General features: G+C 36.6%; 6 protein-coding genes across 9 annotated transcripts; 1 reads left to right on the top strand and 5 right to left on the bottom strand.

Annotated features, from left to right (window-relative positions):
• Positions 1 to 3191: 3191 nt before the first annotated feature.
• LOC117232344 (2-oxoisovalerate dehydrogenase subunit beta, mitochondrial) lies at positions 3192 to 17693 on the bottom strand. 2 transcript variants are annotated; one of them, XM_033491678.1, is made up of 8 exons: positions 17444 to 17693; positions 16632 to 16709; positions 16083 to 16285; positions 15790 to 15954; positions 12081 to 12252; positions 10940 to 11085; positions 6063 to 6149; positions 3192 to 3742 (listed from the first exon to the last, which is right to left on the bottom strand). In XM_033491678.1, exons 1-8 carry the CDS (start codon positions 17577 to 17579, stop codon positions 3602 to 3604), a joined length of 1128 nt encoding a protein of 375 aa, XP_033347569.1. In that variant the 5' UTR covers positions 17580 to 17693; the 3' UTR covers positions 3192 to 3601. The 2 variants fall into 2 exon arrangements, with proteins under 2 accessions (XP_033347569.1, XP_033347570.1); XM_033491679.1 differs by having other exon boundaries at positions 15799 to 15954; positions 17444 to 17684.
• Positions 17694 to 17895: 202 nt separating this feature from the next.
• LOC117232334 (centrosomal protein of 290 kDa-like) lies at positions 17896 to 30044 on the top strand. Its single transcript, XM_033491667.1, has 24 exons — positions 17896 to 17944; positions 18457 to 18778; positions 18987 to 19071; positions 19180 to 19226; positions 19302 to 19388; positions 19452 to 19587; positions 19669 to 19805; positions 20182 to 20420; positions 20504 to 20636; positions 20714 to 20904; positions 20972 to 21113; positions 21217 to 21457; positions 21704 to 21869; positions 22311 to 23657; positions 24080 to 24377; positions 24733 to 25949; positions 26695 to 26893; positions 26984 to 27198; positions 27865 to 28012; positions 28101 to 28493; positions 28565 to 28731; positions 29186 to 29384; positions 29471 to 29728; positions 29844 to 30044. The coding sequence occupies exons 2-24, from the start codon at positions 18599 to 18601 to the stop codon at positions 29916 to 29918; spliced, it is 6300 nt and encodes a 2099-aa protein (XP_033347558.1). The 5' UTR covers positions 17896 to 17944; positions 18457 to 18598; the 3' UTR covers positions 29919 to 30044.
• Positions 30045 to 30051: 7 nt separating this feature from the next.
• Positions 30052 to 33259, bottom strand: LOC117232338 (eclosion hormone). The gene is made up of 3 exons (XM_033491672.1): positions 33177 to 33259; positions 31336 to 31434; positions 30052 to 31183 (listed from the first exon to the last, which is right to left on the bottom strand). The coding sequence occupies exons 2-3, from the start codon at positions 31430 to 31432 to the stop codon at positions 31017 to 31019; spliced, it is 264 nt and encodes an 87-aa protein (XP_033347563.1). The 5' UTR covers positions 31433 to 31434; positions 33177 to 33259; the 3' UTR covers positions 30052 to 31016.
• A 442-nt stretch (positions 33260 to 33701) lies between these two features.
• Positions 33702 to 36230, bottom strand: LOC117232347 (protein starmaker-like). The gene is made up of 3 exons (XM_033491680.1): positions 35903 to 36230; positions 34979 to 35776; positions 33702 to 34837 (listed from the first exon to the last, which is right to left on the bottom strand). The coding sequence occupies exons 1-3, from the start codon at positions 36228 to 36230 to the stop codon at positions 33783 to 33785; spliced, it is 2181 nt and encodes a 726-aa protein (XP_033347571.1). The 3' UTR covers positions 33702 to 33782.
• A 1817-nt stretch (positions 36231 to 38047) lies between these two features.
• LOC117232336 (chorion peroxidase) lies at positions 38048 to 71969 on the bottom strand. Of its 3 annotated transcripts, none has more exons than XM_033491668.1 (17): positions 71541 to 71969; positions 63820 to 64020; positions 54723 to 54802; positions 54372 to 54465; positions 53841 to 54032; positions 53578 to 53774; positions 50110 to 50362; positions 48821 to 48966; positions 45561 to 45802; positions 45009 to 45141; positions 44794 to 44921; positions 44612 to 44721; positions 44214 to 44306; positions 43755 to 43924; positions 42941 to 43049; positions 41981 to 42071; positions 38048 to 39287 (listed from the first exon to the last, which is right to left on the bottom strand). In XM_033491668.1, exons 1-17 carry the CDS (start codon positions 71546 to 71548, stop codon positions 39141 to 39143), a joined length of 2394 nt encoding a protein of 797 aa, XP_033347559.1. In that variant the 5' UTR covers positions 71549 to 71969; the 3' UTR covers positions 38048 to 39140. The 3 variants fall into 3 exon arrangements, 2 of the variants coding, with proteins under 2 accessions (XP_033347559.1, XP_033347560.1); XR_004493106.1 differs by having other exon boundaries at positions 39191 to 39287; positions 41804 to 42071; positions 71541 to 71968; XM_033491669.1 differs by lacking the exon at positions 38048 to 39287 and adding an exon at positions 39713 to 41922 and having other exon boundaries at positions 71541 to 71968.
• Positions 71970 to 96080: 24111 nt separating this feature from the next.
• On the bottom strand, positions 96081 to 97842 carry LOC117232337. The gene is made up of 2 exons (XM_033491670.1): positions 97502 to 97842; positions 96081 to 97090 (listed from the first exon to the last, which is right to left on the bottom strand). The coding sequence occupies exons 1-2, from the start codon at positions 97562 to 97564 to the stop codon at positions 96749 to 96751; spliced, it is 405 nt and encodes a 134-aa protein (XP_033347561.1). The 5' UTR covers positions 97565 to 97842; the 3' UTR covers positions 96081 to 96748.
• Between the last annotated feature and the right edge of the window lie 24054 nt (positions 97843 to 121896).

The raw sequence follows: 121896 nt of genomic DNA, 5'->3' as shown, positions 1-121896 counted from the left end.
GTATCTAAATAATGGTAACAGAGAATTTATATTTGACGCAATGTATACATAGATATGGAATTTTACCAAATTTAGCGTTTGCAATGAAATCGTGTAGCGTATTATGGAATTTGTATATGTTTTTCTTTTATAGCAGAGGGAAACTATATTATAATATGCGTTAAAGCAACATTTAATACACTCGAGAAAGACAACATCGTCGTTTTCACGTTTAAAATGATGATAGTCCGCTAAGATCAGATAATTCCGGTTATCAAGATTTTGTCTAAGATTCACACTTTCGCAGCGGCATCGATTCATCGTGAAGGTCGCGTTGACGTGATCGGGAATCCATCAACTTTCAATGCATGTGAACGCATCGGCGCCATATGTTAGCGTGCACGAGCCGTTGCTCTATTCCCGCAAAAATCGACTAATAAAAAGGCAACTCGTCGACCTTCGATATAGTCTATGCCTCCGTGGCAAATGGCTCTCTCTCTCTCTCTCTCTTTCCCTCCTCTCTGTCTCTATCTGTATAAATATATATATATATATCTGTGTTCTCTCGATTCTCTCCTCGTTGTTCTCCTACTTCGACACGGTTCACCTGTCTCTCTTCGTCTCTCCCTCGCCGCCCCGTCTTTCCTCCCTTCTTTCTCTTTGCCTTTCTGTTTCTACCGGCCGTATGGTTGCGCCGGTGTGCACCGTTGCCAACTTTCACGTATCATAATACACAGTGAAAGAATGTGGTTTCCCTTTCAAATTACAAAATACGGTGCGAGTGCACATTGCGCGCCGCACACTTCCTTCGGCTGATCGCTATTTTCTTTCTTGCCTCGATTTCGTCCGGGTTCGACCTCGACGATCCTCTTCAACACTCCGCTTCATCCGGAAACTCGCGTTTAAGTATCGACGCCTCAAGTATTATAGCGATTACATCGTTCTTTTGCTTTATTACAGTTTGTCGACTTTTATTGTAAGAACGATAATTGTTAACGATCGTTGGAATGGTTAAAGCTGATGTCGATATTGTTGCGTTGGCTAATATCGTAAAGTTTGATAGTATATACGGTAGGTAAAAACAAGCATCGCATATAACCTTATTTTCCAGTGAATCGTTATTTTCTAAGGTTCTACCTTTCATTTGCATAGAATCCAATTTTTGCAATTATACGAAAGAATTAACTAAATAATAGGAAATTTCTTTTTACTTCTTATAGTCACTGTATGATGCATAATAATTTTTTCCGAAGGAGCTCTACCAGCGGCAATTTAAAACTCGATTAAGTAATTTAGTATTGCATATTTCCTACGATTAACCCTTGTAACGTGAAGACACGCTCGTGGTATGGATTATGGTTTCGATCCAACAAAGGTTGTGTTTGTAACAAAGTTTAGTTCTAATTTGAACTTCACTTTTAGTTCTTTGAACTTCAGTTTTCTTTCCTCGAGCCTTAGCTCTCTATTTTATGAAGTCAATCACTGTAGCTTCTGAATGGCTCATGCATATGGCTCGTACTCTCTTCAATATTTATTGTAAATATAAAATGAGCGTCTGCTAGTTTACGCTTTTTTAAATATATAAGCTACGAATACAAAGATACATAATTAATTGCAAAAGTATTAAGAACAGTGAATATCAAACGTAATGTTAATAGCTAACGCTAAATCATAGCAATCATCTTCTGACCTAAATCAAAATGATCAATCACGGAGGTATTAAGGGCAGTAAAAATAGCTAACGCTAGATTACCCACTAGTCGAAACTGAAACATCTATAAACATAAACCTATCATCCAAAAACTTGACCAAGCGAGAGTTTAGCAACAAACCCGTGTAGAAGCCGAGCAACTCCTGTTCACAGTTGGCGGTGTGTTCCATAAATTATTTACGCATAAATTACGCCCGTTATGCTGTCAACAAGGAGAACATTTACGAAGCGTCGACCGGCAATCGTAGCGACGCTCTCTTTCTCCCTCTTTCCCTAGATTGAGGTCGCAAAATCGCTCGATTCTATCGACTTCGCCCGGTTTCGCCTTCTCCAAGGATACTCGTCGACCAGTGTAACACCTGAGACAGAAGCCTTGATTAAGATATTACGTTGCCACGCATGGTCCACACACCGATCAGGCGCTCGATTTTACAGCTAAAGACAGACTTGACCCAGATATTCTGTAAAAACGAGTAGGCACGTCCGTTCTAATTGCGAATATCGATTCGACGGGACTCCTTGGTGCCACGCCACCGCCGCCATCGTTGTCGCCACCACCGGTCACCATGTGTTCAGTGTATCATCTTTCGACGGCAGGTTCAGCTCGAACAGAAGAATATTCACGCGCCTGTCCACGTCGAATTGGGCCAGGGACAGGTTAAACGACGTCCAACCGAACAATCAAAGCTGCACCCGCAGCTCCTTTCAACTTCCCCGTTAAAGAAACCGAGGAACGGGTCTAAACAAGAATTCGACGCGACTCGTAGAACGTCTTCCGGATGGACTGAGAGGTTTCACGTTTGGTTAGAGAAGAAGATTGAACTCGTCCTGATATATATCGTATGATACTATGGTTGGCTGGTTTGAATCTGTTTGTTGGGAGGTAGATGAATATTACAATGTTATTGGCTAATATTTGGTAGTTTTGTTTCTGGGTGCTTCGGTGTGTACGTATCTATTATGTAAGATCGTGTATGCTGGAATTTTTAATTTATTAATATTTTTAAATTTATGTACGAGGAACGATTGTGCATACTGATTATAAAAAAGTATTTGCTCATGTTCTTAAAATACCTCCGGTAACAAACCATTGTTTGTAGTAAAAATACAGACAAGGTATTAGTGTTTGTGTTGCATATATTCTATATTTCCAAGTGTTTCTTTTTTTCTTCTTTTTTTTTTTAAGTAGACCGTTGGTCGAAACGAAGACTAGAAAATAGTCAATGAAAGGCAGTCGAAGCTTAGCAAAGATAGCAATCTTAAACAATGCTATTTATGCGGTATTGAGTAATTTTCCTTGTACTATACTCTTATCTTTGTGATTTCTTATTTAATGTCATGCTTTATTTATACATCATATTGTATTTGTTTTTACGATTTTGATATTCCATTTTGATTTAATGACAAAGAAGATCTACAAGTAAATTCGACGTGCTATGAATTCTACAAATTTGACATGCTACGTTATCGTTCTTACATACAATTAAAAACAATGTATACATTTGTTGAAAAAATTATCCTTTATTTTTTATACAATAATATAACGCAAGTTTATAACGCAAATGATATCGTGTTATTTGTCTTTTGAAATGTTATCGTCGAAATGTACATTACGCAATAAAGAACGTAACCCGATCTTGATATTGCCCCTCTTTTCAATCAAGTTTCACATCATTGATAATCAAACAACAGCTGACAGACCGGTTAATTAAAACCAACTATGTATATCGATCGAATCATCCTATTAAGAATGATGAAACAGAAATTCTTTGGACTGATTTTTAAACAGGCGAAAGAAGACCAAAAATCGATACTCATGCGTGTTGTTGTGGCGGGGTAATGTCCGCAGAGGCAACAGGTTTCTGGCGTCTTCTACTGCGACAAGTTCTTAAGTAGAATAGCCCTGGTTCTTCAGTACTTCAGGATCTTTCTGACTGCCGCGAAGCACCGCCACTTGTCTGGTAGATAAAATGGTTCGAAAACGTGCGGAAATGGACAATCCCAGCCTGTGACCCTTTGTATCGGAGCTTCCAAATGTAGAAAACACTCTTCCTACATTGAAAATGTTCTTTTTATTCCTCTTTTATATTCTCATTTAACTATAATTTTCCTTTAAATTTTATAGATTATTAATCCATTATATTCACATATATAAACATTTCTTTTTAATTTTTTTTTTAATTTTTCCATCGAGACAACGATCTACAGTGAGATCCGTTATAACGAGACGTGATAAAGTGCACGCGTACCGAGCGAAAATTCAAAGTCGATTTTCTCGAAAACAAAGCCTCGAATGAAAAATTTTTATTCTATATTTTCGACTTCTTTTTTCGCGTAGAATCACCCCCTTTCGGCTTATACCACCAGTTATCAACCACCCTATATAATTTCCTATACGGCTGCCACCCCAATTTCTTTGACACAAGTTTTCCACTTTGGTCATCGCTAGTTCTAATGTTAGGGAAGTATGAATTTAGTAAATTTATTAAATTACTAATATTTATTAACATTTAAGTTAGCAATATGTAATAAATGTATAGCATAGCTAATCGATGTTTCCAATTGTTGTAGATTGTATTTCTGGAGAATATTGTTGGTGGAAAATTTGGAATTACTATATACTTCAAAGAATGCAAGAATTTTAAGTAAACATTCATAAGAAAATTTCTAATGAAAGGTCTACAAGAGGAAATCGCTATTAGTGAGTAAATTTGGCACAAAAAACAAATGTTAGTATTTAGGAAGACTTAAAGATCTCCCACGCTTCGTCTGAACAATTTTTCTAATGCGCACATTATTTTAAAAGCAGCCACAATATCTCTATTTAAAAAATTATTGAATTATAGAACTGGTAATTCACATAAATCTGAAAGAATGAATTTATCGGAGAGGTGCATTGAATTACGTAAAAATTATACTGATTGCATATATTCCGGAAACTACGTACGGTTAAACTTTTATTTTTAAGAAACGACATTTCGTACGCATCAGTCTAATACAAATGAAGCCTGTAAAAGGAACAATTTGTGAACTTAATTAACCGAATGAGAACAGTTTTACGAAGGTATTTAGATTAATGACAGTTATGAATACATTTCTCAGTTTTGTCACGTCGAACGACAGACATGATCGTATTATTAGGCGAATGTTTAAATTACAAACGATTGAACTATCCATTTGCTAATTTAGCGCTAGGTATAGGAGTTTTGCAAGGCAGCCGAGGTTTGTACATCTGAGCAAGCTGAAGCGTATCGAACCGTCACGAAGTGTGCGCATGACGTAACAGAAAATACGCGTAATGATATCCTGCCACATTCCAACAATGCATTGAACATGCATCTAATGGATTTTGGCACCGTGCACGCGCTACGTGTAAATAATTTCGTAACTACAATAAAATTCCGTTTATCTATCAACTGTGCCTATACGACCGTTCGATTGGAATTACGTGCAGTTATTTCGCGTAACATGGCCTAATTGCTCTGATATTTGCTCCAACTTCCTTATACGTGCATAATATTTAAATCGATCTATTAGATCGTTTCATAAGGTTCGCCGATTTCTACTAAACTTTAACATTTTGAGTTGAACCGTCAATATTTTTATCGAGCCATTATGAGCTAAATCGTCAACGTAGTCTTTTCCATTTTGTATTCGTAGTTCCATTTGGAAATTAACTTGCGCATCGCAAACTCACACATATATCTACGATTTAGAGTTTGATCAACATTTTTTAATAGAAATTTCCTCCTCGTTTATCAACGCGTATCTCGTAAATCTGACTTTTAGTTTTGTTCCGTTTGTATATCTATTCCTAGTCTTTCACTTTTAAAAGTCAGCTATATTAATTTATGAGTTTATTAACCTTTTAAAGTATAAAAGTTCAATATCACGTATCTCACTTTCTATTCAATTTCTAGATTTATTTAATATTTCTTCGTTCGAAAAAATGCTCCGCACTTTTATAGAAATTTTCATGCAAGAAGACGATCGTTTGTCGTGTTTGAAAATATAGAGCTTGCGGATAAATCGAATTAATATTTTCCGTTCTCATTATCGTTTTAATTTTCATTTTATGGAATACGTGAAGTATACAATGACACAAATTTTCACGACTCTGTGAATCTTCTTGAAATCTGTGCCTGGTAAGAATGAAATACCAATTAAGATAATAGACACAACATACGTGGTAAATGGAACTTACGAAACGATCTAACAGATTGGCAGTTTACGTTCAAATACTTTTGATTCTTCCTTAGTGTAATCTCTCTTCGTCACAGTTGAACGAGATTTAAGTTGAAATGTGGTAATCAGAGTTTCAATTTCGCTTACGCTGTTATGTCATACCATTTTCGAGGAAACATTTACTTACCTGAACGACTGAAACTATTTCTGCTCCGAAGCCACTCGTTAGCGGCGCTTCATGGGCGATTACCACGCGGCCAGTCTTCTTCACCGACTGTAACATTGTGTATCATTATTAAAGTAAAACGATCGCGTGTAAATCACAGATTGTCTGGTATTAATCTTTCGAAATAATTTCGCACGATTGTAACATTCAGGTAATTACATTCAGAAATAATTCAACAATATATTAGAGTAATGAGAAACTAGTGTTCTGATATTCTAATATATTCACGCTAATACCAAAATATCAAAATTATATTATTCCATTTCTGAGTAAGATAAAAAACAAGGCAACAGGATATATTAAGGTTTCGCAGTTCCCTTATTTATTACACGTATGTGCATAGGGATATTAGGCAGTTTGTAGAGGTTTGATACCTTAATAATACCATTAATCATTATCAAGAGAAAATGAATAATCCGTAAGAGACAATGTAAGATACATAGAAGACCAATTGATCGTGTTTATAGAGATAAATTGTTTGATTTTTATAAAGTTAACCACTAACCATATATTATAGCTTTAAAATCGACAACTTCCGAATGGCTCATATCGAAATATTTCTTATTTCGAGGAATTCGATGCAATTACTGTAGAGTTCCTACGATTATATATGTAATTTTCGTAATATATTACGATATCAACCCTTGCATAGAAGATAACGTCAAGCAATTTCCACAGTCCCATTCACAATCCCTCGATAGCATACATAATTGAACTAACCCGCTTATATCCCGAACCGTAAGCACGAACATCAATGTCTCTCCTAACACAGCTTGTTATTTCGTCGATGGATAAGCTCATCACTTACTCGAGCAACTCGATCCCTTTCCACACATCTTCGCTGGTATCATAGAAACGTCCAATTATGAAATCGGCAATTAGATATTCATAGTCATTGCAACGGATGGTTCGATCCGTAATGTCGAATATAGACCAACCATGATCACCTACAATCATCCACGCTATCACGTGTCACGGAGGGTAATTCGTTCGGTAGAACAAGCCGTTTCCCAGATCAATTCGTGGATGATTTGCGCACCGTCCCATATTGCTCGGAGTAGCAATAACTTATACGCGGACAGAGCCTGGAGCCCTTAAATCCTAAGAAAAATATATCTACACTAATGATAGCTTCGGATGCAAATAACTACATTGAGAAGACGTTCGTACCGCGTTAGATCAAACTATGTATTATACGTGAAAAGAAAATTGAACGTGTTTCTGTTAACTTTTCATTAGTGCTGAATCGAAATCGCGTAAAGAAATTCTTGTAAAAACAAAATTTGGTGTTTTAGCATACTTCGTCGAACTTCTAAAACCAGTATATTATCCCTGAGCATGCAATTACAAGGGTGGCGAGCAGAATAAATTACATCGTGTTTTAATCGGTTCGTTAAGGTACAAGAAGCACAGTCTTAACTCTCGTGGACCTTTTCTTGCCGATATGGGCTAATGCCACCAGCGGAGCTGGTTCGCCGCAAGAAAGTTACATTCTATCCAAGATACATTATCCAATCTTTATGAATCCTCTCTCTCTCTCTCTCTCTCTCTTAGAACTTGTTTAAATAAACAGAAACTAAATTTCTATATAGCCACTCCAACCCTTATCAGTTTCCATTTCTCACGATCTTCTTAAGCTTCTTACACTCGTTTAAATAAACAAAAATTAAATTTCCATATAACCACTCTAACCCCTTATCGTTCAGTATTTTTCACGATCAGGCTTCTTTACATTCTACCGCCTGTTAAAATCATGGCTTTCAGAAACCATACGATGCCTTTTATGCTCTGAGTGGATTTTATCCGCTAATAAGGGAATCTCGCGACAAACATCCTGTTCGAATGGCCTTGACGAACATATGAAAGCATGTGAACAATGGCTGCTTTGTTTTATGTAGCCACCGATGCCACGTTTTAGGTTTCGAACTGCGTTTAGCTGTCAATTTGGTAATTGAAATTTGGAAGTTTGGAAAAGATCTTCAAGACTGAAGTTTGAAGAGTGAATTTGATATTCGGCGGTAGAAAAACTCTACGATTCGAAATTTTACGGAGGATCTAAAATCACAAGTTTAAGTATCAAGGAATTTAGAATTAGAGATTTGGAAATCGGAGAATTCGAAATTGAAAGTTTGAAACTCGAGGATCGAAAAATTCGAAATTCGAAAAGGAATTCGAAAGTTCGAAGCTCGAGAATCCAAAGATAGAGAAGCTTTCGATCTGAAGATCGAAAAATTCGAAATCTCGAATTTAAAAGTTAACGAATAACGAGAAAGTACGATAACTTCCCTCTTTGACTTTATCGCAGGGGAATCTCGTGACAAATATCATCGACATCGACGTATCGAAATTACGCGAAACGGGTTTACAATTGCGCTCGCCACCTAGCACGCAGCGGGCTGGTTCACGTACGAGTTACTGTGTATAATACTGTCACACATAAGCGGCCGGTGCATACCGTACAATCGGCATATCATTAAACTAAAGATCGATTAGCATAAATCAGCGCGATATTAGCGTCGTTCCGTACTGCGGTGTGCCGTAATTCGGACGAGTGAATGTTGCCTTCTCGTTCGTGTATTCGAATCAACGTGACAACGCGACGTTTAACGTTTCGATGTTAAACGAGTAAGTAAACGCTCGATGAATTTTATTTGAGATTCGGTTGATAACAACAGCGATACCGAATAATTTGTGTGAATGAATATCGTCTTTGTTTGAAAATTTCAATCAACGTGACGACGGGGATATTCAATATTTGCAAGTTAAATAGGCAAGTAAATACTTCAAGTGTATTTTATTTCAAGCAAACGATTCGAACGTTTTAGATATTATTAATAAGTAAAGTTATAATCTTGGCAAACATTTGGCAGTTGATTAATACAAATACAGGAAGGTTTCTAATTGTATTAGGTTGTGCGAAAAGTTTTTTTCGTTTTATAAGGAAATAACAGACGCACAATGTTTTTTGTTTTATATTACTTTATTGAATTATGCACGAGCATACTAATAGAAATATAACGAAATACATCATACCTAATTCAATTAAATAATATAAAACAGAAATTGTTGTTCATTATCATCTTATGAAATAAAAGAAACTTTTCGAACAACCTAATAGTATTATTAAATAATATTATATTTGCATTTCTTTGTGAAATTATGGAATTCATTAACTGATAATATGAATGAATTAGTTATTATTATTCTCGGATATTACTATTATCGTTTATGTGCATTTTTATATAATATAAACCAGAGGACATCGTAAAGTCGAAAAACAAGCGAGAATGAAAATCCATATGTATTTATACATATTAATAAATTAACAGCCAAACGGACAAACAATGTACAGGTTATAAATTGCTGCGACATAAAGAATTTCTAGGAATTTACAATGTTGCGAGTCGAATAAAGCAATTCCAACCAATTCTTTTTTTGTAGAATTTATCAGAATTTACTGCTTCTTTTATTACCAAATTTATTACTATGCAAGAAATTTAATCGGTACAAATAATTTGTAACTCGCTCGTAAAGTTTTCCTAACAATATTCGTGGAATTATGCAAGAGAGCAGTGAACTCGCGTTGAATTTTCGATAGGCAGAGAGAGGCTGTAGAGGAGAGGCTTAATGAGCCGGTAATCGAAGGAGAGAGGCGCTAAAACAGCGACGATCGCGTTGGATTATTCGCGGTGGTACCGATTTCGCAAATAAAAATGGACGTGAACGCGTATATCTACATTTCGCAATTATTTCGCAACGTTCCACAAGAAAGAAAGCAACGGTAACTTTTTTCGACCGATTTCGAAAGATTCGTCTTGAAATCGAGATCTTTCGTTTTCTAATTGAAAAGAAAGTCACCATTTGTAGTTCGGTATCTTCGCATTAAAAGGAATCGGTTAAAAAAAATTAATCGAAATAATATTTCGATGTATAATTACTGTATGCTAATATCGAGGGGATAAAAAATATGTTTTCTACAAGCATAATATCTGACAATAAAATTCTGTAATAGCTTTGGGATAGAATGTAGAATCGTTTCTGGTTTCTCTCGGAAGATAAATGTTCCTCGTTTACACCTTGGTACGTTGATTTCTTCATTTCTTTACCTGTTTAATTATTCTTCGCTTCTATGAATATTCACCATTTATAGACTGTGCAGGTTTATTCTTTTATGGGAAATTTATACATACATAATAGCACGTAGAATACACATAATAGGCTAGAATACATAAAACTTTCATGCAAGTTGCATTCCTTTAACTGTATTCATAAAGATCCGAATTTGCATAAACATTCGCAATTTATTGTTGCATAAAGTAAATTCCGATTACTGTTCGTTGATAATCGTTGAAGTGGTACAAATGTACAATTCGCTCGATGTGTCATTTTCATCCTTAACCTCGTTTAATTCCTGTATCATTGATGCTATACAATCTATTTCTACCACATTATCCAACAGAAGGGAGACAATTTTTTTAAAACACGAACCTTCCTCCGCCAGTTCCGCCAAAAAAAATTATTCGTTAAAAAACGGAACGATTTAAAAGGTCCTGAAACGCAAACCCTCCTGCACAAGTTGCCCAAGTGTAACTGCTTTCCACGAACGAATCGTACGATTAAAATACCGCGTATCTCCCTCTCTCTCTCTCTTTCTCTCTCTTATATCAACGAAGGACACGAACCCACGTAATAGCCGCGCAAACGTAACAGTCTCGCATTTAAACGTAACGCATGCAAACGATCCGGTTGCGTTAAACGCGGTAGAAAAGAAAAAGATGCAAAAAAACGAAAAAAAGGAATAGAAAAGAAAACGTAGCGAATTATAATGACGAAATTACCTTGCAAACGAGTTCCGTGTCCCAAGGCAGGATAGAAACGAGGTCTATCACCTCGCAGGACGCCCCGAGCTCCTCTTGGACAAGATCGGCCACCTCCAACAGTACGTGCACCTGAGTACCCCAGCCCACGAGTGTCACCGCGTCACCTACGTGCAAATCCACACACCTGTAACGCCGCTTGCCTCGTTTCACCTTACGCCTCTCGCAATTGCCCGCCGCGTCCTCTCTATAAGAGTCAGTATGTACACCAGTGTCGCCGGTATCCTGTTTCAGGAGACCGGTCATCGCGTGTGCCACTCCGTCGATCGAATAATGAAAGGACGGTCGCGATCGATGAATATTATACGGGGTGCCAGAGATCGTTTTATTCTAGAAAACTTTATCAGCCGTACAAACTGTACACCGTAGTAAATTTTATTTTATGCAACTTTTGTGCTGGAAATTTGTAATGTTATAACGGGTTACAAGGTGACGCGAATGAAATAATAGGTTCATAGTAAAATCATTAGAGAACACAAGAGCAACAAGAGACGTCCAATTTGTAATCAGCGAAGCCCTTTTTTACAATAATTCACCAACCAATATTTTAATAAATCGATATATATCATACAGAGACGAACGCACAATGATTATTTCCAAAAATGAATCAACGCGCTCGACTCTCGAGAAGATCAAGAAATGTAACTATGAACGTGTTCTCAAAAATCACTCAAAATAAACTTCTTCATAAATTGAAAGCTTTCAAAAAATTCGTAGTTCGTTTAAGTAATTCATGGCCGAACAATTGCCCGTTAAAAAACTTCTCGCTTGTGACGAATACATTGTATACAAACCAATAACCGTTCATTATCGATCATTCGCGCCGAATTAGCAGTTCACGAGCGTGTAACGAATTATTTATCCGGTCAATTAATCGTCGACGATATAGCATAACGACGCCATAAATTCCCTGTCCGCAAACTCGTGAAAGTTTCATCGCGATCTTGATTCGATCGTCCATCGATCGTACGAATGTACGAAAAAGAAATAGCGATTTACATTACGCGCGAGGAATGATCAAACGTGATCTATGGCATTGTTACGCAGTCTCAAAGTGAAACTTGTCCAGAGAAGACTCGTTGCTCCTTCCTGTAACGCTTACCTTCTCTTACAACCTCAGCCTTGCCGATCTCTATCTTGTAATGAGCTGTCGGCACATCGTCGATCGCAGTACGGTACAATATTTTCGGCTCGAACATGATGCAGGGATCCGGTTCCTCTATGCAGCTCAACAAAAGACCTTTCGCCTGTTTCGCTCCGCGGGGCATAACGATCTGAAAAGGACGTTCGGTTACATTTCATTTCTCTCCGTGTACTGGTCGTGCACACGCAATCGGTGATTACGTCCTGGAATTCGGAGAAGAGCGACCTTATCCTGTTCGACGGTCTCTCGATGCCGAGAACGACGTGTAGGTGGAAATTGCGATTTGATTCTTTCGGATGATGTAAGGTGAGTTTGGTGTGTCTTTTCGGTGTGCAGAACGGCCTTGAGGTTTATATGGAAAGGCTGTGGACGGTGGGTACCATATGTTATCGATTTTAACCACGTTTAGCTGGTAATTTGGCAATTTGAAAACTTTAGAATTTCGAAACACGAAGTTTGACGTTCAAGGACTGGGAAATTGAAAATTTAGGCCCTGGGATTTGAAAATTGGACAACTGGAAAATTGAAAAATTTTAGATATAAAACGTGAAAGTACCCTCAGTTATAACTTGTACTGGTGTTCCTATAAAATTGTTATTTTCTTCTTTAAAGTTCTTTCGATCTACTGCGAGGATGCACCAGGATTTCAGTATTACTTCCGTAGTTTTGTTTAAAGATACGCAATAATTTAACCTTCACTTCATAAATGAACGTAAGGAACTTCGAAGGTCTAAAGTGAAGGAATTGAATGATTGTGTGATAGGGTACAATCCGTTTTCCTTGGAAATCATTAAAACACAAAGCTTTTTTTCCCAAATAATTAAAACCAAGCCAAATTCCATTTATATAAATTTTTATCCAAAATACCGTTTAAAACAGGTAAGCGATAGAATGTATTTGTTTGTTTGAAAAATTCGTAACATCTTTAACAATTCATAGTCTACAAAATAATCGAATAAAATTGCTAAATTATAATCGTACATGGATAATTGTATATTAAAAGGAATTAAGGAAGAATTAATTATCTATTCCCATTCATTACACGTATATTTATTCCAGGTTTTATAATATGATACTTTAAATTATTAATTACGGATTTGAAGAATTTCAAGTAAAAGCTACTCGAAGGAATTCTATGCTGGTAAAAATAAGAAGCTCCTCAAAAAAGAACCACTGGAAAAAGCAATATATACGTTATTTAACAGAATGTTAAACATTTTTGTAATTTCGCTCCTAACTATCCAAACGATTTAATACTATACGCTAGCAACATACGTTTTATTACGTTGCAGGTTTGTTTCCACGGTTGGTGTACTATGTCAAAGCGCGCGACGAAGAGCGTGCGATCTCTCAGCTTCAGGAAATGTCGACGCGATGTTGCGCACTGCTGTTCATGTAATCGAGATGTATAGTGTCGGTAGTGACACGTTAGTGTACGAGGAAAACTTTCCTCATGCATACGTAGATACGTGCGTCGTGCAATATTCATAGAATCTCTTCCAGAAAGTTAAGAGTCAATGGCTATAGAATAGAAGTGAACTCGACAACGAAGGATCTCATATATATCCTTGAGCATAGAAATCCATTCTGGATGCTCTTCAACTTTTTATAACGTTTCTATTCATTCGTCACCAATTTGTTCCGTGACCGTTTCAATCTGAACGCGATGAATAGCCGGCGATTAAATTTGCAAATTATTTAGTTGCGAATTAAATGGGAAGCGTTTTAATAAAAAAGATAAGAAGCTATTACCAGAATAATTGTTAAGATAAAGTGGCTAGTTTCTCTCTGTATCATTGATCTATTGTTTTCAATGGATCAATAATTTCGGTGGACGATTGTATCTGATAGAGACATCTGTCTAAGAATGAGGAAAGTATTCGTTATCGACGTGAGTTGAAGAACTTTGTAATCTACAGGACATAAAGAGCTTTTTTATCAATAAAAGCTAAAGAACTTTGGCACTAACTCTGCAGTGATAACATTAATAGTTGCTGGAATTGTTGTAGCTATGGATATATGAATAATTATTGCAGACGAAATATAGAATTTTTTATATCCCTATGATATTTGTGTTAATATTAATTAAATTCTATCTTCCTTTTACCATCATTATGACGTCAATATTCAGCTCTGTTTTATACTTTGTCTGAGATCTGCGTTAACATCAAAAGTGATATGAATGTAATGATTTATTACAATAGACATATGCGAAATCACAAATTTACATTCTATTTGGTGCATATGACATTGTAATGTATATGTATATCTACATATTGAAAACTATTATGTAATTTAATATAATTCGATATAAGAATAACATGATTTGAAGTATTCTGTAACTTATTACATTTTGTTATGCTCAATTCTTTAGAACACAAATATACAATAAAACTATAATAGTAAATTATGAACTATTAATTCGTTCTCTGTAATCAAATTTACCACCATTAAGTTGACAATATTTTTAGCCAATCAGCGCCGACCTCCTTCTTTTAATTCGTGTGAACCTCGTAGCAATGATGTTACGCGCGAAATTTTTGGTCGGAAAATGTCGTTGCATAGTTCGTCGCGATTTTATGCGATTTTGATTAAATTTTTAAGTGTGTTAGTGGAATATTGCGTTTCAAGTGCTTCATTTGCGTGCTAAGAAACCACGTATACCTGAATCCAATCAAATTATCAACTACAAGGTAAGAATTCGTATCTAATATTCTATAGCCCAACATTTACGCGCCATTAGAGATCATACTTATGGTACAATGCTTTTGTAGCACCTTCAAATACTGTTTCGTTACTGAATGTTTTTTCATATTTGCTCAATAATCATTCGAATTTCATAGAAATTTTATTATTAAGTAAGTGTCTGTGGCATCATATTCATAAATTTCCACAAAGTTATATGAATATATTAATGTTGCATAAATGAATTAAAATATAATAGATATCATAAAATATGTTTTTCCTTGCTATAATCGTGATAAATCAGATTACAGCTACTATGGATATGTCTTCTGATAAACTAATGTTCTGGCGGATGCATCAGAACAATTGTAACAAATGTATGAATTCTTATAAGAATACCTGCACTGTTTTTCAGATGTTTCATTCTTCAGAACAACAGTTTGTACTGTAGCGGTCAATGGCCGTAGAAAAAGTTTCAAGTTGAAACGGAAAATTCAAAACTGGACGAGATTCTTATTATTATGCCTTTGAATATTAACGTTGTTTTGGGTTACAAGGTCTAGATTGTTATTGCTGTTTCATGTAATTTTTAACTAGAGTTACACAAGAAGGTTAACTTTTTGTAGTAACGTCCGTTGATATAAATGTATGAACACGCTTCCTATTCTTTCTTCGATTGGTATAGTACCATAATACATCTGACTATTACAAATTCATCCATTCGTTACTTCATTAAATATGCCTACACGTTATAACCACCTCAGTATATTCTTCATACAGAACAGTATAATATGGTATATTACATATAGTACAATCAAATAGTAGAAAATATCAAGTTATTTTTCTCGTCTATTTTTCGGAACATTCGTTCGTCAGAAAATGCATCCATTGTAACCATAGCTTAGTACATCCGATAGTAATAGAAAAAGGCATGTTTTATAATATTTATATTATATTTTAATTCAATATATTTAATACTAACAAATTGTACCTTCAATCCTGGTGTATGAGCGAAATAAGCTTCTGGACTCTGGGAATGGTAGAGTCCTCCATGACCGACAGCGCCACATGGTGTTCGAACTGTCAATTTACCACAATCGAATTCTGCTCCACTTCGGTATCTAAGTTTTGCTGCTTCGTTTACCAACTACAGATAGAATAATTTATATTACAAACTAAAATGTTTATGCATTTCGATGATAGGATTCTTTTCTTTAGAAAAGCGGTTTTAAGCTTGTGAAAATTAGTGATCGAAATTTTTAACAATGTTGATACCTGGTCGAAGGCAGGAAATATGTAATCAGCAAATTGAATTTCTGCGATCGCTGTTACACCAACGGTGGCTAAACCAATTCCAAAGCCAGCGATTCCTTGCTCGCAAAGTGGCGTGTTAAAAACTCGATCATTGCCGAATTCCTTTTGTAAATTCATCGTACAGCGAAATACTCCTCCAAATGCGACATCTTCACCGAAGATCACTAAGTCAGGAAAATTATCAGTGTTCTTCATTGATAAAATGTTTGCACGTAAATGAGGGTATATATAGTATATAACAATATTTATACTGATATTAATATTGGATAACAGGTCTATAGTAATTTACATATTATAACTAGAACCTTATCAATTTAAAAAACTGATACAGAAATTAATTTGTCTCTCTGAAAATTAATATTCTATCTTCACATAGTACTAGTAATTTTTTAAATCAATTAATAGCAACTACTAAGTAGTGACTAGGATTATTTATAGTGTACACTTCACTTAGTAATTTCATTGAGTGTTCAATATAAGAGGGAGAGAAAATTTTTAAAATTTCATTACCTGCAGCAGGGTCATTCTTCAATGCTATTCGAAGTCCATGGTTTATCGCTTGATACATATTCATTTTTTCGGTTTCACCTAAAACATAATTGTATTAAAATTATATAGTTATGCTTGCCATTACATCTTCACTGTTTTTCTTATTGCTATTCATAATTCAACTTCTTCATCTATACGTAATACTGAAATATTCTCTCGTGTCTACTTATTTGTCTCATCATCCTTACCAGGAAACGGCAAATGTAATTTAACGCACAACTACTGTAATTAGTAATAAAGTAGCGATTCAATTGCTGACATAAAAGCATTACACAGATATGTATTTTCGTCTTTTTATCTACACAAATCAATTTTTTTTTTTTCAAAAATTACAATAATATATCTTTATGAAAATGTCACAAAAATATATTCATTCAACGATTGACAAAAATATATTTACACTCAATGGTTAACGAAAAATTATTTTTATCCCTTTAACGCTCATGCCCATATGAGACACGGATATAGTTAACGAACCATTTTTTTAACAAATCAACATATTTAGCGATAAACAGTCACGTTTTTGTATTTATAAAAACATTTGTTCTCTTTAATTTGTCCTCCTTAGAACTTGTACTTTGCATGTTATTCTATTAAAAACGTAATGTAAAGTATTAGAATTATAAAAAATATATATTATTACATAGCTAAGAAACAATTGCGCTAAAAAAAATTGCGCGTCTTTAACTGATTGGATCGAAAAAAGTTGCACGTTTAGGAGTTAATCGACTGGTGGTCAAGAATCACAATTAAAATCAATCGTATTTACTCACCAGGAACGATGATGGTTTTGTCGGTATAATACGTGAATTGTATCCACCTGACTTGGTCGCGTAACATAGATGATCTTTGCGTGAAATTGAGAATTAGAGACGCGTTTAAACGCGTAGACAATTTACTAAGTATCATCGCAACGAAGTGACGGCTCACGCAGCGTGGCGATAATGTATTCGGTTTAATATGTTATCGTTATTTACATACAATATCGTATTTTAAAACTCGAGCACCCATAACCGTCTGAATGTTGAATTTCGTAAATAGCCTTGTTCAGTGGTTCACATACTAATGATACTATGTGTCATACATGTAAAGATATCACGTGACGCTAGCATTAGCATGCGAGCTGTAAATGTGTTTCCAAGTTGTTTTAGATAAGTATTCTTATCATGTTACATTTCTCTTTTCTTTATTATCAAATTAGATTTTTCCTTGCGTTTGTATCTACAGAGAAGCATTATATGCAGCTGTATTATGAATACGCAAGTTAGATGTAGGTATGTAAGAAATTATTGTGAAAAGTGTATTCCTTATTTTTCTGTATTTAAATGATTTTCATACAATATGTGAATTCTACTTCCTTCAATATTCATAGTGGGATTAGATGAGAGTATAGCCGATTATCTTGTTTATGTGAAACACTTTTTGATAATGTTTCTATTGTCGTCATAACATAACGTAATACTATTACTGAATCATGTACAATATTTTTAATTCGAGGTTTCAAAAGTATTCATTTATATATATGAATTTTCCATATAAAAATTGAAATTTATAGAATAAAAATTCGAATATACGAACTAACATTAACAAAAAATAGCGTAATTTTAATCAAATTTATGGTAATGAAAACATCGTATTGACCTCTGTGTTTTATATAATAGTGTTTGAAAAGTATTTATAAAATTCTTTGAACATTATAAAGTACATATTTCAAACAAAATTTTTGCTTTCATGCGTTAATAGGAAATGTTTCAATAATGTTACATCTTCGTATTAGTTTTCTAAGTTCTCGTCAGATGTCGGATCAAACGCTGAAAACGAGTTCCCATGACAACTAGCTGGCAGGCGTCGCTGGTAAACGTCAAACATACTGATTACGTAGAAATAGTGGGGTTATATTTAGTGGTAATAAACAATTATCGCGAAAAATGGGTCGTACTGATTGGGATCGTATATTATCAGCGGATCCATCGTCACTAACCGACGATGACATGGAGGATCTTTATCCTGCTGTGATCAGTTGCGACGTTGACGATATTAGTGATATACATAACCTACGAACTTTGATGAAACTATCTCAAGAAATACTGCAATACAAAGACAATCAAGTAAAAATAATCATTTAACATTTTTATTCAACACGAATTGTTCTTTATAGAATAACTCTATTGTTATTTGTGTGATATTTATTCAATAAAATGCAGCACTCTTTCTTATTCTTCTATCATGTCTTTCCTTGTCGAATATAGAATAGTATTTATGTAGGTTAATAATTAGTATTCTTGTGTGATATTCTGAAATTTATTTTGTTAATAGGTAGAGTCACTACTTTTAGAATGCGGCGAATTAAAACAAACCATTTCTTCCTTAAAACCTGAACCTGCTAAGCGTAAAAAGAAAGGTAAATCGTGTGTATTCTTTAGTTGAAGTATAATTTTAATCAAGGTTTACTTTATTACTCTATTGCAATGAAAGTATATTATAAAATATGTTTCATTTTATATGATAGAATGGGGTACTTCCGATTCAAAACATGAAACCACCGATGTATCTAAAGTAAGATATTTCATTAGTAATATAGCAAAGATATAAAAACCTCTTATAAAACTGCCCATGTTATTTTGTTTTAAGCACGTAGATGTATCTGAAAGCACTGATTATGACGATGCTTTGCAAGGCAAAAATAAAAAGATTAAAATTCTTATGACAGAATTAGAGGTGAGTTTCAAATGGAACAAAATATTGTTAGAATGTTCTGTTTACATCTTTGTAATTCCATAGACTTTTGAAAGGGACAATTTAGTTTTAAAAGGACGGTTAACCACTTTAACTCAAGAAATGGAAGATGCAACGTATAAAATGAATGAAATGACCGAAGAACTAAGTTCTGCGCAAATCAAATCTATAGAATATAAAGGTTATTAAAATGAAAAGTTGTTTAGTTTGTTATAAACAGGTTCAGTTTTATGATCAAACTGCAAGAATGTATTTTTTACAGAAAAAATATTTAACTTAGAACGAGAAAACGCAGCATTAGTGACACAGGTTGAGGAAGTAACAGCTCAGCAATTAGATAGAGATAAAGCAATAGATGAATTTAGTACACAAATTGATGCTAGAATCAATGAATGGAAGGTATATCGTAGTGTAATGCAACTTTAATTCCCATAGCTCAGTTTATGATGCTATATGATTAATTTTATTAATTTCTGCTTTTATTGATACGAATTAAAAAATTTTGAAACTGTTTTGATATTCATTTACAATATTATTCTTTTAGTCTTATATTAGAATTTATAAATTTTCTTACTGTATTTCACTGTCTTACCAAAATGTTGGTAATTTAAAAAGTAAATGAAAATCAAACACATTTTTTTATATTATAATTATTTACGTTTACTTGTACTTTGAATAAATGGAAGATTGCATCTGTTGATGCCTATGGGAATTAAAGGATTAAAGTAAGATTATGAAGCTTTTCACACGTTTTAATTCGTTCAAAATTTGTTAGGCAATATTAGATGAAAAAGACGATGAAATTCTGCGATTAAGAGAACATTTGTCTCAGTCTTTCGTGCAATCCGTGGCCTCTGTCAAAGAGCAAAATAAATCCGAAATCGTCCACTTGAACGAGCAGATAAATCATCGTGATAGAATTATACTCGAGTTAAAAACAAAATTATCTGAAGCCACCGTTGAAATCAACGAAAGTGCAACTCTCATAGAAAAGTTAAAAACAGATGCTCAAAAGTATGTACATAATCGTTTTTAAGGAAATAAAGATTTTGAATATAATCGATCTGTGGTTAAAATTTCATTGATATTTCCTTCAGGATAAAAAAGATCGACAAAAAGAAGGAGCAGAAGGATTTGTTAAAAAAATTACAGGATGCGAACGAACAGATATCTAATTTGCAAATTAAATTAAACGAAGCGGAGGAAGATGCGGAGTCAAAAAGTAGCAAAGTCAGTTCATTAGATATATTTTATTTAACAAACACTTATATTAGTCTCAGGTCTTTTAAACATTTCATGTTATTCAGTTGTGCGAAGTATTAGGAACGTTGAGGAAATATGAGGACGGGAATCAAGCTTTAACAGACGCATTGAACGAAATAAAAAATCTAAAAAGTGAACTGAAGAGCAAGAGTGGGCGTATAACAGATTTAATTAATGTGGTGAACAAATTAGAGATGTTAAACTCGTATCAGGAAATGGAAATTATAACCCTTAGGTAATTGTAAGACCACTGCACCTTTTGAAAGCTTTCATTGCACATATGTTAATAATATGGATTGTAGAGAAAAATTAGGTATACCAGAAGACGAATCGGTTTCCATCGAACACGCTTTAGCAAAACGTAGAGAGCAGGAAAAGAAATTGACGGAACTTCTACATCAAAATAAATTGCTCGTCGAGGAAAATTTAGAATTAAATTCAGACGTAAGAAGCAAATACTCAATGACGATATTTGTCGATTGAATTAAAATAATTTCGATTGTGAATCGAACAATTTTTTTTCCCTTGGATTACCTTAATATTTTAGATAAGGGTGTTAAAATATAAATTATGTAAAAAGTCATCGAAAGAATTAGATGTTTCGGATGCTACTGTAAATGATACTGGCGAATTTTTCCATTCGACCAAACTGGCGGAATCTACACCTATGTGGCATTCGAAATTAAATGTTTCTGAGCTGCAAGAAAATGTCCAGTTAGTTATAGAGGAGAACGAAGCCCTTAGAACAGGGATGCATGAAATTTTGGACAGTATCCGAAACCAAGACGGTGAATTTTCGCTACTTTTAATGGTACTTTAATGATGCACAAATTTTTCCTTCTTTCCACGACAAAATTGCTTCTTCATTCTCTATTTCGAATTTCTATCTTTCATAACACACGTAAACTATTGAACACACGTATACTAATCATGTTTGTATATTGCGTTTGTTGTATTGTTAAAAAATATTCTTTATTAGTCTTGCTTTTTTATATGTATAAGTTAGATAGATGATTAATCGTTTAATATCGTAGGAAAAAGTAGTGTGGAGATACAGTCTAATACTTTAGAAAGGTTGTTAGAGGCGTTAGATGTGAGACATTTAGCAGGCTGGTATCATCCTGCGATGAGGTTGCAGGAGAATTTGAATGTTGTGCAGGGCAGCAATGCTGAATTGAGAGGCCAAGTTAAACAATTGAGGTAAATTTATAATGCTTGTAATGAAGATTCGAAATATCTGGCTTCGTTTTTCAATGAAATTTAATTCAAGTTTTAAGGATAAAATTATTTAAATTGGTTATATAAATAAGGATTGATTTCTGTAATATTTCTGTAATATGAGGAAATTTTATAATGAATCACCGAATGTGTTTAATTGAAATGGTATTATTTTCCTCCTATTGCAGTCATAACACAATTTTTTAATGGACCATTGAATGTGTATTAAACTATAATTTACATATCAAAGTCACCAGACATTTTTTAGAATAATTTTATCCCTCAAACTTCAAACTTAGAATCTTTTATTTTTGGCCATCCTCTACATTTATAAATATTCTTCTAAATCGTTGCTGTATATTTCACTAATATATGAATCAACGAAATAAACAAATTGCTATTACGAAGTATAAATAATTATAGAAAAGAACTGCAAAGAAAGGATAACATGCTGCGCAAGTTGGTTTTGAATGTACATGGCGATATCGATAAAGTGTACACCGAAGACTCAGACAGCGAAAAAATAACTACGTATCTTACCGAAATGAAGAGATTACAAGAAGCCTATAAAAACGAGACAGAAGAATGGGAGAAACAAAAGACCTCCTTAACAGAACAAAACGATGAGCTTAAAAACGAAATTGAAAAGTTGAAACATAAGCTCGATGTTTACGAGCAGAGTGCGAAGATATTGGAAGATGGCGAAGATGAGATTCGAAAAGCTTTCGTGATTAAGACCAAAGAATATGCAGAAGCTTCCAGCGAAGTTTTAATTGCAAACAGGAAGAACTTTGCTCTTCAAAAATTGTTGAATAAGGAAACAACGAAAGCTTACCAGACTCAAAAAGAAGCAATTAGAAATGAAAATTATTTAAACAAAGCATTGGCTGACTTTACCAAACACAACAAAATCCTCGAACACGAGTTATCGATATTGCAGAGCAACTTATTCAACTCTGTTAGTTCAGCCATTTACAATGAATTAAGAGAGAAACACGAAGAATTAAGCATACGTTTCCGTAATATGATGGAAAATAATTTAGTATTAGGAAATGACAATGAGATGGAAATATTAAAGAAAGAATTGGAATTGATAACTCAAGAAAAAGATCAAGTTGTAGAGTATTTGCAAAAAGAAATTCATAGCAAAAGCGATCAGGATTTAAATTTGACGGAAAAATTGAGAGAAGCTGAGGCTAGAGAACTTTTAGAAAAGCAGCGAGCTGATCACGTGACTAGTCTGCATGAAATTTTACAGACTCAATTGTCAAAATGCGAGGGAAATCTTAAAGAAGTGGCCGCTGCTAAGTCTGAATTGCAAGAAGAATTAATTATTCTGCATAAAAGATTATCCAAAGATTTGCACTTTGAGAGGACTCAACAAGTAGATGATAATAAAGTGCAAGAATTAAAAGACAACAATGCAGTTCTTCAGATAGAAATTGAAAATCTGAAGAAACAATTGCAGATTGCTCAAGAGGAAGCTAAGCAGCAATATTCGTTGAATTCGTTAAAAACGATGGAATTGGACAATCTCAGGCATCACATATTAAATTTGCAAGCTGTTAGTGAAGACAAAGCGACAATTTCGAGGCTGGATTTTGAGTTGGCGAATAAAAATTTGTTAGAGATGGAGTTGAATACGCGGAAAGTTAGATTGGAGAATGAGGTGTCGTATTTGCAGGAAGAACTTGATAAATCGAGGACAACTTGCGAAGGATTGCGCACTTACGTGCAGGATTGTCGAAAACAATGCGATAATCGTTGCAGGTGAAATTGTTTTCCATAAAGTTCCGATCTCCTCTGACGACATGAATGAATTTTGCATTATGAAATTAAGTAAACATTTCAGAATTTTTAATATATAAATTGACAATTGTTTAAAATTTGAATTATAAATTAGTAAATTAGAATTACACTAAAAATAAATCTTCGAATTCTTTAATACATACATAGATTAGAAGTTAAACTTAAATACTGGAATTATAGAATTAATTATAATTTTAAATATGTAGGTAAGTTAGAAATTGGAATTTCTAACGAAGTATATTTTGAAGTATAAGATTGTTGCTGGAGAAGATTTTGTTTTTGTATTTCTATTATAGAGAATTATTTTATTTTATTAGAGAGATATTATTTTCTATTATATTTCATGATATACAGGTATTCAATTAATAAGAATTTTTTTGCAGAATGTATATAGAAGTGATAGGATTTCTGCAAAATCAGTACGCAGGCTCCACTTCGATTAGCGCTTTAGATAGAGTAATTTCGTTATCGATGAAACTCAAAGACGAACGTCAGAATATCGATTCGGATATGAAAAAAGCGAAAGAGTGCCATGAGAATGCTAAGCAGCAACAGGAAACATTAACTAATCGCTTACAAATCGTTGAAAGTTTGAAAGATATACTAGAACAACAGATTGGAAGCAACAGTGTCCAAGATATTATGCAACGATTTTCAGAATATTCGCAGTATACTCTGAACGTACGTGTTTTTATCAAATTGTTTAGCAAAATGTTTTTTCTGTTAATGGCCACGTATTCTTTTTAATATTTTTCTGTCTCCATATTTTCTTATTTCTGTATTCGATGTGTACTTTATTCTGTATATATTTCAAACAAATTTTCTTTAATCCATTCTAAAAACTCGATTGATTCGATTAATTAATTTAAACATAAGTAGAGTCATAATAATTTACAAACTTTTTAATTTATTAATCATTGAAAATAGTTGCATTCAGTCGTATTTCGTCCTTTATTATTTTCCTTCGTTGATTTTTATTTTGGATTTATTTCAAGTCAGATGGTTTGCTTTAAATTAACAATTAACAATTGATCAGGACTTTAAGTGCAAACGAAAGATAACACAACTAGAGTACGAGATCCAAATAGCCAACAACAAATTCACGGAATACGAATCGGTCATAACCGAAATGGAGCACGAGATGATACAGATCCAGAAAGCATGGAGCAAAGGTCAAGATCAACGATCCAAAACCAATACGAATGACCCAACGAGCGCAAAGTTACCAGAAAACAAGCATGCGTCGATTCAAGCAATCGTAGAGACGAAACCAAGAGAAATGCAAACAGATCCCTACACTTGTTGCTTGGACAAGAAACAAACGAACGATATTGAAGTTCAGACCACTTTTTCCAAAGAAAGTGATCCAGAAGATGGAAAATTTAAGGAGAAAGCAAAAGAAACGGCGAAAGAGCCAACGAAAGAAACGTCGAAAGAAATGGAAGTCAAAGAAAAAAAGGAAGAAGCGATTCATTCTAAAGAAGATACACGATATAAAGAAACGATAAAAACGACGAAGGAAATGATAGGAGAAAAAGTAGACGTAGAACACGGAGGAAAAGCAGAGAAAGATGCGATAGAAAGAAAAGGTGATCAGGAAATGTCGTTACTTCGAGAACAATTGGATCAAGCTCTGAAGCTCAGCTCCGAACGTTCCTCCGCTTTAATCAAGTACGAATTACAGATAGCAGAGTGTCAGGCGAAGGTGGACTCGTTGAACGAGATAATAAAAAGCAAAGACCTAGCACTGGCGCAAAAAGAGAGAATAATTGAAGAATACAAGCTTTCGCTTCGTGTACAACGCCCTACCACTGACTGTAGTGAGAAGCTTGCTTTGAAGTCGACGATAAACAGCTTGCAAAAGCTTGTCAGTCAAAAGGAGGAGACCATAGGCAGATATCAAAACCTGTTGAAAGAAGACAGAGACGAGCACAGTAAGGCTGCAGCTCGACTACAAGAAGAAATCAGAAGTTTGCAGAGTCGTATTCTATCTATGCAAAGCGATACTCAAAGAATTCAACAGAGGCAAGATGATAGGAGAGACGAGCCAGAGAAATTGATTGAAAAAGTACAAGAAGCTGAGTCGAAAATTGATGATATAAGAAATATCGTTATGCAGACGGAAGAGGTTGCTAGGTTGAAAGAGAAGGTTTCTACTTTGGAGGCAGATTTGTCTATAACTAAGGAACTGAGCGATCGTTGGCATCGGTTGGCCGAGGAAAGGCTGAATCATGTGGATCGTACGAGGGAAAGGTATCGTTGTAGGTAGAAAGGATATAGTGAGGTCGGAAAATTAGCAGTTAAAAGTCTACGCGTTTTGATTCCACTATTAGCCGAGAAACCAATTAGAATTTGATTGAAATCCCTGTTTCTGGGAGATTACTGGACTGCGAATTTTTGCAAAGATGAAACCTATCTAAGAATTATGACGAGTAACTCAATTTTGAACATTTTATATATTTTTATATGTTATATGCATTAGGTGAATTTGTGCATTTTTAATTTACCCACGAATGCATAAAAATCCAAAGTTTAGCGACTATAGTCGTTTTTAGTAAAAAAAGAATTCAGATTCGTTGGAAAGTTTGCGGTAGTGAGATTAGATCCACAAAAACATGTAAAATTCAACAGCATTTGTACTGATAACTAAAAATTAGGATAGCTAAAATTGTACGGATGTACCTGGTTTGTGTGTGTTTATGCATTGTTTCGGCCATTCTTGATCCAATCGTATCTTTCTATCTTTACAGAGCTTCTTACTTTTGTGGAAGATACATAAAAAATTATTGTTAATATTCAATTTTGTACTGAAGTTTCTCTTGGAACATTGACAACGTCCTTTGCTCGTCAAAACGAGAATGAGAATGAAACATAGAAATTCAAAGACTATAACCAAAGTCGAAGCTTTAATTTACGACCACACTATATCTATCGTTTCTATTTAATATGTCGTTAGCTGAAAAAGACAATCAGATGTTGAACTATCGCTTTTTATTAGACTAGAAGAACAGCATAAAAGCGAGTTAGAGAGCTATCTCGGAGAATTGGCAAAATGGCAATCAGAAGCGGACACGTTACGGAAACAATTATGTGAAAATCGTATGATGGTCACGAAAGGAAATATGTCTTTGATGAAAGAGATGCAAGAGAAAGATGATAAGATAAATCAGCTTAGTTTTGCGTGTCAGGAGCTGCAGGTACCATAGATTCTTCACGGTCTTTGGAAATTTATATTAAATATTATTTTATTACGTATATTTGATTACTTTCTTTTTTCCTCGACGAAGAACGAAGTTGAATTAATGGGATCTGCTACTCGATCACGGCAAGCGATAACTCATGGCGAGTCAGAGTTGAAGATACACGAAATTACACAGAGTCACGATAATTTACAGCAACAGGATCATACGGATACAGTGAGGAAACAACTGCAGTCGTTGTTGGAAAAGGAGAAAATGTATAAGAACGAAATTTCTGATTTGAAGCAACAACTTAGTCGCAGGTATTTTTGTGATAGGCGAAAAGTGAGAAAACAGAACGTATAATGTATTAATATAGTAAATTCGATTCCCAATGGATACAGAAATATTTTTCATGATTTTTATTAGAACATATGGGTCATAGATAGAAGTCATATAGGACCTTTTTAAAATAAAATTTAGATAAAATGTTCGTCTTTGAAAGCCAATAGGTTGCGCTCAAAAAATTAATAAATAGACTGCAGTCGTTTATGCAAATTCATATTTTTGCGAGTAGATCTGAAGGAGTAGGTCCATCGTGATATTTTTTTATAAAGTCCCTTCAAATCTCTATTCTTTGGGTATTTTTATCTGGAAATTTATGCGGATACTGAAACTTTGAACTGATAGGTTTGAATATTAAATGCACAATATGTGCATTCTGTGAATCCTTGGGCATTTAAATTTTCCATGAATACATAAAAATTTGCAGTCTACTAATAAATGAATTTTTGGACCAATCTACCAATTATTAATGAAAATAGAATCCTCTGCGTAACACAAAATTTATTTGTTTTAATTTTGATACGATTTGTTTTCTTTTTTTTTTCTTTTTTTATTTCTATATTCGAACGAAAATACAAGAGACAGGAGGAACCCTTTAACCATAATCGTCCTTGAATTACCCTCTCTAATTACCTTCGTCATAGATATATGGCCGTAAAGGCACAAGAAAAGAAAACCTCGCAGCGCGAAATTCTGCTTGAACGTAAAGTAAAGTCCTTGGAAGAAGAACTCGAGAAAGCTCGAGTGCAGTTAGACAGAGAATATTTAGCTCAGGAAGCGAAGAAAGCCAAGGTACACTTACTTCAACAATTTTACATCTAACTGGTATAAATGTACCACATTAGTAATATGTACAAAAATTTCAAAATATATCGCGTAGACAGCGGAAGAGCTATCGTTGTGGGAAAAGCAGAAGAAGTGGCAACAAACTGCCGAAAAGTTGAAAGAGAAGCTCAAAGAAAAAACGGAGGAACACTCGAAATTACTCACGAATTACGAGAAACTTCGATCGGTGGTTTCGTGTATGGAAAGGGAAAAATGGTATTTAAAAAACAAATTGAAATCAGAAGGTCACACAGCAGCTGGAAATCTATCAGCTCGACCAATAACTGTTCGACAAAATATAATGGGAGATCTTCAGAAAGAGTGCGAAACTTTACGCGAACGTGTCAAAGAATTGTCCGACAGGTTGGAGAACGAAGATAATGAGAAGCTTTTGCACAAAATCGAAGAGCAAAAAGCACGTATTGCTGCTTTAGAGACAATTTCTCAGGTCTGTTTCTTTGTTTGCAGTCTTCTGATTCGTTGTTGAGTTGTTTCTTTATGTTTATCGATGTTTTGTAGGGTAACAGCTATGTTGTTAGTCAGTTAGAGAAATTGGAAATGACTAAAGATATTTTGGAGAAAATGAACTTAGCGTTGGAAGCCGAGAACTTTGAGCTTCGACTCGAATTGGAAAAGGCGAACGCGGACACGCCTAGGTTGAGGGAGAAGGTTGAACACTTAGAAAAGTAGGTTTAGTAATGCGTTTTTAATTAAATATTTTATTATAAATGTATTGCAAGTTAAGGTTTATGAATCTGGATCTGACATTTTTAATTAATTGGAATATTTATCGTATTATTTTTTTTTCAACAATTTCACTGCTTTGCACATTCCAATATTTAAGATATAATATTGTCTATTTTATATTCTACAAAAAATGTATTTTCAATGGATCAACAACAAGTTAGGGAACGATGATAAATTATTAGATTTTCTATTAGACACTGCGGCATTTTTTAGTCGAAGCGCTGTCGTTTACGATGATTAAAACAAATAATATTTTGTTGTACAGTTTAAGCTTCATTATTCATATATTTCAAGATGAAATTAAATAAAAATTCTATTTTTAAGGGATAATTATAAGTGAAGCAACGATATTAAAATAGCTGCTTTATTCTACAACTTATCATTCATATATAGATACATAGAACTACTGAAAGTAGAAAAATCGTCCGATTCGACTCCAAGATCGTCGGACAAAGATTTACAAGACCACGGTACTAAACAATCCATCTTGAAGATGGAAAAGACGATCTTTACGTTGAAAAGAATCATCGAGAAGCTCCAAGTAGAAAACAGACGTCTCAGGCTTGGCTCAAAGACGAATCATATACATCAGGCAGGGGAACAATTCTTTAATTTCATATCTTTATCCTATGTTTACGTCTAATTTCATCACTAACGATTTATCGTTTTCGCGTGTAGGGCAAATTGTTAAATAGCAAAAGCGAAACAGCGTTGAAAAATAATTACGAGGAAGCGCAGAAGCGAATCGTGGCGTTAGAAACAGATTTGCAATTGGCCGAGCGAAGGGTAGCTGCGTTCGAAAAGGTGCAAAAGGAGGAGGATAACGGGGAGATAAAGACATTGAGGGAGCAATTGTACCACAAGTCTGAACTCCTAGATAAAGTGAAACATTTATTATCGAGAGCAGCCATGAACGAGAAATCTCTTCGACAACGTGTAAATATACATTTTATACGCATAAGAGAAAAGAAAAATTAATTCGAGATGAAAAGAAAATAAATACAAAGAAAGAAAACAATACAATATGAAGAAACTTACGAATAATTTTCAGGTACAACAACTAGAATCAAAACAGACATTGTCTACAATACCAGAGTGCCATGTAATTCCTCCTATTCCGGAGTAAGCAACGTCTGGTGAGTAAATCGTACTTGTAATAATTCGTTTTGTTTATCGAAGATCGTGCGGACAGCAGTTAAAATATTAAAAATCGTCAAATACCGTCCTGTTTCTTTTGTTTGTGACAGAACGTGATTTTCTAGCTTGTCGATGGTGTTAAATTTTGAAACATTTCTTTACATTTTTTGTTGTTGTTGCGATATTAAAAACGCTTTAAAGAAAGCTTTTTCGATGATGCTAGATGTCGGGAGAATTTTATTTTCTTAAATGTGATGTAGAAAGTAAATGTTTTTCTTTCACTTGATATTTATTACTATTAGTAATACTTCACGTTTAATACTTTGGACGGCGATAGAAACCCATTACCAGCCAAAAATTTGGAATTACAACCGTGTTCCGTAGAAGCCAAGAATTAAGAACATTATGAACGTTATGTAAAAAAAACTTCTGCACAGAAATCTATCGAAATTAAACGAGAATTAGTGTCGATATCATGATCAATTTCGAATTAATAACGATTAATAAAAATTAGCAGAAAATTCACTATAAATGTAATTGATCGTGACAAATGATCCCAAATTTTTGGTCGATGTTATTAGCTAATACATGTAATATGATATATAATACTCACAAATAAGGCGTGAAATCAAATTCTCTCAATTTCTCGCACATACTTATACGTTTCCCTGAGTTTCGATTAAAAATTGATTACAAAAGTAAAAATTCGTGGTACCCTGTACTCAAGAGAAAAACATACTATGATCTTATATACATACTATCTAACCCTTTGTCAAACTAGACTCGACATTCAGTTTCATTCGATTCTTTTCAATTGTAACATATAAAACGATTCAGCATAGAAATATATTAACATAAATACATTATTCGTTATAAGAATACGATCTGTCTTTGAGAATAGCTTGTTAAATAAGAACTAAACGTCGAATACTGCTTAGACTCTAAAAGATTAAGACCTCTGCTTGCGAATTTACACATAATTCACACGTTTTATGTAACACATATTTTATATATTATATATATATAACACGTATTTTTGGCACATATTACGTATAATGCACGTTGACACGAATAAGCATTACGAGTTTTAATAGTCGCTATCGAGAGCTTGGAGGAACGGTTGAATCGAACCTTCATCCTCGCAGTCGGGGATGAGCTTTCCTTTGTATTTGACGCAAGAATCGGCGCACTTCTGTCCAAGGAAGTACGGGCCGAACATTTTCTTGCACTGGGCGCAATTTCTGATGCACACTCCTAAGAAATCAATTCGGAGCACAGCGATTAAAACGGTTAATTTTCAAACATAGAGCTCGAAAGAAATTAATTCAAAATTTGGTCAACTTTCAAACGTGGAATTGGCGCGTGTCATTGCGCAAAATTCATTATTATTTTTTAACTAAACTCACCTATGGCTCGGTCGAAGGGAACACTCCCTGCAACGAGCATGGAGGCTATAGCGTAGGACACGAAGAGCACCAGCAAAATGCGAGTTGAAGCGTTCATGACTGAAACAAATATCAGATTCAAATGTGTTAATTCATCCTGAGCAACGATTATATTAACCATTTTGAGACAGATTTTTCCTTTATCGAGGAGTACAGCGATATAACGATATAGTATATTTAATTTTGAAAAAATGTTACTCGTGATTTTGAAAATCTACGACAGATATCAAGTATCAAAAACTCTACGAACTTCTCAGATAAGTATTAGATAAATATTTTAAGTTATTTCCGCCGATCATCGTGTCTTCGATCGAACGAGCCTGCACCAAGAAATTGTAATCTTTAAAATGGGATATGTAATTGCACTCATAATAGTATCTCATATTGCAATAGATGTAATTATTATCAGTGTTAGAAATATCATAACAAGGGAATAATTTTCTTACAAATTACCCATTAGTCCCGTAACTTTATCTAAACGACTAAATCGAATTGGAGAATTCTCAGTCTCCAAAGAGATACTATTTATCCACAAAACTAGCCAATTCCCCCTTTCTACCTCGAAGAACGTAACAACTTTCACTCAGACGCGAGACACCACTATGCCATTGTTAATTGCGTCTGACAATGTTCAACAGAAAAGAAGACAAAGAAACCAACAGGATCTGCGATAGAAACGATAGCGACTCTCGATATCGCGTGCAGTTCATCAGCTTTTACTCTTACACGGCACAGCGAACCAAAACGAGAAAAAAAGAAAAAAAGAAGAAAAGAAAAAAAGAAACACCTACATCCAATAGAAGATGAGTCCTAGTGAAGGTAGATCTAACAGGATACAATTATAAAGCATAGAGTCTCGATAATTCTAGCCTCTGACAGGATGCACAATTCAAAGCCGCTTGAATAATGATCGATTATAATGGTCATGTACACTTTCCTCGATTAATTATCCGTTTCGTTCGATCAGTCGATAAAAAAGGATAAAGAAACGTGCTAACATAAAAGAGACGGGGAATGACATTCATGAACTTTCAGGGATAAACGCGCCAAGTTGTCGAAGTCGTCGAGGCAACTCGAGCTTAAACGATTAAAGTCAACCCGATAAAAACAGACGTTGCAACCAAGCGTTGCTGGTAGTAAAAAATAAAAAAGAAACAGAAGAACGAATCACACGCGTATCTCGTTAATATGTCCGAATTATTCTTTCTGTTTCGCGAACGCAGATACTTATCGCCCGCGGGCGGTCTTCGTGTCTCTTCGATATAAATTGTTCGAGCGTATCCGCTACGTCGGTGGCCACTTCTTTTTGTATTCTTTCTTTTTTCCTCTCCTTTTCTCTCTTTCTTTTTTCACCCGTTTTTTCTCCGTTTCGTATATATATCGTCATTTACAACCGGAATCTACCGCGATACTTCCGCGTTCTCCTTAACGGCCACATTGTGAACACATAAAGATAATAAATATGGATGGAAGGTGTGTTTTATCTCTTCGTCTCGCAATCGTCTCCTCTCTCTCTCTCTTTTCCCCCCGTCTCTCTCCAGGAAGCACTTGAAAGATTCAAGACCAAGGATCGATCGATCGTTGTGCCGCGGTTAACGCACGATCGATCGTGGAAACGGCGATCGCTCGCGGATCAATGGACCAGGATGTGCTTCGAGTTCGGTGAACATGAACAATACCGGGAATCGAGATCGAGGGCTAAATTTGACTTCGATGGTTCAATGGAAAGTTAGGTTGTAAAGGATATTGTAGGTCATATGACTGGTACGAAATGCGTTTTCACTCTATCGGATCGTATTTACCTGGTTGCTGGCGCTTGGATCGAGCCGAGGCTGCTGGAATTGATAAAACCAGACGAATGACACTGAGCACTGTACGATGACGGCCTTATATATCCGTTGAGGCCAGATTCATCCCTCGGACGAGGGAAACCCCGCTGCCTATCTTACCTTAATTCGATTTCTTCGATTTCCTGCACTCTCGGAATCGTCCGACCACGGAAATTTCGATCGATCGTTAGCCAGATTGCTTAAAGAGGAACTCTCGCTGTTTCCGGATTCTCTCGCGAACCCAGACTCGTAGATCAACTATCGTGAGTAATCACTTCGAAGTGTTTAAATCTAAATTCCGAATCCTGCATCTGAATTTTGAAAAATAATTCGATCATCGTAGACGATTTTCAAACTTACAACACACGATTCAACAATTACTTTATTCATGTTCTTACTTTAATTTATTTTGAAACATTGGAAACATTTAACAGATATAACAACAATGTTTTAAAGTGTTTGATATAAGATTCATAGACTAGCTTTCAAGATCGGTCTACCGTAACATCTTCATCCGTGTTGCACGTCAAAATGTCAGAAGACGCGAGACGTCTCGCCAAGATTTCAATCGCTATCCCGCTATTTCCTCCTTTCTTGCGCCTCCATGTCGACTCTCGACCGCGGAGATTTATATTCTAAGGACCAGAAGTTTTTGTAAGCGTCCCCGTCTTCGATCCTTCCATCGATGTCCTCGTCCAGTCGCGAAACCTGGCTTTTCTTGCTCAAGATCGTCGACAATGCGTCGTGCGTGTCTTCTTGATACTTGTTATTCTTCCTTCTACGATCTACGACGTTTCTATTGTTCTCCTCGTTCTTTAAATATCCAGACGGAAATACTTTTTCGTTTTCAAATTTTGTTAAAGGATATATCTTGTTCTGTTTGAAAATTATTAGGGAATCTTCGTTACTGTTCTCTTCTACGGAATCTTCACCTTTCACATTATCATTCTTCGCCTTTTCCTTCGCTTCGCTTTCGTTATCTTGATGTTCTTCTTTCTCAAATTTAGACGAGAAATCCTCCTTGTCCTTCTTGAAAATTTTCAAAAAATCATCGTCGCTATTCTCTTCATTAAACTCTTCACTTTCCTGATTATCACTTTCCGTTCCTTTCTTCCCTTTATTCCCTTCGTTTTGGTTTCCTTCGTCGATTTTTGCGAACATATCAGCGAAGTCACTGGATTTATACGATCTTGGTAAATCATCGAAAGTGTCTCGAACCTCCTTTGAATTCCCTCGGCCATTCGCTCGTTCCCTGAACGTATTATCACTTTCGGATTCGTTAAAGTCGGTTGAAACTCGTTTCCCGTTCTGTCCGTACTTGGTCCGCGTCTCCTTTTCGAGCAGATTCAACTTTTTCATTATCGGATCGTCCTTAAGAAATTCGTCTAGATCGAATGGCTTCCTGTATTCGTTTATGTCGAAAATTATGGGCCCCGATTTACTTTCAGAATCCCCTTGCCCTGTTTCCTCAGAATCTTCCTGTGGCTCGCCATTCCTTTCCCTCGCATTTTCTTTCCATTCCAGTTTCTTAAGGTTGGCGTTGTTTAAATCATCCTTTGAATCTTTAAATAGATTCTTTTTATCGTTCTCCTCAAGTTCGTCGTTCTTTGAAAGTTCAGAGGACTCTTTGGAGCCTATCAATGTTTTTGGTGTCGTATTATCCTTGATATCTGAATTCTGTCTAAGCCCTAAATCCTCCAACGATTTATTTCCGTTATTTGTATCTTGTTTATCGGTTTTCGAAGACTTGTCCGAGTTCGTAAAATTTGAATTGCTTTCCTTGCTTTTATCCGTATCGGGTTCGTCAGTGTCGGAAAATTTGTCCAAATTCGTCAAATCTGACTCCTTTTCTTTACTTAAATTTTCCCTTGAATTTTTTCTAGATTTGTCTTTTACACTTCCCTCGGACGAATCGTTCGGTGATTTAGCAGATTCTTTAAGATCAGCGAATACTTCTGGATCGACAAAGTCAGTTCTCGTTTCGTTCTCTTTACGATCTCTCTCGTCTAAACTTTCCTCTCTGATATCAGAATAATCCGGCACCTCGACGTACGGAATTTTGTTTGGATTATACTCAGCAATAGCAGAAGATGTTACATTTTCGACACTTTTCTGGTGATCCCGTATGTCGATGTAACTATTGTCCTTTCTCTGCTGTCTAACCGAGCTCTGTAATTTATTCGTATCCTGAAACGTTTCGTTTAACACATTTCTATCAGTTTTTAAACCTTTGGCCTCTTGTGTCTCTGCAAAATCTACTTTATCGTTGCTACGATTTCTTACGTTCTTTTTTGTACTATTGTCTGAATCGTTCGATTCGAAATTTTCAGTATCGTCGCAACTAGGAAAAATTGGGACGTAACTATGTTTGCTTGGTTCTTTCGATGGGTATTCGATAGTAGTCTCTGGTTGCGATGACTCGAACGTGTCAAGTAGTTTATTCATCGTACTTCCGAGATTTTGATTTATATTTCTCGTTTGGACCGTGTGGTCAAGTTGATTTTGTTGCTCCTCGTAACTTAGGCCTGGATGACGATAGAATCTCTTCGAAGAGGGAACTTGTTCTCTGAAGCCTACGTAATTGGATTTTTTGTCCAAGGAACGCTTAACACGTTCGATCGTGTCCCATTCTCGATGATTATTTAACGTCTCAAATATTTCAACTTTATTTTTACTCGTGGTTTTATTAAATTTTATACTTCGACCAACTTTGTCTTCGACAAGAAGATTTGAATTTGAATCAGATTTGAGTTCCGTGGTGTTTAAAATGTTAATAGAAGCGTTATTCGCGGGCTTAGTAAATGTATCGATAGTATTATGTTTATTTATTTTGCCATCGCGTAATGGTGATGTTATGGAACTGATTCTCTTTGAAGAATTTTTATTCATCTTCTTCGATGATCCCGTTGCGTTTTCTATTTTTGTTATTGGTTTCCATGCGGTGAAAAGCGACTCGATTCTTCCTGAAGCCGAACCAGTTTCTGCTGTCTGAAAATTTCGAATCTCTGTTATCCTACCTCTGCTCATTGTCTTTGCAAATGACGTGATCGAATGACGAGATCGATGCAGATACTAATGTACATGTGCAAGAAGGATCTAACATTTGATTGTCCGGAAAGTTCATGGTGAAATTTTGAACAAATTTAGAGACAATGTATTTTTCAAAAATTTCTTCACTATGGTATTGAGCATTCTACTTTCATCATTTTTCTCCTCTTGTCTCCTTGTTTAATGTTGTCTCGTTGAAAGACTCTTTCTCACGAGCGATCTCGAATTTTTCTCATTAATTTTTATCTCTATCTGGTTTCTATTTACATCTTAATGTTAATGTTAATTATCTAACATCCAATTTGGATTTGTATTTGTTCCAATTTATTGTTTCATCCTAGGAGTTTGTGATGAACAATTGCCTTCTCCATCTTATCATTTAAGCTATTCAATAAATTAAAAAGTAGATAAAAATGATGATATGAATATTTTTTAAAGAATTTTTTTTGTAGTTAGTTAATTGTTCCATTTTCTTTTTTTTTTTTTTTAATTGTAGACTGATCATGTATTCAAATTTGTGATGAACAATTGTCTTCTCCATCTTATCATTTAAGCTATTCAATACATTAAAAAGTAGATAAAAATAATGATATGAATATTTTTTAAAGAATGTTTTTTGTAGTTAGGCAATTGTTCCATTTTCTTTTTTTTTAAATTGTAGACTGATCATGTATTCAAATTTGTGATGAACTCCATCTTATCATTTAAGCTATTCAATAAATTAAAAAGTAGATAAAAATGATGATATGAATATTTTTTAAAGAATTTTTTTTGTAGTTAGTTAATTGTTCCATTTTCTTTTTTTTTTTTTTTAATTGTAGACTGATCATGTATTCAAATTTGTGATGAACAATTGTCTTCTCCATCTTATCATTTAAGCTATTCAATACATTAAAAAGTAGATAAAAATAATGATATGAATATTTTTTAAAGAATGTTTTTTGTAGTTAGGCAATTGTTCCATTTTCTTTTTTTTTAAATTGTAGACTGATCATGTATTCAAATTTGTGATGAACTCCATCTTATCATTTAAGCTATTCAATAAATTAAAAAGTAGATAAAAATGATGATATGAATATTTTTTAAAGAATTTTTTTTGTAGTTAGTTAATTGTTCCATTTTCTTTTTTTTTTTTTTTAATTGTAGACTGATCATGTATTCAAATTTGTGATGAACAATTGTCTTCTCCATCTTATTATTTAAGCTATTCAATACATTAAAAAGTAGATAAAAATGATGATATGAATATTTTTTAAAGAATGTTTTTTATAGTTAGTCAATTGTTCCATTTTCTTCTTTTTTTTAAATTGTAGATTGATCATGTATTCAAGTAACAAAGTTGATAAATTTACGAAAAATACCGTCGATTTAGTTTAGTTCAGATGCTGAAATATACAGAGATATATAACGACCGTGAAAAACGCCACGAACTTTCCAAATAATCTAATGCTAGACAGATGTTTCAAGTACGAATGCTCGTAGGTCATTTCACATTGTGCTTTCGATCGGACGAGTCGGTGCACAAGAAACGTAGGTGCTGCTTTTAACTACCTTGTAAATCATTCTCCCTCGACATCGGTAGTAAATTTTACGTGCTCGCCGTGTAACTCGCTGTGGTGAAATATTTACCGTGCTACTGCATAGAACAACGCGAAAACTCCAAATGCCACTAACGATTTTCCAAGTTACCCAACATTCGATTCGTCCAACGACAAATCAAATATCGTAATGATAATATAAATAAGAGATAGAAAAAGAAAGAGAAAGGAAAATTCACAAAATCGATGAAGGTTCCATAAATGGCACTCTCGTTAATGTGACTTTATTCGTTCACGATACTTAAACTGTACAAAATTCAATTACAAACTAAAAGATTACGAGTGTACAGTGGCTCAGAAATCGCCGTTCCCTTTTTTCTCTATCTTCGCTTTAAACAATCGTATAGTCTTGCGTAATTTGAAATTTATTCCATGAGCCATCGTGCACGCGTGTATATACATTGTATATAATAATACAATAACACTTGAAGCAAACACTGAGATAAATGCTAGATTCACGCTCCACATTTCGCCTTTTCTCTTATTTGTATACTAAAATTAAACGAAGACAGGGTAGAAGAGGATGGGGAAAAAGTGGTACGTCTATAACGACGATAGAAAAAAGAACGTACTGGTTCGATAAATTGTATACGCGATCGTATAAGAAGGAAGCCACACGGATATAAAATATGTATAGTATCGTATAAATTACTACGTGTTTCAGCGCTAGTGTATTAGTTGTTAACCCTCTCTCCAAGGTGATCGTTGAATCCTATAAAAGGGTAGTTATTTATGGCTCGAAGTTTCATCGGCTTAAGTAGGTTGTTTGGCTGATATTAGCTCTGAAGGATCCAAACGCAGTATTCTTAATGCGAAGATGTTCATGGAGTTAAAATTATGTTCGCAGACTTTGATAATGTGTGTTGAATCGTGTTGCTTATGCTAGCTACGTGCTTGGTACGATACTTGCTGCGTTAGAATTATCGTCAACTCTGTCAATATTTTTATGGAACATAAATATAAATGGGCAGTGTCTTAAAGTGCTCGAATGTGCGTGACAGTACGAGGGTGAACGAAACAATTTATTTCTCTTCTCTTCGTACAACGTTGATAACACGACAATGCGTATTATGTACTCTATATAATCTAAACAAAAATACTTATAATAAAAGAAACTTCTTCTGCTATTATAAAATCATGTAAATTGATCACAAGCATTTTTCTCGACATCGAACATATATAAGTGGAAAATGAGTGACATAAATATACTCTCTGTTCGAGAAAATTAAATATAATCTCTGTGCGATTGTGATTCACCCTCGGTGCTCCATACTTAGTCGTTGGTGCGCGATTATTTTCTGAATCCCAGATACGAAGCAATGCCGTTAATGCTCTCAAAGAAGAGTCGCAAAACCTGTTGTCTGTCGTATTGGTTCCGCACCTTTTCCGGTCTCGTTGGCTCTCTTGGTACATCAAGCAAGTGCTCCTCCACCAATCGCTATAGTACAATAGGTTTACATTTGTAGGTGCTCGTGCATCGTATAATCCTTCGTAGAATATTGTGGGAAACCTGTCAAGATCCTCTCCGCGTTTACAAACTCAAAACTCGTGTTTCCATGTCGCGATTCCGTTAGAAACGTTATTTATAAAAATTACAAATAGGAACGAAGTCTTTATGATTTTTTTCACTCCTTTAGTATTTTTGTTTCTTTTATACGAGAAAATAAAAATCTCCAATTTTATCAAAATATCGAAGACAGATGGATGGTTATGATATTTCACGTTTTTTTCTTTCTTCTTCTTTTGTATAAAGGAATAAAACCAAATCTCCAATTTTGTTAGAAATTCTATTAAAAATTGGAGACAAAAATGCTTTATGATTATGATTGCTTTATGATCTTTTTCGTATTTTTTTCTTTCTTCTTTTTTCTTTATTTCAGGGGAAAAATTGTATTTATCGTGATAGAGAGAAAGACTAGAGAATGGACACTAGTAAAAATGTGCTACCCGTGTTGGTGCTATTTCATGGAGGGAATGCGCTTTTGTTACGTGCTATTATGTACATTGTGTAGGAGTTATTACTGGACTGCGGATTTTTATGCGTTTGTGAGAAGTTGAAGGGTGGAGAAATCCGCACTTATTACGTACGAAGAATAAATTAAGGATTCGATGTAAGGATAGCTAAGTAAGAAAGGGAAATAGAAACATTGATGGTACTAAAAGTCGTTCTAGAGAGATCTGGGAGATGTGTGACGATAGTAGAGCTACAATTTTCCACTCATGATACAGACACGATTCATCGTAGATACTTGATCCGAATAATTTCATCAAAAGACTTAAAACCCCTCAATTCTCATAGCTTGAATTTTTGTTCATTTTCATCTTTAATAGTGCAAAACGATAAGACTGAACATTTCGTGGATTCCATTAAACGATTACTTCGGTTATGTAATACGTAAAAAATTTGGAATATCCGAAACGTAAGATACGTACGTAACGAGAATTGGAGGGTGAAAAAATTGTAATCACGATTTTGACAACCGTATATCAAGTAACGTGTTCTGATATTCTGACGTTTGAAATTGTTCCAAATCAATGGAAAAATAAAATTCGTAGAAAATGGTTGCCCACCGCGAAAATAAAATTGGAGTATTCGACAGGTATTGAGAAATAAAACGCGCGATGGCCTACCACCGTGATATTCTCGTAATATGAAGACGAGTTCGCGTATATTTACTTCTCTATTAGGTAACTAACGACAAACGAAGTGAAGTTGAATGAAAGGGAGTCGTCCGTTTCGCAACCTTTGTTAATCCATATGAATCGTGCAATCATTTGCAACTGGTTTCGACTGTGACACAACGCGACACAGGCACAGCTAAATTCTCTCTATTGTATCAGTTTCTAACGTACTTGGAGAGTAATTATTAAAAGCAGTCGGCGTGGAAGTTGTTCCTACGTGAACGCGCCCCTGTCGCGTACCGCCATTACGCAACGAATTCGTATTATTTGCAACTTCGATCACTTGAATCTCCTTCCCTCGTTCGACTCGATTGTAATACGCAAGCAATATGCGAAAATTCGATGATCGTGTCGCACTACGCTTTTTCGTAAATCTGTTATTATAAAGGCACGTTACAAAATTGTAATTGGATCGTAACGTATGTACAGATATAGCGATGAACAAAAGTATTAGCACAGACAAGCGTATCTCATAAAATTCTAGGTGAATTTCTAAAATACACAATTCTTTATTCAAATGTTTTTGTAAGGCATAACAGGCGAGAATTGGCAGCGTTTGCGACATCGATTTCGTTTCTTGAAACAGTTACGTGGAATCTTTACTTCGAATAACCGCTACAAGCAACCAAAACTTCTGTTTCAACGTTGCAAAATTCCACTTCTGCCCGTGTATACGTTCCAGAACATTTACAGAATCGACTAAATCGACGATCGAAATTTTACATTCCGGTAAAAGTAGTTCGTCTGTCCTTACATACTTCTACAGTTGTTTAACGACAACCAATTACGACAAATTTGAATTTCAGCCCCGATGGTCGCATCTCACAAAAAGATTGAACAAGGAATCAGCGATAAATTTTACAGATTCGCACAAGATTTTACAAGAAACTCCGGTCTATAGCGATATTTTCCTCCATCATTGTATATAGATAGAAAGTCATCGACTTCTAAATCGTTAAACGTCATGGAATTCCTTAAAATTAATTATATTATCTTTACACATCCGTTTACGTATAAAACATGTATAAAAAGAAAACAAAGAAACTACAACGGAAAAAATCATAATTTATATTGAATATAAATTATAATTCTAGCCTGGCAATAAATTAAGTGTCTTTATCGAGTATACTAATTAATTAAGGTCGCTAGAGGAGGGAGGGGGGCGGGTTCTATTCGGATGCTAGAACTGTTCGTCTACCTCTGTGATCCCTAAGCTGATTCGAAATGCAACATGCAGACTAGCATGTCGATAGTTTCGCTATTCTACAGTACCGTAATCGTGTGTCTCAGGGTGAAAGGGGTTGGCTAAGTGTCGTGCTTCTTGGCTCGTGACTTGTTCACTACATGGTGGTGGTCTTTCGTCTAGGCGGTAGGTTCTCTAAATTTTACTTCTAAAAAACAGCCTTTTTACTTTCCGTATGCTTGATAGTTGTCCGCTAGATTACTCACGTATTGCGCTTGATTCGCGGTCGGGAATTCCGCCCATTTGCTCAGGTCCATGCTTGGTAGCACGCCGCTTCGACATGGTACTCGTGGGTTTCTGCAAGGTGACATACGAGTTGCGTTATTTCAGATGACAGGTTCGATGATTTCGTTGCGAACGAAACGGACGAACGACGGACGTTAATAGGAAAAAAATAATGTGCGATAATCTTGCAATAGTCTGTATACATTTTTGTGAAGAACGCTTAAAATTTTCTGCCGAGGTTGTGTTCTAAAAATGTGAAGTTCGGCTTATCATAAATTCATTGGTTTAATTATTTGGATATTATGTTCGGTTTGATGCAACTTATTGGTCTATTTTCAGATAAATTAATTTTAGTAGCAAACTGTTATACGAACTGAAGAGACAAATCGATCGACTCGATTTCATAAAACTTTGACTGAAATTTGACTGAATTCGGAAATTATTTTTGCTTCTGACTGGTTCGTATAAAATATTAAAATGTCTAATAGTAGTCGTGGAAATCAAACGTTATTAGGAACAGAATAATCGCGTCAACGATAAATATAATATATAATAGATAGAACACAGCGTATAATAAATAACAGTAACAAATGTTATAGAAACAAGTAATATCGTGAAAGAACGAAGAAGAAGAAGAAGAAGAAGAATATTTCAGTGAAAGAACGTGTCCCTAAAACCATCGTTGGAGGATGCATTACGAGACAAATAGGTGTTGATTTGATCACGCAATGAAATTAAACGTTACTTTCATTCTCTACCTTGCTCGTGCAGTTCGATCAATTTTAACGATGTAATTCACTAATAGTACAATTCGAATCGACCTACGATCTTCAAAACGACATTCAATCTCCTCCGAGCCGGTAATCGATTCTTCGCAACACATTTTACTAGCCACAAATGTCTGTAACCTCTTCGAATTCAACCCACGGCGTCTTACTTACATTTCATGATCGGGCAACACCATGGGATATAGCTGTATGGTGTCGATCAGGTCCGTATTGTCGCAGATCACTCTAGCGAGCTGCACTTTGCGAATTTCGTTTAGTTGATCTAGAAAAGAAAACATACTTCAGAATTGATAGCAGAAAACGTTCAAGCAAGAATTATTTCGTTTAATTTATTGGATATAATTAATAGGAAGCGTTGTACTGTATACACAGAATAAGTCACAATTTTTTATTATTATTTTTTTTTGCAGCCGAGTAATTTTAACATTCGGTTCTTTATGAAATTCTAAAATTCTATTTCTAAATTATGAAATTCCGAATTCGATTCTAAAATAGCGAGATTCTATTAGATCGAGCAAAATAAGTTCGTTTCTTGCGTTTTCTTAAGATAGCACGTGACAACGTCGAGTGTTCTTATTTTTACGCTTATAATGCGATCAGCAGAGTCGCTTATGTTGTTGTTTATTCCATTTCTTCGCGAATACGTATTTCTCACCAAAAAATTCAAACATCTGTATCTTTACCTTCGTTAAATAATTGTTACGCGATTCTTCGAAACGTACAGGCTGGTGAAAGGCGAACGAGCTTATTACTTAATCCGCTAAAATTGCAAAATTTTGAAATTCTAAGATTGCAAACTTGCAAGGAAGCAGTTCGTAGTCTACGAATCGTAACTTGTCAGTTCTCTAATATCGTTAATTGACGAATTTCGCTATGCAAGAATACCATGGTTAGCGATCTTTCTCGTTCCATGCCGTACCCATAAATTCCAATTTATTCGAGTTTCTCGATTGAAAAGGTTTCTTACCGAGAGTGAAGGACGATGGCTGATTCGGCAACTCGTACCAAAATCGGTCACCACGACGGGAATAGCTGAATTGCGTGGCGATTATACAGGCGAAGGTTGGACCGAGCATGCTACCCGGAAGTGGCCTCTCGGACACACCACCGGACCACAGATCCACGTCAGCTGGGCGACTAAACATCGAATTAAAATACGCACCGTTATTTCCGGGGATTTTATATTCATTCCCTAGAAACGATGATTATAACGTGTTTTAGAATGTTTAACGCGAGGCAAATTAGCATCGATTTGAATTATTACGTAATGGATTATCGATGATTCAATGAATAATCTGTTTTGACATCATAAGCCGTCCGTGTTCTTTGCGATTGATTTAGGATTCGAATGTCTGGAATATGTTTCGAATTTTGGCTGAATCGTGTATAAATAGAGATTGAGGACGGGTATACGGATAATACTCACTCGAAGATCGAGCTGTAGCGTTTGATGGTCTCGTTTGGCATGGAACCGTGTAGTTCGTCGAAGGTGTCTGCCCATGGAAGTCCGCAGAATTTTCTGAGAAGTAGAATAAGAATAGGTAGTTTTTTAGTTTGAGAGATTTATTAAAATTTATAGAAATATATTTATACAATTTCCACGAATTATCTTTGTCTTTCTAAATATATTGGTTTGGCAACTAAGTGATTGCGGATTCTGGCATTGCCATCTAATGACAAAATCCGCAATCACTTAGTTGCCAACCGAATATTTTATAAGTTCGTGTAAACTAAGTATCTAAGGTGAGCTTCTGCGAACCGTATGTTTTTATAAAGTTCCTGTAAATTTGTATAAACTGAATATCTCTAGCGAAATGTGCCAACCTGAATTCCATGTAACTTGGAATACCAAATTCACGACCTCGTTGCATGTTAAACGAGACCAAATCCAGTCCAAATTTAGCTCCAACTTTTTTGAATAAGTGATTCGTCACCTAGAATTTATATGAATAAGTATTTCTCTGACTTCTTTTCACTTTGTATGTATATAAAAGAATATTTCATACTTCTTGCGTGATAGAGTCGTCCATAGCTTGAGCAACTTGGTTCATCAATCCCATGACGTACTCGTCGAAAACTCCAGCCCGATACAGGTCAAACGGTCTTCTAATTAAGTCTGACAGTCTCTTCGATGCTTTAAAGAAACAATTATCGTCAGAATTTAATTATCTGAGGATTCGAGGTTTACTCCTTGGTCTTGAAATTTTGCATTCTAACTCACCGATGAATTTATGAGCTTTGCTCCATCTTTCCACTGCCGTTGGCAATAACGAGTGGCCGAATCTGAAGGCTGCAGCAGCGAAAGCATCGATCACTGCTGGGTTCACGCTTTCGTCGTAACCGTCCCAGTATACCTATAAGAAATGAAACGTACATACGATTATGAAATTTTACGATATTTCATTTTTCGTGGATGGAAAAAACCGAAATCGCTGATCACAGGAATCAACTTTGAACGAATAGAAATCTAAAAGTATTGTTTCAATATTCTAAATTAAAAAAGATTTACAAACTATGTCTGTGAATGTTTATGGATTTATGGAAAATTTAAATGCGTTTAAATTTAAATGGAATGCGTTTGATATGCAAAAATATAGAAAATATCCAAAATAAATTTAAAAGTATAAAATATTTAAAGTGAAGTCCAAAGTTCAAAATATTTATGGCGAAGTTCAAACGCTCTTTGGAATATATAGATTTTATCTCTTTAATGGTATTCAGAAAAATATCAGTTTGTGTAAATCGGAATTCAGGCAACCGTATCATCTCTTACATTTTTCTCAAGAAGAAGGCCAAATTTCTCCATGACATCTTTACCAAGTAGAATGGGCAGAAATTCGTTGTAGGTGATATGTTGAATCAGAGCAATGACGATTCGTCTTGCCTCTTGGTACAGCGTCTCGTCGTCCCAATGAGGGTTAATTTGAATCAAGGTCTTCGCTATTCGATTGTGTTCTCGCGCCATCAAGGTGTGCATGCAGGTTAGCACAAGTTGCTCATTCACTCTTATCTCACCTGAAGGCAAAAGTTACGGTATGTTCAGCAAGAATGTTGCTCGTGACCGATGAAAAATAGATGATTTTTCCTGTAACAAAGTGGAACAACCGCATTCTACTGTTTATACATCAACTGGAAGAATTTCCTTTTCTCCCTTGATTTCTTCACTTCCCTGTTTAGGTTAATTATTGTGTTATTTGTTATTAGCTAATTTTATTATTATTAGCTTAGAAATACGAATTTTTTATATTTTCATATTATTAACATAGATTAGTTAATTCAAATATTCCTTTCAAGAAAGAAAGTTTCACGAGAACCATACAAAATTCGTGAAAATGTAAGAAAAGATTTCCAAGCAACGCGTTAGTATGTAACGTAAAATAATTTCTACTATCGTGATTTTCTAGAATAGAATCAATTTTCGTGCGATAAACGATAGAAATAAAAGAGGGAAATTTTCACCTATTAATTTGTCACCTACAAATTTGATAATTAAAAGTTAACAAATGCAAATCAATTCCAGCCTGGATCCATTAGAATTTGATTTTAGTCTTTGCAAATGTAAATATTATTTTTAACGGAAACAATACGACGTTCTAAAAAATGGAAATCCATAAATGAAACAAGTTTCATATTCAAGAGATCGAAAATTCAAGTGGCGAAATAACTCGTTTTCCCCAGTTATTAGCAACAGATTCACAATTTGAATTCAACATTCATCGTGACTGTTGTCGAATAGTTAGGAATCGCTAGAACTTAACGAAATGCACATGGTATTATAGATTATCGAATACACCAGGCTTTCATTTTGTTACGACAACTTTGCGAATGAAGTCGTCGACCTTGATTATGGACCACTCCCTTTCTCGGTTACACATCGCGTTACACGCCGATAATTGTTCGGTCGAGCAACCATCGCCGTTCTTTGACTCGACGAGGCAGAATGCGAGGCAGAATTTCCACGCGAATTTCGACACTATTCCGTATTATACATAATGCGATCCCTATTATCATTTTATCCGGCAGCGACACGTGACCTACTTCTTTTCGTAAATAACCATGGTCTCGAACAAATTCGACCACGCGAGACAATCCATTTTTCTCGCTGTTGCCCCGTCACGTGGTTACGCCGCTTTCGATCGAAAGCGAATATTACGCAAAACATCGTGGTTAATGTTGAGATTAAAATCCAGAGCTATCGGAACGTGAAACTCGTATTAAAGAAACTAGAACGTAAGGTAAATTACCGGCCAAAAATTTGAAATTATTACGCGTTTCGTAGAATGTAATAATTTGTAAGTTTAAACTTAGCTTGGAACAAAACTTGCATTGGAAAGAAATTGCAGCGACCAGCGTACTACCATCCAAAAGCTTGCGATTGTTGTGTGTTTTAGAGAACATAGGAATTTAAGTAGACGTTAGCTTAGAATTTTTTCGTCTTCTAATAATTTCTGGTGAACAGTCTGCAAGAGATTGTTGCTGATATCTGTTAGGTACACTACTCACTAACTTATTTAATGTTTCATCTGGAATATACGCCTACACGGATTTTGTTCTTTCAGATCAGAACTCAATCCTGGCCATGACGATAATACTATTCCGAAATCTTGAAACCACTTTTTCGTAGTGGCGGTTCTATGAATAGGACCATCGCTTTGCTGAAGAATGGCCTTCTCGCCTTCTATTTCTGTTACGAAAGCCGATAATTCGCTGTGTAACGTCGTTTGATCCGATGCGTTTGAGTCTAAAATCATTTACAGTGTCGTATATAAAGTTTCTATGAAAAATTATGAATCGTTCATTTTGAACATTCTGTCGGAAGAAATATCAATTCTAACGTGAACCAGAAACATAGATCGATGGAACTAATACAGGTTAATGCATCGAACAGTTGCAACAGATGTTACATATTTCGTCTTGTACACGAGCACGATAATCGCGTAGGATAACCACGATTTTCTGATTGGTTGAGCACAACGTGGGAAAACTATTTCCCAGGCCGGTGAACACGCCAGGGGTGAGATAAAATCGTGCGGCGCCGGCGTATTCGACGTTTTTCACTTCTCATTGCTTACAATGCCGGCGAGTCTCGATTCTCAGATGATTAGAGATTAGATCCGGCGTTTGTACGTTTGATTCGATTGTCGTGTGATTAATCGTTCGTCCGGTCATTGGACAAAAGCAGAAGAAAGAGAAAAAGGTTTCTTGATATGATTACTTGGTTAATTTTGAAAAATATCATGCGTTGAAAATCAATCGAAGAAAAGAAAGACGCATTGATTTCCTCATTGTTTTTCGTTGAAGATCAAATGGAGAGAAAAAATTTCTTCCGATTATTAATTTTGAAGAATATTAGTATCGAAGGTCAAACGAACTGGAAGCTTTCTAAGTCTGAGACAATTATTTTTATCTGTTTCTCTCTATAGCGTTAGAATTTAAGAAGCACTATATTACGTTTCTATACGGCATTGTTGTGTGCAAGTAAATATACTTGTAGAATGCGATACATAGTACTTTATGGACTGCTCAGAATGATATGAATGACTTCAAAAGTGGATGGACGTTGAATAATCTAGATTTAACACACTGATCCTGAGACATTTTTCAAAGTTGACCTGAGGACTTGAACGAGCACTGGTCGAGCGTTATTAATGAGGTCTTGAGTCTTAAGACATCAGCATCAACCGTCCGGCAGGTTCACCTGGTTTGACGTCTTATGACATCATCCGGACGAAATGTATTAAGATACGAATGTTACAATTCAGACAGTCACTCAATTTTTCATTACTCTCAAGAATACTACAACAAACTTGTAACTTTCTAAAAGAATCTCAAAGTTATCAAAAGGAGAACAATTCTTTTTTCAAAAGGAACGTTGTGAAAGAAAAAGCAAAAACGAGTCCTTGGATAGTTTTTATAATAGAAACTGGATAAAGTTAAAACCGATACTATCCAGAAACCAACCAACTATCTTAGAATCGATAGTAAAATTCGCGACTCATTTGGTTGCGAAATATTTACATTGAAAAGACTCACCCGCTTCGAAACAGTACATCGATCGATTCGGTCGAGTGCAGCCCTCGTCGGGGATGTCCAGCTTCAGTGGCAGTAAATCCTTCAAACCATACTCCGAGAACACTGGGTTCATGCGTAACAATCCTCCATAACCAGCGCGGAGCTTCCTGGAAATGGAAACAAAAGGGACGTGTCTCGAACGTTTCTCTATTCACATATGATACGTATTAATAAATTATAAGTATCAACACGCGCATATTAGTGAGATTATCTCGCCTAAGGCTGTGATTACAGTTCATTTTTGTTCCGACCATCTGTCGTTCTGACAAATGTATCAGAACAATCAAATATTATATAATGGCTACAAAAAGTATTTACACACAATTGTTATTATTATAGTATTTACGTATTAATTAGGTTCAGGTGTATCTAGTTTCGTATCATTTGGTAGTACTTTCACATCGTTACAAAACTTTGCTGTAAAATATGATGGAAGAAGGCTTCATTGGAACATAAAAGTATGTGCAAATACTTTTCGTAGCCACCGTAGATCGTTGGGAGAACATGCATTGCGTTTTACAGATGTTTCGTCCGACAGAACACGCATCTAACCACAGCCCAAAGTGAAACATGGTCCGAATTCAACTGGATCAGAGGATGAAAGAGTCCCTCGATTCCCGATTGTGTAATCGTGGATCTCATAATGCGAGCGGACTAGAAAGTGCGAGGAACAGAATGTATACAGATAGACTACACGTTAGAAAATGTAGAACAACGTAATGCTGATTTATTGTCCAAGCTGACGTAACGGACGGCACAGCTTTGAGTTTCGAACAGACGTGTTGCAAGTCGTTCGATTATCATTGAACACGTTTTGCTGTTATTAACGAATTGTTGTTTGGCTCGTTAAGGAAAAATCGACGATACAATTATGGTGGAAGAACGAGGAAGTGTGATTCTTTTAGAGAAAAACACACTTAGTAGAAGAAGTACATTTAGTAGAAACCAAATACTCGGATTTGAGAGGCCTCAGTGAAAGATGGCATGGACGAAGGAACTTTTAATTGGATAGGACTGTCGAAAAGCTTAAAAATTGCTAGAGAAATTTATGCATGACATAAAACCATTAACTTATAAAACGTTAGCTTCCAGTAAACCTAATTAACCTATAACCTATAAACCTACGAAAGCCATTTACCTTCTCAACTGAATTAGGATCGCCATTGTGTCAAAATCACGAATTTAAATCATTTCGAAAGACCACCCAACGAAACTCTCGACGATCAACATTAAGACAAAGAATCAATTACCTGGCGAATGATTCCGAGATACCATAGACGGTGTTCCCGTCAAGCACACCTGTCAGAAGATTAAAAGGCACACGGGAGCCAAGTCTGCAACCAGGTCGAACGGCTGGAAAGGCGCGAACGAAGTCCATGCATTTCACGCCGAACAGCCTGTAGAAATAATCGTCTTCCGGTATATGGATCTCGTTGCAGTACGGATTCTTCAGGTGTTGTGGCCGATGGCAACATTCCTCCGGGTCGTTTCGGTTCAGGGGATCTACAAGTGGAATACCAGCTCATCGATCATACGATATGGCCTTAGCTAGCCGTTGGTCTACTGTTATGATAGCGTAATTTATTTAATTCCACCGCGACAGTGGTTACACGAGCGTCGTGTATACTTTCCATGTCGATGTGCCCGCGATATGGATACATCGTTTCCCGTTCGTGGCTTACGTGGGAAGATTCGAAGGCGTGAACCGAGAACCGCAAAACTCGCTACCGTAACGTTGGGAATGATTTTTCTGATGAGATAAAATTGTACCGTAAGAAACAGCACGCGAGAGCGTAAAAAAGTGACATAAATCTTCATGCAAGCATTGTTCTTTTCATAAGGATTTTTTAGGAATTTCCTTTAGGTCAATTTTTCGAGAATTTGCATAAATCGTAGTTTATTACTGTGTTAAGGGCCAATTAGGCAAATTGACGTGACATTTTATTTGCAATTTTCGTTCATCAATCGACACGACACTATGTGCAAAAATATATGAAATGTCCAAATTGGTGTAGCCTAATATATTTAAGAGGTATATTTGGATAATATTTAATGCAAATCTCTAATAGATAATTTACGTAAATTGCTTGTCATGAAATAAGCTTACCGATAAAGGAACGTTGTCGTTACTAATAGATAAAACCAATAAACGAAAATTTACGCAATCTCTTACGTTTTCATTCGGAAGAAGCCTTTTTTCATAATATCATTACCAAATAAAGTAAGCAGAAAATTGATACGTTGCATCTGGACAATAACAATTTATCTCGCCTCCTGACAACATCTCATCAAACCAACGAGGATTAATTTGAATCATTATCTTTAGAATTCGATTCTCTTCTCATACCGAGTACCATAATGTTGGAAATGATTTTTCAGGCGAGATAGAATAGTAACGTAAGAGACAGCACGCGAGGCTGTTTGTAGATTAAGCGGTTGATGATCGATTTAAATTTTTACTTCTCTTAATTCCCATTGTCTTGATGGTATTTGTTAAGTTCTTTATATATATAGCTGGATTAGATGGTTGTCTTAAGTCATAAATTAATTCTTGCCCCTTTAAGATTGCGATAAGAGTTGCCTTGTTCTGTCGCGTTTAATGGATAGGTAATCGTCGTTCATCGAAAGAGCGTGTAACCGTTTGAAGAAGATTGAAGATCGTTGGTACGATGGTTTAGATTTGTTCTATCGTTATGAGGAACATTTGTATATGGAGCATGATTATTCATATCGTCATTTACACGTATTAATTATTAATGAGCAGTGTAATGCACTATGGATGTTTATCTTCGCAATTATTTCGTACAGTGAACATAAAACGAGTGTTCTATAATATGTATAATAATCGTAATACGTTCCACTATAAATGACGCAATATGTACTTCGATAGAAGCGATCGTCGATAAGAAATTCTTTCAATGTGCTTAAAAATTTAGTAAAGAAATTCTGAATTACTTCATAGGTAACATCAATCATATTATCGTAATCGAAGGATAACTATGCGTATACTAATCATCGCGATTTAACACCGCAACCACTAGCTTCAAGTATACTCTGTGCAGATCATTTACAATTACACGATCGTATTTTTCTTACAATAAACATAAACATTAATTTTATCAAAAGTACTTACACCTGTTTTCTAAATACAAGCATTAAAATCTAAGTTGTAAAAAATCTAACCATCTGAAAGTTTTCAACAGTTCAAATCCATAATTGTTACTACAATTATAAAGTCTTGAATACCTATCAGTAATCTCTGGAAACGCACAAAACTGAAACTCTAAAATAATTAATTAACCCGCAAATCCATTCGACCCGAAAAAAATTCAGGAAATTCTCATTTTCCAACGCGATACGTGTTTCGCTATCGCGGGTCTATCGAACCACTGTCGCTGATTTCGTATCGTGGATTCAATCCAATTAATTGCCATATACCAACAAAATAGCAACCGCTTTCTTGCTGGTACCACTAATTGCCAAGTTCCAGGAGAGCAACGTGTGGACGCATGCGATTTTGGCGTGGATCGTACAGCCCGTGGAAACTTCACCACGGTAGTCACATGATCGGCCTACCGGTTTATCTGACTGGCAATCGTTCGCTTTCTCTGGCTGTTACCCTAGTTTCGATAGACGGTAAATATTCGACGTAGAAGGGCTTGAGAGCTGTCTACGTCTGCTATAACACGTTTACTATATACGAGCCGTCCCGTGCACACGCTGATGTAACTCAACCAAACGACACCGATTACGTAATTTGCTATTGAAAATTGGGGCTCGGTTACTTTCTCCATTTTTTTTCTTTGCTCGCGAATTCTCGGTCACCGTTCCCTTCGCTAAGGATAGCGTGCCATTCTCGTCTGTCTGGCATTCCTTGTAATGTCATTTCGTCGATTAATCGCGAGATATTATTCTCGAGAGAGAAATTTGTCTTGCATCGATGCGTGTATGATTCTAGTTTATGTACAGCTGGCTTTGTTCCTTGTTTTGTACTAGAATTTAATGAAACAGTAGGTATGTTTTAGGGATCTTCTTCGTTTCGTGGAATTTCATCGAAGTTTAGTATAAATTCTATCGATAGAAGTTATGGCAAATGTTTCTACGAAATTTTGCATATCGTGTTGTAGATGTGTTTCTAAATCTACAGGAATAAAGTTTGCAAATGCAGAATTCCGGCAGGAAATTTGCTCGTCTATAATTTTATTGATTTTGTCTGGCAACCCTTCAGCGACAGAATATATTACCGCAACTGTCTATTTACAATTTAGCATATCGCGTTCTAAATGTGTTTCTAAATCTACACAAGTAAAGTTTGTAAATGGAGAACTTGCTTTCAGAATTTGCTCGTCTATAATTTTATTGATTTTCTCTGGTAGCCCCCTAGTGATAGAATATATTACAGTAACTGTCTATTTCCAATTTCTCATACTGCATTCTACATCTGTTATTAAATCTCTATCGAAATTGTCGGAGTGCTAATACTAAAATTATCATTCCCTGTATCATAAAACTTGTACCACAGAAATCAAAATGAGAAGTATGTAGGAAAAATATAAAACTTGCGAATTAGTCGTTTTAACCGTCATAAATATTACTCTTATATACAAAACGAATATTTTGTAGGACCTGAATCTATCTATCAAAATCTGATCATCCCTTAATTTATTCTACGTACGTTATACCGTATAACTAGACAATTATCGGGTTTGGAATCGTACCTAGAGGGGTACCAGTCAGCGTATAGTCGTGGTCCATAAACTGTCCCCAGGCGATGACCATGACTGTGCCAGCGTGATCGTGATAACCCTCATCAGGATGCATGGTGCGTGACACCACTCGTGATAATGGTAAATCATGACCTGTTTCCGATATTCTAGGTGCTGTTAAGCCGTCCGCAAATCGTGGACTCATCAATCTATATGACAAATGAAAATTTGTCATCAGAGGATATTGATAAACGAGTTTAATAGCTGTGGCTTACCTTTGGAAAGGGGATAAAGTGGAGCCCCACGTTGGATTCTGTAAATTCGTGCACAGACCGTCGTTTCTTCGATATTTCCCAGCTCGACACTCCACGTTGCTTAGGAAAGCTGGGCACACATCGCGGATCAAAGTCTTCGAAGTGTCGATTAGAGGTAGACTCTTCTCGATCTCCTCGAAGGTTAGTCCATATCTGTTGTAATAGAATCTAGTGATTTTCTATCGATGTAACAAATTACAGCAACCGCCTATGCTAAATTTCCCTCTTTTACATCTATCGCTTAGTTAAATGTACTATCTAATTTTTTTTCAAGAATTTATAAGGAGCTTCTTACGATTAGCTTCACACGATGCGATAGATAACTTTTTCAGATCCTCTTTTAGAATCTTGTGAATAAAAGCAGTTGGATCGTCAATATTCTAATGATTCTCTCCGAAAATCTTTTTCGCTTGAAGATACTTAGAAAACTCCTAACTGATAAATGCCTGAAATAAGTAAGAAACGAAAAAAGAGAAATAGACGAGTTCTTACGTTTGAGCAAGGTTGGAACTGATATCCAGCAGAAGTTCGCCGACCGTAGCCAGATCCTCCGGTCGCCACATTTTGCTCTTGGGTTGCGCCACATCTGCATGAACCGACGAAACGTGCGTGAGCATGATCGCGAACGGGACCGAACAAAGAACGCGTTAACCAAGGATGAATGGTATAACGAGCTAGAGGTGTAATCGTTTCAAGACAAACGCGACTGAATCGCGAGGAAACTTCCATACAGACGAAACGACACGGTAAATTATCCCGCGTAACTCATTACTTGCACCGATTATAATTAACAATTCTTTTTCATCTACTGCTTATTTCCCTTCCCTATTTGTTAACACTCACTGATGCGTTTTCTGGCTTCGATGTAGGCGCGATTCACAGCGTCGTAGGTGATGCATGTCTGCGATCCAGCTGTCGCTGGGCTGAAAGATGAAGAAACGGAAAGTTAACGCGTATTCTCGATCCTTGAATCGGGTTTTATTGTTCTTAGATCTTAACCATCCCTGGTATCTCTCTATATATTTCTTGCTTTCGTTCCTCGAATCAATTTTTCTTTCTCCAGTCAATTACCTAACGTTTTAGCCTACTTTCGTTAGCCAGGCAGCTTTTGACTCGCTCAAGTCACCACGCACCTGCGTACGTCTCCGTAGCCCGGAGATATTCTGTATCAAGGTAACCCGAAACTATCATGTGTGAGCCGTGCGCACGCGAAATGCACGTCAATTGACATATCTTGTTTCTCGCTACGAAATATGATGGCATTGACGTGCCGCTCGTGGTTTTTACGTTCGAAGGTTGACCGACCACCGGTTTTCGTTGACGGTCTCTTTGCTTTCGGACCTCGACACGCCTCTGACTTTACCAAGCTCGACGGGGTGTGCAATTAACCAGAACAAATTGCTGGGTTAATTAATGAAGCAGATGACGATGGTTGGTTTTGCTTACCGCGAGACTTGCCGTGATGATCGATGGTGGTGATTCTTTTCTGGTGTCTTTCCTTGGCTTCGTTACTTTGAAAAAGGTTAGTTTTTTTGTTACGAACGAACTAGTATTCGGATCAAGTGATTTGGGAGAAACTCTAAGTTGAGAAGATTGTAGATAAAGTTGAATTTCGATGAAGAAATCTGAGAAATTTCAATTTGTTGTTAGGTCTTGGGTCGGTTATTTCAATTCTGGGTATTTTCTTGGGGTCCTATATTCATATTCTACATGATTTTAATTACGTAATATGTTTGTGTTTCTATTTACAAATGTTTAGATAATGGTATAGTAAAGAGTTTTTACAGCTGACCCTTAGTTTCGAAGAAAAGAATTTTTCATTTTCGAGAATTCTTGGAAATTGTTACAAAATTCACTAAATGAATCTTAAGTATCGTTTCCTATGTTTAGAGATAAAGAAGAGTTTTTGGAAAAAATTACTCCACTGGACCTGTATTTTTTATTTATCTTAATAATATACGATCTTATCATCGATTCATCATGAAAAATTATTCGCAAGTTACCTCAAATTTCGATACAACAATATTTACTTTACGTTACGCAACCATTTGACGATAAGTAGCAGCATTAGATCTAGTGATAAGTTAACAGTAAATATAAGTAAGTTAGCAGTTAGTACATTAATTTACCCAGTTAATATATTAATTTTGATTTAATTAAGTTCCTAATTCGCTCTTCCTTTGATCATCCAAGTTACCAAATATGATTGATCTTTCAACAAAATTGGTTGTTACTTTCTTCAGTACGTCGTCTTAAAATTGCATCTTCTTATGGAGTGTATCAATTAAACGGCTCGAATGCACCACCGTGAAACTTCATTAAGATTCTTGTCGCTCATATGGTGTTCGTAAATTGTGCCTTGAAATCTACTTGTGCTCAGGAACGTTTTCCCACAGATTATCCTGTCACAATCGTTATTAAATAGAGTAATGGGGAACACGCTGAAAGTATTCGCGAGAATGCACTTGAGGGTCGTTCTGAATTTAATTGCAACACAGCACATTCCCGCGTAATTTCGCGTTATAGCGGTTGGTCTAATAACTCGTATGCTACTACGTTTAATAAATTATTATTCGCGCCAATTTTCCAAGGCCCGCAGACAGAAACATTGTGAAAATATGAGATTAGGAAATGGATTATTAAAATCGCGAATTATCTAATCGTGGTAATTGGACTTTTACGATGTTCTTACGGTGTTTCTTTCTAATATTCATTTGCTTGGAAAATACATAGTGAAAATGGAAATGAAGGAGTTCGTTATTTTTATAGAATTAGCGCGTTTTGCACACCATTTCTCTTGATAATCTTCCGCTTCTTTCTTATATCTTTACCTAAATATACATTTCAAACATATCGTCATAAGAGGGTATTAAATCTTAGGAATTTAAGATGATTTCTTTCTGGTTGGAAAATATCTTTTCTATCGACCGATAATACATTTAATAATTAGACTTTTCTCTTCGAGTTTCGTCAAATTTATGATGTCGAGTTATAATGGAATAAATTAACTGTAGAAAATGCTGCGAACTTTCCGAATAATTTAATAGGTTCCTATACGCTGGAAGATTCTCTAAGGAAAGCATTCGTTTTCTATCGATTTTTATAAAGGAATGGTATTGTTATAACGTTCGTGATAACACGCGACGTGTAGCCAACCACGTTAAAAACAATCTCTGCATATTCACTTGCTTTGATTACGCTGGATTCTTAGAAAGAAAAGTCACGTTTAAAACGCGTTTCCTCCATTTAATGACTTACATGGAGTGCATTTCGTATAATGTAACGAAGCCGAGAGCAATTTTAAAGTAGAAAGTGCTTTTCGTTGCGATTTAACAGAAACATTCTAGCGTCGTATACGTTACATAAATATCATTAAGTGTCCGCTGTAATCAATACGAAGATGTCGATTCGCGACGAATTATATTTTATTGCCATCTTTTCCCCTTTAACGTAACAATTGAACACCATTTTTCTTCGAACATCTCTTCAAATTTTTAGACTTAAAATGTCTCTGATTGTGTTCTTCGTAAAATATTTCCTCTTCGTGTATAATAAATAACGAAACGTTTCATTTGGAACTAATAATTTCGATGTTGTTAGTATTAGTTAAAAAGAATTGTTAACAGTAATTCGTAAGATGTTTTCCAAACGAAAATTGCGAAATACTTTAAACGTTCTTCAATGTATTTCGCCTTAAATTTATCGTGTTCATATATTTCTGGCAGTCGACTACAGAAGTAAACGATACGTACTTTCGGTATGAGGACAGAGTAAAGTGAGAAATGAGTATGTTAAGTCTTACGTGTGAACAGGTATGAAGTATATTACAAAATGCAGCTACGGTTTGCTGCACATTTTGAACACGCTTGCACTATCTTTGATAAATTGAAACTGCGTCTAATTGTTAGAGCAGAAAAGTTGCAGAAAATATGAACTTGTGATTTACTTTAAACAATATAAAAATAAGAATCTATTTCTCGTAAAAAAGATCAACCTTTTTAGATGCTCGAGCAATTTATACGAAAGTTTCCAACTGTATTTATAGATTTGTTTTCCTTTCTACTGACTCGCACGCGTGCAAAAATTCTTCGCTCTTCAAATTCCCCTTCAATTCAATTTCTTTTCCTTCATTTCAATTATTTCCTTTATTTTACCGATATTTCGTAACCTATTTTGTCTCTTTAACTCGCTCCATAAACATGCCTTGTGCAAAGACGAACTGGAACGAACCACATTCATAGAATATAAATTGAAAAGTTACACCGCATTACGGAATATTCATTGTCGACGTAACGAGACCAGGAACACGATCTCCGTATTAATTGCACAAGCTATAGATTTTCTATTCCATTCAGTATCAGCTGACAGAGTATCGCTGTACAAGGCTGAATCTTAACGGTAGTATCGATAACCGAATCGATGTTTTCCACATATTCTCGTGACCAAGAAAAATTATCCTTAACACTGCCCGTCTCTTAGTACACCATTGTGCCAGTGACATATTATGTCAGTGCTACTATTAAAACATTCACTGTCCTCTATATCACACGAGCTACTTAGAAATCAAACTTTATACCGCGTGTTAAATCTGCTTTCTGTGTATATACAAATCTCTCATATTTAGTAGCAAAGTGTATGATTAGTGTCCTTTTGCTTTCCAGAAGTCAAATGATTGATATTGATGATGATAGTCTTATAATGATACATCGGCTTCTGCGTAAATAACGTATTGTGCATAGTATTCCACTCATTCACGCTAATGTTATATAATTTTATTGTATATAGATGAATTACTTTTAATCACTTGCATATGCTTTTGCGTGTTGTTATTAGATTGTGAAACATACGAAACGTTTGATTATCAACGAATCGTTAAAGAGACTCGTTTATGTGCATAACAGTTCTATTTGCCGCAGTATAGGATTATTTTACTTGTAACTATTATTGCTTCATAATTTCCGAATCAAAGTGGAAAATTATCATTTTTATAGACGATCGTGTAATTCTATTTTCTCAGAAATACACAGATTTCCAATTCCAAAGGAAGATCGAGAGGATTGGAACGAACTGTCTCGTTAATTTTTAACGAAACGTCGATTTGATAGAAGCAAACAACGTCGCGATATCGTTAATCAGGAGCATTGTACCGTGGACGTGGAAATTCTCCGGGAAAATTCTTTTAACCGGGCTCATTGCTCCGTAACGGCGATATCTTGCGAAAATATTCGAGTCGCGTGATCATGTGTCGATTTGGCTTTCACCGAGGTTAGTAAGTGCAAGTGTAACGCACAGATAGGTCGCGTGTTTCGTTTTGCTGCATTCTCAGCCGTGAGCCATTATATCTTGTCCTCGGGCAGCTTCTATCCTCCCTAGACAAACGTATGGATTCCAGCGAGCAGATACCATGCAATATCGTGTCGTTACACGTGCATTCTGTAATTGTAAACAGATAGCATACTATCGGAACGCTTGTGGATATTATTATAGGCTTGGAACCCAACTATCATCATATACAACTGGAATTTTCAAAAGTGAGAACTTTCTAAGAGATCTACCGTTGAAAAGAAATAGAATTTTTCCAAATTGTGCAACACACGCTCGGAAACGATAAAAAGCAAGCAAACTTTCTCGTATTCAAAATGTATTTCTACGTACTTTCAACTGTTTCTACATACCTTCTAATTAAGGCCAAGTGTGTTAAATTTCGCATCATCAAGTATTTTCCTATAAGTATACAAAATTCATATTCTAGAACTGAAATGTACAATCTGATAAAAAAACGTTTCGTTAGAGAATGAAGCTCGTGTGCAAATATTGTTTCCAACCATTGGAAAATTTCCATTATCTTACAAAAAAAAAAAAAAAGAAAGAAAAAATACAGAAAGTCGAAAATTGGAAAGTAAGGTTTCGCTATTTTCAAAAACGAATCAGAAGGAAAGGTAATATACGCGTTGCAGAGTAAATTTTCACAATGCATCATTATCAGATCGCATGATTGCATGGAACTTTCTAATTATCCTCGTTACATCTTTGAACGTGGCGGATTCGCGACCGGATCGTTGCTTCCTTTTATCCCAAGCAGATCTGTCGTGTTTTATTAGCGGTCGTCCTCAAAAGGATCACGAATAGCCGTGACGGTTTTCTTTTTTTTTTTTCGCGATCGGAAGATTTAATCGTGACTGCACGAGCCGTCGACAACTCACGTTCGTTCGCGTTAACGTGCAATAACGTTTATGGGGTACACGGGCACGCGTAGCCTGTTCGAATCTGGTAATTGCGAGGAAACGATGCAATCGCATTATGCCTCGTTAGAACTGACAGAATCATGCTCTGTCGCGACGATACAGCGTCTCGTGAATCTTCGTCCAGAAATGGGATTAATAAATCGATTTCGCGTTAGGCAAGATGTTTGCAAAGCAACAGGAATCTCCTGGACGATTTGTACGTCGTTATGTTTGTAGATAATGCGACGTTCGATCAGAGATCTTAAACTCCTCGTAGAAATGTCACTCATTATTCTTGCAGTAGTTTTCTAACTATTAGGACGATGAAGAAAAGTACTTTTCTTGTTCCATTGAGATTCTAGGTCCTTTTCTGGAATAATTCGCTAACGTCGTGTTTTTAATTATAAATCATAGATTGATTTCTTATAATTTTGCAATCTTACGTCGACCATCCCAATCAGATTATTTGTAATTTGTAAAATTTACTTGCGAAACGCTGTTTATCTTATTACCAAATTTGTTGACGTTATGCAACAGAATTTATCGATGTCGATAACTTGTAACTTGTAACTTGTAAAATTTCATCGATGATATAGATATACATAGTTCAAGCTATAATCCTCGTTTAATAATTTCACGTATAGTTTCTTTCTCAATAAGAATTCTTAGAATATCGATCTTCGAGTTCTTCTGTCCTATTAGTAATGTCGTGACAGCATATCTTTACATTTTCAATAATTATGATTATATTATTGCATCTAGAGATATCGATACTCGTTCATTTCTATTACGTTCTGTTTCCCTCAGACTCACACCGATCGATGGATTATAACTCGTTATAGAGTCTCAAACTATCCAAGCGCCCTTATACTTTCGTGTATTTTATACGAATTCAATCACGAGATACATTTCCACTTTCACGAATATTAAGAAGCTAGCTATAGTAAAAGTGAAGATCGTAAATATGTTGAAAATAGACACGTCCAAGTTTCGTGGAGCATCTCGAATAACGATATCTTTTGAACCTGTTTAAAACGACGATCACCTTTTGTATTATAATCAGAGACAGTAACTTAAAGTTGATCAGCAAGTTCGGTCTGCTTGTTATCGGTTTCCTATTAATAATTCATGTACCAGTGGTCGTTGTATATCTGTCAGGAAATAGACGAGTCTCTATAATAATTATCATGAATAACGCAACAACTTTATCTCTTTCCCGTCAATTTCATAGCCATTTCATCGTTTTCTTCTCCTCGAACGATCTCCGTCGTTCTTGCTTTCTTAAAATGTCAAGAAACACCGTACAGCTCCATATTTCGTTTCAAGGTTCTGTAACTAGTAGTTACAACAGTATTTCATTGTATTATCCGCATCGATAAACAAAAGGAGATCAAGTTTTCCATGATGTGTAACGGTACGCTCTCATTACGTGTTCTCACGGTTACATGTTGCAGAAGTGAACTTTTTATTTTGCTATGATAAATCATTATCAAGCGTTCAGCAACTCGATTAAACTATGTTAAAGTTATCACGAGGCGGACAGCTGTGAGACAAATGCTATTACTTTTGTTTGCTGAACTGGAATCAAGGCTGAAATACATATGATAACTAGAGGATCGTAGCAAGGTAATATTTTAGCATTTTAGGTAGCAAGGAAAATTCCAATGAAAATCTAAAACTTATTTAACAGATTTTGGGGAAAACAGTTTTTAAGTTACATTGTTTCATGAGTTTCAAACATCTAACGTGCTTCTCGTGCTCCACGTTACATCGTACTTCATTGTTGATTCAACTTTAACCAGAATATGCTATAGATTTTTATTCGAGGTTTCCATACAATTATATAGAGGATGTTGAATTATTCCCAAGAACAAAATAATTAAATATTCCAAACGTAGAAGGAATTATATCATTTATCAGAAAAATAATAAAAAATTAAAGAAGTAATGGCATCGTAATGTATCAACAAGATACACCAATAATAAATAGTAGATCTAATAATAGTATGTATATAGCGGATATCTTGAATTGTACAATAACATGTACAAGCAGGCACACGAGGTGATTCCTTACGATAAAATAAAATTTTTCCATTTAAGTCTTAGTTTGCGAGAAAATCGAGTTTGAAAACTTATCAAGTATTCTTGAATGTGACTAATTCCGGACTAGACAGGGCAAAATAATCGGCGGGTCATAATCAGGTCATTCTACGTGTGAAAATAAGTCGAAAATGCAGAATAAAATTTTTTCTCGAGACGCTTTGTGTCCGAAAAAATAAATTTGAAAATTTATCATACGCATGTAAGTACTAGATCGATTCTTAACTAAACAAATTCGAACTCGATTTTCTCGAAAGCTAAAGCTTAAGTGACAAAATTTTGTTCCATATTTTGTCCTTATTTTTTCACAAGGGACTACCTCGTGCCCGCTTCTGCGTGTTATTCGGCCACACCTTGTATACACATGTATATATATAACAGGAAGTGAATGAAAGTTTGGTTTATGACATACATGACCCGCTATGTGGGAAGAGTTTGAGAAAGATATTTCGCTGGGCGATTTGTGCGATAGTAATCTAATATTATCTCAGCAACAAAGGTTAGATGGATAGTGAAAGTTCAGTCAACATCGACTGTTGTTCCTGCTTTCTCTAGACCTCGAAAATATCGGTGGAGGTCTTGCAGGTCTTGTGTAAGATCATGCTTTAATTCGGCCAACCCGAAGCCACGTGAAACGTCCGAAGGACATAATTACACGTTGCACGTGCCTTTTGAACGTACCATGGTAACAGAGATCGGGTGGAAGGATCGGTACAAGGAAAATATCGCGTAACAACGAGCTTACCAGCGGCGATCGTTAACTCCTTATCGACAAATTGCCGGATTTAATATCGAGCTATAATTAAGATTGTAATCAATGGAGAAATGTGCGATAATTGCAATATTACACATCGTAAGATATGCCTTGGGGTTAGAGTTTGCCTCTTTTGCCTCAAACTTCTGCCGATTGAAAGGAGATGTTACTAGATCTGTTTGTATGATACATATGATATTTGAGTGTTTAACCCTCGTTAAATATCTCTTTTTTTTTATTGCAATGGATATCGTGTCGGATTCGTAACGTCTGATCTGTTATTAGATTCTTTATGAGTTTCAAATTATTGTTGCAATCATATATCATATTAATCTATTTCTTTGCAAAATTGTAAAATATGCGCTGATGAGTTACATTCTACGTTCTATATCAAATTGTATTGAACGTTAAATAATTACATATTTGAAATTGATCTAGTGACTTAAACCAATCTAGTGATGCTTAGACAAGAACGTATACTTGTCTGCGTTTTCCAATATCCCAATATCTCTCTAAAAGGAAACATTAAAACGAATCTTGACGGTTTGATGTAACAGTTTAATTTCCAATTCTCATCTCCGTCGAAACAACATAATCTTTTCAAACATAAGAAACGTCCCATCACGGTAAACATTCTTCGAACTCTCTAAGGAGAATGTCGTAACAAACTAATATAGATATGTACCCAGAGCACCGGCTAATAAATCAACTGCAAAAGAATCTTCGCCCACGGCGGTTCGCTCGAGTTTACCTCACTCTACATATAATATATAGTCGAACAATCCTGTTCGAAATAGTATCAAAGCATTCGTGTGTATTATACGTCGTGTATACGTATTTGCAGTGATATTAACGTTACTTACAAGGAGCCACGTAGCAAATTGTATGTGTAATCGAAGACGCTGGTCCTTCCTGGCCCGCTGAGGATCAACGCGCAGTCATCGCCGTTTGCATAAACCTCGACCGGCTGATATTGCAGGCCGTCGCAGCTATCGTTGTTTCGCCAGGTCGCCAGTAGCAGCAAGAGCCCGATTATCGCGGATCGTGTCCGCCCTATCACGGATCTGCAACATTGTAACAACGACGATTATCTTCTCTGTGGCATCGGGGTTATATCGCGAACCAATCACGGCTGAATATTCAACCGAAATCGCTTGTAGCCTGTGTTTGCGGCTGTTGGCAATCACTTTGTTTCACACCCCTTTCATGGTATTTCGTAATCGATTTTTGCGTTAAGGGTTGCTGAATTCTTGAATTACTTAGCAAACTGTAAACTCTTAGTAAACTGTTAGTAAACTGTAGATTTTGCTTCAACAATTTATTATTTAGGAAGTTAGGTTTAATAAATACTTATGATAAGTAATTTGGAAGCAATGTACACAGTTGCGAATCGTTGAAATATCATTCTTTGGAATAATAAAATATAAATGGGTAATAAATGACTAGAAAGGATAATTTACATAGGTTAGGTAGATATTTATGACAGTAGATAGTTACTCGTGTTTCAGATTGATCTTTTTCGTTATGAGTTGATCGAAAGATTCTTAGAACCGGATTTTAAATTTTGGGGAATTACACGTGAATTACACGTTGGTTTAATGAAATCTGCGATTGTTAGAAGTTTGATGGTGGCTAGGTAAATATCAATGGAAGGTAAATTAATTTGGTAACCTTCTTACAAAGGATTAGGTTTGAAAAGAGTGGCTCGAAACTTCGCTATGGCAACGTAAATGTAACATTTAAGGAAGTTAAAAAACGATTATGATCGTGGGATTAGAAAGTAAAAAATGATTGGCGAGAAAAACGATCAATTACTACGTGCTTTATTTACATTGCAAAGCGAATGCAAATGCTTGTTGTTCCATTCTATTCCAAGTAACATTGGTTTCGACCAAGTCTCGGGAGAATGTGTCCACCTTGGACGTGGAGGCAACCGAGTGTCGATTTATTTATCGCGGTCGTGTACGTATAACTGTAACCGAGTGATATTTTCTCGTTGGTTTCATCGAAAATTATGCATTGCTCTCGTTTCTACGTTATATTCAGATGGAAAACTGGTCCGAGGACATTCACCTTTTATTCTAAAACCCCGACAATTATCTGCTCGGATTAGTCCGTCTGGTGTGTCTGTCTCGGTGTTGATCGGTTCGTCGAACGAGTTGAATAATAAGCCTGGATGAATTTTCAGTTTATTTCGTTAGCGCAGAACGTCGCGCGTTTGATTTACCCGTTTATAGGATCAATGAGATACACCTCAAGATCCTATATTCTTTATGACGAATTGTAAATTGAGATTACTATACACAGGTTAGCGAAATTATTCGACATCTCTCATGAATGTATTACGTGTGCTGTATGAAACATTTCGAAATTTGATGAAGTTAGTGAAGTTCGAAATAGATCTGGGAATATATGTACTTTGAAATTGCAAGATATTTCGTACAAGAATATATTTCGCAGACATCACAAAATTATTTAAACAATCAATTATCCATTGCATTAATAAACCTTAATATTCAGTGGACCATATTTAACGCGTATTATATGTTTAAGGCGATTATTCACATGCTGTATACTAATTTCTTACCAAATATGTGTTTCCAATAAATATCTTGTAACTTTTATACACATTTTCATATTGGCTTGAAATTTGAACGATATAATCATATAAATTTATTTTATTTAATATTGTGTTATTAGACTGATCTCGAGCAAACATAAATGTCTCATAGCTGTGAATCACGTTCGTTTAAAAACATTTTCGAATACAAGCAATAAAACATGTATTTAACGATTTTTTTCAAATAAAAGTATTAATTAGTAAGGCCGACTACCGATTAGCCAACTAGAATACCATCGATATTATGTAACAGTTTGCCAGTTGAAACATCGAGTTTAGAAATTCAGCCTGCTCGTTACCAACTCGAAACGTCAAAGAATGGAAAGGAAAAACATTTAGCTTCCATATCTGGCCTCTAACGATCAATCCAACGTGATATAATCTATTTTTTAATTTTGTTTCCATAGCAGAAAATTGATCCGCAAATGTATAAACCAGCAAAACCTTAGGCGCTGAATTTGTGTAATTATTGTAGTTTCTTCCATCGAATATTCGTTGCACAATTTCGAGAGACGATGAATAACGCGGCAGTATACCTTGACTTTCGTGAGGTTCAAAGAATCTTCAGAATTTGTAATTTTATACTGTTGCTTTATTTTTTTATGAATGCAAAAATGAAATCATGTAGATCAATCTGTTTTTATATCTTACTGCAATGAGCACGTGCTCGCCCATTCCCGACGATGCATGAATTCAGGATGAAGAAACTGCATACGTGGTGGAATGAGAACTATGTATATTTGCACTACGGCGATGTTGTTCTCTATGGTATAACGAGGAATTGCATGAAGTACGTTGAAATAAAACAGCATGTTTGATACGGTAGTCAAGTTTGAAATTTTGTATAAAAGATCGAAAAGTTGAAGAGGAATATAAGAAATTATTTATAAAAAAAAAAATCAGAACGCGTAAGATTTCTCTCGTAAATTTGCGCTTGTCAATTTTTACACGGAGCTTCTGTAGAATATTATTTTTAAAATCTGACTTCTTCAACAAGCTTAGCTTTGCATATGAAATAGTCAAATTCAAAGTTTTCGATATTCAATTACATATGAAGAAAGATAAATGAACTTCATCTTCTTCAATCGTTAAAAATGCAAAGTGATAATCAATTTCTGTGTCACTATACGATACTACAACGTGTCCTGATGTCTGCATTTGAAAAAGTTACTTTAAAAAGTTTATGGTATATTTCACTTTGATGTTGTTTTCTGGATGCGTGTTTGGATGGACGAACGTTTCTTGGATGCGTCACTCCTTGCTGAACATCCTGCGCTCAGATATTCTGACCAAACTCGATTACCTCTCATCCTATCTCTATTTCATTAGGAATCATCCAGTGAAATTGCTTTTCAACAAGTTCTCCTACGTCTATGTTATCAATTTTATGCACGTGCCAAAGAATCTCTGTCATGCTACTCCTCCGTTTCTCTAAGAAACACACAGGGGAAAAAGTCACAAGACGCAAGCCACGAATTCATTAGATTCTAGAGTAATCTATACCTGCTGCACTTGCGAGATTTATGGTGTTTCGATACGATTCACGGGGGATTCCTCGAGTCGTATTCACGTCGGTTCAGCTAGAGTCATTGACTAAAGGCAATCGGTCAATAGACCTTATGAAATCGAATGCGTCGCGACCGGTTTTAAACATCGGCACGTTTCGTCCGTGCCGCAGGCCACGCAAAGTGACCAGAAAGCAAAGAAGCTAGTGTTTCTCTCGTACGATTAGTAGACCGCAGATTTTTCTGCAATTGTCAACAAAACTGCGACTTACAGACGAAATGTAATTAGATGCACGAGTAGATGAAACATTTTTAAACGGAATTTTTTCAACGAAAAGTTATTACGTTACTTATTCTTGATTATTTTCGAAGAAAATTTTTACAACGGGAGTTTCGAGTATTAAAGCATTTCGTGTCGCATTTCTTATGCGAGTTTCCATACAGAATTATTCTGTTCGTAGCTATATCATTTATCAGACAAATCGTTACGTTCAGGAAATATTCTTCTAAAATGAAATAGAAATAAGCTGGAAGCATTGAGCCGAACTTTCTGTTTCTTCACCCACTTGCAGGTAACATTCAGCGATCATTACGAAATGACTAATATGCTTTGTCAATGGGGAATCAACGATTGCAGCGTAATGGAGCGATTGTAATTCTTTATAAATATCTGTAAATAATAGTTCATCAACGAAATCATTGTGAAATCAGAGGCGTAACTCTCTGCAACGGATCCCTGAAGCGCAACACCGAACAAAGTATAATACCTCGCAATTACATCGTTGGTAACACGATCGATAATACATCAATAATGGACAACTGATCGACAATAGAGCATCCTTGTCACGGTAACGATCATCGTTGTAACGCTAGAACAGTTTCTACGAGTGACGATTATTTAATTTTCTACTTCGCTGCCTCCTCTTCTATTGTTTCATTTTCGCTCTTTTTCAAGCATAAGCAATCACGGTCTAGTCATTTGCGACGATTTGAATTTAATTTGCCCGTATTTTTGTGCCGATTAAACATAGAAGGGGATTGCTGTATTCCATTATATTTATGTAAAGCGTGTTTGATCTTTTCTCTTTTGTTTCGTACGAAGATATGTAAATGTTATCACGACAATTTACGTAAATTGGCCCGGTATTCTAACCGCGTAACGCCGAGAAATCGGATCGAGAAACGTAAGAAATCGTACGGCGCGGCGTACCGGAAGCCAGCGAAAGCTGTAAAGTCGAGAACAAGCAGGCTCTGAAAACATACGAAACTACAAGTACTCGAACCAAACCGAACAGGGTTATAACGACAGTTACTTGCACGAAAATACGAAGTTTCATAAAAGTTCATGGTCTAATAACTAGGTGAATTTTTCAAAATTTATTGATTTTGTTTCCACGTACGAATAACGAAATATTTTCATTCTATAATCAGTGAATTTCAACATAGACAAAATTTCTAACTTGATTCGTTTCAAGGTAAATTACACGTGCTCAATGAATTTCGTTATAATGCGTAAATGTTTGAAATTTACTTCAAGCTTCCTCAATCAAGTTCATAAGAGTACCAACAAAATAACCATCCGCTGTGTGCATATCACCAGTGAAAGTGCGTAAACGCGCGTAGAATTTCACTTGAATTTCACTTATAGATTAAAATCGTTAATACGGTTTACCGATAGAAACGACTGATAACACTGTTAGATTACGCGTTACGCGTACGAGACTCGATTACGATAAGAGGTCCGATCGAAATAAACATCGTGGATTACTTTCTCGCTGCGTCTATCGCGGATCCTTTCACTTTTCTTACCAACTCGATGCAACGAATGATTGAATCCAATTTCGCGATGCGCTCTTCTCTCGATAAGATTGTACGTCGGTCCCGGCGTCGACGTTGCCCTTTTGGATAAAAGTCGGGGACAAAAATGAGCGGAGAGGTAATGGAAATAGGTATCAGTGAAATTTTGTTAAACAACGGCTTATTTGCACACAAATGTAAATACTAACTTCGATTATTTGCTAAATAATAATTAAATAAATAATAATGTACTATGATGATACGTGTCGGTTATTTGGCAAGTCGGTTAATTCAAAATTGATGAAATTAGGTAAGATAAGCATCAATCGCAAAAGGCTTTTGTACTAAAATTTCAAAATGTAATAATAAATAAAAGTTAATTATATTAACTCGAATGAGCTCCATTGATACTCATTTCCATTAGCTGTCCGCTTGTTTTTGTCCCTAAGTGTAAACCGTAAAATCGATTTCCATGATCGTTGGTGAATTCGTTATCGATGGAAACGTGCCGAGAAAACGAACGACTGAAAGATTTCGCAGCGATCAAGAGCCAGCTGCCATATTTAAATTAAATATCGCAGGAGAGAAACATGTTAAGTACACTTTTGCTCGTTTCCTGGTTTTAATATCACGTTATCATTAAACGGGGGAATTTTAATTCGTAATAACGTAATTAAAAATTATAAAACAACTTATTAAGTTTAAAGATGTTTCTTAAAAAGAACCGAATACTTGACGAAGTCAAACGTATAATTAACAAGGTATAATAAAAAGAGTAATACTTTAATGTCTTGTATCTGTAACATTTTATTATTATGTCGAACAATATTTTTTAAATTTTGGAGCGGACGAAGGATATGTTTAAAAACATACATATTTCATTTTCAATTATATTGCTTCTCCACAGAAAATAAGAAATACGATTTATCACGTTTTTTCCTTGTAACCTTCAATTATATTCATCGAAAGAGAAAGAAAGTTAGAGCTTTCATACTCAAAATAGTTAGAAATTTTATTACTACGAATATCAGTTGATCACTGATAACTTAAATCACGTTTGTAGAAAGTAATTTAACTTTACATCGATTTCTGTTGGTTTACGCGAGTTATTGAAAAATGAAGCTGCCTCCTTATCGCAGCAGCCCCTTCGACAATTGTGTCATCGTCGAATCGTGTTTCTTTTATCGTGTTTCTCTCTGACTGAACGGAACTGCATTGAAAATAGAGCGATCCTTTAAAGCAGTCAGCTCGTGATTAACCGTAATTATGCATTACGCCAGAATGCATTTTTTGGGGCAATTGTAATTGTTCTCGTGCTGAGTTCAGCTTTCATTACGCGTGCTTTGAAAAACGCAATACTTTAAACATGGATGCAAGAGAGCGCCGTTTATCGGTCGTTAATTTCCACGAATGGTAATTGTGAAGTGTAAGTAGACTATTTAGACGTTGTTTTGTTTGAAGACTTTAGATTAAACATGACGCTAACACTGTAACGATTACATCATTATTACTGCTCTTTTAGATATACATTACCGTCAGCGATATCAATCTTTCTTTTCAGCTGCGAATCAAACAGCTTTCTCTTATTCTTCAGCGATTATTCTTTGAAGGAGGGATCCTTTTAATGGTAATGGGATCGTATTAATGGTCTAATGATCAGATCGTTTTAGAAACGACTAATAATGAGACTGAGAGAGGAAGAAAGGGGACAAATATACGCGAAAATTTGTGCTGATCTCGTGAGGTGTACGTTGACTAATTTCCTAGCTTTTAGCTGCTCGAACTGGTAGAATCCTTTGAACATTCTAGCAATTAATTTGTTTTGTGAACGGCTGCGAGTAACGTTAACAGGATCTATTGAGAAAGGCCAAGCTTTCTTCTCATCGATATCTCATCTAATGTTCTAACATTAAAGTATCAACGTGAAACACGAAACATCTAATGCCTCAGTGATTACGTTTTAAATAGAAGGAATCTTTCTAACATGAGAACTACCAAACTTTAATATGTAAGTTAATATTATTGTACTCTTAATGATGATTACGATGGAAGTGATGCGATGGAAGTAAATTGATATAGAAGTAGTAATATATGACATATATAATTTCTAATAAGTCATATTTCGCTGAATCCCAAACAAGATTTATATACATTTATATGTAATGATACGTGTAAATATTTAAAAGATTTATATATATGTTTAATTAAGATTAGATAGAAGATTAGAAGATTAATTAATTAGAAATTAAAAAATTAAAATCACGTACGAAGAAGGAAATTCTCGGTTCTAGGGCGACATATGAAATGATCCTCGAAAAGTGAAAAATGTTTACGAAAGGAAGGGGCTTCAGAAAATTGATATCATCAAAATCCGATATTTCGTATGTTACAAACAATGATCATATTTCTACTTAGATAAAAATCGTATTAATTTTTGTAATTCCACATTCGTATTTTTCATGCGTCTATAAACAAAGAACTTGACAATGGAGCTTAAAAATATATATTTATAGATTTGGCAGTTCTAACGTCCTAATAATTGCATCCTTTAACCACGAGTAACGTTAACACAGAGAAAAACGAAAAGATACTCTGGCCACAAATAAGCGGGATAAATCAATCGCAAGTGGTTCGTACCAACCAAGCGTTAACAATAGCTTACCTGTGCATTTTGTCTCCACGTGCTCCACGTTGCTGGCTGATCTCCAGTAAACCGAACCGAGCAGATGCTCGCCGAACGATGTTCAAGGACGAATGTTCAGAATCGGCGAACTCGAGCAGCACTTTCGACACACTTTTTTGCTCGAACCACGATTATTTTCAATAATCCTCCACGGACGAAGATAGGAAAAACCCAAGATAGGGTTGTGTCAAAGTATCTCAAGGAAGAACGAAGGGAAGAAAGACGATACGGGACGAAACGACGAATTCCATAGACCTGGTCAGACAAATTCGACTGGTCACCATTTGTCTTAGACAGTACGACGATAGTCAGCCACTTCTACTGGCTCGGTCTGTCCGTTGTAGTCAGTGACCACTGACTGGATGTGCTCGGTGTCGAGTGATTGTTGGTTAGAGACTTACTGACCGAGTGTTTCATATAATGCGGTAACCTCACTCGACGCGTGTTCCCGTGTAGTTCTTTATCGACTACGTACACACAGTGGCAGATGGTGGTGGAAAAGCTCCCCAAAAGCGTTGGCCGTTGAACGGCACAGCGGAGGGGGCGAGAGGCAATGTAAGTTACCTGACTTCGAGCTAACAACCTCCAGGTGAGAGAGAACAGGAGAGGCGGTTATCCGGCGACGAAGAAGAGGAAAAGGAGCAAAGAGAGCGAGAAAGAGAGAAGGAGGGAGGAGGAGGCGTAGACTCCCGTCCACGTTTGACTTTCCTTTCTCTAAACGAGCCGCTGGTTGCTGCCCTCGATTCGAGACATCGATTGTCTCTCCGCGCTCTCCGAAATAACGTGACGTACAAAGTCGCCACCCGAACCCCGCGATTAATCCATAAGTACGGATAAGATCGCCGTTTCCTTCGAATTGACTAATTAAGACTGGCTTCTTATGCTGTGTTCGCGCTTGCTTTTCTAGTTTTCTAGTTTTCTTTCGTTATTAGGTTCGATGGAATAGGGTGAGATAGGATTCAGACAGAAAGAAGGCGAGTCGGAGGTAGAGGATATTATGTGTAGAATTTGGAAGGTTGATGTTAGAAAAGGACGTTTGAACAGGTTTAGACAGTTCGTTGAGGTGGTTGAAAGAATTTAGGATCTCTTGATGAATTTATCGTGTTCTACTGTCAAATCGTAATCAGGATGAATTTAGGGAACGCGTAACATACTCGGAATGAAACTTAACCTTAATCCCTCAATCTTCTGTCTTCTTTTCATTTTGGGGTAGGTTAGGATTAGGCTGGATTCGTTAGGGTTGAATTGAAATCGAATCGCATGGAAATCGTAAGAAACTTTGTGTCGTAATGAACTATGTTGTATGTGAATTAAAGAGCTGGTACTAAGATTATTTAAATAGGCCTGGGATGATTATTTATTGTCGTTTACCTAATTATTTATATTATTTCCTGTAATAAATAGATTCGTAGGAATAAGTCCCTTGTTCTTTGAAATGTTACGTAATTAATTGTGTATCTGATTAATGAAATTGACAATTTCATATAAAATAGAGTTGTCTAGTTTGACTTCAGTTAAGGTCATCTGTATGAATCTTATGTTAATCGAGTTGAAGAATTCTAACAGTAATAGGAACGAAATTGACATTCTGCTAACGCTGAAACGTAATGTATTCAAGGAAGATTTAAAGAAGATTCAAGAATCAAAGATATGCACGAACGAGAGGCGTAAAGTCCTTTTGCAAGCGAATTGTGTGATGCCAAAAGGACATTCGATTTTCGTTACATAAGAAACGCGCGTACCGCACTTTCATTGCATAAGGTTATGAAAGTCATGAGAATTTCAACGACGATCAGAATATTGTAATTGATTATATAATTCGGCTAAATTCTTTGGCGACAAACGTAAATCACATTGTATCGATGATTCTCTGATGACAATCTGTTGCCGCGTACAGTATCACGACTGGTCTACGCTCCAACTTTGTGATTACGCGAGCTGATAATATTTGCTTGTCAAACGAGACTAAGAACGTGAATGAACAGAAGATATTAACCGTGAAAATTTGATATCCGAAATTAATTTTAAACGAAAGACAAAGCTCCTCTAATCTCGGTAAGTTAATTGCGTAAAATGCGAATTAAAAATTTGGATGATCTTGACTTGGTAAATTGAGTTATAAATTTCTTTTTTATTTAACGGTTTAATTTAACTTGAAGCTTCTCCTTGCAGTTTAGTTAGGATTGAATTACAGCTTAAAAGTATTGCGTTACTACTCAAACAAGATTACTACTTTACAATTTGAGGAAAACGATTAATCTCTTCTTCAAATCGTTCGTCCATGATGAAATAGTCATAGCGCGATAATCACAGTTCACAGTGAAAACATCCACTTAATAAACAATTAACAATTTCTTTCAAACACAACTTCCATGATTCTATTAATCTCACTTCCACACCATACAACCACATCATAATTAAACGAAACGGTTTTGCATCGCTAAAAATCCCGTTCCTATTGATCCACGTTAGGAAAAGAAGCGCAGGTGGAAAAAAGGACTAAAAGCAATTATCGAAGGACTATCTAACAGAGTCGAAAGCTTGAAATCATCCTATTCATCCACAACCAGTGGATTCTAGATGATCGTCGATGAGCTGTTGCGAAAAAATTTTGAAACTCCCCGTAGTAAACGTATCGATCTCGATGGCGCAAGTCGCCGAGTATCATTGGTTTCTACTTCGATTTAGATCACGGCGTCGTAAAAAGTTTTGATTAATCAGAAGATTCCGTTGAGTTTCATGCTGAAGATTCGCGGCTTAGGCGTGCATTAGACGGCGCTATTGCGAATCGTAGAAAGCGACATGACGAGTACAAATCGTAAACGGTGCCTCGCCGTGGATCATCGAGTAGCGGCCGCGATCAATCAAACGGTAACAACGAAAGCGAGTCGGACGTTATCGTTTGCACGAGCGAATTGCCAGGCAAATTCAGCGCGACCAAATCGCCTGGGCTTTCGGTTTCTTCTCCTCCTTTTTTACTTTTGCATTACCACGAAAACGCTTCCTTCTTCCGGAATTTTGGCTTTGTCCGTAACTAAAGAAACTTCCTCTTCTGAATTCCTCGTTGTCATTTACTTTGCCGTGTGAGGTTATTGACTGTGTTGACTGGATCAATCTAGCAGTCATCCGAAATCGTTGCCAAAGAATTTTCGTAGGTTCTTAGCAAAATATGAAATTCCACTCTGAACTGCTTCTTCTCTTCGATTTGGGAAATTCTGGTAAGAGATTTATGGTTATAGAAGAGCAAGGAAACGAGGAATTTAATGCGACTGATTAACTGAAAAAATGATACAATTTAGTTCTGAACTTGTTCACGCTCGTTCATTTCGTTGTGATAGGTTATTGCAGGAAGTGTCATGTTTGATATTAAATCTATCGATAACTAACGTAAAACTGTTATATGCAAAGAAATTTAATTTGGTAGATTTACGAGAAAATATGAATATTCCAAGAATAGAATATTCATTGATACTGTTTACAGAAAATGAAACTGGCTAGCGGCTAGAGAACTTTTAATTTGACGAATCTTTTAACGGAATAGAACTTTGTGATCTACAGTTGTGTTTTGATAATTTTGATGTTAACATAGATATGTATTAAGTTGGGCAAACTCGAAAAGTTGGCTTAAAAGATTTTTTACATGTATCATTTATAGCAATTGAAAAAGTAGTACAAATTTTGGGTAATTTAATAAGTAAAGTAGTAACAGAATTGATTAACGAAGAGGAAAGTAGTAAGTCTCTTTATCGGGTAGCTTTAGGAGTATTAGAAACATTAGTGCACGATGAAGACATTTCAGCTAATGGTCCAGCAATTATCTTGTTTAACAGTTTGTACCATATAATTGAGCGAAGATTAAAAGATCAGCTTGGGAAGATCCTAGTACCATACTTGTAGAACATCCAATCGTTTATACGAAACATTATTGTTAATTAAAACAGCATTGATTTGATTCCTCGCTAGATATGCTTCAATCGATTCCTACTACTATTTATGATCTTGTAAATAAATAAGCATATCAAATTATTTACAACACAGAAAAAGACTAAAGACGTAACAAGAATATAAATTAAATGAAAATCAATATAACCTTTTTATACTGAAATATCTTTTTCTTGCAACATCGTTAGAAATTACAACATCGAATATCCTCTTTCTGTAGGCATCGTTGAATCGCAACTATGAAAACCATACAAGAAAGATATGATAAGACCACTTTTTATTTTCTGTTCCTTTCACTCGATGTGCATTTGCGATATATTTTAAAATTGTTCTTCTGTAAAGTTATTACGTCTGCAAATTGTTTCCAATCGAATCATCTCATAAAACTCAAAATAATCGAATAACTCGGCGAACGCCTAAACGATCCGAGAGAATTAAAAGGAAATGTCTTCTTAGACACACATTGGTTACATCGATCAATCAGATATATAATATGGAAGCACGAATGTGATCTATCAGGGAGGGGGGAGATCAGGTACGAATTGACCCTGCCGTGTTTGCAAAGTAAAAGTCGCCTGATCGCTGGCTTAGAATCGCTGCTTTTAATGCAAGACCATCGCGTGATGGAAAAATGCGATGCACGGTGTAATTATGTCGTAGATCTTCCCGAGACTTCACATTCTCTCGGCGTTCTCGATCCTCTTCTCGCCGACTGGGGGAGAGAAACTTTCATATCAGTCGCTCGTAGCTTTTCTAGACAATCGTGTGAAGGGTTGTAATCATTAATTTACAACGTTACGTAACCGATATATCGTCCGTCTTTTTTTTCTCAGTTTCTGTATTTCCGAGCTTCCATTTTGCGTTCGATTTGGATAAAATTCATCGTGTAAGAAAAAGATGATCGAACACGGTTCGAGGGTGCACGAGGTGTAAATGCGTACAAAGTACAAGCTGTGTGCATGCGCAAGGTAGCGTTTATCTTCGCTCCTGCAGCCATTATCGTAAATCGAGATGATTGGCGACGAGCAATTTATCGGTATTCAATTACTAATTTCAAGTCGGGATTGTTTATTGGAAATTAAAGTGAGTGTCATTTGCGCGATGATCAATTTGGAAGTTTGAGAAGATTGGAATAATCTTTGGTAGAAATATGTGAGCGATCTTTATGTCAAATTAAAGTATTTTTTGCATACGATGAATTTTGAAATTTGTGATGAACGATCTTTGGCATAAATTTTGTTCAAGATTGTCTCTACTATAGGATATTTAATTATTCAGCTCGTGTGAGCAATTTTCGTGGAAAGGAAGTAACACATTTGCATATGATGAATTTTGTGATTTGAAAGGTTTTGAATAATAGAAAAATGAGTAATAATAGAAATTCTACTGTTATGTATTTTCTTTAAGATTTTCTCTATGTCCAGTCTACTGTATATAATATAACATCATATAAAAAAGAATGACAATAATGCAGGGTATTTTAATAAGCTCGTTTATATGCTAGCATTTATTACACCATTCTATGCGTTTATTACTGCGTTCCAGGCTTGATGATGTAACTATTTTCAGAAATTCGTCATTGCTACTTGGATCGCTTGAATGGAATAACATTCAAAGTATACAATTGTTGTTTAACCGTCGTTAATATATGGTGTGTTAAGAAAAATACTCGTTGATTAATTATCTCAGATATTAATCCAATTGCGTACTTCACAGACAGTTGAAGTTCAAAAATTGCTCTACATTAATCCTGAAAATACCACTGGAGTATTGCATTTCGTCTAAATTCTACTTTTATTCATTTTCATAATTAAGATATCCGGATCCCCGGTGTGTCATTAACAAAATCTCATGGAGAAATATCAAATACCGTAGAATCAGAGAACAACGCGTGAAACTAAAAATATCGCAGAACTAAAAAGTAAAATGTAAAATTTGAAATATTGCATAGTTGAAAACAAAGATCGGAAGCAGAAAATTCCTAAAGTTTAGAAACCTATCCAACGACCATTTCCTTCACTGAAACTTGTATTTTTCTTAACAAACTCGTACATTCCTAGAAACAAATTCAGGATTTAAAACAGATTTCTCGAGCGTCGTAACACGTCGTCGAAGTTCTTGGTTTCGACAGCAACCAAGAACAATTAAATGCTTTCAGCTATTCGCGAGTTCCCGTGACTAAATAGCGGGAGCCAACTGGCAAAACCGTTTCGAGAGGAATTTTATGCATTCCCTTCTGCACCGATATTTCTCGTGGCGCGTAAAACGTATGGATGTGGAGTGGCAGTCGCAACTTTGACGAACGGACTCACAATTTGGCAGACTTGTTCCGTTGCGTAACAACCACCGCCATTTTCTCGATGTACGATTTGCTGAAAATGTCAGATCTGTGCTCACATAGTCACTAGACGATGGGGAAAACCGGAAAGTTTCAGCCATAAACAAAGAAGGAAATAGTTTCAAGTGAAATTCGACAAAAATGGAGAGAGATTTTCAATTAAATAATGAATGTACCAACAGTAGTAATTTAAGTGACAGGCGGTGTACTTCATCACCCACGATTTTCCTTGTATAAGTGTAGTTTATTGTAGTTCATGTTTCTAAACGTCTTTTCTTCGTTGCATATTCTCTCCTATACGAGTTTGTTATGCATTCGAATCGTTGTTTTCGTATCGGGCTTGGCATACTTCGCGTGTTTCTCTTTGATCTTATTGCAACGATAAGTCTTTTGCCTCGTAATGCTTTCCAAGTGCTTTGCTGAACAAATGCAAGCTTGTAAGTTATTAAGTTTCCTATTAAGAATTTGTTCAAATACGAATCTTCCAATCTTCAAACTCCTAGCTTCTCAGATTTTTAAATTCCCAAATCTTTTCAGTTCTCAATTTCTCTCTCTCTCTCTCTCTCTCTCTCTCTCTGTACGAAATTTATAAATTTCCAAGCTTCTGAATTTCAAAATTTCTAAACCTTCAAATTTGCTAACTTTCAAATTTCTAAATTTTCAAATTTGCAAACTTTCAAATTTCTAAATCTTCAAATTTCCAAACTTTCAAACTTCTAAATTTGCAAATTATCAAATTATAAAATCTACAAGTTTCAGATTTCCCAATTGTTAAATTCCGATTAGACTGTAAACCTTCGCGTTTCATTCGTGCCTTCGAAATATAATTTCTACATCTACGATTCTTTTCGTCCCATTGATTTTATCCTCCCTCATATGAGACGCTGCATAACGCAGCAGATACAAAGCCCGAACGAACGAGCAAAAATTGTGCGTGTCATCGAGTGGAGCAATGTCCACGCGCAACCTTCAAGTGCAGTCGTCGTATCGAAGTCACGGTACATGTTACAGCTGGAGAAACGGGCGTTCGCATGATCGGCGTGTTTCGACTTTCTACTTGTACTACAAATTGGCCATTTTCTTCGATCGTTTAAATTGCCTGGTCAGAAAACGAGTACATAATGTGACAGCATACACGTCGATATAATTACTCGATATTTCTTGCCGATCTTCGCTCGCGTTCCGGCTCGTTTATCTTTATCACACTACCGTTCTGGATACTCTACTGTGACTAATTAGAATTTAATTACGAGCTACGAGCAGACTACCGACGAATCGTCAACAATCGCATTTCGACCTGTTGATCGAACGTATCGAATCGTTTAAATATTGGCCATTTTTCGAGGACGATCATTTTAATCGTGACTACAGTTGGGACAGCCAGGATTAAAACACTCAGAAGCTACATTTAACAAGTTCATCAATTGAAAGGTAGAGACAGGTGATGATATTACAAATATTATTCTTTGAAATTTATCTTGGATTAATTTTTTGTGCTATTTCCTTATAATAAATGTAATATGAAAGTAAGACGTTTGTTCGTCGAGAAGTTGAACACGATTCATTCAGCTACGAGTGAAAACGAAAAAGTGCAGTTGATCAAATCAATCATACTTTATTTATTTCATTATTATGCAATTTGACTTCCGAGAGACTCGGTTAATACACAGGTGATGGAGCTTTGGTCTCACTCATATGGACTCGATATGTTCCATACCAAACTTTCTTTGTCACAAGATGTAATATTCCCATAAACTGATTCGTAGTTATGATATCATATTCGGCCACTATATCTTCATATACCATTTATAATACCATCTCATACTATACAGATTTCTACGAATATCTACAAAAATCCGCAACCTAAATAAAAATTTGTATCTCTGTCTGAATATCATAATAATACTTTGTATATTTTGTATACGTTTGCATATTGTATACTGTACGTATGAATGAAGCCTACTTATGATTATGCGAAAAGATGTGAATTTAAAATAATGATTTCGAGTAAGAACAGCGTGAACCAATTTCAATTACCAGACTCTATTGAACAATAAAATGGTAAATTCGCTATCAATTCGCTATCATTGATTATTCCGGTTTCGGTAGAGCCAAATTGTAAGTCGATTATGGTAGTGAAGTCTTTCTCGATCGCGAACGGCCGTGCTTTACATGCAATCGCGATTTCGACTGAGGTGAATCGAAAAAAAGAGCACTTTCTCCAGGCATTCGCGATCTTCGAAAGTTGTCGGACCGCGATGTCTCACGAGGTCGCCTTCGCGAGAACCTTCTCCGTAAGCTTACGCACCAGATTTCCTTGGACGGCCACACCGCGGCGCCGGAACGTTAAATGCCACTGACATTCACTTTTCGTTACGTGAAACGGAAAAATAAAAGAGACAAAGAAAGAGACTAGGGTGGACCGGATGAATCACGCGACTCACACACAGATCTGTATCGTTCTTATGGTTAACCCTCCATCGGTATTATCAGGTTGTAAACGATCACGAACGTTAGTTTTGAGTCTTATGTTTAGCTCTAAAACACTTAACTTTTTGTGTTTTATACTTTATTTGATAAATGTTATCGTTGTTTCGTATCGTTGTAACTCTTCTAGAAGAGTGCTAAAAAATAATAGCGAAATTGTTAAAATGGAAACTGAGAACACCTGAGATTCGTGACCGAGATTCAACCTGTTGTAATCAACACGATCAAACGTAACTCGGTTTAAGCAACTTTGTTACAAAGTTGCAGAAGCTTGCAACAACCGGCTGTCCGTTGAATGCTACGAAAGAAGGTAGACGCGATCCCCCATGAGAATTCTAAACAAACAATATTCGGTTACTTCGAACGGTTCATTAAACCATTGTTTGCGAAAAGAAGATTACGATAAAACGAAGAACCTCGTGATCTTAGTAGCTTCGCCTTTCCTGTTTTCGTGCCTTCACTCGCCTCTTGCAAGAAACTTTGTAAAGCAAGAACTATAGGAAAACAGCATAATGTTACGAAATATATTTATATTTAACAAGAGCAATTAATAAATATGAAATTGTCAATATTGTAAAAAATGTCTAGTATAAAATTTACTAAAATTCGTAGTGTATCAACTTTGATTTTTCTTTTATTCATTGCTGTACCTGGATTTTTCGATACAAGATTCATGCCCACACGTGGTCACTGCTATTTAAAACAATCAACGTCACCGTATTCGAAGCTATACGTTCTCGTTAATGAAACTGTTCCACGTAATCAAACCTCCACACCCATAGACTCTTACGCGTTCGAAAAACGATAAAAGGAGCAGCATTGGGCAATAGAACGCCGCCGGGGGCCAAGTTTCGCTGATTTAAGTTTGATCGATGGATCGAAACAGCCGATGAATCGAGAAAGTTACTCCTCGAGCGTATACCTAATTGATCGGCATCGAGGAAAACTATTCGATCGTACGAATTTCCTTCGTTCAGAAGCGAACTCGAACGGGATAGTTATCGATGTCGTCCACTTTGTGTTTAATTATTTATGCGTGAAGAAGATCGTTCGACATTCCGCGGTCGGTTAATCACGATGAAAGGCGAGATAGCGGGTTCAATGTGGAATTGTTACATTCTCGCCGTTGTATATGGGCTATATGGGGTATGGAGCCGAGCATTGTGTGTAACAAAAACTGATTGATAAGGTTAAAGGGCGTAGAAAGAAAGTGATGTAAAGAATTTCATTGTGCTCGTATCCTTGAAATATCAATGATATATTAGCGTAAGCATGCTTGGAGTATATAAAGGATTTTTAAGTAATCGTTGGAATCGGAATGGTCGACAGTTTAATTGTATATAAGTTGATGAATGTATGATTACGTCGCTCGAGTAAATCGTCTTTTGTTACAATCACTTTGATTATATCGATGAATGTTCGAAGAAATTTATTGGAAAATCGAATTTTTATTATTTGATTCGCTGATGGTTCCAAGTTTTATTAATTTCGTGTTTCTTTTCATTGTCTGATAAAATCTGCCTGATATGAATGAATGTATCTACGAGTTTCAAATTATATTAATTTGAATAGCGTAATTAAACTACAACGAAAAATTGAATACAGTTATCTATATATGTCGTTGTAATGGCCAACGATGAGTCAATACACTGCCGTAAACACATTGTGATATATTCTGTTACATATTCTTTACCGTTTCTTTAACACATCAGAAGTGTAACCTTTTATACAGATTATTGTCAATATTATTTGTCAATGTTCAAGATCTTCAATATTATCATACATAAGAGGCCATCTAGACGATGAATTATGTACATATTTATATCGTCAATACAATGTTGACAACATCAAATATTGACAGTGATATTAACAGTAATAGTCGTTTGTACGCTCCTTAACATGTCAGATTTCAATGATCCACGTAAAATCCTGCCAACAAACACGCATCACAGTGACCGCATTTTTTCATACATGTTGGGTACACCACAGTTGCTGAAATCGACTTTTATAAAAGCATATCGTCATAAACGGCGCAATCGACACTGTAGTTGCCTCTCCATCGCACAAACATGCAATTTCAGCCAGCAACCAGTTTTTTTTTATCAATTACTACATTTAACCTACAACATATGTATAGTGCTGTTTCTTTGATCAGACAATTAATTAAACCATCGAAACGACCGAATTATACAATTTTTTGATACGTTATCGCTCCCAGTAATCGTTTCGAGAAATTCCCTTTTTTTAAAGCACTGAACGTTTCAAAGGATCCGACAACGATCAATTGCAATTAATCCACCTGAAGATATATCGAATTGCTTGACACATCACTTCTCCGAGTAAATTATTTAAAAATCTGGTCTTTTCAAACGTTAGAAATTTCACCGAGTTTTCCACGATATTTCCTTAAACGTCATCCCTAATTCATTCTTAAATTCTCGTTACGACATCTTGCGCTAAATTTATCAGCAATTTGCAAAATTCTCCCCTTCGCAGCACGCTCTAGGAGTTTTATACGTAAATAGTTTGATTGTATTTTGTTTGATTTATCGATACATCATCGATGAGAATAAATCAACAATTTCGCATTTTTAAGACATTAAGAGCTTTATATACGTTACGAAATTGGTTAACATATTGTACGATTCACGTGCAAGTATCCCATTCAGAAACTGTTTCATAATTTCCAATAATTATGTCATTCCCATTATATCGCAACACCAATAAGCGTCTCCCAGTAATTAAACAGATTTCCTTTTTTAAAACAATATTTGTTGGACAGAATTCGGCAATTAGGAGAGAATTTGGTCACTGTGGCGACCGAATTTCAGGAACGAGACTCGGTCGCGTACGTGCGAAAGGTGTATCCTTGGCGGTCGGGGCGGCGCCGGAAATTCCCTCGAAAAATGTTTTTTAAACAGGTTTGACCAGTGGTTACTGCGCGTGTGTTATCGATCCGAGGCAAATGTGAGCGGGAACGTGCGTCGTTGAACGACTCGAATCCGGGACAATGATATAACATGCTCTCATATTGGTTTCGAGACGATCGAGCAGCGTGTGCCTACTACAATTGCAGTTGCACGCGTGCCTGAACATCTGCCAGGTCGTTTGCACAAACAGATCGAGCTTTAACAAGTTTCAAGTAGATCAAGACGAATATTTTTTCTTTATGTGTCGAGGAAGACTCGTGATCTTGTTGCGCCGATGTTGCTTTTGAAGTTACGCGCGTTTTGAGACGGTGAAAGCGACAGCTTGTTACGCTTGTTACGACGCAAGAAGTTGATTGGATTCTCTGGATCGTACTATTACGGTTCTTGGGGCGGGCTGGTTTAGATTCTGTGTGGGTTCTTTTCGAGAAAATTTTGACGAAGGAAGGTAACGGAGAGAGAATGTAGAATGATCGTCAATTTAAAGTTAAGTCTTCGAGAATAATCGAGAATAATTTGTGTCTGTATTTTTTTAACTTAAATTTGAATTTTGATTTTTAAATTGGAATTTGTTAATTTGAATTTAAATTTCAGTCTGAATGACTTCGTTTACGTATAATCTCGAATAGTCTTGAAATGTCAGTTGTACGTAGATTGCAAAACATATTGTATCAAATGCACCAAATCGTCGCTTTAACTTTCTCCTTGATGCCTTCACTTGAATGAAAATACTTTCATCGTTCCTCTCGTGGAATTCTGCAACGTTCATCGAAAGGCTCTCTTCGTGTTAAAAATCGAAAGTGATGGGAACAAACCGATCATTTACTCTTACATATGAGCCATTCCGAAACCAAACTGATCGACTTCAATTTTCGAAAGACATTTTAACTTTGATGCAACCATGTATATCAAAATACATATAATTAAACTTATCTCTCTAAATGTGAGAGTTTAAAATTTAAATTCAATCTCAATACGCATTTAATTTTATTTAAAATTTTAAATCTTAAAATGTAAATTTATGATCTCAGTACATGTTTTCCTTTTTAAAAGGTCGGCCGATTAACTTGAATAAGATTGATAAGTTTCGTTCGTGCGTGGCTCGTGTAATATCTTTTATATTCGGTCATCTAATAATTTATATATTCAGGTATTCGTTAAAGTGATTAATAAAATAATAATTTACCGACATTATTTTCCGTACCATTTTTAAATTCAAAATATTCGCCACGAGCAACCACTGTTATTTTTTTACATGATACTGATCTGAATCTCGCAAATGCTATCATATCAGTCAGATTAATATAAATCAGTTCGCTTGAAATGAAATACTGCTCGATGTTGCGAAAGTATTTTCGGAGAAGACAAATATTACAGGAGCACGATACACGACGTTCATTCTAACATAACGTTTATATTAATGTTAAAGATATTTATAAACGCGTCGAGCAAGATGAGACAGTGTGTATAAGATAAAGTAATAAATAGATACGTAATTAGATAGAAATCTCGAGGTAATATAACGTACACTTCAACTCACATTTCATGACGCGCATTTACAGCTTTGCATTTATTTCTAACAACACATCAACATATTTTTACTATTATATTTTCTCTGTTCTCTATCGCTATATCTCATATAACGTTTCACTTTTTTTCCGTAAATTTAAAGTAGAAAAAATCGATGAATAATATTGATCAATAAATGTCGATCAGTTTACTGATGTGAACAATTAAATTCAATTTACCCGAACGAGGGCGTGATTTCGTCATTACCACACGCTTACACAGGATGTTTAAGTACTTTGAAGGTGCGACTGGACCAATAATGTTTATTTGGTGAAAGAGGAAAGTTTTGTATTTCTTTATAGGAATACATTCGAGATTTTTAAATGTCAATCTGCGAAGCTTAACGACATAGATTTTCGATCTGATACAGAGATGCGTAATACGCATATATCAAATAATTTTATAATCTCCAGCCATTTATAATCCTTAATTGACTGTACTCTGTGCAATGGTCATATATTTCCGCTTAGTGTCTTGTATATGCATAGTTACGAAAATACTGTAAATATAAAATACTGCATATTTTCTACCGCTCACGCTAGAATAACACTTTATTCTGTGATATTATTTCACTCGTTAATCGATTAATTTCAACGACCTGAGGTTCTTGTAAGTTTTATTTAAGTATCTCACATAAATTTTTACATTGCCGGTTTTTATACGTGTATGCTAAAGTGCACACGATGCGCATATGCAAAAGTATATAAAATATCAAAAATATACTACACCTTGTAATACTTATTGAATAAAATAATTGCCTGTACCTGGGTTCTGTCTTTATAATTATACTCGTAAAAATATGAATTTGCATAAATATCCGTAGTCCAGTGATGTTATAACAGAAACTCGAAGTTCGTACAATGCTTGGAAACGAAATTTCTTCAACGTTTGAAATGTATTCAAATGTCAAAGGAAGCGACAAAAATTTCCGATAGAACAGATAATAAACAGTGAATTGGTGACGATAGTTGAACCGTTCACCTTGAAAGGTGCATCATTCTCTTCCAAGGTACGCCCACTCGTTGCGAAATAACATTTCACCCAGACGCATAATCGAAATTCGATCGGGTGTGGATCAAAGGAGTCCGTACGTGAGTAATATACGCAAAAAAAAAAAAAAATTTTGCTATCGAAACATCCATTCGAGAAGGGGAAGAATGGAACCTTGGCATTCTCCGCAATTCTGACCCGAATCTGGCTTCCAGCCTTTTGCGGTTTTCTGTATGATCGTGACTCCTCGATACGTTGTACTCGAATTTGTCTTTTTCTCGTTTCCCATCTTCTTCTCTTTGCTGATGACGGGAAACGATTTTTTATCGAAATTTGAAACACGGCAGGTCGCAGTGAATCAAAAGGCGCGCACCAAGAGGACCTTGACTCACCTTTCGAGGTATTTCGTGACGTTCATTGATCCGATTTTGGAAATTTGCACGCAGCTTTGAATTAATTTATTTTCTGCCACAGTTCTTGTCGGAAAATTTGATTGTTTTATGGAGTTACTAACAAAGTCTGTGGATATATGATACCGATTTGAATCGTTGCACATTTGTGAAACGTTTTAGTGTACAAATACGTACGAGATATTCAAAATGTTTACACATGTCCGTAGTCCATTCGCAATTTTAGATTTGGAATTTTAACGTGATTGATAAGAAGACAGCTGTAGGTAAAAGATTTTTCACACAGATTCCAGAGTGATGAACGATGATAAGATGTGTTGACAGATTGGTTGAAGTATGTCACTGCAGCGATTCGTTGATAATTTCGTTAAGTGAAAGTTGTTGGATAAATTTGTAAAAAAAAAAGGAGGAAAAAATATGGCCTGTGGCGTATGTATTTCATTCTTCTTAATTTGGTCACTTTTATATTCACTTCGGGTAATCAACGGTGTGCCACATTATTCACTGTCACATGTAGCGTGATGCGGTAATCTCTGAACGAAATAACCTGGCCAACTTGACCGAATCGGCCGAACAGGTTGTCATTTATTTCGCGATTACTTTAACGAGAAACACGAACGATGTACTCGTTTGAACTAGGATAAATAATTCGACATGCTATATTATAGAAAATAAGGTTGATAAATATTAAAAAGTTAAATTGCCAATTTATTGAATATAATGGAAGAAAAAGGAGAAGTTCTTATTTAAAATAAATTTGAAATAAATTTCAAATGACGTGTAATATATGGAATAGCTGATTTATTTCAAATTGAATAATTTCGATAGGTAATTTATCGCGATATTAAAGTAGAAAGCTGCAAGATTGTGAAATTAAACCGGGGGAAACATTCTTGAGGATATACAGGGTGGTTGGTAACTGGTGGTACAAGCGGAAAGGGGGTGATTCTACGCGAAAACAGAAGTCGAAAATATAGAATAAAAATTTTTTTTATTTTTTTATTTTTTTTTAATTTTTCCATCGAGACAACGATCTATAACGTACCGCACGCGTATCGAGCGAAAATTCAAAGTCGATTTTCTCGAAAACAAAGCCTCAAACGAAAAATTTTTATTCTATATTTTCGACTTATTTTTTCGCGTAGAACCACCCCCTTTTCGCTTGTACCACCAGTTACCAACCACCCTGTATTTTCGGATATAGCGTTCAGAACCTCGTTTCTTATTTATCATTACTACCAATACAGGAAATACGTTTTTATCAGCAATTATTATTTATTAGCAATTGGAAAGTAGATTGATATACATATATTGTATCGATCGTCGCCATCGTTGTTATTTGTTTCCATGATATGTAGTGGTATAATAAAATTACCAGCAAAATGTTTAAAACTATCCAACTTTAAAGTTGCTTAAAAAATAGTTTCGCGCTTAAGATCAACGTGAATCTCAATAGGCCAGCAACGTTAGCTACTGAATTTTCAAAATCGATATAGTATCGCCAAAAATCGTTAATCGCCCTACATCTACAAAATATCCTTAAACACCATAGAATCTAATCCTGCGAAACAACTCTACACAGGAACGCGATATCTGAAGAAGCCACCGGCGTTGAAAATTGTTCGACATCCACGCAATGTTCGCAGACAAACGAAAGGCGATAACGTTTCAACCATCGATGGAACAAAAACGGGAGAAAAAAAGCAACGATTGGGATATTCGTGTGGTTTTTATTGCGGTTACATAAAACGTGTAGCGATCGCGTAACGCGAAAACGAACGTTTGCACGTGTGAATAGACTTACAGGCGTTTAATTCGAGCGAACGTGAGAGATGTTGGTGTGTCGGCAGGAAGCGATGAAGAAAAAGGGAAAGGATTCCCTGGCCGAGTGGTCGATCGAGTAATGCAAAAGAGGAAAGGCATCTATCTGGGCTCGGTGAGGCTCCGTTAGGCTCGGTTTCACGCTACATTTTCTGTACTAATTATCCGTCTATCTCGACGATCGATTCAATGTGATGAACGATAGGTTGATATTCCACTGGTTTCACGAAATTGGTTGCGTAATTATTTGTAATAACGTTTTATATAACGACGCGTTGTTTGCTCTTCTTCGCCTTTATATTTCCTCCAGGTGTTCGAACATTTTGTTTTACGACACTTCCCGATTCCTGGGAAGCCGATCGAACCGATCAATTTGCTGCTACCCACGTGATTCGAAAGGGAAATATTTCCTCTGTTCGTACGCATACCTTTATGGAGCTTGGTGATTGTATTCTAATAAAAGTTGATGGCGATAGCGTTTCTGTGCTTGAGAGTTAGACCGAGTAAGGCTCTTTTCGTTATTTCTTAATAGAGTAGAAGACCAATGGTATTCGCATATTCCCTGTGTAATGTTATATTAAGTTTATGAATAGAAATTTAGAGAAAGAAAAGAAGGGGAATAAAATGAAGGAAGGAAATGGAAAAGATGGAAAGGATGAAAGGGGTGGAAGAAGAGAAGTAAAATGTGAAAAGAGAGAGAGAATAAAAGATAAAGAAGAAGAAGACCGGTAAGAAAGAAAACAGAAGACACGAATTTGGAAGAAAGAGAAAGGAGAAGAAGGAAGAGGCAGGAGGCAATGGAATAAAATGAAAGGGAGGAAAGAAATGAAGAAGAAAAGGGAGGGAAGGAAGTGAAAGGAAAGGAAGGACTGTCGCAAATATTAAGCAAGCCTACGGTGGTCGTAATTAATCTGTTAGATGTGTACGAAATCATTTGGTAAACATTTTACCAGCCATTTCAGTTAAACAGGCAATCTGTGAGCATTGAGTCGTCACTGCTAGTTATTTCCACCAAAATGCTTCCTGATGATCAGGTGATCACTGTGAACGTTTCTAGGTAGTACTCTTCCGGGTTCAATTACTACCGTTTCTATCCTGAGCCAATGGTGAAAAACGGCCTATCATGTCATGGATTTCACTCGAACTGTAACTTCCTCTACGGTGATGAAATTCAGACTGGTAAGATTTCCGCATATGATGAACCAATGCTAGTAGCTACATATATGTGTGGTAGAGATTGTAAGGAAATCCTAGTAACAAATTTTTAAGGAAGAGGACATTTCTATGATAAAAAACGAACCAAGACAGGAATTTAATGAAGAAAAAGAAACAAACGGGCGCAAGGATACAACAAGTTGATTTCAGCAATGAAAAAGAAGCGGTGCGAGGACACCAAAAACGTAATATCTATATTTAAAGAAGGCTGTCCAAGGGCATGAAAAAATAATTCCATCAACGAAAAAAATAGAACGAGAGCTTCACGATAGAAGTAACAACCAAACACCGTAAGAAGGAAAGCTGTACTAGAAAATACAATTGAACGAAACTAATCTTCGCAAATTCCGAGAATATCGCAGAATTTCTAAGAACGTACGACAACTTCTGTTATTATAGTTCAATTAACGTACAAACTCACTAATACGAATGTATGAATGGATTAATCCACAACGTGGACTTTTTATAATCAAATTAATCTACAATCAAACGCAGGAAAAGAAGATTAGTGAGGGAAGACCTCACACAAAGTATACAACAGTACTTGCAAATACAGTTTCATAAAATCACTCTTTCGACCGAACTCTATGACAGTGATCGATAATCCGTCAGCCATTGATTTCCTCTAATTCCCGTACGTTCGATCGTCTGTCGGGTTCATCGTATTCGTCGAATTCGACGAAGCGTGTCGGATGACCGACCCTGATCGCTCGTTTGAAGAGGCGCATTCTATCTCGTGGCCGCGTCGCCGCTGCCGCCACCGCGCCGCCGCCACGGCGGATCGACTTTCTCTCTAAGTCACATGATGCTAAGTCACATGCGTTCCTGCGCAATCTTGCATCTCGATGCAAGGCCTGTATGAGAGATCCCGCTTCCACGGGAGAATCGTGTTTTCCCTGACACTCGTGTGTACAGGTGCACGAAGTAAACGCTCACACGTAGAGACCGGAGACCGTCGGAGAAGAGAGGTCGTAGACACGCGGCGGATCGATCTAGATCACCGAAGCGAGCGATCTTTCTTTTCGTCGGCCTCGCGTTCGCCTTCCCTTTCACAGTAACTCCAGAATAATAGGGTTGAGCGGGTAACACGGTGAGTCACGTGATCAGCTGCGATTGCCACCCTCCATCGCCAATTCTACGATGATCTGTTCAGATTGCAAGTACTAACGATGGTCGAAATTCGTAATTCTCCAGAGAAATTTGATCGACTTGCTAACGGTGTATCTTTGGGAATTTTAGTCGTTCATTTGTAAATTATATGGTCAAAAGCGTGTACTTCGAATTGCATCGTACATCTTTTGTGATTTGCATTCTCAATTAGGAATTCTGCGGTTGTTTCTTGGAATTAGATAGATCGGAGTAGTTACAGTAATCAATTTGTAATTTTCCACTGCAGTTTTACGGGTGTTGCGAGAATGAATTTTTCTAGATTTCGATGATTGATTCGGTATGGATAAAGACATATTTCCACTTGTATTATAGGCGCGTGCTTGCGGTCGGATCTCTCGATTAGGAATTCCGTAATAATTTGGCAACATTTAAGGTAGATGATTGAAATAACGAACGCGTAATTTTTTGTAGCAGTTTCGTTGATTTTGCAATGCACTCTTTTCTCTTGGTCAAATTTTATGCAACACACTGGAACGAGATACGATCAGATTTATGCGTCTTGGATTTTAATCGATGATTATTCGAAGAAGAAGAAAGAGAATGTCCGCTACTGGCCAACTCCTTTCTTTTTTATTGCAATCTACAGGATGTAATAATTGTCGATTACGTCAGGGATGGCCGTAAAATTACAAGAAGACTGGGGCGACGAGGATAAAATATAATTCATGGGGACGACCTTTTCTGTAATTGATTCGATATTAAGTTAATCGCCGCGTTGCGCTGGTTGTGTGTGTAATTTGTCGGACTTGGTCCTCGGTAAATTAAAAGCGTATTATCTTGCGTACATTGGAGAAAAGAAAGCCGGCTATATTGTTCGACGTTCGCAATTCTTTCGCGTCATTTTTCTCCAACGTTTCGCTTCTTTACATAATAAAATTAAGTTTAGACACGTTCAATTAAGAATTATCCCGACACACTGTACTCTACAAACTTGCAACCTCGATCTTCTCGAAAGTGAGACGCAAAGCGGAAGCTTCGACTTCTTCTTTCTCCTGCCGATTGTCCACTCCTGCTGTTTTCAACTTGGAATTTCTCGTAAATGAAGTGCGTAACGCAACTTTGTTACTTTCGTGTTATTTTGAACCACAGTAATCCCTTCGGTTTCATTCATCGCCACTGTATATATTACGGTAGATTATACATCCCTTATTGAAGTTAGGTGGCAGAAACGATCGGTTTGCGTACATATCCAAAACGAGCGCGAAGGCATGAGCTTGAAATCAGGTTAAACGCGAACGGGAGAGCAATCGGGATATCCGCGCGAGAGAGGGAAGGGAATTTAGTACATGTAGCGTTGCGTATTCTGCCCTAGTTTGCTTCCAAACTAAGTAGTCGGCGGTCCCACCGGTTTCCCAGGCCGTTTGATTGACTGATGCTGCGGCAACTATGATTTTCATGCTCGCTATACAGCTGCTTTCCGTCACGATCCTGTTCTATTCATCCCTGGGGCGGTATTGAACGAGCTTCAAATAATGATCGAACATTCTTTGATTTGTCACTTGTTGTTAAAAAGTATACGCACTAAATTAATTAAACGTATGTATGTAACATATGTGAATACGATATTCGTTAGTATGTATTTGTTTCAAACTTGCAACGTTTACGATATATTTTACAACACAGTTTTTGTCATTAATTTTTGCACACTTAGATTCTTATTAAAATAATGAGCAAAGAATCAAATTTGGTGAAATTTTTCTAATTAAAATGTTTCTTTTGATATCGCTTGCAGCAGTTGTTTCTAATTTTACTTCGATATATTAATTTCTCGTTACCGACTCGTTGTTAATGGCTAAATGGAAGATTAATTTGTTAATACTATCGTAAATGAATATATCCGCATTCCCTGTACCTGCAATTAATCTCCGGCATCGCGTTGGAATTTAATGAGAAACGAACAAAGTTGCTCGAAAGACCAAAGAGAACAGGAATGAAATGATGTTCGTGTACTTTCCAAGAAAATATTTCCGCCATATGTATACATCGAAATAGGAGAAAGCGGATCAGAATTTGGAATTCTAGATTAGAATCTAGATCGTTAAATACTTCCTTTTATTGCCGCGACTGGCGTTTACCTTCAAACGTGTCCTCGACTTCTGCCAGCAGAAGATTGCGACAGCTGCAATGAAATTCCGCTTTTGTCTATAGTCTATAGGATAATATTTTCCTGTGTTCGAAATAGAACCTCGACGATCGTTTTCTCCTAAGACAATTAGGCTCGAACACTTGATAACAAATCAAACGATATATATAAAACCAATGTTAGATAAGATCAAATTAAATCTACGGTGCTATAACTTACATCAATACGAATAGCTTCGATCCTATATGTATAGGTATATGTAAACGATCGTACTTTTAGACTTCCTCCAATTTTTTTACCTAACTTTGTTCGAAATTCAATTTCTGAAATTTTTATGCCCACGATATTAAAGACATTGGCTCTTATACTGTGGCAAGTATATTTTACGTGTCAATATTTTACAAATATTTTTTGATATTACGTGTATTCTATGAATTTATCACTTTTAAATTTTTCACGGATGCATAAATATGCGCATATACAGGGTGGTTGGTAACTGGTGGTACAAGCGGAAAGGGGCTGATTCTATGCGAAAAAATAAGTCGAAAATATAGAATAAGAATTTTTCGTTTGAGGCTTTGTTTTCGAGAAAATCGACTTTGAATTTTCGCTCGGTACGCGTGCGGTACGTTATAACGGATCTCACTGTAGATCGTTGTCTCGATGGAAAAATTAAAAAAAAAAAATTTTTTATTCTATATTTTCGACTTATTTTTTCGCGTAGAATCACCCCCTTTCGGCTTGTACCACCAGTTACCAACCACCCTGTATATAAAACCAATGTTAGATAAGATCAAATTAAATCTACGATGCCATAACTTACATCAATACGAATAGCTTCGATTCCGTATGTATAGGTATATATAAACGATCGTACTTTTAAACTTTCTCCAATTTTTTTACCTAACTTTGTTCGAAATTCAATTTCTGAAATTTTTATGTCCACGATATTAAAGACATTGGCTCTTATACTGTGACAAGTATGTTTTACGTGTCAATATTTTACAAATATTTTTTGATATTACGTGTATTCTATGGATTTTTCACTTTAAAATTTTTCACGGATGCATAAATATGCGCATATATATGTAACTGTTTCACGGAATAAACTATGTTTATTCATATTACGTATTTGTCGTGCATAACGTTTCTGTAATATCTCTAATAACGTAACACTGAAATTTCAACGATCTTTCACACAGCATAACGCAAATCTGTTAGAATCATTGAAGTTTGGAATGTATAAAAATTGCAAAACGATATTTTGACGTGGTGTTTTTTACGCCAATCGAATGGGTCATTTACTAGATGTTATAGAGAGGTTTACACCAGTTGATTAGTTGAAAAAGAGCACGGTATCGTAATATTATCGTTGTGGTTCTAATACGGAATCGAAACTGCGACCACACGACTTCACGGAACTTTCATTCTTTTGCATAGCTCGCCGCGTGATTCACAGTAGGCGAGTCTGGTCCGTATGTCCTGCATCGTTCGTATCCTGTTATGTCCATTGTTCGACATCCTGTTTGTCGTGGTCGCACCACTTTTTTTGATACCGATAGTTGATACCGACATTTCACCTGGTTTCTAATCGACGAATTATTCTTTGGAAAAAGGTATACGAAACTTTCGAACAAATAATTTTTCATTCGAGTTTACCAATGTTTATACAAGATTCAATCTTCTTCCGTATCTCCATTCTCCGCAATTAAGAACCGAGAAAAGAAAAAATAAGTTATTTAATAGAATTTGTTCGAAAACACAGTTACATAATCCTTTTATTAGCTCTTGACTATGAATTTCAGGCAAAATCCTTGTTACTGTTCGAAAACTTCTATACGTGTTGGACACTAGAATAAAGAACATTTTTGGAAGGATACTATAAATGGATTATTATTTTTGTATTATTTTTATTTCTATTTTTTTTTTATTACTAATTTCCTTAAAATTATTACAAAACAGTCACAACTCCCACAGTATATTTTTTATTTAAGGACTCGATTTTAATCCCCAACAATTCGTCGCAAAACATTCGAAATATCTAATACTTTGGAAAATAAAGGAATGTCATTCTCTATTGAAATTTCGAAAACGACGAAACAACCAAGCTACGACGCATCCGGCCACGAAAAACCTAAGACCTTGCTCCCGTTGTGAAAGTAATCGCGACCGAGCTATTACGAGGGACGTGTGTCCTCTCACTTTCTGTATGCACGCCCGTACAATGAGCTGGTGATCGAATTACACCAAACATGAGAGGGTTAACGGCGTAAAAGGTGGCAGCCATTAATTAGCAAGGTACAGAGACTCGTTTAAAAACGGCGACAAATCTCGAATGCAAGCACGGAAAATTCCATTTTTGGAGTCTGTTCACCTGCTGCTTAATCGCTGTTCCTCGCTATCTTCGGTTCTTTTGTACAATGGAGAACAAAACAATGATAAAATAAAAGCTTCGTGTATATAAATAAATAAAATCACGATAAAAAATGATAAAATATAAATAAAAAAATAACGATAGATAAAAGCTTTCTCATAGTTGAACTGCGAATTTTTATGTATCTTTTTAAAGATATAATTAGAAAGATAGAATCTTGGTAGAGTTGTTTCACCTACCAAGTAGTATAGAAAGCACTGTATTTTGCATATTTTGTATATTTTTTTACATCAGGTTGGCGTTTTATATTACTTTTGCACTTATAAATTTTCAATAAATGCATAAATGTTCACTCATAAAGCAACGAGTGTCGAAACTGGCGGTATCGCAGAACGGATATGATTAAAACCGCTTTTAGTATTTAAACGGAATATCTTAATGAATGCCTGATGATCGAAATAATTCATGTTGATTTTAAATAAGGAAAAATGGAGTTTTATCGATATATCAGTTTGAATTTTAGAAAATTTTATGTACATGTCTAGTTGAAATAATAAATGATTCGAATTGCTAGATATAAAATTAACGATCGTAAGAGTACAACCGCGCTGCTCTTTTTACACTGAAATTATTAAAACATATAGAAGAATAAGGTTATAAATTAATTAATTATAAAACTAATATAACTATATAAACTATAACTATATAAAATATAACTATATAAAGAGATAATTTTTGGAAATCAAAATACGAAACGCAAGTAAATGGAAGTTCTCAGCATTTTGACTCACTCCACTCTGATTAAATATTGGTTTGGCAACTAAGTCATTTCGTCATTACCACCTAATGACAAAATCCCCAATCAGTTAGTTGCCAACCCAATAGAATTGGTATACATTTGGTAATTTCTCTTTATGAACGAATATCTGTATAAATTTATTTTATCGCTGTCGAGTATCAAGGATAGATACATTTAAGCTTCATTATGTTTATTAATTTATAACACTTATAATACGTGAAATTCGGGAATAGTAGCAGAAACAAACCGAAGAAGCGGAATTTCTTGTAGCGTACAAGGGAAACGATAATGATATTATCTGTGCATATATGAACTTTAGAAACAGGATAGTTACCAGGAAATGTATTTTAAAAATCGATAACAAAATTTAATTTTTCTTTGATATCGACCGTGAATAATATTCCTGTTTTAATGAAACAGAAATCTTCGTTAACGCATTACGGAATATCTCAGTATTACTAACGCCATCCTTCGTATAACTTGAGGACTTATAGAAACAGGACATGGTACAAATGAACAAGTTAAATCAGAATCTCGTTGATGAAAGCACAATTTATTTAGAAATATAAAAAGCCAACAAATTGTATCAAATCGTGTAAGTAAAAATTTCACTTGTTCATAACATCATGTCAATGAAAATATTGGGCTACACTCTAAAGAACCATGTATTAAAAATTCTCGAAAAACTCGTTCTCTACATACAAAAGAAACGGATTTAATAACTTCCATAATTAACATTGTGTTAGCAAAAATTTCATTCTCGTTAGTCCAATGCAAAAGACCGAAAGAAAGTCTTTCTCATTTCGACACGCAGTTTATTATTAATAACGAACCATGAAATTTCCATAACGTCATACTAATCTAAAGTTGAATAGAAAATATACATTAGTTGTTAGTATATTATATTCTACGAAAATATATAATGAAATTCTCAAAAAATCTTATTCGTACATAAAGAAAAAGCAATGTTGAGTCAGCATTAGCATTAGTGATATTACTTGATGTCGAAGCATTCCGTGGTACAGCTACCATATTCGATTTAGTTGACAAATTCGGTTCTGTTCATATACGCATTGTAGTTGGCATACTATTTGTTGCAGTTGGTATACTATTTGTTGCAGTTGGCATACTATTTGTTGCAGTTGGCATACTCATAACTGGCATACTCATAGCTGGCATACTCGATTCAGCTGGTGAACTCGATGATTTTATTGTTGAAGTAGCTGGGTTTGAAGTTGTATGAGGTAAATATAATTCAGGACACTTTACGGCACAGGCAAGATTCAGTATGTACGGTTTTCCTTCAGTCGACTCGCAAGAATTCTTGCAAAAAAATATTCGTATCGGCTCGAGCAAACCAAAGCCGAATCTTGGTTCCTCGATTCCTTCTTCAAGAATCTGTTCCTATATGTATGATAATAAGAACAAGAAATTAATATTTATATAATTAATATTTATACAGGAAATTATAATATGCAATAATCATTAATTGTTAATTGCTCATAAAAAGACACTATACGCATTCAAAATGTTAACTAGTTGAACAATAACGAAATTAATGTATTTATTTGCAGAAAAATTAAATTTAGTGCACTGTATTTTCTTTGAAAGAAAATCAGAAAATAGCAAATAATTGACAAAAAAAAAAAAAAATGTTATCTACGTATGCGAAGAAAAATTCGTTCGTGGAGAAATTAACGATTTTCGTGGAAAATTGATATTAAGGATAATTAATAATCACTCTGGTATCATCGGAAATTATTTATGGTTATGTAATCGAGCTTTAGAAACACGAAAACCGTGGCAAGTCTTAACCTGTGACCAAACAGATCCGATCAATATGAACAAAGCAGCAATCCATGCGGTGAGACGCGACATAACGAATTCGTTGTTAATATAGTTTAACCGCGAAACAACACGAGCAACATTTCCCAGTAGAATTTTCCTTTCGTCTTATATACGTACGCCGAAGACCGTGGATCGTTAAAAATTCAAGCTTGACCTATTCTCCGTTTTTTTTCAAAGATATCTCTTTGAAATTCAGAGTTGTCCCAGCTGACGGATAACACGCATCCTTATCGCGATTCTTTGTTCGATGAACGAGAGAACAATTCAGACACAATTAACAAGTAACAATGTTATTGAACACAGATGGGACAATGTTATTTAAAAATGAGAATCGATTGAGATCAGGAAACAAATAGGACTTTGTAAATGTTTTATATTAATTTTCTATTGGATTTAGAATGATATTTAGCTGATATTTATCAAAAAATGTGTTAAAAGAATATTCCTCGTCACTATAGTAATATTGTTTGAAGTTATTGTTCGTTTTCACCTGTATGCAAATGATATATTGCATACGTGACCGAAGAATGAGAGTTAGGGGGTACTGTTGCCAATGAGTCGCGTGTTAATATCGAGCGAGATGGAAATCCATTATATTTGTGTCCATCGTACTCGAATCTGTAGCCACGTTTGATAATTATCATATCAAAAGCAGGAGTATCGTGTTATTTTCCATGCCATGCCTAATTATATGCAACCTGATTTGCATTCGCGTGTATCGTGAGCTCGATAGCCTCTATTGTCTCGGTTAATTAAATTGTTCACGAAAAGAAAACATACTGGCTATTAATTGAAAGTTTTTAGATTTATATATCACGTAAGTCAAAACTATTGATTGTACAGCGACAGGGAAAAACAGAAACATAACGTACAACGTTTGATTCTTCCAAAAATTCTGAAATACCGAATGATTTTATATTCAATCTTTGTTCATTCAAAATAATCAAAGAATTTTCTATTTTACCAATATTAATTGTTCAATTTTTGTAAATCATCATAATCAAATAGTTCTCTTTTTATTTTGAAAAATAATCCTTCCTATTTGTCATATATGTCAATATGCCATATATTTAGTTTTTTGTGCAAATCAATACCAATTTGTCAACTTTTGCTATTCAACATAGTCAAAAAGCTGAATTTCCTTCTGGTTTAATAATTAAATAATGTTATGCCAGAAACAACCATTAATTTATATATATACGATCTTTGTATAAACCAATGCCGATCTACCAATTTTTATAAATTCGTCATAATCGAAAGTCCTAATTTTCTTGTTACTCTTTAAAAAAGTCCCCTTTAGCCAATATAAAGTAATTAACGCCAGCAAAGGAGGTCGTTATTTTCATAAAGATTAATTTCCATCTATTTCACTGTGTCGCGTCAATCAAAGTCATATCGAATGATTTTTGCATACGGCGAGAAGCGGATGGCGAGGATTCGAGAGTGCATATAAGACGTTGATTATACCAGAGTTGCGCTTATGACCTTTCACGCAGGACTGCTTAAAGTTATGTCAATGGTGTGCATTGTACGAGAGAGCTGACTGGTTGGAAGGCGATAGACACCACGTGATCCTGCTACCAATGACGCCGGGGAATACCAACGGGTCGATAACAATGAGACCGACAACGATGCCTCGGGAATATTCTCTTCGCCTGGGTCTATCGACCTGACCTTATATTTCCTGCCGTTTTCCTTTGGCACGACGTCATTGTCTTCCACCGGATATTGTCTGATCTTTCGTAACTCCTTATCTTCACTTTTTTCCCGTATTGTTAACGTTGAGACATTTGGTGCCTTTTACACTAGGCTAGTGAAATTCTATATGGATACAGTATTTCTTTGATGGACGTACGAATGGTTTATGTTTTATGTAGCCCTATTCTTTGTTTGAATATTTTGCTTAATATAATAGATAAGATCGACATTAGATGTACTGAACTCTGTCAGATTTATTCGATGATTATGTTTGCACGGAACTTGCATTGATTGTGAAAATTTAAGACGGAAATCGATAATCGTGTATCGACGTAAGGTTCGTGTACTTACTTACGATGAATAATGAATGTTAATTTTGAGCTACTAGAGAATTGCATAATACATTTTATTACACCGATGTTGACTATAATACAATAATAATACAAAGTTTTTATTACTAGAAGTAGAAAAGAAGGTATATAGTTTATCTTAGCGTCACTTCTTTATCAAGAGTCGGTAACACAAACTTCTAATACATATATAATTTTTATTGTATTGTAAGCAACTTTTCATTGGGTTATTATGCTACTCTATGTATTTGTATTCTATCGTTTTAATAACAATAATGAAGTAACTATATTACACTTAAATATTTCATATCAAATATTTCAAAATTGTTGACACTTATGCTTAAATGAATATTTTTGTTATGTTTATTTATTTATTTCGTACATATATGATATTCGTTACATTAAAACATTAAATAAAAATCTATATAATTAAAAAGATCAAAGATATTAATTACAATGTAAAAAATAATATAACAATATATTTATAATTAACGCGATTCTAAACACGGAACGAAGAGATAGGTTTCTACCGATCAGTATCAGGTTTTGCAAGGATCTGGGAAAAATTGTCACTGCGGAAATTCTTCGATTCAGTAATTAACTGTTTTGCGCGTGATTCGAGCAACCAGGCAGTAACGGGGAACATTATTTGTGAAAGTAATTGAACTCGTTATGAAACTCGTCTTTCAAGAAAGTAATCTAACCGTGGTGGGGTTTTCGTAATTCTCGGCTGAATCTCTAATTAGACCCGCATATGCCAATCGATCCTTCTTCAGTCACGCACCGCGTTCGATTCGTAGCAGCGAATAGAATAGCAGATGGTCGACATTTAAGTTGAACTTTTTCGATGTTCATTCGAATCATTGCCACTAGACGTCTGGCAAAATCATTGGTCAATCCACAAACATTAATTTTTTATTGCCTAGGGAATTTTTTATACTGGCTAAATGCGCCAAGAATCGAACGTCCTTTGTCAAGATTATCTACCGTCGGTAATACGGTTCATTGCCAAAAAAAGTTTAAAATTCTCCTCAAAATATGAAAACTCCAAGTTTACATTTCTAAATCTCCAAATAAATCTGATTTAAAATTTTCAACATCTCATATTCCTTTCTGTCGTGTCCAACCGGTCAGATTGGATTTCAAGTTAAGATTTCTAAGTTTTTCATATAATTCTAAATTTCTACGAATAGCTCGTAAACAAAATTTCTTGTATTTCTTTATACGCTTTCACAACTCGCCGGATCTAAATCACATTTTATCTCTTCGAATCTGCGTTAACTCGGTCGATAACGAAATTTTCCTTGGGGATTCCCTAGTGATCGGTGGTTCCCGGAGATCGCAAGACGAAAAGTCACTCGCTGGAGATCGGTTTGCATCGAGAGACGAAGAAAGTAAAGTGCTCCTAGACTGATAACTAGACGAGAAGCCGGTTAATTAGCCGCACAGTTAGATAACGCTCTTTATCTAGATCGCGTGGAACGATCAGAGGCCCTGTGCAGTAGCGCAAACGTGCACCAAGCCAGCAGCCAGTCGACACTCGATTGGCGGAGCGGATGGTGGTGGATGGAGGAGGTAAAAGCGACCGAGGGGCTGTTGCAGGCGCGAGTGGAGGTGAGGAGGTGGCTGGAGTTCTGGTTCTTTGCAGAGAACTCCTCCGGTAGTCGCCTCCTTGACGTTCCTCTGGGGGGTTTCAAGCTCGCGCGTGGGAGTAGAAGCTGATAGTAGCGTGGGGTGCATATCGAAGGGAAGATGAGAGTGGGTGGATGGAAAGGAAAGGAAGGGTGGGTGAGCCGTAGTAGATAGGTGGATGGGTGGTTGGTCGGTCGGCTAAGTGGTTTGAGGGCGAGCTGAAGGGAAAGAGACACGGCGTATGTACGTGAGCAAGGAGCGTGGAAAAGGGCGGTCGGGGAGGTTAGAGGCCGTAGGAGTGGGATTGCCGAGGCGTGCGTGGGTGAGCGAAGCCGTCGGTACATCGAAGGGGGGAAAAGGAAGGACGAAGAAAGGAGAGAAAAGACGACGGGAGTCGGGGTGTATGAGAGACACGTAGATGGTGGTAGAACGTAGCAGAAAGGGAGGCTACAAAGCGGAATGGAAAAAGGAAGGAAACGACGACGAGAGGGAGATAAATGAACGACAGTGGAATAGAGAGCTTGCGAGCAGCAAGGAGGGAGTATGGGTTAGGAGAGACAAGGAGAGGTTGGTACGTGGTCGCTGATGGGAGCGAGAAAGGAAGACACGTTGAGACGGAAGGTGAGAAACACGGGGAAGGATGGACGGAGATGGTAGAGACAACAGGGATAGTGATACGGTGTAAAGACAAATAGAGCGGGAATGCAATAAGGAGAGACGCAGCCCGAATATACATACATATTTCGAAGAAAGAGAAAGGCAAGAGGAAGTGGGAAAAGAGAGACGTTAGAGGGAGGAGGAGAAGTGGATGATCGAGGGAGATAGGCACTGGAACGGATAGGCACGCTGCGAACGAACGAGACAGAAACGAACGGATTCTAGAGGAAAAGGGTACGAATGGAGAGTATACCATTGAAGGGAGCGACTAACAGAGATAGCAAGCGTGTATTAGAGGATGAGAGGAGCTACGGTGAGAGTAACAGACAACCGCGTTAGAATGAGATAGAAGCCGAGAGATAGAGAGGGTAAAGCAGAGAGTCGACTCGGATATGAGGGTGTCGCGCAAGCCGGTCACGCCGAGGTTTCCATGGCAACGACAGGCGATAAATCAACCCGCAACATCCCCGAGTACCGCCAGATAAAACCGCATACACATATGTGTATACGTACATATACGCGCGGAGTGGAGATACCGACTGGTAACTCCGCGCCCAAAAAGTTTTCCCTTCGACCGATTTATGCCGCCGCTGCCTGCAACACCGAAGAACGCCTTGCCATCGAAGAAGAACTCTTTTCTTCCTTTTCATTTCTCTTTTTATCTCTTCTTCCCTCTATCTCTCTCACGCTGGCCGTCGACGTTGCTCTCCCTTCGACTCCCTTCTCTCTCTTCCGCCTCCCTTTATAAACTCGTCTTTTTCTTCCATTCCTCTCTTCATTCCAGTTCCCCGTCCTTTCCTTTTCTCTTATTATCCCTCCTTCTGTCTTATTTCTTCCTCCTCCTCTTCTTCTTCTTCTTCTTTCTTTCCCCCTTTTCATGCATCGCACTCCGTGCTTCTCCCCCTCTGTGATTCTCTTTATCGTTCACCTCTCGCGATCTCCTTCCTTTTCGCGCATTCTCCATCCACCAGCGTGTTCTCTCTTCCGCCCTCCACACAGTGTACGCGCTCTCGCACGCCCTCTCTCTCTCTCCGCCCCCCTCCTTCCTCACTCTGTTTCCCTTTCTTGTTCACTTGTCTCTCGGCTATGCAACGCGCGCGGCCAACACACAGCTACTTCTATACAACACGGTGGTTCGCCCTGTGCATGCACACACGGTGGCTGCCGGCCTATCGTGGCGCATGCCACGACCTCGAGCTGTCCTATCGTCCTTTCGCCGCCACGAGAAGTATGCAGACGTTGTAACTTACGATTAAACGCAGACGGTGTTGATAATAACAGTTCATTTCCCTGCCACGCTTCCGATCCCGCGCTCCGTCTACAAGGTAACGCTGCAAACACTGGAAACGCAACGGTAACACGGATATTCCGGCGACAGTTTTGCGCCACAGCTGTTCCCACGCGTGGGAACCCCCGACCAGGAAAAAAAATATTACGGATGCGCGTTTTATACCTTGCGGTATAATCGAAGAAAAATTGCCGCGCGAAATATTTTTGCTCGAAATTGAACGGTTTCTTGGAATGATTGAGGGAAGGAAACAAGCTCTTGGCGAGTCGCTCGCACGAGGATCGATACTACCGAGATCGATGCCTCGTGTCACGTCACGCGTTTTATATTCTATAAAGGGTTTCGCGTTAATGGAGATTCCCTTGCACGGTATTGATACCAAGGAATTTCCAGAATTTTATTTTTTAACAGTATTATGAGCTATTTTACAGATATCTTTCCGATTCTTGTCATTAAATGTGTATTAAACTACCGAGTAATAATTCCAAAGTTGTTAAATTTCCTATCTTTCTGCAACAACTCTCTTAACTTTGTTACTGCTACCTGGCAGAACGTATAAAATCTTCGAAGCTGTAAAGTCGGCCACGTTTTCCAACACATTTAATGTTGCATGTATTCCGAACGAAAACACGAACAAACAGCGTTGAATAGCACAAAAAGTCCCAATTCAGCGTTTATATTTTACGCAATTGTGGAATATTATTTTATTATGAATGTTATCCCTTCCGCACAAATTCCCAACAAACTTTGACGTATATACGCTCTACTGGTTAATACACGCACAACTAATATGAAATCTTTGAGAAAGCAACGACCGCTTAAATCTGACGCGAGACACGAGTGGAACGAGCATTACTTCATATCCGTTCCGAGGTTTAGTTCAAGGGTCACTGGTTTTCGTTTAGAGTATGCAGAACGTCGTAAGTAGTCACGTCCGGAACGTACGATGTGGCATTTCGCTCGCAGCACAGGGGCAGAAAATGCGTAGGCCGCAAATAAACCCTCGCGAATCTAATCTCATTTAGCACGCCACTGACGTCACCGGAGGCGCCCTCGTGACGTTGCCACGGTCGTCGGTGACGTATCTTCCTCACAACGGACGTCCTTGCCCAGGATACTTAAGGTCGGCCTAATGGAACACCTTTGCCGGCCACGTGTATTTACGTCGCTTTTTTTGTTTAAAAAGGTCGAGCCGAAAGATGTTACGTTCCACCCTTTTCGATCAAATCGCGTTATCATCGATTTCACCCTTCTGCCTTCTGTAAACCCCTGCCCAATTTTTTTCTTAGACCGTGGGATACCGTGGGAGACATGTTAGAATGGAAATATTAGTTAAATATTTACAGTAATAATATAAAGAATTGGTTTTTCATAAATGAAAGAATTGTTGCGTATTGTTGTTAAAAATTTCGTGGAAAGTCGTTGTCGATAATTTAAGGATCTCGATGAGATGATTATTTTTAAGAGTAACGTTTTTTAGTCTGTCGTTATTTTTAATACTTTTCGGTAATTATAATCAGAGTATTTGATCAGACAGATTCTGCTGCCTGTTGATTTATTTGTTTCGTATTTTCAATGTATCAACAAACATTTTCTTAAATAGATGTAACAAATAAATCGGTAAAACTAAATTTGTAAAACGCGAAGTTTGTGTCGTTCTGCACCTGTGTACTTCCTCCCGTAATAAATAACGTATCTGAATTATAATAATGAGTGAAAAATGTATGTATGTCAGTGTGAGAGATGTAGAAATATTTGGAAACATACACACGTCGACTCATAATTTATATGTATGAATGTTTTATTCAAATGGACGGAAGATACATGAGATATACCTTATGAAAGTAGGAAGTACGCTTTTTATGATCTCCTGTCGCGAAATAATATTCTCTCTTAAATTTTATCAATTGACATATTTCCAAATCAAATTCTTTATTCGTGTTTAATTCGCTGTCAAGAAACTCTTAAGCGCGAAGATTATATTACTGGAAAAAAATTGATTTTATATTCTATGTAGACAAAACATTTTGTATACGTTCCACTAAATACTATTGCATTTACTCTTTGATACGATGTAAAAAAAGATAGAGAGAGGAGTGTATCGTAACTAAGAAATTTTCCTAACCTTTGGCCTACAATTAGAAATCCTCGAGATTTTATGATAATAAAAAATAATCCAACTTTTATAGCAAAATAAATGGAATCTCACTGTATTCTTAGTAAAACAAAAAAAAACCAGCATTTGACATAAAATTTAAAATTTTTAGTATTGCGCCAGTAAAACCCAACAGACGCTATAATTTTTCTCTAATGATACAGAAAGAAATCGTCGAAGTTGCACGTTTCATCAATTCTCAACGATCGATCGAGGTTCCCTCCATCGATCCCTTCGTTGTCCAACTAATCGCCTCTTCTGTAATAATATTCACTTCAAAGACAACGAATGTTGTCGCGGGTGTCGTCATATCACGATGCTACTATTTTAACGCAGAGAACATCCGATGATCAGCAGAGACACCTGTTGCTCTTTAATTTGACGTAACGCGTATGCGATCAGAAGGTCGTTCGGCTTTGAAAAATTGCTGGCTCATTACGAAAGAGCAGAGAGAGAGAGAGAGAGAGAGAGAGAGAGTGAGTGGAGATGCAGAAAGGTGCGAGAAGGGAGCGATAAATACGCTAAAACTTCTCCCTCTCGCAATAATTCTCTCTTTATCCTCCCCCTTAGCCACCCTCTCGCTGCACTTTTGTCTCACCCGCATGCACGTTGATTAACTTAAACGACCTCGTTTGCAGATCGTAAAAAAAGATGAAACTACTTCGTTCGAACGATTTATTGTATATAGGAAACTCATAGTGTACGGAAGCTCGTGAACAAAAGCGCGGGGAAAGATCATCCCTCGTTACACAAGGTATCGACGTATTTCTGTAATCACGGTACAATCAGCAAAAGGATGATTCTTTGTGAAAAAGTAAATCGATAATATACGGTGAAACTTTTTCGTGCAGTTTTTTTCTTCGGTGCTTTATTTTCGAATCGAAGTCAGAGATTCGTTCAGTGTATTCGAACTTGGTTCGTTGACTGCGGAGTAAAACTGGTCTATTTAAGGCTTTGTTTTGAAAAGAACAGTGTTTGCACGAATTTAGCTTAGAATCGGCGCACGCGTGCTTGATAAATTTTCAAATGAAATGAACGGGAGCGAAGCTTCTTGTGGACAAATTTTCTCTGACCGATCGCACCGTGATAACCGGGACAACCTGCCTCCAAATTGTCACCAAAATTCTTGAACGCGTTCGAGATATCATCTTTCGTATTCGAATGCAGCTTGCACGCGCAAATTCGTTAATTATCGATCCCGGAAAGCATTCGGCCCCGATGCCGAAACAGAACGTTAAAGCGCGTAGGATGTTCCGATGGAACGGACGGTGTTCGCTCGAGTCAGCCATTGCAGCGGAGTACACTTACCTCGACACGGCGTATAAGCCAGCTAGTCGGTATCTGGAAAGCGAACATCGAAACTAAATTCTTGGCCGCGTTAATCGAGCAACGATAGAGAACGGTTTCCAGTCAGGAGATCTATATCGATGAAGCGACTGTACGCTCCGATCGCGGTTTCCATTTAGCGGCGTTTCTCTTGAACGCGTTCTGGCCTTCGAGGAGGGAGGTCGATCAGAAGCGCGCGAGAGACAGGAACAGAGAGAAAGAGAAAGAGAAAGAGAGGGTCCATACGGGCCGGTGTGTCCACTCGATTTTCGGGGCTGTTCAAAGTGGACGGATAGAATGATAATCTGGGAGCAGCTTGGTAGTTGGTAGGTATTGATCTGTCGGTCGGGGTGTTACTGTGTGGTATGGTTGGTCGGTGGGCTGGATAGGTGGGTGGTTGTGCCATGGTGGGCGAGGGTGATAGCGGCACCAGAGGGGAGGGAGAGAGAGCCGAGGGAACGCTGGGAGATGAGGTAGCGCGGAAAGGGGAAGGTTTAGGGAGGTGGAGACAGGAATGGGGTAACGGGGGATGAGAGGTCGGGTCGGGACGGCAGCAGCTATAGCCTTGCTCTTGCTCGATTCCCTGTTTCTCCCTTCGCTCCGTCTTTCTTCCACCGACTCCATTTTCCTCTCTCTGCGCGCTTCTGCCCTGACTATCTCCCTTTTCTGTTCATCTCGCTTCGTCCTTCCCTCGTTTAACCATTTCATCCTTTCTCTATCTGTGCTAATTTCACCGTGCTCGCTCTGTGCCACGTTTCTCTCGTCCCTGTCTCGTCCTGTCTCCTCTCGCTCACCCTTGTCGCTTCTCTGTCGCATTACTCGTCTCTTCTACTCCAACCCCGTTGCTCCTCCGGTATTCTATTTTTCTTCTATTCACGTCTCGCCCACCAACGGCTTTTTTCTTCCCGTCCGTGCCGTTAGTTTCTACCACTTTGTCTCTCCTCTCTTCCCTTTTCGCCCGTTTCTTTCCCCGATGTTCGTCGCCTTTCACCCGATGCCTCCATCGCTCTCCCTCTCCTGGGACAACCCTAGACTCCTGTCTCTCTTCTATTTTCATTTCCCGCGCCTCCAACCCCTCGCCTCTTTCTTTTTCTTTTTTTCTTCTCTCCCCGTTGAGCACATCGTACCTCTTCCCTTTCTTCTTTCCGCTCGCTTCCTCCCCTTCCCTCCCCACTCGCGCGCGCTCTCTCTCGTATTTTCATTTTCATTTTTCCTTTTTCGCGTGGCCATCAGCCGTCTCTGTCCCGCTCGCCGAGAACCATCCCCGTCGCTCTCTCGCTCGCTGTCGAGAGTGTGCGGAACGAGAGAAACGATTATGGGGCGAACGGGGTGGCTATGTCCCCCACAGGATATAGGGTGTCGGGGAGAGATTGGCAACAGAGTATACGCGCTCTCAGTTTTGCTAGTCTCCTCTGTGTTCCTCCAATCTCGTACCTTCTCGCTTCCTCTACTCTTGCTGTTTCTATCTCTGTCCAGCGCCCTACGCGATACAATGTTCCTCTCTGTCCCTACAGTGTGTTAGCTTGCCCCTCGCCTTGCATCCTGCACGACCCCGCGAACCTTGGATTCGGCGTGGTCGTGTGCTGTACGCGCCACCGGATTGGCGGGCTGCGACCCCGCATGAATTATTCGGTAACCTAATAGTTTCTTGAGCAAAGAGCACCAGATCGCCGTAGCTATCTTGTTTTGCATAGCTTCGACGATCTTCTCACGGTCTTCTTTCTAGAGGAAAGAATAACGAGAAGGGTGGATGGCAGAGGATGGCTCGCGATGGATCGCGATCGTTGTCAGATTTGTCTGCCCATCGATCGAGATCTCCCTTTGGGAAACTTGTTAGGGAAACGTGTACGAATTCGAGATTTCGAAGGGCATTCGAAAAGAGTTCTGTCAGCAGGATTCTTGCGCCTTGAAATTCCTGCTTTTCTTCGTATTAGGAATTAAGGAACTTAGATGTTAACTTGTTGTTTTTTGATGGGATGGATTGGCGTTAACCATTTGGTGCACACGCACCAGGATATCAAAGGATATACCTTTTCAAGCTGATAATTTTACCCATTGATCTTTATGGATGCAAGCTACAACATCTTACGTACGTTAAATATATGTATATGTATGTAAGTATATGTAAACATACGTATAAATGAAGATCACAGCAGAGAAACGTGATACGTACGTTTTTATCGATCTTTTAACTATAATGCCTAATTAATACGTAACTGAGGACGAAGCTTCGTCAAGCTTCTTAATATCGGTCATATTAAAAATGCATCTTTGACGCTGTTAGGTTCGTGTTTGGGTTGGATTTGCACGCGTGACTTGAACAAAGAAATTATGTATCGCATGTAGCGTTATAAGCAGAATTGCAGGAATTTGATAAAAGAGATAGTGCGAGGTAAAATATTAAACGAATTCTTTTATAACAAGCTACTCGTTATAAGGAAGATTCCCAAACTTCTCTATCGTTCTAACAGAAAACAGGCTCGAGAAGATAAGATAATATTCCTCTGTACTTGTACGACGTTCCACTCGATCTTTATTAAAGGTTCGGCGTTTATTAATAAACGTGGCAATCTGTTAAAGGGACGAATGCTTGGTGCGCTCACGAATGAGAATTTTAGACAACTATTAGGCAACCAAGGGCTATTATTAGGGTCTGGACGTGCTATCATTAGACGATACACTTCACCAAAGTAAAGTTTGCCATTGACAGCGTCGACACTGATCTTCAAAGGCAACCTGACTCGATGACACAGTCGATGACGGAAATTGCTTTGATGTGGCCCGGAATTTAGTTCATCGAGTAATTCGCGAGCATGCACGCGCGCCACCCCAGAAAATAGACATCAGCCAAGAGTGAGAAAGAGGAATCTCGAAAAGAAAATATCTTCGTATCGAATACACTTCGCCGCGCCTATTTCGTCTCTCTGTTTGCTCAAGAAATTCTTAGGCAGCATCTGTGCCGAGGCAAAGCTTTCATCGACTCAGTCCCACCAGCAATTTCTGCTTCATCGAACCAACAGATTCATGATTCGTAAATAGATCCTGATCTATACTACTTCCAGCTCTAAACGATTAATTCTGTCGGACTTATTAGTTAGAAATATCGAGGATGTCTTGAATAACAGTTCAGTTTAATTTCGTTTAAGTTTCTCAAATGCTAGAACTACATACCAAACAATTTCAAATGATCAAGTCCTTCTGTATAATTGAACTGATATTATTAATCAAATTTTGCTTGTTATTATTATTATTATTTTAATAAATTCTTCTCTATTTGTGATATGTCAAGACGCTGCGATTAGACAATCTTTTACGTGTTCGTGCTACGTTGACAAACTTCGGTGATATTATTCTTCCATTGTGATATATTCGACTTGAGATTTTGAAATAACCCGATTTTACGTGAAATCAACCGTATACGGTTGGTAACTTGAAATTTGTGGGCGAATCCCCAACTATTTCAGCTGTCAAAACTTCCACTGAGTTTCAGCAGACACTAGCAAAATTTCATTTTCACTTGCAGTCTAATGCTCCGCGAAAGTGTTTTCCAAACGTGAGAATGCACGAACAATAATAACATAATACACCATTTGTACTTTGAGAATTTAATAAAGAACTCAATTCACGCATTAAGCGTGTAAATTAATTCGCCACTTTCCGATTCTCCCTTTTTAATAACTACTTTAAATTCAAACGTTATAGCAGTTTTGAAGCTTATATTACGTAATACATAAATGAAATTTGAATCTTATTTAAAGATATTAATTTATACAATAAATATATTCGAGAATTTAATCAAATCGTAATTATATTAGATCGTTCGTCATTCTACTTCCTTTATCTCCCTATTACTTAAACATCGAGCGAAGGAACACACTAATTAATTTAACACGTTTCATGCCACATGGTCCATCAATAACCCACAACACTCGATAGAAGTGAAACTTTCATAAACCAACAAAGATATTACTTGCTACGTTGTTCGTGTAATCTAAATAATAGCCAAGGAATAGAAATTACCGAAATAATAAAAAAAAAACACCAGAAAACATCAAAATATTAAAAATTCAATCCTGATATCCTTCTTCACTGATTAACTTGTCTTATTTTTCCATTTACTTTTTAACCTAGAATCGTCCCTTTCCCGGCTGTACCATAACTACTTGGACACTTTGTATAATCGAAACTGATAGTGCTATATTTAACAAAAATACACCAGAATTGAATGAAAATACACAAATAAAATTACATTAGAAATTAATAGAAATACACGTAGTGATAATACGCTAGAAAATAATAGATCTGTAGCTGATAAAAGTACTCCGGAAATCAATAGAAATATACTTAATAGAGATACATTAGAAATGAATAAAAACTAATGAAAATACGATAGAAATTAATAGAAATATATGGCGTGTAAAATCAGCTCATAAATTTTCTGTGAAACACGATTCGAAGTGTGTTGGATGACACTGGGGCGCTTTATATATTAGAATTTGCCACTTGCCGGGGAATATGGTTCTCGCGTTGGCTGCACAGATTATGAATTTCGGTGACGGGGTTGCGCATCAAGTTAATCCACCCCTGTTCGGGTGCGAGAATGATGCATCCCCCAACGGATGATGTAATCATTCGTTCGAGGGGCGATAGAATAGCCGAAACGAAAATTACTTTCTCGAATGTGCGAGCAGCGGCGAGCAATTTAAGAGGGATGGGGCCGAAAGAGAGAGATGGGGTGGTCGATTTCGTCGTGCCGGATATACAAGGCAAACATTGTGATTTGAGTGGCGATCGGAGGTTGAAATTACGCCCGCCTCGGGGACTGATGCAATTAAGGGCAATTAAACGCGAAAATTAAACAATTCGAAACGGTTCGTTTCCGATCATTCATCATACTCGAACTTCTTCTATTTTTTTTTTTTCCTGTTCGAGCGAGTTTGCGATGTAAAGTGATCAGGGGCTCGTAAAATACAATAGATTATAACCTTGAACAGATCACCTCGAAGATTTTTATCCCCGTTGCGTAAAAACTTTTTTCCAATTGTCCTTCGCTGCTCGTATTTCACGCGATCAATTTTATTGAAGTTGAACGCCATATAATTTATAATGTAGGTGCAACAACCTGTGATATAGTATATAGAGTTAATTGGGCAAGACACTGTAGTGATCTGAAAAGCATACCTACATTGTGCACTGTTTTTGTTAACGAACAATATGTGTATCTAATTTACTGCTTGGTTAATGGTTAATACATATATGCGTATATATCGATATGATCGATTTTTATTGCAGCACAGTAATCTGCGATATCAGAAGAATGTACCTAATTCCATAAGAGACATAGTTTTTAAAATAAAAATAGCGATTGCTTTATGTAAATACGATTTTGAGATACGAATTAAGTTCAATGGGTCGATATACCGTTGACAATGTAAATTCACAAAATTCTGCACGAGACTGCAATTTCAAGAAGATGTGTAAGATGAACTGGAAGTGAGAAATCCTGCGTACCAATAATACTTTTTAACCTTAGAAAAATATAATTGGACCAAAGACGACGGAAAAAAACATTTCAAGCTTGATAACCAAATAAATCAAAATCTTTTTTATTAAATATCATACATTACATATTAAAATCACTTTTCCTTTTTTCCTCATAATTCGCGATAGCCAAGCATCGTCGTTTTGAATCTCTGCTTGCACTTGTTTTACTGTTTCTCTAACGAATGTTAACGATCTTAACGAAACGACGAATTAAACGATAGAATTAGAGAAACAGGGCCGATATCTTTGAAAATAACGGTACAGGGACGTTGAAGCATTATTACTCTGACTCGAGGGAACAAGCCCCAGCCCTGGGTGTCGGTTAATCGAGCCGCGTGTGCAAATATATCCGCGATTCGCGCAAAGATCGAACTGCAACTGAAATAGCACCGTCCCTCAAATACACCACTGTTTGGTATATATGTTGTGTATCGGTTGGCGATGCAGTTTTCGCGAATCAAAATAGCGTTCGGTTTTACGCGAGCCTGACAGCACTTCGTCACGTGCTTCGTTTAATGGAACGCTCTACGAGTTATTTCAAACTTATGTGTCATGCATTCTAGTTGCGCGCAAATATAACCGGGCGCGTGTGCGCGCAACACCGTGCACGGAATCGTGCACGAAAACGCGGCGATTTCGCGCGCGAGCAGGCGCATTCTTCGCGCGAGCCACGAACCAATGAACCTTCTTTGAATTATCGTTCCACTGATTTCAGAGACGATGCTTCCTGCGTAATGTTATTTCTTCTGTACGTACAATTACGAATCTACGAATTACACGTATCGTTCGATTATGTGGTTTCTTCTATCGATTTCGTAGCAAACTATGAAATCTTCTTTTCCCTGTTACCTCTTTCGTCTTTCGCGAACTAAGAAACAACGGTTAAATTTTATAGACAGAGATACAAATACGTAGAGCTGACTGAAATACCAGAAAGTATATAAATTTCCATAAATAGAAATAATCAAACGTTAAATATAGTTATCTAATCCAGGCCAAAATACTGAAGCAGTGAATTATAATGAAAAGCGCTGATAACTGGCTCTCGTCGGATAAATTAAAAATTCAACGAAGTAAAAAAAAAAAATTTATCGAAAGATATAGTATTAATTATCGAAACTCATCGGCGTTGCATCGATTGCGAGTGAAAATTCGTTTTTCCGGTTATATCGGGAACAATCCGTTGTGCGCGGCGTCAATTTTTGTCAGCGCAAACGTGGCCACCAACGTGAAACTTTCTCAATATTCCCCGCGTCGGCATTAACCCCGTTTCGTGGTAATTTTTTAACGTGTCGCTTTGTATCTCGTGATCATTAAATCGTTATTTTTATTGCCCTGTGGTTATAATCCCAACGGGAGCTTCGTTGCGGTTTATTCATCGCGGCAGACTAATATACAGAGTGTTTGAAAAGAAAACAATCTAAAGCTTTAAGAAAGAAGCTAACGCACAGCACGCAATCGAAATAGTTTTATCGTGTGTGTACGTTGAATTCTCGTTTGATGCAAACGCGAGTCCAAAAATTGCTAGAATACAGCTGCCAAATATGTGTATATTACCTTTCTGCTGTTAGTTATCTCGTTTAGCGTTTGTAGACGTGTCTTGGAACAATACAACTAAAGAAAGCGGTTATCTAATCTTGGTATGTTTATCCTCGAAAAGATCAAACGATAATGTTTGGCATAAACAACGATAACGTTCGATATAATCAAGATTAATCCTTGTTCTACGATTTTGGGTACGGTTACGGATTCTACAGATGGCTATTCGTTCCTGAAATAGCGCGATTTGTCGAAGAACACTGGGATACTGATTCTACTGATGTAATATGTCACTCAAGGTAGAACTAACTTAATGGTAACTTATGTACTACATTAATGACACGACTTTCAAGAAGCTACTTGGCACCATTTCATTACTTATTCAAATCTACATTAAAGAATGAAAATAGTTATACGATCGAAGATTGGAATTGTTGCTTAAAAACAAAGAGCACAGACGTCAATATATAAATTCTTTGATTAATTATCATTACCATTAAAATATTCCAAAATGAAAAAAAGCAAATTTTTTATACCAATTTTAACTCCTATTCCTGTTGCAGCTACTTTCTATCCTACAAAATGCAATTTGATATTATAAACGAGTATTTTATTTTTATTGTAATTCCAAGAATATCTATGTGTTATATGTATGTTATGTATTTTTTACGTACTCTATATTTACCACGTATATCGAATAAGTAGATAAATAGCTATCGTAAATAGCATGAAAATGTATCAAACGTTTGCCAACGACCACTGCGATGAATCTACGACAGGTCGCACCTGTTCGAGCCGGATTAACGAAAAATGATCACGCATTTTCCAGTCGACGCGTCTAACGACACTGCTAATCGGCGATTCATTGATTTGATGACGCGACACACACGCTGAATATCTCGGTCGATTCTAATTTATCTTGCCTTTCAGAATGTAACTTGGTGACCGTGTGAATAGCGTTTTCAGGGAAGGACCGCCTATTATTTCCCTGGGTCGCGATGTAATTAGCTTTCAGAATTGGCGTAGGTGTCAGATCAATGAAGATAATTTATAATGCTCGTTATACCAAATTAATTCGATGAATAAATTTCCTAACATTAGACAGGCGAACACACAGACCATTGGAAAAAAGAATGGCCTGGTAAGACTTTAAGTACTTGAACGCTTCTAGACGACAGGCATTCCCACGCTTTTACGAATACATTACGTGCGTTACACAAAATGTTTAGAAATTTCATTAGCACTGTAACGACACTCGTTTATCACGATTATGTTGGTAGAGTTTGAGACCAATCTGAAAGTATTTGTAGAAGCCACAAAATAGTACGCTTAGTGTAACTATATATTGCACAAAGCGATGTCTTACGGTGTTGACAAAAGAGTTGACGTTGCAGTAGAAGGATTTTTTCAATTCTCGCTTGTATTAAACAAAAATGAAACGTGCACGCATATACGTCAGATTAAAATTCATGACGAGAAACGAACAATCGAAGCTGCAATGAAATTATTACAACAATTTACAATCGGATCAAGGGATTAGAACTTATACGAAGAACGTTGAAGAAGCAAAATCGATAAATTGAAACTCTTTGCAAGATCGAAAAGCACAGAAATGACGGGATTTGCAAGTGCATAGAGTAAATCAGGTCATGATGGCGACCAGTTTGGTTTCCTATATCGATCGAAACGCCAAAACTACCCCTGCAATTTGCCGATACGGATGCTTAAAAATTAACATTCCTAAAGAAATATCTGCATTTAAGCAACGATTTTCCAAAGAAGGTCCTCTCGAAGAATCCTTTACGTTCTTCTGTTCTCCAACGTTCTGCGTGATTTCGATCGAAGCTCGCCTCTTTGGCTGGCGAATCTCGTTTTCACCTAAACTCGTCGGATGCAAAGAGTATCGCGAGGAATACAAAACAGCCCGTGGATTTTTTTTCCTCGTGAATCACGAAGCTGCTAGAGGAATTCTTCTCGAAAACTCGCCACCCTCCGAGGACGCGTCAACCTTGCCTCTCCGACCAGACGTTGAAAAACGAAAAATGTATACAAATACCGGGGAATCTGGCTATTTTTAGGGAGCACGGCCTGACATCGGGCTATAAGACCATTTCCATAGTGGAAAGGAAAGAGAAAACACTTCGACCCTAAAACTGAATCTCGCCCGGTCTACACAATCAGTCATTCTCCCTCGCGCGCGTCTTCAAACTTAGCCTCCAACAACGAGGCAGGAACTCGCGTGTCGCGCGAGTCTGCATAGTTGGAGAAGCCCTGAGTAATCCTGTTTCACGCGGCTCTTTCGCCAACTTCGTCCTCCCTCGCAGATCTCTGCCCTCCAGTTCTCTGTTTCGACTACCGCGTCCTTTGATCAAAATAATCATCATAATATTCCATTAACGAAATCCGTAAATCGGTCGATTTCTTTTCCACCGCTTTAAAAACCAAGCGAAAGTTTGCAGCACGTGACTCGACGCTAATTCCACACCAGACTTAATTTATATCCGCTTCTTCTCATTTGCATTTAACTTTACTAAAGTTCATGTAAATTCATATTTTTGTAAATCCTATTAGAAAAATGGAATTTAAGCCGGCGTTATGCTTATGTATTTTAAAAGTGTCGTATCCCAAAATAATTCAGTTCAACGTCACAGGAACGTCGAAACGTTCGAAAAACAAGAGGAACTTCAACGAAAGCTTCTGTAATTTTCCTCGGACAAACTTAACTATTTGCCTACTCAACCAACAGTCTCCATCAACTTCGTTAAAATCAGTCTGCACCCCATGAACCTAATCAATAATCCCATAACAATCAACCAAAAAGGGTAGCAATTATCCGTGTCGTCATCAGAACCGTCTCGTCGTCCAGCATCATCAAGCAGATTCCAATCCACGTTTCGTCCCAATATCGAACGACCAACCTAACCTCTCGATCCTAACCTATCTGGCACTTTCATCCAAACAAAAGCGGCAAGAAAAAAAGAATGGAAGAGAGGGAAAACTCTGGACAGAAAGGAGAAAAAGGAAAGCGACAAAGTCGGTGGATTTCGCGTGGAACGAAAAAGCTTGGGAAAAGGGATGATTCGAACGGAGCGCTCTGATGCGATTCGGTCCGGTGGCGGGCTTCCGGTGAAGTGGTGTTCACCGTGGCGCTGGTCTATCGGCCCGCGAAATATGTTCCACCGTGTAAAAACCATATGAATAATGGGATGGCATATCGTGCATCAGTATGCCGGTGACTGTTGGCCCAGGTCAAATTGACTTGAGCGTCTCCATGGCAACAACTACTCAGACTTCCGGCTGGTCGATATCCTACCAACTTGTATTTTGCGGCGGACCTCGTCTGACTCTCTATATCTCTTTCTCTTTCACCCTGGTTCTACTTCGGTCTCTGTCTGAATGTTGTGTCTCTCTTGCAGCCTGTCTACTACCCTCTCTGTCCTTCCCTGCTTCTCTGCTGTCTGTCGACGTGGCCCGTCTCTCTCGCTCAGTCACTCACCAAGCGTTCACGAACGGTTCCCCTCTCACTCGTACGCTCACTTGCTCTCCAGAGTCTCTTCCTCCCTCTCTGCGATCCTCTCTCGGTTCGCTCTCCCATCGGAACCCGCGATTCTCCTCGTTCTCCACCGGCTTTTCCAAAGGAAAAGACGAGGCCTGACCTGCCTCTGATAACAGGCGTGGCCTACACAGGCCCACTTTTCCAGATTTTTCCGTCAAACCGGGCACACCGGCAAAACTTTCCACTTGTCGAGTTTTCTTCGGGCATCCCGAGGAATTGGATCGAAGACGGTGACACAGAGATTTCTCATCGACGAATTCGATGCACCAATTATTAGCCAACAATGACCACAGGTTTAGCGCCGACAATTTCGAATCGGTCGAGTTTTGTTTAGGGATTCCGGAGAATTGGATTGGCGATTGTGGTGGATGTTCGGTCGAAGAATTGGATGAACCAATTAATGTTAGGAAAGAGGACATGTCTAAGTTCGAAGATGCGAAAAGTAGAATCTAATTTGACAGCACAGACTGTACTACGTTAAATCGTGTCGAGAATTAAAATAAAAAAAAGAAAGTATTTGAATTTAAGTTTATCTGGAAATGATATGAAGCCAATTATTCAATTTCGGTAATCGACGTCAGACTCTTTACACTGTTGCTTCTCTCATAATTGAAAGTTGAGATTTGTATCTTAATCTTCTATAAATTTCTCTTGTATAATTCTTTCTGTCGTATAAACATTTTTGAATTCCATCCTATTACGATTAAAGCTTGATATACTATGCTGTGTTATCTTGGCAGATACCGCAATTAATTTTATATTTTCAAAAATTATAAGAGGATATAGTTTATGCAAAATAAATTCTTGGCTTATTTGCCTGACGCTCGAACTTTCCGCCTGGATTCCGAGAAAATTAGGTCCAAGAAAGTGACCTGCTTCCTCGATCGTCGCGACCAAGTCGCTCGTATATGAAAACGAAGAATTATCATCGAGGTAATCCCTTTCTATCTTTACTTTTACAGAAGATGGTCCGCGTATTGTCGTTTCGTTTCGATACGCTTTTGGCCTACTTTTTATAGTTTGACTGTTCGCTGCTGTAACTCTGCTTAATCATTTATTCTCAATGAATACGTGAAATCTTTTTTTCGTTCGATAAACAGCCAAAGAATACGTTATTTTTCGATACTTAAATTTAAATATAAATCGTCAGAGATATTGCATTTATATTATATCTATTATGTTTAATGTATTATTCATATATTAATGTATCATATTTATATTTATTATCGTAGTTTCCAAACTTTAGTAATACGCATATATGACATGTTCTAATATATGAATAATAATGACTTTTAGAAGAAGACAATCGTATTTTAGATGCATGGTCGTCCAAATGAAAACGTCTTAACTTCTGTCGTATTAAAACACCGCAGAATCGATTCGCTAACAAAATATAAAATTCGCAAACTACAGTCCATATATCAACTCGCCATATGAACGTATTTCAACTGAAACACCTGACGTCACCTGTACCCATTTACATTGGAACCGTCACAAAACGCCATAAAATCCACAATCATTGTAATTGTAACTCGTAGCACGTTGCGCTTCTAGCCACAGTCATCACCCCACTTTCCCCTCTTCTCATCCAAACTCGACAAACTATGTTACGTAACAATCATCTTATCCTATTTGCATTGAAAACACATTCGTTCTCTCTCTTTCTCACATATATACACACATTTCGTTCCATACGTCTATTTTGACACAGAAATTTATACCCGCAGTGAATGTGAGGGATTTCAACACATGTTTACTGATATCAACACCAGGACAACTGTACATCAAAATAATAGGAAATCGTAATTTCTCACAGTTCATTAATACGAATTTCAATGGCTTCTCAATACCTAGGAATAATATTTCTAAAATCTGAGAACTCCTCGAGAACTTTCCTCGAGAATAATATTAGTAACTTATCGCTTGACTCTGACATTATTAATTTATAAATGATTGCCCGAAGGACACACGATACTCCGATATGCGTCGTTAATAAATATCGCAGAGAGAATTTCCATGGATTAAAAAAATATCATTTAAATACAAATTTGAAAAACCAATAACGTTAATTGTGAAAAACAATAATGAATATTATTTTGTAAAATTTCTCTTCTTCCCAGCTACTGTCGCATCCTTACGTAGGAAACCTGCGAAGATAAACGATTTATCACGTAAAAAAATTAGACCCTCGTCATCTATCCGAGTGATGAAACCGTGAAGCTCGTAAAAGCACCAGTTAATCTCTTTGTTTGTCACCAACTTTTTAAAGCAGCAGCTCTGAAACAAGCTACCGTCGAACGATCAACTCAAACATCGAACCATCGGCTGTTCGAATAAATTGCCGATCCGGATGCTCTCTTGAACGTTCGATCACGCGTTCCAGACATCTTGCTTTGGGTACAGGTGCTCGCAACAGGCGGCTCGGACGAGTCGAAAGAAGGTGTGCTCGAATTGCGGCGTGGCTGGGCGCACCTTCGACACTCGGAGAGAGGACGCTACCTCGGCAGGCACGTGGACAGAGGCATAACGATGCGTCCGTCTGTCGGCGTATAGGCGCGAGAACACGGTTGTAGAGCGTGCGAGGACGGCAGGTGGGAATGCCGCGTGAAACCCGGCAATTGCCGCCGTTTTATCAGCACGTGTCTTTAAGAAAATGAAATAATATGGAAGGGTGAATGAGGAGGATGAAGAGAAATGGTGAGATGGGGGTGAACTGATGATCCGTTTCTGTGTCCAACGCTCGAGCGACGGATATCCGGATATCCAATTACCGAATTCGTTCGAGAGGCATGGAGATATATGTAGGGGCGCGAGAAGGTTGTTGAACGACATTTGGCGGTCGTTCGATGGCAAGTTCGGGGGAAGTTAGGTCGATTTTTGGCAAGAGGGAACGAGGGAATATAGTTTCTTTCTTTTTTTCTTAGAGGTTCGATCGGGTAGGAAGATTTCGTTGTTGATTGGGAATTTTGAGAAGGTTGTGCTGAGAGAATAATCATTATTTGGAAACTGTGGTATTTGTGATATTTGTCAATCGATATTTGAGTATGTTTAGTAGTTAAGAAATAGCCATGTTTGATAGATAAAGTTACGATAATTTTTGAGTACGTTTAACGTGCTAGACAATTTGGAAATTTTAAAATGTCCGTGTAAGTTCATATTTCTATTATTCGCTTTGTTCTTTTTTCTTTGAAATTTTCATCGTATAGAAAATGAGTTTAGAAACGAGTAATAAAAATTTGGAAGATTAACGGATGTTAACATTTAAATATGTTCAGATGTATAAATTTTTTAATTTAATTAAATACGTCCTGTCGTATTCCTAATTTATTCATTTTTTAATTAAATTAAAGTAAAATATACATTTTACTATATATTCGGTTATTAATAGAAATTTACGATATTAATAAGTCAGTTTTTAAACAAATTCAGTGCTAAATATCAGACGTTAATCCACGTAATATTTGAATGTAACTGAGAATTTTCGTTTAGTGACCTCAAATATCGAGCACTGGAAAATAAATAGGTAACGGAGAGTCATCGAATCGCTTCATTCAAGCGAAATACACTGCAACACTATGTCCCCAGATGTATGGCAGTGTTAAGTAGTATTGGTGGTTACATGGGAAGGCACTATATGGCAGGATTTATTTTCGGCTAGGATCTATTGTTGAGGGGAAGATTAGCACGTCGAGAGACTCGTGTTAAGCCTGGCTTTCGATTACTTTATTTCCTTGGATAACTTGATGAAAATTGATAAATCGTACAGTATTGAATCGAAATGGTCTTGACATACATTTCATTCATCCGACATTTCGTGTTTCTTAATTTTGTATTACATTAATTAATTTAATACATAATTAATTTTGTGTACATTAATTGATAATAACTTCCGGTACTATGCCCAAATTAATCAAACATCTTGCAACTTTTGAATAAATTCATGAAAACTGTAATTTTACTAGTTTATTCGACTTAAAGAAATTCTTAAAGCTTACAATATTGAGTATTTTATTCTACCAATGTGTAATAATATTTAATTTGGTACTTAAACTTGTTGTTATATAAAACAATCAAAGTGGTTACTCAAGTTTTAGAAATTACAATTATCCTACTTGACGTAAAATTGTCATCTAATTGAGTCTACCTTAAAAACGCTTGGAATCCTCAAGCCGTAAAAGTCTTGCAAACAAACTGCAAAACGAAGAGGTGTGTATAACCTACGACGTGATAAATAATTGAACAAGAGGACTCTACCATCACCATTATCCGAAAAAATTTGCTCTTTAAAATTTACCTCGGATATAGTTAAAATCCTGCAAACCTTGAAAACCCTTCAAATAACATAAAAATTAAAGAAACCCAATTCCCATCGTGGACTGCGAAGCATCGAGCAGTCTCTCATCCCTCGCCAATCGATGTATCGATAGGTATTCTATGCTCGACGATCGGTTGCGCGCGTGCGTTAGATCGACACGGGAGAGCAGGGCCCCGAAAAATTCCAATTGGAAATCCCAACGGCCTTGCGACGCGTCGAAACTAAAAAAAAAACAAGAAGAAAAAAGGGAAAAAGTCCTTCTCTTTCTATTTCGCTCTTGCCCGCCTGTGTTATATACCCCG

This window comes from Bombus vosnesenskii, unplaced genomic scaffold, assembly GCF_011952255.1.
Source record: "Bombus vosnesenskii isolate JDL3184/JDL3185 unplaced genomic scaffold, Bvos_JDL3184-5_v1.1 scf7180000013286, whole genome shotgun sequence".
Classification (NCBI taxonomy): domain Eukaryota; kingdom Metazoa; phylum Arthropoda; class Insecta; order Hymenoptera; family Apidae; genus Bombus; species Bombus vosnesenskii.
This window is presented reverse-complemented; position numbering and strand designations above follow the sequence as displayed.

Coding starts and splice junctions, on each gene's coding strand:
- LOC117232336 (XM_033491668.1), bottom strand. Junction 45,803..48,820: donor GATGTACTGTTTCGAAGCGG/GTGAGTCTTTTC, acceptor TTTTGCCTTCAG/GTGAGATAAGAGTGAATGAG. Junction 42,072..42,940: donor GTGTTGCCCGATCATGAAAT/GTAAGTAAGACG, acceptor GTCACCTTGCAG/AAACCCACGAGTACCATGTC.
- LOC117232337 (XM_033491670.1), bottom strand. CDS start 97,564: ATGTCGCGTCTCACCGCATGGATTGCTGCTTTGTTCATATTGATCGGA. Junction 97,091..97,501: donor TCGGATCTGTTTGGTCACAG/GTTAAGACTTGC, acceptor TCATACATATAG/GAACAGATTCTTGAAGAAGG.
- LOC117232334 (XM_033491667.1), top strand. CDS start 18,599: ATGGGTCGTACTGATTGGGATCGTATATTATCAGCGGATCCATCGTCA. Junction 20,637..20,713: donor CGGAGTCAAAAAGTAGCAAA/GTCAGTTCATTA, acceptor CATGTTATTCAG/TTGTGCGAAGTATTAGGAAC. Junction 27,199..27,864: donor AAGCAACAACTTAGTCGCAG/GTATTTTTGTGA, acceptor CCTTCGTCATAG/ATATATGGCCGTAAAGGCAC.
- LOC117232344 (XM_033491678.1), bottom strand. CDS start 17,579: ATGATACTTAGTAAATTGTCTACGCGTTTAAACGCGTCTCTAATTCTC. Junction 15,955..16,082: donor TATTTCCTGCCTTCGACCAG/GTATCAACATTG, acceptor TTCTATCTGTAG/TTGGTAAACGAAGCAGCAAA. Junction 12,253..15,789: donor CAGGATTGAAGGTACAATTT/GTTAGTATTAAA, acceptor CGTCCTTTTCAG/ATCGTTATGCCCCGCGGAGC.
- LOC117232347 (XM_033491680.1), bottom strand. CDS start 36,230: ATGAGCAGAGGTAGGATAACAGAGATTCGAAATTTTCAGACAGCAGAA. Junction 35,777..35,902: donor CGAAGACAAAGTTGGTCGAA/GTATAAAATTTA, acceptor CCAATTACGTAG/GCTTCAGAGAACAAGTTCCC. Junction 34,838..34,978: donor TACGGATAAAAGCAAGGAAA/GCAATTCAAATT, acceptor AAACATTGATAG/GCTCCAAAGAGTCCTCTGAA.
- LOC117232338 (XM_033491672.1), bottom strand. CDS start 31,432: ATGAACGCTTCAACTCGCATTTTGCTGGTGCTCTTCGTGTCCTACGCT. Junction 31,184..31,335: donor TCCCTTCGACCGAGCCATAG/GTGAGTTTAGTT, acceptor TTGATTTCTTAG/GAGTGTGCATCAGAAATTGC.